Source organism: Leptosomus discolor, chromosome 4 (assembly GCF_034619465.1).
Source record: "Leptosomus discolor isolate bLepDis1 chromosome 4, bLepDis1.hap2, whole genome shotgun sequence".
In the NCBI taxonomy this organism is placed as follows: Eukaryota; Metazoa; Chordata; class Aves; order Leptosomiformes; family Leptosomidae; genus Leptosomus; species Leptosomus discolor.
In genome coordinates, this window is record NC_141394.1 from 36,961,069 (window position 1) to 37,105,247 (window position 144,179).

At 37.0% G+C, this 144,179-nt stretch overlaps 1 protein-coding gene across 1 annotated transcript; it reads left to right on the forward strand.

The window, feature by feature from the left end:
- The first annotated feature begins 13,867 nt into the window (after positions 1-13,867).
- GLRA3 (glycine receptor alpha 3) lies at positions 13,868-102,744 on the forward strand. Its single transcript, XM_086463998.1, has 10 exons — positions 13,868-13,995; positions 34,489-34,616; positions 41,111-41,178; positions 61,939-62,162; positions 65,107-65,189; positions 78,749-78,886; positions 91,409-91,623; positions 93,189-93,335; positions 98,512-98,631; positions 102,475-102,744. The coding sequence occupies exons 1-10, from the start codon at positions 13,877-13,879 to the stop codon at positions 102,742-102,744; spliced, it is 1,512 nt and encodes a 503-aa protein (XP_086320124.1). The 5' UTR covers positions 13,868-13,876.
- The last annotated feature ends 41,435 nt before the right edge of the window (positions 102,745-144,179 follow it).

The window sequence follows — 144,179 nt, forward strand, 5'->3', positions numbered from 1 at the left end:
TCCCAAGAGTCAATTCAATGAGATTCAATTGTATCTAGATGCTTTAAAGGTGAGATGCATCACATGCATGATCAGCACATACATGTAGGAAATACTGACTGCTGTTTTTTTAAAAAAAATTACTATATATAGCTACACAGTAAAATTATCTATTTCACATAACAATAAACAACAGTCTAGAAATGAGATGAGTACATTTGAGGCAAAAGCCTTTGGTTACATTGCATTTGGAAGAGAAAAACAGTTTCTCTAACGCTTTATCTTCAAGCATGGACAAGTTAGAGGCAGCAGTTAACATTTAAATCTGTGCTTTTTAAGACAAACATAAAAAGAAAAAAAAATATCGGTGTTCAGATATCTCGTTATCTAACAACCCAATCTTTAACACATAAAACTCCTACCAGAAAGAATACTTAAACTCACATCTTAAAGAATGAAACAAGATATATTTAATAAGAGCTACTTTGTGGTCAATATCTATAGCCATTACTGAAAAATATTCTTTACTGTGACACTAATACATTGTGTCTTAAAAGAAAAGTTCCAGCTTCAGAAATACGTACATTCAGCACATAACAGTAGTGCACTAAATGTGCAAGTACAATAGTTTTCCTCTGTCATTCCTCTTAAAGGATTACAATCAAGTGCATAACTGACTGAGCCAAAGATTATTTATTGTATATGGATACTGGGAGACAGCATTGCACAGATAACAGAATTACAGATCAGGTCAGGACTATAATCTTCACAGCTCTATGAAGACAGCTATTGGCTTTGAATTATATCTAGCTATACAGTCTCTTATCAATAGTTATGAAGACATTTAATTCAACAAGTGCATGTAAATGATCACTTTGGCACCAAATTGAACTTCAAAAACACTTTTTGTATGAACTGTTTTAAAATACACACTCAATTAATTTAAAATATTCACGGTATCATTTAAGTTGGAAAAGACCTTCAAGATCACCAAATTCAACCATAAACCTAACACGGTCAAGTTCACCACTAAACCATGTCCCTAAGTGCCACATCTACACAGCTTTTAAATACCTCCAGAGCTGAAGCATCCAAAACCTGAATGTGATTTTTCAAGATTTCAAGGCATCTCTAGAATTTGTCAGAGAAGCACATCACAAAGAAACAGTAAGCCATCAACTGCACTAAGCTTCCCTACCTTAAAAATCATTACTACTTGTAGTGGGTCCCTGTACTCAAAAGACACTCATAGGAACAAAACCAAAACAGACAAAGAAAGTTACTTCATCCCAAGCTAACTTCAAAGAATCATATTCCCAAGGAACAAATAGCAGCCCAGCAGCAGAAAACTTCCATTAAAAAAGTGAAAAAAAAAAATCTTAAAAAAACCCAAACCAAACCAAAAAAAAAAAAACCCAAATAAAAACCAAACAACAAACCATCTCTTATTTACCTTTCTGGGTAACTGTACTGCTTCAGCAGGTTAAGGTATCGGAACAGCATATCTGATCTGTTCTTCCTAATGTAAAGAAAGGAGCAGTAGCTTGGTCCAGGTTTTTTAGTTACCTTGTTAAAAGCTTGATTTAATTCACCTGCTGAACGTCTGATGCTGCCTGTAGTTCCACCAGCCTCCATCTGGAGTGTGAATTAGAGAAGAATGGTGGGGGCTGTGGTTGGGAAGAAATAATCTGGAGACACTCCCTGCCCCCCAGCCCCTGCCCCCGCAAGAGTAGGTTTTTTGCAATGTTGTATTATCAGAATTTTTTCTTAAAATTCTTCTTTTACAGGAGACAAATAAGTTTTTGCTTTAAGATGTTTATGAATTTTAAACAAATTCTGTATAAAAATCTTAAATTTTATTTATACTTTGACATGATGTCTATTAAAGTTTAGAAAAAGTAGTATCCATTGTCAATAGACTGTGGTTGTGTATGTTGCCTGTATGAACAGCATATCAGCATTCAAATCAGAAGACTAATGTACATAAACTCAAATATTTTCTTACTACACATTTCTGCATTAATAAATATGTATTAGTACCGAAAAAAGAATTAAATTCAGTCAAGCATATCAAGTTGTTTAATACTTCTAGTTTGAAATCTAGACATGAATCTATACCATTGAAGATGACATGAGAGGAATAAGCCAATAGATAATACATTCTCTGAGAGTTACCATCACTAGCACATTATTTTTAAATCATCAAAGCACAGATATGTGTACAATGAGTTGTATAGAGTGCTGCTGAGTCTTCACAGCCTGGTCTTTCATAGGATCAAAGTAGGTGTAAAGCACTACCATCTGAGAACAGAAGCTTTTCATACCCACTTTTCAATGTGCTTTCACACAGACTTTTCATTTTCCTAGAAGCTTACAGGTTTCCAACAACACGTACAGCAAGGCATCAGGGAGCTTCAAGGGCTGGCTGACCCTGGATGGAAAGTAAGCCAGTACAAGCCGTGTCCTCCCTGGTGGGGTGCATCTTCACAGCACCAAAGCAGGGTGGGCACAGTCACATGCCAGTAACAGAGTCCATTGACAGCACCAGACATGGCAAGGGGTGAACCAGGTCCAGTGGGGAGATCCATCAAGGGGCAGTAGGCCAAACAGGGGACTGAAGGAAAGGCTGCAACACAGGTCCAGTCTGGAGCAGCAAGAGACAGGACTGGAGACTGACACACCTGCAATGTAGCTCAGGCTGGGACTGAAGGCTCAGTCCTGCTTAAATGGGGCTCCTGGGCCCACATGCAGCATTGTTCTGCATTGAGGACGTGCCGCTTTATTTGGGATCTCAGTAAGAAAGGCACTTAAAGATGCTTAATGAGTTTATTAATTAAAAGGTGGAAATAACGGAAAAAGTGATAGCGATCTTGCGTCCCTCCTGATTCCAAGTGTGGCTGGAGGCCCCAGGTGAGGCTGTGTCAGGGTCATTAATTCCTGCTGGTGCACTTAGGACTCTGACATGAGTGTACAGGATCACACCGTTCAGGGCACTCGTTAAGAGGCCTAAAATTTTAATCCTTGCCTACTCAGAGTTCCCATTCCTTTGAAATACATCAAATAAATTAAGTTCTGTTAATGAATCTTTAAGTAATAGGAACACTAAGGGTTGAAGGCTGTTACACATCCATATGGCCCTTGCTGAAATTTTGATTATGCTTTGAAAGAAAAAGACTTCATCTTTTTTTGCATGCTGACCCTCTTTGCCGTCAATCTTATCAAACTGTAGCAGCATCTGTGTATCTACTCACGCTTGGGCTAATGTTTTCAGTAGACCAGAACATCAACTAGTGGCTAAAGCAATGAAGGAGTGTGTCTCCCAGTTCTGCACATTAGGCATGTTTGTCCTGACATGACTGCAGCTAGAGCAAGGACAGACAAGATAGCCTCAGCTGCTTTTCTTTGCCACTCAGAAACCCAAGAGAGGACTTACACAGACACTAAAATGGTCATAAAACTGAAGAGAATAGCTACACCACATCAAGAAATCTATCCCTAGAGTTTTATATGTAGACTTAAGTCATGGTTATTTACTAATCACTACAGTACATTTCAGAATGTAATGAAATTACTGATAAACTGTTTTAACTTTAAAGCCATTGAATCCAGTAGATTTCGTGAGCTCTGAAGAAGATAAATGAAGGACCAAGATAAGCAAGACATCTAAAATAAAATCTAACAAGATAGTCCAAAACCTATGAACAGGGACACTTTTGTTTACTTTCTTTGATTTGGTTCCAAATAAATAGTACATATGCCTGGAATATTCTCTTGGCATTTCCCCATGTATTGGAAAAGTTATTTTTTCAGGGAAGTACTACTGCCATTCCATAAAGTCCTGAACTGACCTTATGCAGAATATTGCATTTTATTCTCAGCATTTAGTTTTGACAAAAAGAAATTCAAAGTGGAAAAAGACGTGAGAAAAGCTACTCAAGAGACTGAAAGAGCATGGTTCATTTGCTAAATGCATTTCCTAAGGTAAAAACAAAGGAAAGGAAACAATGTCAAAAAAACCCCACAAACACAAAAACCAACCAATCAAACGGAAAACTGAATGTGAATTTAAATTTGCCAGAGTTTGAAATCAGAAAAAAATTTCTAATTGGCAAATGAGTAGTGAGATATTACCTGTCTAGGAGCAGCAGTAGAAAAAGTGTTAGATGTTTTTACAGTGTAATTTACATTTGTCAAACTGTGGATGACTTTACATGCAGCTACCCAAGATTGCTGTGGACTAAACCTAATGTCTCAGAAGTCAACTTTCAGACCTATGTTCAGCTTCACAGTGCATGCAGAAATACCACTGCACTGAACAAACGATCCCACTAAGTAGAGGAATCAGTGCTATGCAAGCAGGTGGATATTCTGTTCCCTTCCCACCACCTTCCCAACACGACTAATTAGGCCAAGGCAGAGCACCACAATAGCATGGTTATTGGCCTTGCCAAATTGTTTCAAGCTGGCTTGAGTATCTTTATAGATTATTTCACTGAGTCAGGTAGAATCATAAGTAATATCAAACACTTCTTTCAGTATGTTGCTGCTCAGACCATTTTGACAGCAGGCTTCATAGGGCAGTCCTCCCCTCTGTCCCAGACAGCGGTTTCCCATTCACAGTCAAGCCTGCTGAAAGCACTGTGTGAAAATAGTTAAGTGGAAGCTAAGATAAACATAAGGCAAAAATAAGACAAAACAAACATAACGATGATTAATCATTGACATTTGAACGCTGTGCTACTTATCCAGTTTTTAATGCATTGATCACACTTAGCAATTAATAGTAAAATTTATGTATTATTATTATAATTATAATAAATTATAATAAATTTCACCGGTAAAGTATGCCACTATAAAACTATACTGAAATCAATGCTAAAAGGAAAGTTGCTAAATGTAGAACATTTACTTTGTAATGGAAAATTTACAATCTTTTGCTAATACTGTTACAATCCTTTATCTTCAGGACCTGATGCCAGTGATGAAAATGATTTATGTGACATTGTTTGCTAATATGTAATTTTGAAGTATCATGCACAACTTGATGCTTTAAGTCCTTCTCCCTGACAACTACGGATTCTGATCAAGAACTGTTGCCTTTCTGTAGAGACTAGAATTTAAAATCTGGTTGATTTCAGCAAAAAGAAAAGGAAGAAATTAACGAGGATCATTGAACTGAAAGTATTTGTCTCTGACTTAGAACACGAACATATTCAAAATCTTGTGAGCTATAAGGTATTTTATGGTTTACTCAGATGTAATGAATTATGAGATTAAGGGGCGGGTTTACAACAGTTGAGGAACATTCAAGCTGAAACTGGGTCTTAAGCCCAAGTTTGACTTGTTATTCTTTCTTTTTTTTTTTCTCTAAATTTATTCTGCAACAAATCTGACGGAGTTGCATTCACCTTCCCTTGAGGAAGTTCTCACTGGTACTCCCAAGTTCCTCTGTGAAAATATGTCAGCACTTTTAATGAAAATATAGTTCACAATTTACCTCGGCAGGATTGCTCACATGAACACATTTTCAAAAATCCTAAGGTATTAAGTCACTTGCTGTAAGAGGAATGTACATTACAATGTGTTATAGCAATACGTTCTGCTGACAAAGTATCACCTTACAGACTACGTCAATTTTTCCAAATTATTCTAACTTGTATTCTGACCAAATGAAAATGTCTCATAGGTCATTTGCTGTAGTTAACAATAAAGGATGATCTCACCTTGATCTGTTGTTTAGTTTCAGGGATGACATTCATTTGCTATATGTCTTGAAAGAGCTTCCAAATGCATGATTCTTGGGCAGGCTGGTGAACAGGGAAGGTCAGAGAGTTGAATAATTTCAGCTCAGTGTAAATGATCCAGTTGTCCAAGCTCTTATAAACAAGTCAATATGAGTTGTCAACCACTCATTACATATAAAAAGTAATATATATAAACAACTTAATGTAATTATCACCAACCCCCCCCCCCCCATTTTCCAGCAAATTAATTAGCTGAAATAGGTCAACAGATGTCAAAATTTGTTTAAGACAAGCTACTTGGGAAAAGTGGACAAAAATAGTTTGTTTTTCAGTCACAACTCTGAAAACCAGTCTATAAAGTAACAGCCAGCTACCAAACTAAGCTACCCCAGGTCTTACATTTTCGAAGCACTTCCCTGATCATTACAAAGTATCCCCTGCAAGTTATTGAAGTCATACAGGAATTCAAAGAGTCATTGACAGTTTATATATCTCATAGTCTTCTTATTAGATTTATGTCCTTTCTCTGTCCTTATGCTTGATGTAGCATGTATAGTCAGTCAAACATTGGATCTAGCACAGAACATAGCAAGAGAGAGCGAACAGGTAGTGGGAGATTTTCCACTTTGGTCTATGTCTTCACCCTCTCTCTAAATTGATACCCGTGTTTGTAAGCTTTCAGAACATGCTGCAAAATCTGTATACTCTCCAAGATGAATGAGAAAACTGTTGTAAAGTATGGCAGGATGAGAAAATCTGGGCTCCCAGGTTTGGTTGCTTACATTTCACATACACCTGGTGTCGCGATGACTTTGCTGTGTCTGTTCATTGCCACTGAGAAGCGCTTGTTTGAAAGGATTTTTTTTTTTGCATTTTAATGTAAAATACTCCAATAGAAACAAATCTGCAACACCAGCAGATTTTGAAAATGTCATATCTAAACCCTTGCCTCTAAACACAAACAGCAATACAGCCTAAAATATAAACCACTGAAGTGTCCTCGTAATAATTCCAAGACCCACACATTTTCAGCTGTATCATTAAAATAGTCTCAACCCATACTGTATTTTACACATGCAAGCAATCATATTTCTAGCATCAAAATCCATGGGAGCTAATTTATACAGATACAATTTGCTTCTCAAAGATAATTTTTTATATGCAAACTATCCCACGGGCAAAGAAAAAAAAAACAACATAAAAAAATGGAAGAAACAAAGCTTCACATTGGGAAAATGGCAGGCTACTCTGGATATTCAGGCGTTGCTCTGCTATGATTACAAGGAGTAATTAAATAAAAAAAAAAGGAGCACTCGCTAACTAGCAGGAACTGTTTCCCTTGAGGCTTGAGCCAGCAAAACATTCACAGGGCCACTGACTCCAGCAGAACAGCTCACTTGCTCTGAGCTAAATAGCGTTTAACGGACTGGAGACTTGATTAATAAACAGAGGTAATAACAAAGTATGAAATTAATTTGAATATCTTTCTGCTTTTGATTGGAGTCTGTGCACAGCGGTTCACAGGCATTTCTGCCCCTTTTTAGACCACTGTTTGTTCTGTTCTTTTTCTTAAAACAGAGAGAAAATACTAACTTCCCATTGACTTTCATTATCTAACAGAAATTCTGTTTATAAGCACATAAAGCAAAGACCAGATTTTGCTCCAAGGCAGTCAAGACACTAGAGTGAATATAAACATATCAGCTACACCTCAACACTTCTTTTCAGTGATGACTACTTGTGGAGTACAAATTTATACTGCATTTCTATCCTTGCTTAGTTGTCTTCATATAAAGTGAATACACAAGCACATACTTTGTAAACATAATGACTAATATTTAATGATCATAGAATCATAGAATCATAAGGTTGGAACAGACCTTTGAGATCATCAAGTCCAACCGTTGACCTAAAACCACCATGCCCACTAAACTATGTCCCTAAGCGCCATATCTACAAGTTTTTTGAACACCTCCAGGGATGGTGACTCCACCACTTCCCTGGGCAGCCTGTTCCAATATTTGACCACTCTTTCAGTGAAGAAATTTTTCCTAATGTCCAATTTAAACTTGCCCTGGTGCAACTTGAGGCCATTTCCTTTGTCCTATCACTTGACCAACCCTCACCTCACTATAACCTCCTTTCAGGTAGTTGTAGAGAGATAAGGTCTCCCCTCAGCCTCCTCTTCTCCAGGCTAAACAGCCCCAGTCCCTCAGCCACTCCTCAAAAGACATGTGCTCTAGACCTTTCAGCAGCTTTGTTGCCCTTCTCTGGACACGCTCCAGCACCTCAATGTCCTTCTTGTAGTGAGGGACCCAAAACTGCACATAGTATTTGAGGTGGAGCCTCACCAGTGCTGAGTACAGGGGCAGGATCACTTCCCTAAATAGAATCATAGAATCATAGAATAGTTTCAGTTGGAAGAGACCTTCAAGATCATCAAGTCCAACCTTTGTCCTAGCACTATCAACACCACCAACACCACTAAACCAAGTACAACCTCTACCCAATAACATGATAATGTTCTATTTAGATATTAGACAATTTCAGGGTGATATTTTTATGTATATACCTGTTATTTAAAGACTGTGGGGTTTTCATTGATGTTTCCAATCTGTTCTCCCTGTATCAATACGTTTTCCAAATTCTGCTGTACATACACTTCATACACACATGTGATATGTTATTACTCTGAAATATACCACTCTTATCATCTGTGGATGAGCTCTAGCACTGAGAGTAAAATATAGACCATTTATCTTCATTTTAATTTCTGTTACTACTATAACCCATCCACCCAGAGATCAGCTTCTCATATAGTTTAGCACAGATCTAAAGAATATGATAGATAGAAGGACATCAGTTGCCACTGGAACTGGGGAACTCCATCTAAATTAAGAGAATTAAGGCTTAAGATAGAAGGTACTCAAGAAAAATTATCTGAAGAAAGACGCACGCAATCTCTTGGTAATATCTCACTTTGTTAAAAGACTGATAATTTAATTAACCATGAAGTAGAAACAACTTCTTTAAATGCATCCAGAAATTAAATGCAACAGCCAAAAGTTAAGCAAACTCGACTAAAAATCCTATTTATTTTAGTTACCCCAAGACTTGCTTGTGAGATAATACATTTTGAAGAATATTTTATTACAGCCTTGTGGGGAGCACCACAGACTCCCCATTTTGTATTCAGAGACTGAAATACATTGCTAAGCCTTTTGTTGCTTATTGAGGTATACTGAACAACTATATTTTTCTTTCTATAGACTGTACTCCCATATTTTAAAGTTGGCCTTTCCATTTTAGGATTGTGTTTATTGAAAAACATCTATTCTATTTGTAGTTTTGTGTTTAGTAATAGGTCAAAGCCTCTGGGGTTTCACACTTGAATGAATTACATCCTGGGGAATCCTGTGTACTGAGAAAGCCAGATTAATTAATATAATCAAACATGTCTCGGTAAAACCAGGATCTAAAACTACAGTGATGTCATATCCCATCACAACACCCTCTTAAAATGCTGGAATGTTCAAACTGGCAATACAAGTGTGGTAAAGACTACATACATAAGATCTGTATTCCTTACCATTATGATATACGTGGTTTTCAACTCTGTCAGCTTGGAAGCCAATCTAATGTTTGTAGCATCAATTTATTGCTTTTCTAAGAACTTTAACTTTGTAGCTGAACATATCATGACAAAACATTGTGGGTTTATAGATTCACATGTTTTAACACTGGAGCCATAGTTGAGTTGAACTTCTGAATCTCAAGGCTCATCAAATTTTACCCAGCGGCTTCTGGATCAAATCCAGAACATACAGCTGACCTAGATTTCAAGATTTTAAATGGTGATCAGTTCTGCTCCCTATTTAGTTGTTTCAATCTTTCAATTGCTTCAAAGTAGCATATATTTTTTCTATTCTGAATTTGTCTTTTATCAGGTTTCAGTCTTGCTAATTTACTACCTCTATTTATTTAAAAAATTACCTTCACTTCACAATCTTTTTCGATCATGAAAGTGTCTAAAGACACCTCTAAAGCTTTCTGGGTTTTATAAGCTAATCTGCTTTAACTTTATGTTAGAAAAGTACTCCAAACTGTAATGTTCTTGTAGCTCTTTTCAGAAACCTTTCAAATTTGTCAGCAGCCTTCTTACAGAATGATTATTTAAACATACTGAACAATAACATGTTCCAGAACCGGGCATACCAAAATGATAATAACAAATTCTCACAACTACCACTACGATTAGTCTGTCTTAACATCCCACGAGGACTTTGTCACACCAAAAAGTACATTCAGTAATCCTTCAATTCATGTCTGCACATTGGCTTCTCTGTATGAATACTGTTGCACGACCTTGCATTCAGTTGTGTATTATTAAAGTGAGCTACTCTGTAAAATGGCCTATGCTTATCTCTTGCTGAGTGCAAATACACAAAGTTTTTCACATACCCCCATTTTGGGGACCAAAAAAAAAAAGTAATCTACTGTTATGATCCACATTAGGATCATCTTCTTCCAGTAACCTTAAAGCATTTTTAACTCCCAGGTTACTCCTGGTGAACATCTCTCAAGCTCATAACTGCAAGTGGTTTACTTTTGAACACACCTAAATGCTGGTTGGACCAGAGAAAGAGTAGCTATGCAGCGTGCTGGTTATGAGGAGAATTAGAGACTGACATTAACATATTTTCGTGAAAACTTTTCATTTCAACAAACTCATGTTTTCCATTTGTAGAGAATATGCTTCAATTAACCTCCAGTACTACTGAAAGTAAATTATACAGCTCAGTTTTGTATGCATATGCTACATACATACCACCTATCATGTTTTGAATGATAAGCAATATTTTATGCTGTTGATATCCAGGTATACGAGGCATGTATAAATGAACAACATTAATATTTGTGTCAGATTCATACTATGGTGAAACTCTATGGATTTCATTTTTTAAATGGATGTTCTAACAAGTCTCACCTTTCAATTTACTTTATCTACCAGAAATATCAAGACATAACATAAAGATCTTCTAAAGATTGGACATAGCCATGTGTTCAGCTTTGTATAATAGCAGGTAAGTCTGCCAGTAGTGATATGGAAAAAATAAAAAGATGGTAATTAAAACAATAATTAATTAAAACACTTAAAAGTATTAGGGAATATTTTATCAAAGCTTGTGATTAAAAACTAAGTATGCTGCTGTGTTTCTAAACTGAAGTCAACAGTATGTGCTTGAGTGCTTTGTTGAACTGGAACAGGTGAGCTGTTTGAATCCACTCAGAAGACAGCATTTTAATATTCAGCACTACTCATATGAAAATTTTCGAAAGCTTGAAAACAACATTTGTATTGCTACTTATAGCACAAGCAAGTGTATGATCTTTCCCACAGGGATCTTGAGAAATTTGAACTCTGCATATCTAAAGTATAGCCTGTATTTATAATTAATAGAACGGTTCCTACTGGAGAACTGGAGTGTTTGTGCCGGTAGTTTTAACTAGTAGCATCATAAGAAAAAAACACTTGCCTCAGTGCAAATAAATTAAATGTTAGACCAATTCACTGTTGAAGTACATAACGCACAAATATAAAACAGTGCTTGGAGAAGCACCCTCAATAAATACTTATTTTAAGGGGAAAGATAAGAATCAACTGTTCTGAATATACAAGGGAAGTATATTCAGAGTATATATACAACACTCTACACTCAAATTCTGCAGAGTACCTGCATTGATAGACTGTCCTTGCGCAAATGGAGGGATTCTTTAGTTTGTTTGCTATTATGCTTTCAGTTAAGGGTTTAAACAGGTTTTTTTTTCATGATCACTGTTGTCACCCAGGGCTACGGGCAGAACAAGAACAAAAGCATAAACTTTTTTCAAAGTGCACCTAAAAACTTAAGAGTACTGAACACAAAAAGTCCCTGAATTTATGTAACCGCTGCTAATAAAAAAGTTCAGGGAACAGAGGAAGTAAGTTAGTGATATTCTAACACTAGTACATTCTTCAGCCATACACTTTATAGGTATCAGCAAAGAAATCCAAACTGGATCTAAAATGTGTGGTAGGCATTATTATTTAGTGATACCTGCTGGAATAATCTTGCAGAAGAGCTAAAGAAAGAATAAGGATATGGCAAAAACAGAAAACGTAAGTTAAGAACTGAGGTGAAAGCTACATACGAGATATTTTTGAAACAATAAAAGACAATATACCTGGAGGTGGAACTTGCGATTGCTTCAAAGATTTCTAATGAAATACCCTATTTCTAACACTCATCCTATCCTTGGATATAAGGAATGGATAAAATTCTTGTTTCTTGTTTCTCTACCACATCTCCTCTGCTCAATGTTCTTTCAATTTCTTTTTTCTATTCTGTGTAAAAAGTTGTTCTATAATTCACTCTCTGTTTTTCCATTTTCCTTTTTCTGTAATGAGTTTATTATACTTTCCTCAGATTCCAGTTTCTTTTACTCTGCTTCGTGTGCCTAATCTTGCTTAACCTTTGCCTTTTTCCACATCTGCTTCCTTCTTCAGCACTTGAGATTTCTATAGCTTTTTAATTGTTTAAATAAGACTCTGGGCTGAGATAATCATGTGCAACTAGTGGAGCTGCACAAGGAGTGGGGCTGCTGCCTAGCACAAATTAGGGGCTATAGGAAAGAGCAAGCCAGCAGATTATACTGAGGTGAACACCAAGAGCAGGATATGCCCAGCCAGATGTATTTCACAAATGCAGAGAACCGTCCCTGAACTGCTCCCAGATTTCTCCTTCTATTGGCTCTCCCAGACATGATGTAGTGTTCAAAGGTCATTGCCTTTTAGGCTCACAGACAGCATCCCTACTCCACAATCTCAGACATATTTTCCTCTTCTGTCCATCTTCAGGTATAGCCCTTACTCCCATAGCTTTCATTTTACTTCATGTACAAACCATGGAGATTCCCACAAGAATTTCTCAAACTATACTTTAAATGTCAGCTCATAAACCCTTACACTTTTCTAATGCAAGAAGCTTCTGGCTTGCATGAAATGTTGTTTGGTTTCTCTAACAAAAACTGTAATCATCTCACTTTCTTACTGTCTCCTGTACTTGAAAATTCACTCACTGTTCCTCCCTCTTCTCATGAATAACTTTCCTGTTTCCCTCTTACTATCATCTTTCCCTTGTTTCTTCCCATAGTCCGTTCCACCGTCCTCCCCAGCCAAACTTTCAAACTCTTTGGATTTCCTTATTAGTCCTCCTTAAGGCACTAGATCGTCTCTCTTTTCTAAAAAGTGGAATAGAACAGGATATACTTTCCCTGTGTCCCATTAGCAGTTTCCACCCACCACCACCATCTCCTAAGAAAAGCATACCACCAGCCCTACAGCCAAAGAAGAATAACCCCCACCCCTCTTTCCCCAAACCTTTCCGAGACCCAAGGTTCAGTGAATTCATCCCAGCTCTTGAAACACAGCTGCCCTGTGCAGACATCACCCCCCCCACCCCTCTTCCCGCAAGAGGGGAGGCCCGCAGGCAGGGGCTGTTCCGCCCGGGCAGGGGTTGTTCCGCACGGGCAGGGGCTGTTCCGCACGGGCAGGGGCTTCTCTGAGCACAAGCATCAACCTCGAGCCCCAGCTAAGCCCCCCGCCCCGCGCCCCGGCGCGGCCATCTCCCCTCCCAGGGGCAGCCCCTCCAGGGCCCCCCCTCGCCGCCGCCGTCCGCGGTCCCGCCCCGCCGGCCGCCGCGGAGGCAGCGCGCTCCGGGGGTGGGCGGCCGCGGCCGGCCCCCGCCCTACCTCCCCTCCCGCCCCGCCGCCGCCGGGGCCGCGGACCTCCCCGCGCCCGGGATGCGGCCGGCGGCGGGGTGTCGGCTGCTGGCAGGAGCCGGGGGCGAGGCGGGCGGGGAAGTGGGCTCCGGCCGCCGCCGCGGCTCGGCGCCGCCGCCGCGGCTGGGATTCGGCTGCCGCTCGACTGCGATGCGGAGCGGCGGGGCGGGCGCGGCAGCGGGGCCCAGCGGGAGGGCGCCGGGCGCCGCCGGGCACTAGGCGGGCGGCGGGCACAGAGCCGCCGGAGCTCTCCAGGGTGCTGGGACGCCGCCCGCCCGCGGGGAGCCGCGCCGCCGGCCGAGACCGCCGTGCCGAGCCGCGGCGCCCCGTCGATGCCTCGGACACGGCCGCTCCAGGGCCCCGCGGCTCCCCCGAGCAGCATGGGCCGGATTAGTTACCTCCGCGCAGCCGTCTCGGGATTTTATCTGTGGGAAGCCGCGGTGCTGCTCAGGTGAGTCTGGGGAAGCGAAAGTCCCCCCCCCCCCGGTCTCCCCGGGCGGGTGAAATGCCCGGGACTGGCACGGAGAGTGGCCGCGGTCGCTGCCATTCTTCACCGCTAACGTCTGGCCACCGGGCTGTGAGCTCGGAAACTAGATGCGTGGGGATCGCGCTTCGCGGATGACTTTGTAACACTGCGTTGCCTCGAATCTGATTTTGCATTTTGCCAGCTGAAGGCTGTACATTTCCTCCACCTGTTCCTTCACAGTTAGCGTTTCCCTATCTGATCTGTGAATTTTATCACTGTTTTCAGCAGGAAATGTGGCAATAACGTTCTTGGAAATTCTTCAGGTGCAGCGTCTGTGTGTAAAAGTTACAGAAGACAGTCTGTGTTGGGCATATGTAGACTGTCAGTTCTTTTCAGTAAAAGGAAAATCAGGGATTGCATTAGGTCAAAGAACTCTTACACAGAAACAGAAAAAATGATAGCTGAGTGAACAGAGGATATGTTCACTCTCAAGAGGGAAAGCATTTGCTGTACCGCTGGCAGTCTCAGATTTGTATTATGAAAGATAGCAACATATCCATAAATTATGACCTAAGTAGAAGACTGAGGTTCATATGGCTTTTTCTACTTTCTGCCCAGCACCATTTTTCTAGCTAAAGTAATGTTATGATACCCATGCAAGCACATAGCTTGGAAGTGTGGTGATAACAGGCTAAAATAAACTTGAGTCCACCATTTAAATGTGAGAGAAAATTTAAAAAGAAAAATCAGACATGTACAGAAGCAGACTCCAATGTCATCATGTATTCACTGCTGATGCAGGGTTAACCATACTTCTTACCAACAAACATTCTAGCTCTGTATCACAATAAACAGCCTATGGCATATAACATGACTATGCCAGACTATTTTAAGAATCATATTGTTACTTGACAAAGATTAAAGAGGAGATTTAAATTTGAAAAGTAGTTCTCCAGAGAGAGTTTGGGGATTATGCATGTAAGGAATTTGTAACCACAAAGTTAAAACAGTACTGTGCAGTGCCCCACAATGATGGCAGAGGTGCTCACAGGTTCATAGCAAATCTTTCCTTTTTGAAGTCAGTTTTATGACCTGTTTTGTATCAACATATGTAATGTGAACATTTTATAATGTGATTTTATTGTAATTCTGCCAAGAGATTTTAAGAAACTGGGTCACATGGTATGGGATTAATTAACACTGGAGGAAAGAGTAAAAGCACATATATTGCAGTCCAAATTTTCCAGTTGCTTGAGTATTTAATGTTCAGAGTAAATGACCAAACCCCTCCGTAGTGTAGGCAATACAAGCAGTACTGTGTTATTATTGTTCTGTTTCAGTGTACTCATTGAATTTACTTTTCCTCTGCGTGTTATTTAAATGCCATCCTACTTTTGAATGATTCAACCTTTATTTTAATGATATAAAAACACATATTATATTCCAAGGGGAAGAAAAAGTTAAGAAAAAAGTTAAGAAATCAGTCCTGGAAAGCGTACATGTATTTTGCATCACATAATCCTGGACTAACACTTATTTGTTTCAAAATGTATACAGGCATCTTATTTTGCATAAATTCAAATTATGTTGTTCAATATCCAAATAACTGTTGTATTCAACAGCCTTCTGCTCTTAAATTGTAATGTTATCACAGTGAGCATGGTTACTGTGCACAAGGACTATATAGTCTGAGAAAGACTTCAGAAAGCTGCTCAGAATGTATGTATATCTTTGTACTGCTGGTGACTTTAGGTCTGGCAATAATAATTGAGATACCTGAGTCAGTTCAAGACACACAGGAGTCTTCTCCATGTTTTAAAATGGAAAAAGTATTATGGAGAAAAAAAAAAGAAAAAAAAAAGGTTAAAATATTAAACCCAGTAAAATTCCCAAGCTTCCTGCCAGGAGCCATTAACTCTAGTTCTTTTCCAACTTAAGCCTTGTGAAATCATTTCCATTAGAGCAAAGGGAACAGGGAACAGTAGGACGCTGCTTCCACTCTCTGTAAGACACACAGACTCCAGCCTTAGCACCTGTGTAACACCTCAGTGAGAAGGCAGATACACTATGAATTTCTAGGAACAGTGAAACCTGTTTCATTTGCTCAGACATTATAGAAGAAAATAATGCATCCTCTTTTACATCGTGCAACATTAAAACTTTTCCGCTCTTCATTAACAAGCACTCAAGGCTGTGTGAGAAGGCTGAATGAGCCTAACAGGTAAAACTTTCAATTCTTGTCCAACAGCCCTGAAGTTGTTTAAAGCGATTGTTTAAATGATATGCCTGTGTAGATAGGTGTTTAGTTTTATTTTCAGTACAGGTCAAATGAAAAAAAATATTTTTTTTTAGCATAAAGTTACAGGCTTTCTACTTTAATGAGCAAAGTCTTGGGACTGGCATGCTTCACAAGTGGAAACTGCACCTGATTTATTTAATTCTTAAATAATTAATTTTTCGTGCCACATCTAAAGGCTTTTCAAATTGAAATGACTGAAATGAGATGTATAGTGGTCATTGTAGGATCTAATTATTAATTTGATTTCTGAAAGACACTGTAGAGAGAATAAAGCATTGTTAATAGTCTTTTATAATATTGTGCATGTTTGTACTACTATGTCTAAGATGATTAACATACTTACTGATAATATATTATTAACAGATTTTAGACACATAGCATTCTATTACATTTTCAGTGATATATTTGAGGACTGGGAGAAAAGCTATAATCAGACCCCCCCAAAAAAAATTATTTCAATGACTGCCAGGCCAAGCCCCAGTGTGATATTAAGAAGAGGGCAGAGGTGTGAAAATGAGGGTAAAAGCTAGGAATGATTATTTAATGGAGCCTAAAAATAACTGTAATTGACTACCAAGAAGGAAAATAAACACTTCTAAGGTATATTTTGAAGTTGTAATAATCTTTAAGACTGAGGATCCCTCTGAGTTTTCACTAAAGTAATAGTGTTAACAAAAATTCCTCTGGATTTGGCTGGGTTCCAAGAGGTCATGGTGAAATCAAGATCATATTTGTAGAGTCAACACAAAGATCATATTTTTGAGTCAAACAGGTTCATGGCAGCTCTTGAACTTGCATAGGCACCAGCACAGGTCTATCAGGCCTATCAGAACTAGAGTGTCAGGGATTTGCTTTCCGCTTAAAGAGTATAGTACAGGTATTTTATGTGGACCTGTGTATGGGGAAAGCACAGGATGAAAAGGTAGGTGGCACTGTGGAAATGCAAAATAGATTCTCCTTGTATGGTTTTTCTTTAGTTACCCATATTAGCATAGACCAAGAATCATGCTACAGTTAGGTTGTTGCCTCTTTCCTTGTTCTATTCACTACCCTATTGTCCTTATATTGAAGGAAACGGTATCACGGAGACAGCTAATTGCACTTAGAGATCAGATTCTTGTGGAAAAAAGCTCCATGCAACCCAACTCTGGGGCATGTCTGAGTTCACAGTTAACTGATTTTGAAATTATTCCTGCATTACATTGCCAGTTGATTTCAGATGAATAGCTTTAAGAAGCAGAAGTCAATATCCTTTAAGCCAGCATTAGTTCCTCTAAATAATGAGAGAGAAAAAAAAAAACAACAGCTAAAAAATATTAAATCTGGCATATAATCACAAACATCTTTGAAAATAAAGTTTTTCAGACATTCTAATGAGACTTTAGTAGCTTATTCATATGTTAAGAATTGTACTTACAATGCTATTCAAGAAATAAAAGTGTCTGTTAAAATCAGGGTGTGAATAAAATAGCATGTGAAAGAAAATGTAGTAATTCAAGATGAGAGCACTGAGACACAGTACCTTTTCTCGGCAGCCCAGACTCACTTTGAAAAGATAGTTTCTGTGGGATAAATCAGTCAACAGACTCCAGGTCCTAATGAAAAAGATTTGATACGTCTCTGGGAGCAGCAAGGGAAGGGAAGGTGAGCTGGGAGCTCAGGCTCACAGCAAGGAAGGCAGGAGCCGGATCTTACCACCAAAGTTTGCAGTCCCAGAGCCCCTGTACAGGAGCAGGGCAGATCCAGTCCAAACAGCAGTTCAGACTGATGGGCAAAGTTGGTAGTGAGGAGGCAAGTCCAAGGTCAAGCCAAAAAAAACAGCTCAGCAGAACAGGCTCAGGGTCAGAATTAGGAAGGTACAAGGCTTGGTGAAGGTATACTTGCACAGTGGTTCCTGCAGAAACCAAGAGCATCTCCCCAGCAGTCATGAGGGAGGAAAAAAAAAAAAAAAAAAAAGGAAAAAAACAAAACAAAACAAAACAACAACAAAAAAAAAAAGCTCCTGAGAGAAGGGAGGTGAACCCCTGCTGAGGCTTCTGCAGATTTTTATCAAACAGTTCTGCTTCAAAGCTGAGCTGCTGCATTGTCAGAGCTGGCACTGAGCCCGGGTAGCCAAACCCCTGGGATGCAGGAAATGTGCTCAGGGTCCTTATAAAATGTTAGGAGGAGAGTATCAGCATTCCCTCGCAGGGTGTACCCACAGGCATGCATTGTACTTCCCAAAACTCAGACAAAAAGGAAGTGGGTTTTTTTGTGACCAAGAATATGTAATTCAAATTCTCTTGTATTTCAACTACCAGTGAAAACACTGAAATCCCTTTGAACCAAATATAAGTTTTTTCCCAAGTACGAATTTGATCAGAACTTTTACTATCCATTGTTTATTTGTGTAAAAAACAACTATGTTTATAACATTTTAAACTGTAAAAAAAAAAAAGACATAACAAAGAAATTTCAATTAGAACCATGAATCTTTCTATTCTTACTGTGCTAGTTACATTTTCCTACTTTGCAACCTCTCCTAATTCATTCCTAGCCAACCGATACTAACAACAACTGAAAGCAAGTAGTATTGCAAGATAAGTGCTGTGGTTCTGTAGGATGAAAAATGTAATAGCTCCTCTATCAGATTATCTTGTCCAAATATCCTAGAAATGATGACAATTAGAGAAAATGAAAATTTTTATAAGACTAGAGCTTCTTATTTTAACAGATTTAGAATACAAGGTTCAAATGACCTTACTGAGTATTATGTAACAACACCTGTAGGGAATTATTTCCACAAATCAGCTTTTCTCAAGTAATTAACAATGAAGAGCCCTTCTGTGTGGTGTTGCATCTTCTTTTTATTGCCTTTCCTACTGATCTTCATGATGTTTATTGGAAGAATCAGTAAAGAAGATAGGAACTAAAAAGGAGTAACTTTACTTTCACTGATATATAGGCACTGAGAACAGATCAAGTAAAAGGCACTTTTTTTGAGGAACTACCAGCAGAAAGGGAACATCTCAGAGAGCAGGAAAAGACACACTAGAAACTATGCATAACAAGAATGCAGGACCAAAGCAAAAGAATGAGAAGAGAATCAGGAAGCAGAACATTCTGCACAGTCAAAAGAAAAGAAGGTGAGAATCTTTGAGACTGTACTTTTTTCTAGCACAGGTTATAATCCATTATTTTTTATGGCTGCTGAAGCAACATGATCCTTCCTGACTGATGTCTTCAGATGCTGTGCCAATACAAATGTTAAGTAGTGAGAGCAAAAAGAAAGAATGAAGGAAAAATGTACAAAACCAGACAGCTTGTGATTATAAAAATGTAAAAGAATGCATTTTGTTCTTCCAGTCAGCTGTCTAATGAATTGCTCCAACACTATTCAACAGCAAACAGGGTAATAATAATTAGTCTACATTGCAGTGGACTTTCTACATAATGAACACTTCTTATATAACTTTTCTTATACCACATATAACCCTGTTATTCCTCTAGACCTACCACAGATGTCCAAAAGGAGCAGGAACAGCAGGGAGAGTCGGGTAGGATTTCCAGGTAGGAACTACCCTAAGGAAGATCAGTCCCATCAATATTGGTTTTACTTACGTTTCTATTTGGTTACATGCAACATTAGCGAAACGCAGTTTCCAAGGGAAGCAGTTTGAGACCACAGAAGATGTAGAAAAGTTCAAGACTGTAGCCTGAGATGATTATGCGGTCACTGATGGGGCTGTTCAAATAGTGGAGTTGCACAAGTAGTGGGGCTACTGTCTAATACGAATCAATGCCAGTGGAAAAAGCAAGCCAGCAGATTATCCTGAGTGTTTCAGTGAAACAACAAAGTAAGTAGAAAGCAAACACAGGAGTACTAAAGGGTCTCAAACTGTGGGGCTGAGTTAATCACTATTAACCTGTACTTGATTCTTACAGCTAAAACTAATTTAGGAAGGGTATCATAAGCAAAATTAGTACAGCTATGACATGTAAGAAAGCAAACCCATCTTTTTTCCTTGTCCTAATTAAAATTAAAGCTGCAGTTACAAGTACATGGCCTACTGTCTTAATATTTTGCCCTTTGTTGCATTCCATCTTTGATATAGAATATATATAAAAATACCTTTGCTATAAGAAAAAAACTGTTGGAATATGCTACCCAACTCAGCATTGCCCAAGACTTCACACATTATCTACAGTTTGCATAAGACTCCACTATGTCTAGAATTTATCTCCAGTTTCTTGTAAAATATGGTTTTCTTCCTTTCAGAATTTTGAAGGGTAAAATATGAGCCTGATGTAATCCTAGATAGCATCTCTGAGGATCCAAAAGTACCAGAATTTATCATTTCCAAGATGACTTTCTATAAAATTGGCTGTTTACAAATTTGATCATTTTTACCAACAATCAACTTTAATTAACTTTAATTTCGTAACTAACCACTCAGAAGAAACGCCCAGTAAATACAGTTATACCAGCATAGTTCTTCAGAAGTCTGGGGGTTTTTTTTAAATTATTCTTACTTTACATCTTAGTGGGTAACTGCAGAGCTCAGGGATTTTTTTGTGAAAAGTTGGTTTATAAAGTTCTGGGATATAGCAGGACTCGATTATTAAAAAGAACCTGAGTTTTTGTCCTTCTGAGGCTTTTAATTTCATAAAGTTTTCAAAACTGCCGTGTCAACTGTTAGATTCAGTAATCACAGGAGCATCCATGCTCTGGGCATCTGTAGGCTAAGACATATTCATCTGCAGCGACCAACTAAACTTCCAGTTTTGTGAGCAACGTATCTGCTGGCTAAGGGTGCCCTGCTAGATAAAAAAAATAAATGTCACACAGTGGTAACTTGCTGGCAAAAGTTGGGCAAAATTTTTATTTTTTTGGAACAGACAAATAAAAATTTTGAAGTCAATAATGACTAAAGCACTGACTTCACATGCCTGAATTATGGCTAACTACCTTATTCTAAGGTAACTGTTAATTCTGTGCCTAGGTACCTATATAATGCCTCCATGTAGGGATGTGCATCTGAGAGATGTTTTCCCTGATGCTGTTGGGTCACATCCATTACCTCTGATTCAGCAGTATTAGAACTAAAATTGAAGTGGGCAGATTTCAGCATCATATCTGGACTACGTCCCATGAAAGACTTTTTTTGAAATCCATAATGGTATTTTTCATTGCTTCATTCTATTAAAAAGAGTGCTTTATGCAAACTTCCTTTTTTTTTGGGGGGGGGGGGGGGAGGAAAGGAAGCAGATTTACCAGAGTTTGCAAGACTTATCAGTTTGCTTTAACTCTTAATTTGCAAGAATTAAAGTACAATAAATAAAGAAAAAAAATCTTCTGTTTTCCTTCAGTTTTGAACATAATATTGCAATTTTTTACTGCACAAACTGAAAATGAAATGCACCAACTCGAGGCAGTAATCCATGATTACAAGAATTACAATACAGTAGAGAACTGGAATTGCTATTTGCAAGCAGTTTCTCCATATATGCATTAAAATTTTACCTCCAAAACTCATCCCAAAATTCTGACACAGTACAAATGAACTCTAAGAATACATCTATCTCTTTACCTATTTTTGTTGTTCCTGTATACAGACCTTTGCAGGTAAGAGTACTCAAATTTGCAGCTATAAGCAAAATGTGAGCACGGATGCACTTATTCAGTTTCCGTAAGTAAGTTCTGTTAACAGAACACCCTTTTTCACCGTGATGACTCCTTCAGGAGATGAGGTGTTTTGCACGTAAGAAAGGCTGGAACACTAGAGGAATCCTCAATGCCTTCACGATCGCCCAGGAAAGGGGGTGAAGCCCCCTGCCCAGCCCATATAGGCTGTCAGGGGGGTGGCAGGTGATTGGCGCAGGTCATGATCTTTCCTTCACCCAGAATATTTCCATCTGTTTATAGGAGGCTTAGAAGACTCAGATGATAACTAAGGGGGTGCTGGATACGTGGCGTAAGCAAGACTAATACAGCAAAGACAAAATATGTATCTGAGAGGAAATTTAAACACCACTTTCTGTGTGAAAGAGAATGCGTGTAGTGGACCAGGATAATTTTGGTGGAAACGTGAAAGGCTAGCAGCACTGGTTTTTAACCTTCACATTATTTTCTCTGACTTATTCAGCAAGGAATATGCTTCAGTGCATGCATTAGGAATACTGGGTTCTGCCATTATGTGGCATGAATCCTGCCACTCTCATCATCACCCTGAAGCTCAATCCTGTTGTTCCTTAAAGTCTTATACTGAATTATTATAGTGTTGTTTCTGGATAGAATTAATAAAAAGGAAAAAAAATTACTTAATGTATACGTCTCATATAAATTAATACAGCTGGTTGAACATCACCATGCCTTCTCACAGAAAATTCCAAAGCTCTGAAAAGATTTTATTGCTTTTTCAATGCATAAAAGGAAGTTTAAGTTGCAGAAAGCAGGAAAAATGTCTGTCAATTCTGTGGGGGAGACGTTCAGAGAAATTTTTGAAAATTAGAACTCAAGACCCTACCTTCAGTTCCCATCAATGTTAGAAAACTGATTGTGGCTGACAGAACAGAAAGGACACTGGACAATATTACACCCAAGCCTGCCAGTGTTTCATTAAAACAACGTCAACACTGATGTTTCTGTAAATCTCTAGTTCAAGAAATCGGTATTTTTACAACTAGAAATATTTTGTCTTAATTGAAAATTCTTAATCAATGATAATAACACAGTACCTACACTATAATTAGCTGACTAATCAAAATAAACAATTTCAGGAGAAGTGTTTTGGGAAAGAACTTCATATAGCACTGAGTTCTATTTACTGATAAGTTTTGACTTGTCTGGGCTGTAGGCCTGCTTGTTGAAACACTTTAAGGTGGGTGACTCTTCAGGCTATATTCAGCTTTTCTCTAACTGAACTTATATTTTATCAAACTTATTTTGGAGAAAAATTCTCATCTTCTAAACAGCCATCTGACATGCTCACTGAAGATATAGCACAACTGTTGTACTGATACAAGCAGAGCTTCCGTAAGGCAAATGGAACAGTGTTTAAATGAATTGTGTTTCAGTCTTCACAAACCCTGGGGTTTTAATTCAAAATAATTTTTTTTTATCTATAAACCTCAACCATTTAATTCCATTATAAGATTTTCTTTGAAGATCTTTATAAATAGTAAAAGAATTGTTTGAGAAGAACTTATCAAATAACACCAGTTTTCAGTTATGGTTTACAACTCATAAAAGTGGATTTTTAAAGCAAAACAAGGCAAAGGAGGAACAGAAAACTTATGACATTCTAAATGGCCATTAATTATGATTAATATATTTCTTTTACAGATGCACACTTCAGTAGCCAGTGTTCATGTTTATACTGAGTGAGAGTACAGCAACCTAGGGTGTGCAAAGTAAGCTGATGGGGCAGTGCCACAACGGTAAAAAATCTAGGCAGTGAATTAGAACTAGAAAACACAGTAATATGCAGCTCTACAATTTAAGGGACATTTTGGGATGTATTCAAAATACAGGATCAACCAGGCAGCTATAATCTGCAGAATTCTTTTTTTGGTATTCACAGGTTGCTCCTGGATTTGTGAAGAGTTTGCCTCAGGAAACAATAGTTTGCAGTTTTTAGCCTGGCAAAAGTCTCATTTTAATTAATTCTCCTTTCAGTCTACTGTTGCCTCATTGACATCAGCTGAATTACTATTCATTATGGTGGTGAAAGATACCAGTCAGTTCCTGCACAAGTTCAATTGGTTAGAGGAATCATTCATTAACCACAAAAATAAATATAATTGTTCAGCTCTGACATGCTTTTATAGAAGGATATCTGGTGTTATAAAAGATAATATTCTGAAATTATTTTACTTGGTCATTTTGCAATCTATCCATTACTCCAATAACTTTTCTTAATTATTCAGTTAATACCCAAATTAGTCTTTATGGTGAGATAGTAATGCAAGTTCAGACTACTATAAATTAGTAATTCACAGTTTCTATTTTCAAAGATACTCCGTTCATTTTAGCCAAGTATTACCTGTCTACAAAAAAACCCAAAAATCAGTTAATTGAATTTTGGGAACATCTGACTCAAAGTTATTTCAAAGTTGTCAAAAACTTAACCCATGCAGTAGGTCTTTGGAAGAGCAAGAGATCTGTCATAATTTGAATATTTAAAACATTCTCCAATCCTTGTACAGCTTTTTGAGTCAAGATTTTTCCCCAAAACCACAGTATGAATAAATTAGGAAGCAGCAACAAACTAAGACCTCAGTTTAAAACAATTATAAAAATAAGGTCTACAATAAGTACAAAAGACTAATGAGGAAGTAGGTGTTTCTGAAAAAACAATCAACAAATACTCAGATTAGAGTCATAATTCATAAAACGTCTTAAGAAAATTCACATGCTGCATGGCTGAAATTGGCAACAATAAACTTGTCTTAAACAAGAAAGCAAAATTAGAGGGACAACCCGTAGTTCACTGGATTCACCAGTAATCTGTATCTTAATTAAGATAGAAAGCCATGTCCACAGGATTATGAAGAATGCTGACAAATTAGTTTTTGTCCTTTACACTAAGAGATTTTTTTTTTTTTCCAAAGGGGTAGTAAAGCATTGTACTTACATATCTGTACTGAATCACAAACAAAACGAAGTATATACAAATTTAGGCTCATCTAAAATACAAAGCCCTCTGACCTGTAAAATGGTGATCAGGTCAGAGTAACTTAATCAGAAGATATAACCCCCCATTATTCTCTATCTTTTCTCTCTGTTAAGAAAAAGCTGAAACAGTAAAATGAAATTTTTCCAAATCTGAAAGAAAAGACATTTTAATAGTTGCATTGAAAGGCAATCCAATATGTTTTTTTCACATAGTTCTCATTTCTAACCACTAAAATAATAAAGAATAGATCATTAGCGATCTTAAAATGGAAATTTGTTGTTTCTTGCACATAAAAATTTTTACTTTGGCTGAAAATGTCTCCTAATGTAATTTTACTTATCTCAGCAGTGTTATATAAAAAACCTAATCTGACCATTTGAACTTATTCAAAATAAGAAGATAAAAGGGCAACTAGAAAAATCTGCAGTGAAAAATCAGTAGAAAATCTAACCTGTCACAGAAAATATTTACAAAACTCCTGAGCATTTTTCTTAGAAAATACTTCTTTAAAATCTTCATGATACAATGCTTCTGCTCCTGTTAGTTGAAGTGACAGTGTTTTCTCTGGCAAACGTGAGTTAAGAGCTCTGTGCTTCTCTCTAATCTGATAAAATTATTATCTAAAACATTGCAGGATATGAAAATCTGCATTTTCATTGCATTAGGAACTGACACCTTCATGACCTACAACATATAAAATAAATTTCACCATTAATTACCAAGTAACACATTCATGTTAGTTTTAACAGAAATGACAGGAAAAGCATTTGGAATCTCAGTCTTTTTTGAGACATTGCAAACTTAATTCTTTCCCCTTCATTTACTGTCTCTGGGTTTAGTTCATCACTCTCTTCCACTACTTTTTCACCATTGGAAACTCACTTGGATTTTTTTTTTTTTTGTCCCTCCGAATGAAATTAATTTATTCATCAGTAAAGCTCAAGTAGGATTATTTCATGCTGGAATAGAAAGGAGATGGAAGGAAACAATCTCTTTGCATTAACCTTGAACAGTAGAAGAAGGCAATGTTACCTAATCCAGGCATCTAGACTAGGAGTTCAGTTACTCTGGGTTCATAATGTAGATAATGTAAAGAGATTGAGTCTTCCAAAAGATAATTCAGAGAAGGAGAGTAGTATTGAGTCTTGTTTTGCTCCTGAGAAGAAACTCTTTTGGTGTGAGCTAGAAAGGGATAGCAGTGGCAGCCGATTCTGTATCACTTTCAGGACGGGATCCATGCAGCTGTGACACTCTCACACAGCTCCTGGCTTTCCAGAATGGCCCTGGCTTTTTGTGAATCAATATTGCTGATGAAAGGCCTCCAACAAGAGAAGTCCGTTTGTCTTGTCTTCTGTGAATTATTTTAATTTCCACTAGAGTGAAGAGGTTGCTTTGAAATTTTATTACAATTTTTAAAATATATGCTTTAAACATATTTATCCCCCCTTCTGAGCTCCCATTCCACAATATTTGCCTCACCTGCAAGGCTTTCAAAAGGCAAAACTGTTTATTGAAATAAACCACAGAGACTTGCATTTATCTTCTGACACAGCTATCTCAGATAGTCAGTTTAAACATATCACACCTCAAAAGAACATCTGTGTCATGCTACTTGACTGCACAAATGCATTTTAATAACAAACTGCAAAAATTTTGAAAAAGCTTTATCCACAAAAATCAAACAAATTAGTATTGTTTATGCTTTGCATTGACTTCTAAAATTGAAAGCAGTTTCTGTGTTTCTGAAAGAGCAAGATTTATTATTTTTGTACAAACTAGGAAAATAATTTGGATGGGTGTGAGGCCTTCAGTGGTCATTGTTATTAACATTAGTTGTTTTTTTTTTTTATTTTAAGCTCTTACATTCTGGAGCATTCTTCTGTCAAAAAGGTATTTTGTCAGGTTTATGTTACCTCTTGGAATAATGTGTGTAAGTTCTACATACTATAAACTTTGATCTTGTTAGTCCTTTACTTACTTTAATTAATAGATCAGGTAATTAGAGGTACTCCCTGCACAAAAAATATCCTATGCTTCTGACCTCTTCAAACATAATGTTTGATTTTCGCATTAATCCTATCAAATACATTTTATGAAGAGATTGTTGCCCGGAGTAGGGTTTAAAAACTCTTCATACAACAAAATCTTTTTGCCACAATTTTCAAAATGTAATTATCAAGGCACTGTTGGATGATAAGACACCACCAATTTGAGGACCATTTCATTTTAGCAACCTTGTTAATTACATTGTTACACTGAATAATTTTTATTTTAAAACGATGATTTCTATCACCATTACTTACAGTTACAGAATCAAGGGAAGTAGTCCCGAGATTAATTCACCTAACCATTGTTGGTGAACCCGTGAATAAGTACCAGTGCAGATTAATTTACTGAAATGCTTTTGTGTATTGCTGTATGTGAGATGCAACTGGGTACATATTGGATAGCTGCAGTTGTTGGTTTCCTTATGAGTGTGTAATTAATTTCCTTGAGCTTCTCTGCATAGCTTTTTGATGTAAAGTGCATTGAACACATTCAAACATCAGCTGTAGACAATGGACCACAAGCACAAGATCTGATTGCTCCAGGGGTTTGGCCACACTTGCTGTCTGAGTGAATAAGCTAAGTAATTAAATGAAAGAGCTACTGGAGCATCATAATGCATGCAAAGCATCATATAACAGCTCTGTAGTATCCATTGTAAGATGAAATACAAAAATTCTACCTCTCTGAATGTCTAAGATGGTTGTGTTTGATTCAAAATAAATAATTTATAATCAGATGAGAAAAATCAGCAAGCCAAATATGGCAGCAAGCTGGTGTTACTATAAGATTTTCAAGATAAAATGGATACATAGTTTAACTATGGGAGGAAGAAAATTAACATACCTTCTAATTCAAAGATAATTTGTAGCAATTGTATTCAAAAGTAAGTTAGTGAGACTCTGGAGACTATTCTCAGAATAAATTGGATAAATTAGGCGACTGCTCTTGGACTTGGAAACTCCTCTCTGGGAAGTTTCCAGTGGAAGGTATCGTTACAGCACGCCATACTCTTTCTTTATCGCTGTCATCCACCTGTAGCAGCAACAAACCAGGAAGAGTCAAGAAATTTTGTAAGGTCTAATTTCTTCCTCCACATTTTGTCTATACTATTCTTATTAAGCCCTTCTGGAGGGCTACCACCATTCTTTTACAAATGTTGACAGTAGCCCATTACTTCTTTTCTTCAATATTTCAAAGAAATAGATATTCTTTTAAGGCTGAAACAGCACACTGAGAGTGATTTTTAGGAACCCACCTTGAAGTTTAAAAGAGAGAAATCAGTGAAAAACAGTACTTCTTGTATAACACAAATGATACAAAAATTTCAAAGGCGATACGATTTAAATTACTTTTGAAAATATATCTTTTAAAATAAAGCATATATAAAGCACTTCCACTTGTGAAGTTCCTTTCCTTTATTTGTGCTTTGGTAAAAATATGCAGAAGTTTGGTGTAGATAGAAAAGAGACACCTTATGAGTAAGAATACAGTCGTTCTTCAAAAAAACGTGGGAAAGCGATCTGATTTTTGTAGCTGTAAATGTTTTAGAGAAGGAAACATTTGTAGAGATTGTAAAATTCTCTTTGAAGAGTTTTTCTCAATCATTTTCTTTTGGTGGAAGGGAAGAGAGTGAGGTTTTCTCTCACAAATACACCTACTTTGAATAGGCATTTCAGGAGCACAGATTCATGACCAATGCTTTCTCGTCTAAATAAATTGCCAGCTGCTAGATGAGATCTCCCATTTAAATTCCATAGATGTTGGTGCTCTGGCTGCATAGCTACATTAACAACATTTTTTTTTTTTTCCAGAGTTCTGTAGCAGCAATTATTTTAACACATAAAAGCATCAATAATAATGCAAACATCCTCATCAGAGGGGCTAGAAAATAACTGACTCCCATCATCTGCAATCACAATCATACATGTCACAGCATCCTAATATCTAGCTCCACCTTGAAACACATAGGGCTTTTCTATCTCTTCTCAAAGTGCTAAACTATTCCTGAACTGAAGTGTTTCAGGATTGAAACACTTTTAATTTATGATCTAAATTTATCCCTGTCCTGTTTATATCCATTTGCTTTCATGGCAATGTTATCATTTAGCTTAAAATTCTTTCTCTTTGCAGGTACGTGTCATAGGTCATTCTTTCCTAGCACTGGTCAATCTCATTTTTTAAGCTGCCTGTAGTTTATGGGCAGCTCAAGTGCAGTTTCCATTCTGGAGCTTAATTCTGTGCTGTGCAAGGAGCTGATGCTCATACAACTGCTTGATAAGTCAAATACTCAGCTGTGAAAGGAATTCAGCAAAATGGGCCAACATTACGACATGTAACCTGCAACCCAGATTACAGGTTACAGTACAGGCAACTGCAAGGCTGCAGCCCAGCCCCAGCTTAGAAGGACACTTGATTTTTCACTTTGAACTATGCCCATTTCTTCCCTCCCTTAAGCTCTTCAAGTCCATAAAGTGTCTTTTGCAATCCAAAGATTTATTCATGAGATTTGTAATGTCTACTCTGAATTTATCCTGCTTTTCTATATATCATAGGTCATTCCTTTTTACCAAGCTAGCCGTATATGAAACACAATACCTTATATTTTGCTAAATTGTTTCTTCCAGAAACCATATTGTCTTTGCTGGTACAGTTTGATCAACTGTTAATTCACTTTTATTATTAAACTATGTGCCTAAATTCCCATTTGAATTTCTTTCTCTCATTGATTTTTCTTCTGCCTTTCTTCTTTCCATAAATGTCCAGCATTTTCTTTGAGGTACTTATACACTTCAGTCATGTTATTTTTCAATCTTCTTTTTGATAAACTACGCAGATTGAGCTTTTAAAGTCTTTAAGAAAATTTCCCTAACTTTCAGGTCATGGTTTAGTGGCATTGTTCAGTAAGTTTCCTAATGCTTTAATGTCCTTTTAAAACTCAGACACAGTATTTGATGCAATGTCCCAGAATTGGTCTCATTATTCTCATATAAAGTAATAAGCGACCTTCATGCTTCTACTCATTCTTTCAATCTTTCCACACCACTGGGTAACACAGTAGTGCGGTGAGAACTTTACCACAACAGTGCTGAGTTGTTCAACATGAATTCTCAATTCTTTTTCAGACTCAGCCGCTTTCTCCAACCCTGCCCACATTCCCAATTCATGTATCTCTTTGTATGCTTCCTATGTCTGTTTTAAGCTGTTCTACTTAAATGGACTGAACTTAAGAAATGGGTTATTTTCTTGCCCTCATCATTTATACCTGTCAATTTTTTTTTTGCAATTCTTAGTTTTAAACCATCAATGATTTTGTATTTTCTTTCCAGATCATAGATGGCAGTGCTGAACACCATTCTTAGTACAACCCCCTACACTAGCTTTTTGCCTAGAATTTAGGATGTGGGTGCTGATCTGGAGAAGCTGCACCTTGTCTGTACCGGGCTGCTTCTTACTCTCTAACATTTATATCCCACTGTAAATGTCTTCAGCTTGACCTAACAGTTTCTGACTCACATAAGACTTTTGGTAGGTCATGCACTGTCACAGACCTGTGATTTAGGTTGTTTTCCTGTCTCAGTCCAAGAAATTCCAACTTGACAGTCTTCAAGGCATGGTGCAAAGCTCATCTCTCCTCAGATTTTAGGTGAACACTGATTTAACACACAGAACTGACCAAAGACAGGGGTAATAGTTCTGGTGATTCTAATTTTTCTGTTCATGCCTGGTTTTTTATAACAGCTTATTCAGAACAAAAATTCTTACCCTAACTTTTGAAGGTGGAAATTCAGCTGGTCACAATTGATTTTTTTAATACATCGTTTGACAACATCTTCCATTTTTTTTTCCTTGATTTTTGTCCACTACTTTAGTAAACAAATTTCTTTTTAATTGATAGGCAAGGCTTAATTTACATTGCAAAGATGCTCAAGGACAGTGAAATACAGTACTGCTTTAAGTCTGAAATTGGAAAATGGTTTAAATCCTTATAACTGTTAGTAATACTTACCAAGAGCCCACAGGAATAACACAGAATGACTGCCAGGGCTAGCATTCTTGTTGATGTCTTTTCCTGGTAAAATATGAAGAGACCAGAAGAGTGGGAGGTTATAATCTCTCTCCAATAAAAGACCTCAGCAATGGGAAGCGTTTGCTGCTTCTACCTGTGAACAAAAATGTACAGCTTACTTTCTCTGTAATTTAAAGTTGCGCAATGATTTTAAGCTAATCCCAAGTCTATTGTAGCTTACTTCTGAATGCACCACAGGGTAAAAGATTTGCTGATATTAAATTCTTATAATTCTGCCTGTTAGAAAATGTATGCACAAATTATTAAAAAATAAGTGACAGGTCAGAGTGAATTTCCTCTAGAAGTGCACAAAGCCATTCCTCGACTTATGCAATAGTTGTGTGTCGAGGAGGAAGCTACGTGCATTAACACTAAAAGGAGCTAAATTCTTCCTTCATGAAAGGAGTGTAACTTTCTCTAACCTCTTAGCCAGAGGCTTGTTTTTCAGAGGCGATGCACAATAAAACTGAAGAACCCTTACCATGCAGAAAACCCATACTTTGCCAGGTAGGCCTTCCTAAAATCCACTGCCTTACTCAGGTTTTACTATATTACCAAGTCTTGCCCCTTTTTAACTAGAAAAGTATTCCACAAGTCAGCTCAGATAGATGAAAATAATATTTGTCCAAAAGTATTCCTGAAATACAGGGTTTTGATTAAAGGTAATTTGAAAGGGCAGAATTCTGCAGTGATCAGATTTTACCCAGTAAAACACCAAGCTGAGAAAAACGGAAAACATTCCTTGAAGAAATATTAAGCTACAAATTACAGATTGTTTCTAAAATAAAACTTGCTTATACAAAATGTATTAATTATGCTGAATGTATTGTTTTCAGAAGCAGGCAATAAAACCATTCAAGTTATTCTGAGACTTTTAACTAACTAATGAAAGCAAATATTGATGATGCTATTATACACAAAGCTAAATGCCACTTTGAGAAAATCTATAGCCACAGCAATTACTATTTTTCCTATTCAGGATTAGTTACCTTAATTTCAAAGTACTCTATTCCGTGGCAGCCTTTAAAAGCAACAACTACAAGAATAACAAAGAAAGATTTAGAAAAAGTTCAATGAAGAGAAAAACAAACAAAATCCTCCATTCAGACAAAGTGACCAATATTGAAGCTAGCAGCTAACTATGGGCCTTTCTATATTTGTGTTCTGGAGAATTTATTTACATCCAGAATAAAAATATAGGAGACAATATATATACCCTGTAGTGTAGGAACTCTATATACCTTACAGAATAGAAATGTAACTTTCTCATGCAAAAGTATATGAAAGAAATCTAAGTGGTTTATATATATATGTATATACATAGTATCTTGATTCTCCTGCCTTGCAAATAGATAAAATTCAGCAAAGTATGATGGTCATAGTATGATGACCATAGATAGATCAATAGATAAAATTCAGCAAAGTATGATGATCATAATTTATTTGCTTTACAATGACATATATGTTTTACAGAAATATAAATGACCATGAGTTGCAATAACGTGATGAATCGGATACATTCAGAATGATTGATAATGAAAATGGTGCCCATAGGATAAATTCAAATTCAACTAGAAAAAGACTACATTAAGTGCTTACTTTCTCAGAAAGGGAAACGCATTCTCCAGCTGTGGGAAGAAATAAAGAACTAGGTTAGCTACTGAATGAGACTAAAAAAAGCATTTTTACGGAAAGGTAATACATGAGAGATACTAAAGTATTCAGAACCATTTAGTAATATCCAACAATTGAGAAATTCATGAACAATCTAGGAATACGCAAGTCGACTTGCACATAGAATAAACACTAGATAATCAAATAAGCAGAAGGATTACCTTTTAACTTTCTGATTTCAGTTACTATTACAATTAAATGACTTAACTGCCAGTTTCAATTAAAATATGGGTAAACCACAGCATTATAAAGGTTTCTGTGTTCATATTCTATCTGTGTCCAAATTTGTAACATTCAAGACTTAATATGAAATATTTTTTTATTTAAGATATTAAATGTAAATTTATAATTTGAAGACAGATATTTTAGCAGACCTTCTAAATTGCCATAAAACTGTAACTTTTCATGTCCTGAGTAACACAGTCTTGGAAGGTAAAAAAAATTACATTCCCAGTCTGCACTTAACATGGCATCTGCATAAACACGCACTTGTATAGAGCTTTACATTTTGGAACTCCATCCACTGTTAATAAGCAAAGTTCAACATAGGATTTTATGAGTTAGAAAATTCCTAGCGTTTTTACATTGTTCCCTGTGTTTACTTCTAAACAAAGACATATTTAAGCACTTCTAAAAGAGTGAATTGGCATTAATAGGAGACAATGAAGTGGGTAAGTAAAAGAGATTCACATTCTTCTGCAAGAGATTTTTGACTACAAGTCAGCAGAAACAGGAAAAGCTCCTTATCTTTTTTGAGACTCCAAAAGGCACGAAGGGTTTTACTTGCACTATGTATCACAACGTTAGTCACAATTTTCTTTACATATATATTTACTGACTGTATTGTTTTTTCATTGTGTTGGCCAGCACTTGAGTAAGAGTTCCGCAGCAATAAAGACCTTCTCTTTGGGTCCACGTGGCTGATCACAGTGCCGATACGCTTCTCTTTCAGCATGTGCAGAGCACACTTTAGAATGTCAGCGGGAGTTCTGCGTGCGTATGGAGAGGAGGCTATAAGAGGTGACATTTTCCATGTGGCCCTGAGATGAAAATTTTGCCCTAAAATAGTTCCTTCAGTAAGCTGTTGAGTTTTTTTCCACTGCAGCAGTCACTTTTGTTTTAACAGAAAACCAGCCTCTAAGACAATGCTAAAGAATACCGTTTGCCAAGAGACTGTTTGATATGTTGTATTATGTTTAAATATCAACATAAAACATTGGCTGAATGAAAAAAACTGGTGGTAATAGTACTATTCTATGAAAGACCCTTACTACTTTTTTTTTGTCCTGATCTAGGTTTCTATTATAGCACAGCCAGTTAAACAGACAAATCTTAGCGTAGACTCCAAATTATGACATTCCACATGCACAGCTATTTGTGTAGTTGAGATTATTTAACTCTGTGATAACAGATTGAGTACTGTTGACTGAAAGTGTTATTAATCTCCAGAAGCCCTGAAGAAGAGGTAACAGCAACCTGTAACTATGCAGATTAGCAAAGTAAAATTTGCATATAAAATGACAGATATAAAAAGTACTCACTGTTTCCATTTCTTTGCTACTACTATTTTTGAAGCGTAACTAGCTTGAAAGTCAATCTTAGCTTTCCTGTTTTCCTGTTCATACAAGAATAAACTAAGTGATTGACTGCATAAAATTAAAGTTTCCCTAACAAAATCTCTAATAAAATGTTTTGTTCTGATTGTTTGTTTGTTTGTTTTTCCTTGCTGTTAGCTTGGTAGCCACAAAGGAAACAGACAGTGCAAGATCTCGTAGCATGCCAATGTCGCCATCTGATTTCCTGGATAAGCTAATGGGTAGGATGTCAGGCTACGACGCAAGGATCAGACCAAATTTCAAAGGTAATTTCAAACCTAAACTTTCAGGTTTTCAGTATTTCAGCATTTCTTCTCATGCAAATGCAGTTTCTGGAACAAATATGAAAACGAAGAAGTACATTCACTGAAAAAATAAAAAGTGCCTTCTTTTGCCTTTCTTTGTTATGACAGTTCATTTCAGTAGTAATATGCTCTATTCCTGTCACTTTCACAGCTGCCCAAATGCAGACCTTTTGGAAATTTAGCTTATCACTACATTTGAATTGTCTAATATGTGGGGGTTTTTGTTTTGGTTTATTTTTTTTCATTCCTGAAATGCTTGTTAATGGATTTAAATCTCCACTTTGGACTACCATAGCCTGAAGCACTCCAGAAAGCTAGTTCTGTGAAAGACAGAAAATCCTAGTACCTGCCTAATCCTGACTAAAAGGAACAGTGTGTTAATGATATGACCATCAGAGTCAAACTCGAGAGAGCTTATTTTAGTTACCAAATCTCTCCAAATTAGATTCCTCACACCTGTGCCCCCCGAGTTGTGCTTTGAAATTGCAAAAGGGACCATCTTTCCTCTTGTTCCTTTTCCTGTGGTCAGTTCTCCATTGAAACTGCATGTTCTCAATGCCTGGAATTATCTCTTGGTGTGTACCTTTTATGCACTTATCACAAGGGAGATTCAAACAAGACGAAGGAGATGAAAAGAAGATTGAAAGTCCAAACTTTGCAAATGCAATGATTACATCTTCTGAGGGTCTTAGCACAAACCATATTATCCAGACTCAGGCATGCTAAATTAGAGTATTTAATGAAGGATTATACAAACTGTATTATTATACAAATATACAAACTATTATACAGAAAAATACCACCCACTCTAACCTTTGCAGTCTGGGGAGTTTAGATAAATTTGACTATTCTTTTTTTTTAGAATGCGAAGAGTTCCAATACTATAGTGCAACTATATTTAACTCTATTTCTGAGTCTTTAAATCAAGTTATCACTCTTTAAATTTTCCAGAATATAAATATTTTTTGAAATAATAAACCTATTGTGATTAACAATGATATTATTCTTACTTTGCCTTAACTGCCTCCTCCTATACCTGTCTCCTTGAGTACAAGAGATTCTCTTAGCTCTAATATTTCCCTATAGGGCAGGTTTTACTCCATGTTTACTAAATTTTCTGTCCAGCAGATAGGCCTTTGTGCTCTAAGTCATCTGGCATTTCCTTTCCATCTTAATTCTTATTCAGCGTTAAATTTCATAATTTTTTTCATGTCTCCAAGTCCCAGAAACTGAAGTAATTATGACTCTAAAGCCATTGCTATTTGCAGGTTTAGCCAGAATTTGCCAAGACTGATTCATAATAACCAAGTAGTTTGTCAAATTACCTCCTTAGCAGTAAGCAGTTAACAGTTGGTGCTATATATATATATATATTTATTACCCAGGAATTACTGCAGCGGGAAATGCTTTGCTTTTAATACTTTAGCAGTGCTGATATTTCTCAGAAAAAGATAAACATGCACTGGAAATTCAAACACATCTCTAAAAGATTTACAACAGCGATCAATATCTCTGATGACCATACAGAATAAGTCCCTTGGACTTTCCTTGCCAGAACTACTTTGAAGAATGTTCCAGTGCCTGGCTTCCAGGAGGGTTAATGTTTCAAACAGTATTTGCAAAGTAATGCAAAACACTGTATTTCTAAAATTACTTTCTTATATGAATGGTAGCTCTTAAACTATTTTTTCTCCTTATTAGTTACCTTGGCTTGTTGCCACGATGTACTCTTTAGCATGCAAACTGCAGGTTCAAGCTAAGGTAAAGCTGTGCTGGGCAAAAGAAGATCTCCGGCAAAGTCTAAGCACTGCAGTTTTTCTTCTTTCTTCTTTGAGTCTCCTGAAGTCCTACAAACAAGTGTTTAAAAATGAAGAGCTTACAGTTTAGCAGTTGATTTGGGGACTGGATTTTGGAGCTAGTCGTGAACACCATGCAATAACAATCTTTTGATGGGACTACAGTGAAGAAGGCAGATGGTTTGGAGATTAATGAATTCAATACAGTACTTCTTGGAAGTATAATACAAAAGACTAAGAGCCTTGTTTTGTAACTATTGAAATTTAAAGAGACAAAACCTAATTTGACATTGTTCTTTTTCAAAAAGTGCACATTCTAAATCTTCTAGACAGCTACTCAGTTTGAACAAATCTGCCCAGAATGATTCAGATCTATCACTAAGAATAAGTATCTCCTTAAGTGACTTTGCCACTTTCTGGTTAGTTTTATTAGTCCTAGAACAAGTGCTGGGGCTTAATGCTTTTTTGAGTTTTTAATCTGGCAACAGTTTCAAAGAAACAGACAAGTATTAATAAGAGAAGTCAGACAATCATTTTAAATCATTTATTCTTCCAATAAAATTCCTATGTAGTCAAGATTTTTAATTACCAATTTTAGTCATAATTAATCTTGGTCAATAACACATAATTATATATTTTGTCTGAGCGCTCTGCATTGGATAAGGAATTCTGCATATTCGTTCTTGTTCAAATAATAGAGAAGACTGTTTGTATTTATTTAGCTATGGAATAAAACAAAAAATTAAGAACTCTTGTAAAATCTTTGTTCCAGTTGCAAAATATTGTTATTTCCAATATATCAAAACTATAGCAAGGTGCTGCTCTTACTTATCTGTTCCACATCCTAGATGAAATCTGTTCCTGCAAATACAGGAAATACTTCACTGTCTTTCAAATTTGGACACAATTATGTAATCCATGTGTAAAAATGTTCACAGCCTCAGAATTAACCTGACACAGAAGACGTGTTTTATTTTTAAATCTATACAGCCCAGATTGCACCACTGATGACAATCTATTAAGGAAATTTGGGGATTTACACAGGAAAGCGTAGTGCATTCTTTGCCCTGGTATTGCCAGACAGTATTCAGCAATCATTAGTTTAGGAACTTCTTAAGCCAGGACTTCAATGAAAAAAAAAAAAAAAAAAAAAGATAAATATGTTCTTCTGATTACTTCTATCTATACTTTTAGCCTTTCCAGTATTTTATGGCAATAAAATCTTCATGTTTTGGAATAGTGAAAAGTATGAATTTTTGTTTGCTTTGAATCTGGTGACTACTTTACTGGTTTTATTACCATGTGACATACTGACAAATGGAGGAAAAGGATTACTTCCTTTTGATCTTCACAGATCTGTATGCATTGCTCCCTACCGTATCCCTTTTCCAATGAGAAGAGTCTTGTTCTACTTAAGCTGGTTTTGTGTGGCAGCATTTCATAGAATTTGTGATCCTGGTTTGAATTCTTGACATCTCTCTTCTCCCAAATATATCATTTTGAGGCAGACAGAGAAATTTTGAAGTATTCATGATGGAAGTTCATGATCTACTTCTATGGTAGTCCACTTATTTTTTATGTATTTCTTTGCATTCTCCTATGTTTATTGATTAAAGAGCATGCTTCCAGAGAACCATCCATAATTAATCTAGCCTCTCTTTACTGCGTGGAAGTCATTAATTTGGAACCCATCAGTAGGAATGCATAGTAAGGATTATTTTGGCATTTGACTGACACTGATTTTCATCAAACATTCTATTGCTTCTTAGTTCAGTATTTTGTGATTTTTCTGCTCCTCCTTGCAGTCAGCTTTATATACAACCACCCTAAATAATCTTATACCAGAAGGAAAATCATATTGCTATATCTTCTTTTCTACGTCATTAATACTGAACTACAAAATTCAGTGCAGATCCATGGTGGAGCTTACCAGAAATTGCCTCACCCCTTGAAAAATGGCTATTTATTCCTAACATTATACAGCTTTGAAGTAAAAGGCCTATAAAAGCACTGTTTCTCACTTCATCAAGACTAATATCTTTAAAAAGCCTTGCTGAAAAGTTTTTGAAACTCCAAATAAACTATTTTAACTAATTTAATTATATACTACAATTAAAATTAGTATTTAAGTTAATTAGATAGCCTTTGTCCACATGCGCATCAGCTCCTTCAAAGAGATTCAGGAGATCTGAGATGTTATTTCAGCAAAAATAATATTAACCCATTTCTCTTAATCATAACAGTTCTCATCATTTCTATCAGTTTGGGGGGGACAGAGGTAAGGTTTGCTTGGATAAAGTCCATTGTTAATGTCAATCTACCATCATACCTGAAAGTCTGTTTTTCTTTTTTAATTCAAGTTATACTTGCTGGATGTGGTGCACATTTCCACTGATAACAAAACTGATACAGGTGTTAGCTGACTCACAGTGATTCATAGTTCCACAATTTTGCAAAGATTTTTATAATGTCTGGCTTAGTATCACCTCAGCTTGTCAGTTTGTTCCTGTTCACTTGGTCTGAAATGTCTTCTACAGTCCTCATACAGATCTTCCAGCAGAATGGCTCCAGTATTTGACACAGCTAGCGACTGGAGACAAATGCTGCTACAAAAACTTCATTTAGTTTTTCTGCTCTGATCTTCTTCATTTTCATGGATACTTTTAATCATCGTCTCTTGACTTCACCTTCCAGGTCTTGGCAGGATTCTATTTTTAACACCTTGCAGATAGTTATCATTGTTAGCTTTTCTGTCTCTAGTGAGTTTCAGCTCTATTTTTTTTTCCCCCGTCTTTAGTCTATGTTCAATTTGCCTGAGTTCTGGTGTTTGAATATGGCTTACAGTTTTAACGGCTTCATTTATCCTTCTTTTTGATTGTGTTTTGCGAACTTCATTTTTACTCTAAGCACAGTATCTTTAAGTAATCTTTAAAACATTTGCAAGTTGCTTTTAGCTTCTCCTTTTATGCTTTAACTAGCCATTAACTATATTTTTGTGATGCTGCATTTGAAATTAAGCATCAGCATTGTAGTGATTTAGGGCTTTTTCTTTATAAAAGCAACTTCATTTGTTGATATAGCAAACTTGCACTTTAAAGCATAGTACTATTTAGTACAAGATAGTATCATACCAAATTTGAAATGATGACAAGTACTACAACATGAAAGTGTTTGAAAGGAAAGCTGCCTTGCAAACAATTTATCTAACATAGCCAGGAAGTACAATTTTCTCCCTGGCAGTTTTTAGTGACTCTGCCGTTGTTTGTCTCCCCTGCTTTTGCTTTTTCACTTAATCCTTTTCAGGAGCTGTCAATGCCAAGCTTTTACTGAATGCTAAGAAGTATTGGATATGCTCAACAGCTCTAAATAATTAACCAAGTATCAAAGTGAAAATAGTGTCAAAGTGACTGCAGAGTGATACCTCCTTCCCTGAGAACTCTGCTCCATAGGTGTAGTCTTGTGTATTAGAATGACTGAAGCACACAAAGTGATTGTTGCAATTGCCATACAGTACTTCAAAACTATTGCCTTGAGGAAAGAAATCTGGATGTTCCAAGTTGTGTTCTGTTGGCAGAATTTTTAATGCACGTTCTGATTCTTCAGTATTTAATATCAAGTTTATTGGCCACATTAGATTTTCCTCGTTGCAAACAACCATCAGTGGCAGAGCAGCTTCTTACTTCAGTGACCCTGAAAAATAAATGTTACATAAGGGTTTGTAAGACCAGTCCTCAAATTCCAGATCTTTCATCGTTAGTGACTGCTTACACCTGGAAAAAGAAACCAGGTTCTCCAATCCTGAACTGGATTATTGATGGAAGAATATCAAGGTGCAAGAGGGTGACAGAAAAACCTTGTGATGGCAAAACCTTGTTTCCACTGTACACAGACTGAAATTGATAAGAAATAATGGAGAAATTAGCATGCTCTACCACAATGCCATTTTTACAGAGACTTTCAGAGAAATAATTTAAAGCCTTTTCCATGAAGCGGTGATTCATTCTTCAGCTATCATAATGACTTCTCTGCCACTACTGATGCTTCACAAATGCAAAATAAGGCAGAACAACAGTTGACTGAAGACCCATGGTAAAAGAAAATTCAGTTTAAATGGATTCTTAACCATTTTGTGGATTTAAGAGAAATTAGAAGAGAATCGAAGTCATGCTTTTCTATCCACATTTGTTCCCGTAAGCAACAGAGATAAGAGCAGCAGTAATGCATTTGTGTTACTAGTGATGACAATAACATTAAAGGTAGCAGCTACCTGGAGTGAAAAAGGTCACTTTTTCCCCTAATTGTTGTAAGAAGTGTCATACATTGCTCAGTGAAGCACACATTAAAAAATTTTTAATAAATGTATTTCAGATGGGATGTTGATTTTTATGCACAGAATCATCTGTGCAAGTTTATAAAGAACTTTCCCTCTTTTTTTTTTTTTTTATTGCTAGAATTGGCCAGTCAAGTAGTGTGCCTTTGAGAAAAATCAGAAGAAAAATTATTAGGAAACATTCAATTTAATTTTGCATTTAATAAGTTGTGACTGCAGCATTATTTCCCCCTAAGTCAATAAACATTGTTTGATAATGGTTTGTATTTTACAGTCATTCAATAAGCAATGATTCTGGAATAGGGACTGGTGTTTTTTCTCTTTTGCAGGCCCTCCAGTTAATGTCACATGCAACATATTTATAAACAGCTTTGGATCCATTGCAGAGACAACCATGGTAAGATATTTTACCTCAAACAATGTTTAAAGTTCAAGTTAAACATGTTCAGTGAGTTCAAAGGCTAACTAGCTAGGGCTTCTCTTCACCTGGAACTAAATGAAGGAGGAAGCCCACTTCTGAGAGCAGAAAGGGAGAACATTTAATTTGGCAATAGATGTTTTTCCAACGAAAAATCTGTCTCTATGCCATCAAACACAAAACCGAAAGTAAAGCCAAGGGTTGGGTTTTTTTTGTTTCTCCATAAATTTTATTTGACAGTTGTAATGAACTCATTATTTTCAATTAGATAGGTGTTAGCTTCTATAGTGTTCCACCTTTCTAACCTCAAAAATGTCAATTCATTATGTTGCTTTCTTAATAATATTTTATAATTTCATTATATACAGTGCATATGGGATATATACTTTATTCTTCCATAAAGCTATTGCACAGAGATAATAAAATAATGGAAATGGTGATCTAGTATATAAGATTCCATTAAGAATTCTAAGAGTGGGCTAAATATAAGTGGATTACACACTTTTCATACACACATAATTTGTCCATTAAAGAAAGGCAGAAGATTGAGTACAAAAAGACTGGAGATTTTAAGGAAATAAAGAGAAAGAGACATCATAGAATAAAGATAGTAAAACTAGATATTGAACTATAAACCAACAAAAACAATGTGGATAATCTTATTTAACAGGTGAAACATATATGCTAATAACTTGCAGCACAGTTTTAGTCATTAAAATTTGGTGAGAGAGAAAATATAGGCACTCTTTCCCCACAGAAGTGCCTTACATATTTTGAAGAAAGGCAAACAAACACCTTTGAAAACAGTTACATAGTATTTTGGGGACAGAGAGGGTTAAAATACAAAGAGATGAAGGAAGAACTGTGGGAGTTTGTAAGATTCAAGCACACTCTGAAATTCCAACAATTTCAGAGGTCAGGATATGTACTTGGAATGACAGAATACAGACTAGAAATAGTTGGTATAACCAAAAAAAAAATTTAAAAAAAGACAAAGGAATAATACTAAGCAAAAGCCATCCTTCTGTAAGAGTAAAAATGAGACCTTTGAATGTAGCCAAGGACCTGCAGTTAGGAAATCAAGAACATAAATTCATAAAGTCAAATACTTATGTCCCCTATCTCAAAAGTGATATTCACAGCTGCCTCATCCTTACCTGCCTTGGAACATAGTGGTAGATGTTACTGAGATAGGCACATGATTTTTTTTCAGGTAGAAAATTACTTTAATTTGTATTTGGGTGCCTTGCCAGATTGCAAATCCCAAAGAGATTGACATGGCATCCAAGGAGATTTAATCAGGTTCGATCAGAGGATTAAGCAATACCCATACGATTAGAACAGTGCTCCACAGCTACTTTTTAATAGCTAGATGGGTGAATCTGTTGCAAAGCAAGAGAAAGACCACAGAGTCAGTAAAGTGCAAAGATCCATCATAGATCACTATGAAAAGGATATTTAGGAAACTGAGGTTGTTACCACGTTAAAAAATTATCCTGCATTTGGGAAGCGGATGCCTGAGTTCACATCTCAAGGGTATTTTCTCAAAAAAAAAAAAAAAAAAAGAGAATTATAAACATTTCCTTTCAGTGCAACTTAGTAAGTTAGTGCAATATTTCTATATTATAATAAAATTACATTCTGTTCTGTATTGCCTTGAAAGCAAATTAAAACAGTCAAGAGAGATTACAATCTGATCTGTAACAAATAGTTCCAGTTAGTATGTTATAGAAAATACCAGACCTGGTCAGAACCACAGGATTTTTCATATATCAGTTATATGCATTCAAAAACTGGACAATTAAGCATAACCTTGACCTTAGGACAAATGCTCCCTTCGTGATGCTGGTATTCTGTTAATAATGTATTCAATGATACAGTTCAAAACAGACTTTTGCTTATAGTCAGCAGCTGTTGACCTCTCAGAGACTCAAATCTTCCTTTGCAGAAGAACAAATGCTTTTGTGTAGATCGGACTTTCAATTGTGTGTTCTATTAGTTTACTTCTCCCAAATGCTGAAGGTGAAGATCATCTGAAACATATGGAAATCTTTCTATCTTAAAATTACAATCAAAACCATCTTGCATTATTTTACAAACTGAATTTCTTCATTGTTTAACAAAAGTCAATTCATAGTAGTTCAGTATTTTACCAATTGTCACTATTTTACCAATTTTATTTACTGTAGTCCTTAAAATTCAAGTACCTATGTCTTAATATTTATTCTAAACCTTTATGCACAGAACAACATATTAGAACAATTTATTAGACACAAAAGGACTTTTATATTCTTGGTAAACACTTTTTTCCAAACTGTAAACAAAAAAGCTCAAGTAAGAAAAAGTGCAAAATAAAACCTGACCACTAAGTGGTACCTTGAAGTCTCACTTTTAAAAGTATTTAAAACTACTAGCTGAATAATAGGATATGCGTGTAATCTATTAGCTTTAAAGAAGTCAGAGTACATCAAGCCACATTCTTCAGTGTCATTGTAATTGCTCTTGGCACTGTCAGTCTCTCTCTTTCTCCCTGTCTCTTTAGTTCTCTAATTTTGTCTTCTCAGTTCCGTCACTGATGACCAAAATCCTTGAGCTCCCTCTGCTGCCTCGGTTATGTCTAACAGACTAAAAAGTTACACAAAAACAGTGCTTTAAAAAACAAACAAACAAAAAACCAATAAAATCAAACCCCAGAATCGGCTGCAAAATAGCCAGATGCCAGCTTTACATTGCCGGACTTTACAGTTCTCAACAAGGAAGAGGACTTTGTCAGTGTGCAATGGGAACAGACAGTGTGCAGCGGGAATCAGCTTTCAGGCAAGTGGATTCTCTGAAATCCACGTTCATCCACACCTGGTCTAACAGATCAGGAGAGACAGCCAAACAAAAACTGTAGCTTAGTTTTTCTTACAGCTTGTTAACTCTTTAAACTGGTTCTTTCTCTCTTCCTTCTCGTTTTCTTAGTTTCATTCAACTCCTTTAGAGTATGGGTTATAGTTATTCCATGTTCCCTTTCTTTGTCTCAATAGACAAATCAGATGGTTCATAGTGGGGAACAAGCATGCCACCTCTTGCTAGGAAGCTGTGACTCTAGTTGAACCTAGGTAATTTTAAGTGATCATATGAGGAACTTAATTTATGCCATTACGCTCTGATGAGGCAGAAAAAAAGTAAAACACGTAATTTAAAACTCCCTTAAACAAACTTTCATCTTTCACACTGCTTAGGGTCCGGCCTTGCCAACCTTTCTATGTTATTGAGCCAAATGGTAGTACCAGATCTGTATATGTCTCAATGATATTCACAAAGTGAGGACTGCACACTCATCCTCTAGCCAAGTATAACTCATTGCTTCGCACATATAAAGGAAAACCTAGGTCCAGTCTTTCATTTTTTACTACTATTCTTTTTTTCACATAAGGATTTAGAAATCATAAAGAAGAGATAAAAAAAATACGGAGAATATGGAGAGCCAGAATAAAATGGCTATTTCATTATATGAACATAACATAATCAACATAAATTAACATCTGAACTTTTTTATTTAAGATAAACAGTGATGTACCTAAGCACACTTAACCTTAAAAATCTGACAAATCAATCAGATTGCTTGGTCATGTAAAGTTAAATGTATATTGGCAATAGAAGAACCATATCCTACAGGAAACCAAATCATTTGCTTATTGGTGCATTGGAACTTAAATTTCAGGTTTTATCATAACATCCTCAAAAGTCCATTACAGAGTTTTTCTGTAGCTGAAGCAGTGCTCACCTTGTATTCTTTGCTCTGTATATCCTAATGCTAAGAAATTTCTAGCTTAAGATCAGTGTCATATACATTGTTTGCAGTTACCAACAAAAAAAAAAAAAAAAGAAGAAGAGATTATTCAGTCTTACAAGGTGAGGATAACGTCAGTGCCAACATTTTCAGCTACAAATGTTCAGACAAAATACTGAATACAGAAGCAAAGCTGCAGAATATTTAGGCTACAGGGCAGATAGTAGGCCATATCAAAAAGCCTCCTTTTATTGTAGTAAATATGACTGACCAACTTCCTCAAGGTTTTCTGAGTTTTAAAAGTCAGGAACAACACTTTGATCTTAATGCAGATTTACAGCGATACTTACTAAGTATGTATTAATATGCTTAGTATAATGCATGTGCTAAAAGTGCATTGAAAGGGGCACTGAGAGACTAACCGCAAATGACAACAGTGCAGACAATTAACACATTAAAAAGCAGATGTCCTTTGTTTGTTCCTGCTACATTTTTGCTGATGGGTATTTCTTGACTCAGTCTGAAAAGATCAGTGTTATCATGAATGTTGTTAGGAAGCAGGTGATAGATCTTTCTGTACTCCCAGGATTAATGAAATTATCTTACATATACAAATAAAATGTGCTTTTAACCTACAGTAACCCATTTTTAAGCCATCATAATTGTCTCCTTTCACAAGTCACAGCTCTTGAATTTCATTAGCTTCATCTTTCTTCGAGTGAGCATTTCTGTTTATGTTCTGTTCTACCTATTCTAGCTTGTCTTTAAACAGAGTACTTGAAAGCAGTATTGTATACAATATTGTATATACCCATATATATTGCAAAGCTTAATACTGAAGAGTTTCACAAAATACTTTTCTTAAATGAATCACTTAGTTGATTGTCTCGAACAAAAGGAAACATATGCCCTTCTTTGGTGGAAATATGCTGAAATGACAGGCAGAAGTATCTACATTGCACAATTTTATCTCAGATGAGTGAACATACAATAAAGGCCACTTTACAGTTTCAAAATTATTTTAAAAAAATCCATTTTTTTCCCTGTTTGACGATCAACTCCCTTCTATTAAGGCACAGATAAGTCAACAGATCGTTGTTGTATGAGATTGGAAGGTGGATTATTTAACATTCTTTATTTTATGATAAACTTGTCTCTGCCACCCTGAGCCTGGGTCACAGAGTCGAGAGCAGATAGAGGTTTTTCAAATTCTAGTGGGTCTGCAGCTGTCCAGTTTGATACACGACCAGCTTAATCCATGCAAATCCGCCGATGAACCTGCATTCTAACCCGGCAGCATCGTATCACTCTCCCTAGATACAGCATCTGTTTTCCATATTGTATGGAAATTCTATAGGATGAAACAGAAGTGTGCTTGAAAAAGCACATTGTGATGCATACAGTGTATGAATTAGCAAACAAATAGCATCATTTGTTTTCAAATTAAAAAGCAAACCAGCACCACAGCTGTATTGGTTTTATAAGCAGCAATGGAAAATATTGTTTTGTATAGTTCTGCTCTGAAACTTTTAGTCTAGGATAACTAGGGAATCTTGGAATTCAGACACTGTGTGGTGGAAGATATCAGGTAAAACACTGGCCGGTATGATCACAGTGCAACAGCATGACAAAGCAGAGAGGGACAAGGAATTGTTAGACAAAGGTAGGACAGCCAACTCTCATCTGTCTCACTGAGTTACAAGGTGTGGTGTGGTACCAACTGCTTGCAAGAGCTGATCAGGGGTGCATATTGCATCTGACTAAGCGGCGTTGAGGAGAAGAGGCGTTTTCAGGTGCTTATTAAGAATAAGACCAATTGGACCTGTGCATAAAAACATGAGGGTCAAGCATCTGATTTGCTGATAAACTGTAATAGATGGTGCAGCAGAGGGATAGGTTGGGTGATGCTACTCATAGAAGAGGATAGTACACGTGGTGGTTATCAGGTACCAATAGCTGAATTTCCAAATCTGGGGAAAGCTGGTTCCCTACAAACACTGAAAATCATCCTTACACAACAAGTCAGAAATGAGGAGAAATAATCACACTGTGTTTACCTCCTGTCCTCTGGGAAGCTTATGAGGATGATTGTACCATTCTGTAACTTTTGCTAACCTTCTCTTTCTGTGTTCTTTCTTGGCATCTATAATGGAGTTTTTTCTCAGGAAACGCAAGCTCCTTTTGGGCTCCTTTTATGACTCTGAAAAAGTAAAGGAAATGTTAGTTTTCCTTTTTTTGATTCCTTTGATGATCTATAAATGATTCAGAAAAAAATAATAGACAGTGTTTGGACTGGATCATTACAGTATTAAATTCCAGGAATTTGGGCAGCAAATGGGCTTTGCACTGAAGAAAATAGTTTTGATTGTTATGTTTAGTTTAGGTTTGGACTAGCAAAAATGGCTGATTAAATTGATTTTTAAAAATTGCCAGAAGCTTTGCCTTTGCAGGAGTTGATGACCTTTTGTCCTGGTTTTGGGTGGAATAAAGTTAATTTTCTTTCTAGTAGCTGGTACTGTGCTGTGTTTTGGATTTAGGATGAAAATAACGTTGATAACACATTGATGTTTTAGTTGTTGCTAAGCAGTGTTTAGACTAAGTCAAGGACTATTCAGCTTCTCGTACTGCGGCGCTAGGAGGGGACACAGCCAGGACAGCTGACCCAAACAAACCAGAGGGGTATTCCATACTCTATGACATCATACCGAGTATATAAACTGGGGGGAGGTGGCCAGGAGACACTGTGGCTCAGGGCTTGGCTGAACATCAGTCAGTGGGTAGTGAGCAATTGTACTGTGCATCACTTGTTTTGTATATTCACCTACTACTACTATTATTATTATTTTCCCTTCCTTTTCTGTCCTATTAAACTGCCTTTAACTCAATCCACAAGTTTTACTTTTTTTTCCACCGATTCTCTTCCCCATCCCACTGAGCAGGGCAAGGGTAAGCATGCAGAAGTGTGGTGTTTAATTGCTGGCTGGGGTTAAACCTCAACACCTTTGCAGAAGCTGGTGGCAGGTTTCTTTCCCTGGCCCCTCAAGCCAGTGTTTTCTAAACTGTTTTCAGAAGCAACTCTCCAGTGAGTTATTAGGCTGCAGTACTGTTCATTCCTTAGTTAATAGAGTGTGATTATGTTATTTGAAAAAGAGGCTCAGTTACAGGGATGGTTTCGACATATTTCATACATTTGAAAGCCAGTATATTCACTATGGATATACAGAAAAACAAACTATGAATAGCATGTCAGTAAAAAATGAACAAATAATCTTGTCTTATTAAATACTAGACACATCTCTAGATTGACTGTGAAGTTACAGTTTAGAATAAGTGATACTGTAATGATGAAAAGCTGCTTGAAAAGTTTCGGACATTTTCAATATCTTTAGATGAAATACTGTCCTGGAGTACCCAACTCAGTCGTCAGTGTGCGTTTGCAGTATTAATGGAAATTTAAAAGTGATGCAAGAACTGAAAGGGACTATATTCTGTGCATGAACAAGTCATAGGTTTGAAAATGTAATAAGAGGTATCTACAGTAAAGCAGAAGTTTAAACTGACAGCAGCCATGTAATGGACACAAACAGAATAAAGGTGTGGTCCTTTTCCAAAACCAAATGCCTTTAATCTAGAAACATAATATATCAGAAAGTTTCCCCAATGCAATCCTAAAATTCCCATTCCAGTTGTTCTGATTTATAAACTGGATTCATTTCTGTGATTGTGACACATAATTTATTTCAAGATATTTTTGGAAGAAGATGAATTGGAATAAGTTTTGTATTTATCCCAGTAAGGCTTGGTGTCTGAGTCACAGCCAAATTCTGTCACGTTTTGTGGAACTTGGAGCTGAAATTCAGTGGGATCTTTATGCAATAGGGAGAATAAATATCTAAGTCAGAAATAAAGTCTGCTGGTTCCATTTAACTTTCCCTACTGATATAAACAGATCATCTGGATCTTCATACCCATCTATAAGGGTAACTTATGACTAGTTTCAGATCTGTGTGGTGCCATCAAGGTTCCCAGACATAACTTTTATTACTTATTGCCAACAGACAAGAGGTAATCTCTCAAGTTACCCAACATGAAAGAAGTATTTCTAGACTAGGGCACATGCAGAAGACAGGCACTCTGAGGTCATGTAGAAAAGCTGCAGGTGGAGACTGACAACAGGTTTTCTCATTTCAAAGCAGATTGCTCTTTGCTGATCCTATTTTTGTGGTGCTTGAAGATGCAGTTCTATACCTACAAATTAAACTAATTGAAAAGAACTGCATACAGATTTTTAAAAATCAAACACTGATAGACTTCACTTCCTAAATTTTAGCCTTTTCTTGTCATTCAGTTTAACAAAAGACTAAGACGTGATGCTTAAACAGTTTGGTGCTCTTTGCCAACACATAAATCCACAAACAAATGTTTTCATTAAAGAACAACAGCAACAGCAAAACGTTGAATATTGAATAAAATCTCCAAGACTCTTCATGAAAAACAACTATCAGTTTATAGTCCCAGCTGTCACACAAAACATGGACAATACTCCGGTACATCAGGCTTAGTGCTGAAAGCTGAGTGGCTGTATCCACTTGTTTGAGCCGGGCATCCACAAAATCTCTCTTCAGCTACCACCAGATGCATACAGTATTTTCTACTTTGGCTTCCTAGTCCTGGAAGAAATGTCAAATTGAGTATACAACTATCTATACCAGCTTCAGGTATAGCCAATCCTATAAACTGGGTACAGAGATTGTTTCATAGGTCTAAGGAACAGGCAGCAGTGTGTGCTGGGTGATTTTTTTTTTATAAATTCTTACTTACAATAAGGGAAACCTAGCTTCAAATTTTTTACCTCTTTTGAAGAAAAGACTGAATGCAGGCCTTAGTACTCTAAGCCTAGGAGTAATTGTTCTGTTTTATCTAAAATAGATAAATATTGACCAGAATAGGTGTTATAATCAGCTCTTCCAGCTATACTATAGGAAATAATTTTCTCATTCTCTCTGGTCCGTTTTAACAAACATTCTTAAAAGATTTTACAAAACATATTGTGCAATACAGAAAGCTGAACAGCTCAATTTAAAGACAGGAAATTTAGCCACATATTGCAATTATTAGGAACAAAAGACTTGAAGACTCTTACATCACCCTTGCTACTGCAGACAATTTCGCTTTATAATCCTATTCATCACTTGTTCTAATGCTGTCTAAAACTTAAATGCCAGCCCTTATGAAAGGTTCTTCCAGAATCTTTATCTCCTTATTCCAAGGGAGACTTTAGCCAAATTTTTATGTCCTGTGGTTACCTACACCCATCTGATCTTGTTCTAGAAAATCTGGAGAAAAGTTCACACCTCTTGTTAACTCTTACCTATGCTTGCTTACATTGATTCTTCTTTCTCTGACTGCTCTTTTTCACTTAAAGGAAAAGCCATGACTTATACAGCACTGCACTATGAAAGCCTATGGCATTACTCCCATCCCCTCCAACATTTTCTTACTTTTACATTTTTGTATTCGTCTTTTCAATCTGTTTGAATAGCAGCTATCAGGTTAGCTGTTGCTAGAAGTCTATATCCTGCTATAGCAACTACAGAATTACCCAGAAAAAACTGTGAAGATAACTAATTTTCAAAGCTGAGATCTACTCAGTCACTATTGTAGAAAATCTGAGGATTCGTGACAATCAGATTGTGGCATCACTACATAGCTCTGTTCACATTGTATGAGATATACTGTTTATAAAGTTTCATATTTTGTTGCAATCATACAAGAAGATTAGTTCCATTGAGGTCATGATTACACGGCACTCATGATGTTTCTTTAATTTATAAGGACATAGATACCAATGTAAAGACATTGTAAAAACCAAACCAAAAAAACCCAACAAAATAACAAAAAAAAAATGAAACAAAAGACTAGGCCAAAAGATACAATTTTTCAAATATGTTTAGTGTAGCTGCCTCATGATGTGTATTTAAACAACAGAAATTAATCTTATCATGATATACAGGGATTTTGTCCTTAACTCCCATTAATGCTAATAGGAGCTAAGTCCATAAATCCCCATCTATCACTGTAATAATACAGCCTCCCTCCCTTGTTTTTTCATGAACCTGCAATTTACTAATACTTCATTTACAGAAACAAAAGCTACAGTCAGCTTTAGAATAACTGTTAAATGAACCTGAATTAAGGAAGTAATGGATTTTCAGATAGTCACCTTGTTCCTCATTTCTGTTCTTGAGTCTAGTAAATATGTGCTGGAAAAGTTCTCCAGTACAAACACTTTACATGAAGCATTAACCTTGAAATCCTTTCCTTGAATAAGTCTGAGTTATTTTGGCATCATTTAAAAATTCAGTTCTGCTCTTGTGTCTTCATTCTATTCTGAATACTTGGTACTCCATGCACTCTGGGTGTGCATTTTTAATTACAACAGCCAAAGTAATCACTCAGCATGAGAGTGGTGCACTCAGATTTTTTATACATCATACCCATACTGCAAAGACATATCCTAAATCATGTTCAAAAAATTTTAAACCATTTAATAATACTTTAAAATTAAAGAGTAAAATTATACAATACATCAAAGAGCTTATGAGAATCTGTGTTCTATATAGCCTTTTTTCTTCTCCAAAGAGAATACACAGGTTGCTATCAAATATGGTCATTACAGCTGGTAGAACAAGATGTATTATGAGGCTGTGATTCAGGCTCTAATTTTCTTTAAAAGCCAATATGATCACAGAAAGGTGTGGTCTGATACACATTTTTTATTGACATGCCCCTCCCTATGTCATTACTAGCATTATAACAATGGTGCCAGATCTCTCCCCACCCACCCCACCCCACCCTGTAAATCCTTCTAGATTTTAACACCAATTTACACAACAGTAAAACTCAGCACCTCTGAGACTGGTTTCTTCAACAGCACAAAATAATCCTTATGACTTCAGAATCTGTCTCATTTACCACGTAGTCCTCAGCAGGCCCAGTAATCTGCTACAGCACAGAAATTGGGTTCTGCACCTTTGCTCACTCCCAAAGCACTTTTCTTTGTCCCTTCAGCTAGTTAACCATCTCATCCAGGAAGTGCTACCGTGCCATCTATATTCATCAGACAGCTGTCACCAGACAGGGGTCTACAGACCTCTCTCCAAATTGCAGGTCATCCCAGCTCACAGGCTTCTCTGCTCCTCTGCCTCTAGTGCTCTGGCTTGCAAAGGCTTTTACTTTCTCAACAAGTTCATTCAGGGCTTTCAACACAGTGAAGCCCTGTGAATCCCTCTAACTGCAGCCTTCTCCACAGTTCGGAAAGGTCCTGACTTGCAAGCCTCTAGAAAACATTATCAAATCCTACGAGCATATTTAATCCCATATCTTTCTTTCCCAGAAAAAAAAAAAAAAAAAAAACAGCCAGCTACCTCCTTAAGGCATTTCTTGTGAACTGTGAGCCACTGTGAACAGATACTGATCAAACACTCTATCCCAATCATGAAGATATTGCAAGTGAATTAAGAACAAATTTATTGAATACACGTAACTGAGAAAAAGTATGTATTTGCTATTTCTTCTTTACCTGTTTTTAGTGATAAACCAGTAATCTTCAAAAGCACTTCTGGGGAACCTGAATTTATTCCATTGCTTTAAAAAATAAGCAGTCTTTACATTGCCTGATCTTTCAGTCAATAGATTTCTTTTTCAGTTAATAGATTTCTTTTTCAGTTAATAGATTTCCAAAATGTAAATGTATAGGAGCATATGAAAGCTAATTTATTGGTATAACAGGATTAGTTAAAGAACATTTCTAGTCTGCATTCCATCTACAAACATTGTGTGCTACAAAATGTGGGATCTCTCACAATCTTTTTAGTTGCTCTGTCTTGTTTTGTAGATTTAAATTGAATGAGGGTTTAGCTACTTGACTCCTAGTAGGATTGACAGAATAGAATATTAAAAATTTGATGCTTCTAGTAAGTCCTTAGTAGTTCCCTGTTTTGTGAAATATTTTTCCAATATTATATATAAAATAGATCATTTATATGCCTTGATATAATTATATTATATATAACATATTTTTTATATATATATATATAAACACTTTTCAAAGTGTGTTTTTATACTTTACACTGGTTAAGTCTTTCATTCATTTTGGATAATTTTACTGCAATTTTAAAATATTTATACTAGACCATACAGTCTAACAAGACTGTTTCCCAGCTTAGCAAATTGTAGAGAGGATGTTTCAGATTTGTGCCTGTGACTCCTGTTCTGGTATGACTGTAGTATTAAAAACTGTGATATTTGAGATCTATCAAAATAAGGTTAGGATTGGCTTTTCAATGAGTAACCTCTACTTCTACGCCCTTCAACATGGACCTACTGGAAGCCCATGAACTTCACATTTCTTCTTTCTCCCTTGCTACTCATCTAGAACCACATGCACTGGTTAATTTCTTCATGAAAGGAGCAGGTTAGCAAATGGATACTGAATGAAGTTTGTGCCTGTTGAAGTTTTATTTAGTTGCTGTTACAGTCCGGTAGAGGTAGACTCTTACCAGGGCTATGATTCAAATACCCGTCGAGAGATTAAGGCACAAATGAGGCCATATATTGTCAATATCACTACAAAGCTTTATTGAGAGAGAGAGAGGGAGAGAGGGAGAAAGGGAGAAAGGGAGGAAGAGAAGAAGAAGAAGAGCATGCCACAATAGTCACCACCAGGGATCTGTCCGATGTGGGGGTTTTTCCTGTCCAGCGATGGTCCAGTTCAAGCAGGCAGGCAGGTTCTCAGCTGTGCTCTGCTCCTTTTGGTCCTTCTTCTTGCTCCCCTCTTGCTTCCTCTTGCTTCTTTTTTTCTCCTTGGTTTTTTCTTCTTGCTTCCTCTTGTTTTTCTTCTTCTCTGAGAGGCTGCCAAGGGTCCTTTTTGTACCACAGTCCCAGGCCAATCCAATGGTGATGTGTTGTGGTCAGCAGTGAGATCCAGTCCAGCTGCGGCACGTTGCTTTTGCGCGCTGATCACGAGCTGGCAGTCCATGCAACCTCCATTACACACCTTGTAAGCTGTAGAGCATAAGCCGAACAAATTCCTGCCTTTAGCTGTTACCGCGCAGCGACAAACAAATATTTCCAAGAAGCCATGTCATCTAGCCCAAAGTCCTAACCACATCCATACAAAACAGATCACAGAAAGGTGACAAAACAGGTGTTCTAAGAAGCTGCTTCGGGCCTTCAGACAGTGTGCTGTCGCTATGGCAACTTGAGTCTCTACTTCCTCTCCAAAACCACAAGGTACAAAGTTTGACACAAACATAAAGATCAGTGATCCCAATTCTTACAATTCCACTGGTCCTAATTCTTACAGTTGCCTAAGTGCTAAAGATAACCTTAATAATCCCTAAGAGACCCTGGGTTACCTAGGTTGGTAGACATATCATAGGATCACAGGAGATGTGCATCTTTTTGAACCAGTAGCTGAAAGGCAGAATATCTTAGGGCTTTCCAAATGCCACTAGATGTTTTTGTACACAGACAAATTGTTCCCTTTCACCTCAGTACTGGTACAGTTCAAGTCCACTTTAACTTTTATGTGTTGCCACGGGATCAGTGTAGAACCTTTAAACGTGATTTTCCTGACAGAGTTCTTGGTGCATTTCATGCCTATCATAAAATTTAAAGACAACTGAAATCTAATCAATTTTGTTTAAAGTTAGAGATATATTCCTTCCCACAGCCCATTTTAGCAAGTGTTTAAGCTGCTGGACTTAGCAGGCCCTGATTCTGGCCTTGAGCTAATTCAGCTTTACCTTTTATTTTACCCTATTAATCCTGTTCTAGACAATGTCATATTTACCTACCAACACAAGAGAGGCCACAGGGAAAGTTAGTATGGAATTCCCAAATTCCTATTTGATCTAATTGTGTTATATTTCCCTGAAGAGATGAAACAGAGGATGATTTCAAATACATTTTTTCAATAAATATTTCTACTATTAGCCCATTCAGTCACTCATTGAAACCAATTGTATTCTAAGTGCTAACATATGAAGTGTATTAATAACAACATGGAATATATAGCACCAAACATTCATCTGAACAAATGAAAATCTCATCTTTTCACTTAGCAAGAAACACCTTTTGCTGTTAGAGCTAAAGCATCTTCAGGAACACATCATTTGCAGAAAAAAAAAAAATAACCCAGAATATTTGTCAACTGAGAAAATGGCAAAGATCAATGAAGACAGAGGTTTAGTGCACGATGTTTGTTCATGTAATTGTCATGTCCATCATTTAATCCCTTATACTACTGCTTGAAAGTGCAGACATTTTAAAAGCCCCTGAGTTAAAGCTTAAAAAAGCAATTAAATTGAACAAGTTGCAAAATGTGATTTAGTGTAATGCATTAGGAGTCAGGAATACACAGCTTCCATTAAGAATGGAAGTAGTATATTAAGTCTTCAATTAATAAATACTCTAGGACATGCAGTAAGAGCTATGACATGTTATTATACGATATGTCAGTACTGTGTTTAGTTGTTGTTTTAAGAGTAAAAATCCTAGATATTAACTATTTTTGACTTTTGATATGACAATTCTTTGTGAGTGCAGAAACTAAAATCCAGCCATTGCTACTGATAATATACCAGGGAAGAAGAAAAAAAAAACAACCCACAACACTAAAATTAACTAAACCTGTCCATTTTGCAATGTTTCCATGCTAAAAACTATGGAAAATAGGTTGATTTTGTATCACACTGTTGAATTCAACAGATTTTGAATGTTTTATAGTAAAGACAAGTGAGTCAGAAACTAAAGACCAAGGAGTCCTCACAGAAACTACTGACTATATTCTTCTTCTTTTAGCTATGGGTTAAATGACAAAGACTAATTGAAAGCTCTGTACAAATAGTCATCCTGTAAGTGACCCCATACTTTCAGCAAGGGAAAGACTGAACTAGAGTAGTGACAGAACAGTTCTCATACTCCACATCATTAGTAGTGATGGTAAATGAGATATTGTTCGACCCAGAAGAAAGCAAGCAACGTTTGTCTGTCCCAGGTGGAATGTCAACAGAGGCCATACCACTTCAGAATCCAAGGCTATGAAAGCAGGTGACACACCTAGGAAAAGCACTCAGTGCACAAGTCATGTATGTACTTATTTGCTGAACTCTGAATTTAGACTTTGTAAGGGAATCTGAGATGTCTGATATTACAGGTAGTAATTTTGAAGTCCTAGTTTTAGCTAGTTCTTTGCCAAGTTCTAGTTCTATTGACCTCAATATGAGTATTGCTGGTCAGTTATTGGAGTGAAAGTCTGCAAAGGAATTAGTGAAAATTTAAATAAAACTTTAGCAAAACTATTTACAGGACACTCACCTGGATACCTAGTAGTTCAGAAGCATAGAAAACCAAACAAAATCAACAAACTAACACACTCAAACAAAAACCCAGAAATATTAAGAATATTAATGAACACCTTAAAATCTGCTTTTATACATCCTAGGACAAAGAAAGAGAGAGCTCGTCATTTAAAATCCATCAACAATCTTTTCTGAATAGCTAAAATAATTTCCTAAAGCTTCCTGAGATCAGAGGCAAGTTAGCCCTCACCCAAATCCCCAAACCATCTGGCCTGTCCTACTTAATGGCGGGGTTAAGAGCACCCACCATTTTCAAACTAGTCTAGGATTAGAGCTTTTATCCAAGAACTGAACAGGCCTCACTTCTCATCCTCAGCCTACACGGGCTCAAATCTGGAGATCCTAATCTCCAACAAAGTGCTTAGCCAACTAAGTTGAGGCAGGACCAAACAAGAAAGTTTTCCAGTGCTTTTGTATATGGAACTCCACACTTGCCCTTACACAGAAAAATTGCAAGAGTCACAGGATTAGAAAGAAAAATTGCAAGGGGAAGTATTTCTCCTAAGGCCCATTGATGAAGACATTCATTTCTGAGGGAGGAATCCTGTGGTTCTGGAAAATTCACAAAGTTGCATCTTACTGAGGGAGTACTGCAGCTGCTCCCAGCCTCTCTATAGGTTCTGTAATTACAGAGTGAGAAGAAGAAGGTCATCCTTAGTTTTACCGACTGCCAAAAATAAAATGCATGTCAAGTTGAATGTTTTTCAGAGACTGAGATAGCAACTTTAGAAAATCTCACCAGTAACAATTAAAACTATTAATGTGTTCTGTAACATAGTAGCTTTCCATGTACACAGCAGTGAGAACAGGAAAGCAAACCTGAGAGAGAATATGACTATGACAACCTGTATCCATCAAGTCCCCACACGGTGCTGCCTTTGTATTAGTATAACAAAATCCAAAATCATCCTTCACTTTTTGTGAAATCTTCTCTGATGATTTTCTAAAGTAAAAAAAAAAAAAAAAAAAAAAAATCCTAACTATGGTAAACCAGGAAGGTGTATGTTACAAGGGGAAAACTCAGTTTAGAAACTGCAAAATAAAAACCCTAGAATTATGTTTTTACTGCTGTTCCATAGCAGTAACAAGTTTAGTCCTATACAGCACTCATCTGGTTCAGAAAATAACCGTTTTCTGCTTAGTTTTCCATTTTATCTTCCAGTTGTAGAGTTAGTCTTAAGTTTAACTTTTTTTTCCACAGTATTGCATCAAAATTAATACATTAAAAGTAAAATTGCTAAGGGCTTTTAATTAGCCTGTTGCGAGCATCCTATTTAACAAATTACATCAACATTAAGAAGTCAAAGTATAGAAAAGATAAAATGCCTATGGCAAACATAATATTTTGTAGAACAATGGCCAAATACGTTTTTCATTTCCCCAAGAAATAAAATGGAAAATGAAGTGTCATATGCTCTACAACATTCCTTTTTAGGCTGGAGTACTGAGGACGTTGTGCCGAAATATGAAACTACTGATACTATTTCACTAGCAACTGAAAACCCGATAACGTTTATTTTTTTAGTGGGGGTGGGTGTAGACGGAGAAGAATGGTAACACACACACAACTGTATGACCAGATAGTCACATTGGTTACTTTTTTAAGCTAAGATTCCCTTGGGTTTCATTCTTCCTGGTCTATATTCCTCTCCCTTGTAACATCTACTTAAACCACTTAAATCATTCCCTGTTGCCCCCATGACTCTAGTAGTTCTCTCTAGTTCTGCCTGACTTTCACTCTGGGTCACGCTGCTTACTTTCATTCCTCACTTCTGCCTTCATGTGAGCAGCTCTTTACAGTGTGTCTGTGATATCTTCTTAGGAACAGAGGATCACATCCAGCTTTCATTACAATAAGGTGCCAGAGTTATCAGATTAAAGAAAATTCTTCACAACAACAATATTTCTCATAGTGCCTTTTAATTTAATCTTAGCAGTGTTCTTTCCACGTTAAAATTTTACAGTGAGCTAGAACAAATAAAGCAAGAATGATATGACTATATTATGCAAAAGACTAGTCTAGATTTCACTTAGATGAATATAGTAGTGAAAATCATGATACTATTTGGAACTGCAACAGGTAGAGCTCTGGAAGATTATTCATTTATACATGAAAATCTGATGGTTTGGTTTAAATGACAGTATTCAAAAATTATGAGAGCAGGTGATATGAAATGTTCAAATGAAGGGCATATTTTGAAAATTTGTTTTTGTATCTCTCTCTCAGATCTTGAAGGAGTCCACATACAGTGCATACTAAAAATGCATTAAAGAAACCAGTGAGAGCTGGGCAATTAATATCTTGAGGATTTGTGCAAAAGTTTCCATAAAGCAGCATTCTGTATGCTGTGGGAATATAACTCTGTCTGTATCAGTATAATGAAGAAGAAATCATATTCTGTATTTTAGATTTCACTGTGTGCTGGAAATTTCTAACCAAAACGTTAATACTGGAGTCCCTAATGGCCTCAGCCACAGCATGGACAGCAAAGAGCAATTACCTGATCTCCAATTTTATTGAGCCCTGTGAAGCAGATGAACAGCATCCTGACCTTCTGAGAAAGTTCACCCTGTAACTAAGGGTTTCAAAATACAGTGGAGCAAGTATAGACCCATAAAGCAATCTCATTCTGTAGAACCAGGATACAGCAGCTGTTAGACGATGGCAGCCTTGAGGTAATAGTAGTGGCTGTGGAAGTCATCACAACTTAAATGATGATTTCTCTCTTCCCTCAAGCAACCTCCCCAGCCCAGAGTCCTTTGAGCTAGGAGTCACTCCTCCGGGCAAGTAGCATGTGAGAATAGTAATTCTCTTGTAGGAAAACAAATAAATTCTGGCCGTTTAATTCTGGTCTCTGTGTTTGCATCAAGCAACCCTACTTGTTTAAAGCAGTTAACCCTTATGCTTACATGTGTAATTATAAACTGAGACAATGAATACTTGTCCTTCATACAATGCAGTCCTTTTGATTAGGAATTTTTTTAGTGAATAATGAGAGTCAGTTCAAGTCATACTTTTCAGGGGACAGAACAATGAAAAATAGCTTCAATTGCTTCAATGAAAAATTTTAACTAAAAGCTGGAAACAATTTAAACCAATAAACTTTAGGCAAACTGACATACAGAATAGCTTAATATAACCTAGTCCATTTATCTTCCTTCATTTTCCATTTAAATTTCTACTTTTTCCTATGCATTTTTCAGCTGTTCTGTCTTATATATATGAGAAGTCCCCCACTCTACAAGTAATCCCATTCATAAACTCATAATACTCTACAGAGAAAAGTAAAATACTTCAGGTTATACAAATTAAAAGGTAAAGCTTGTGATTGGCTCAAGTGCAGATGAAGTCCTGAGAGCTGCAGTGCCCACACCCAGTGCCCCAGGTTTAGAACTAATGTTTCCTTCAGTGCAAGGATTCCACATGTTGGGACAAGCAGTAGAGCTGTCAGTGTGCCCCGATCCTGCTTCTCCCTGGCCTTTAGATGTATATAGGAATTTAGAAGGGGAACTGATACTACATGGTATTTTCCCTATCATGCACAGAAATAAGGGTATTTCAGGGGGTATTATGTCCTTTTGCTGCATGGAAGACACCCAAAGCTCAGTTCTATGAACACTGAGGCACAAACTTGTCTAAGGGTTTTGAAGGGTTTTGGCTTACTTCAGGAAAAAAAAAAAAAAAACAACCAAAAACCAACACCTTGTTTCTACATCCATAAAATATAAATCCCTGGCTCTGGTTTCATCACACCATGGCGCTAATTATGAAAAATACCAACAGCTTCTCTTACAAACTTTTTATTGCTCTTGAGCCTGTCACTAGCTATGATGAAAAAGAAGAGAAATTTGTTTTAGTCCTTTTCTGAAAGGGTGTTTAACAAATTAATTAACAATTATTTCTTTAAAAAGCCATTGATTAACAAGTCCGATGCTATTCCACCTGCCATTTAACATTATATGCTTCCTTTTGGCCATATGCTGAAAACAATAATCTGAATTAACTTCACTCTCCAGGTGTAGTTTTCCGCTTACCGGCTTTGTCTTGAAAATTTATACAGCTATATGAATATAAGATCCTCTACTGGGACTTTCTCCATATGATATGCAATATTTTCTACTTATCAAGCAATAAATGCTTGGTAAGCATGTTTTTAGCATATTTGGCTACCCTTATTCAAGCTGAGTAACCAAATTGACCAAAACAGCAGGATGCTGAAGATATAAAAAACTATTTCTTATGAGTTGCATATTGTGGTTCCTATTGTCCTTTGTTACGTCTGTTGGCATGATTCTCACAACTGTATGGCTGCATGTTCCAAGTTTTAGAAGACCAGATATTGATACAACACTGGAATTGTAACAGTAACCACAGTTTCTACATTAGTGGAGTTTTAACTAGTTATTCTAACTACTACTCATAGTTATTGGCCAAATCATATTGCTCAGCCTAGAATATTTCATTTCCCATTCTGACTCAAAAATTTTTATTTTTAAAATTAATTTTCATTGTCTTTTTTAACAATAAACAAGTGATGTTATTTACTTCTATTATATTCAGAAGTGTCACATAAGTTCTGACAACCAGCTCCCATTTACCCTCTGGACCTAACGTGTCTTTGCTTTTATTTTGTTTTTGTCTTCTTTCATTAATGCAATAATGCAAATAAAGAGGAAAATCATATTATGAGCAATGAAAGTATATGCTCAGTGTCTCAATCCTTTCAGTTCTTGGTATAATGTAATGAGATGCTAATACTCACTTTTATTTAAAACCAAATACTTTTATCTTTCAGAGTGGTAAAGTTTTAAGGTAGTGTCCGGCCATAAATACAACACTGTCTCTGACAGAAAATATATACAACTCCAAAATGACTTCCAAAAGTTTGAAGCACTCCACTCATCTTTTCTATAAAAGCACCCTTGATTAAGACAGGACTGTCTGTAGGAATTAAGGTGATTCCACTTGTACCTAAGCTAATTTATTGTATGGACTCCACCATACTTGAATAAAGGAGGAACATGTATCCTCCTCCGACAGCACGTATCCTCACACAATTTTGAATAGGGAACCGAGGCACAGAAAGTCTAAGTTGTGGGTCTAAAACATGTAAGGATTACAGAGAGAGAAAAAAATTAATTTAACTTCCCTTACACTGGGATAGATTCTCACTGCCTAAGAGAGGAAAGTGGCAGTGATCTGGTCAGGAGTTGGGCGGAAAAAGGTAACTCATAAAACTCTTTTTATGCTTCTCTCATTTTAATTTCAAGGCAGACCTACTGTAGGGGTAGAGTTATGCGGAGTTATGTGAACTATACAGGATTTCCTTAGCTTAGGATTTTTCAATTGCCCTGAAATGCATCTTTATTCTTATCCATTGTGTCCCTACTAATACAAATAGGTATCATGCTGGTATTCAGCTAAGTAATTCTTTTGTCGTCCACAGATGGACAGGGGATTACATGGCTAAGAAATGAAATAAAAGCTAAATCCCTATGCTTGATAAATCTTTGCTTGTTTTCCCTTTCATTCAGGATTACCGAGTGAACATCTTTCTCCGTCAGAATTGGAATGATCCACGCCTCGCATACAGTGAATATCCAGATGACTCTTTAGACTTAGATCCATCCATGCTGGATTCAATTTGGAAACCTGATCTGTTCTTTGCTAATGAAAAAGGGGCCAACTTTCATGAAGTTACCACAGATAATAAGCTGTTGCGAATTTTCAAAAATGGAAATGTACTTTATTCCATCAGGTGAGTCTCTAATCAAAAGACTTTTTTCAGATAGTAAGCTCAAAAGTGTACCTAAGAATTGATAGCAGATATCTTCAGTTGCTAGTCATGCAGAACTGTTACTGAAGTAGTTGTGAGTTTTTAATACAGAACTTTATCATCACTACTGTTCATTGTTAATACTAAAATAGGAAATAATCCCTCATCAGGCACACACACAGTAAAAATCACAAGAAAAGTATCTTTCCCATTTTAAAGTATAGAAACTGAGCCTAGAGGAGCTAGGACACTTGCACAGAGCAAATAATCCTGGAGTGTTATAATCTGAGCTGGCTACATATGTTTCACATTCTGTAGCCTCCAAGGTAATGTCAATTCAATATTATTTCTTTTTCACCTTTTTGGATATCGCAGTTGCACTTCAGCATGGAAACATGACCTGTTAAGGAAGTATGACATTTAAAGAATAGTTCACTTACTGCTGGAGATGGAGTGAAAAATGGAAAGTAAACTTTTTAGAAGGTTTAAGAAGCTGTAAGCAGCAGTTATAAGTATCGACAAAATCTACTTATCCCACTTATTTTCTCTTCTCTTTTCCCCACATTCCTTTTATTAATACAAACATTAGTGGGCATTTTACCACTATCTTCAAAAACCTGATCTAATGAGAAACATATTGGATATAAATATACTAATGGCCCATTAGCCATGATATAGGTTTGATATTAATACAGTGACCTACTGTGCAAAATGTTACAATTTTCAAAATAAATATGCCTTTTGCCCACTTTATGTTTTGCTTTGCATGCTTTTACGACACTGCGTTAATGAGTAATTGGACTTTTTGAAGAGACATCAAGAATCTGCAAAACAGTTTGCATACTAAAAGAAAAAGAAAATGTTTGTGACTTGTATGGATGTATCTGTGGCTAGGGAGTCTCATTCCTCCCTCTTTTCAGTGCAAGTGGGCAGCATCTTGTCAAGCTTACACAGGGAGAAAGAGTTGGGTTAAAATTCCTATAAGCATTTCATATCCAAAAGGAGATTAGTCTGCCAGTCCGGGAACATAATCATTCTTCAGCATCACATGTATTCTGTCACTAGAAACAGATGGAAAGCAAGTTAAAAGTATTCCTTCTCCAGATCCAAGTAGAAAGTAGAGCTAAATCAATTATCTCCAGGCTGTCTGAATAGCCCTGAAAGGCATCGGTAGCTGTATGACTCTAATCAAATAACTCCTCCTCCTTGCCCTACTCCCTCCAGATATGTACAACACAGAGTATAGACACCACCATTCAACTGAAGCAAGTTCGGATTGCAACTTCAACAGAATTCAAACCAAGTTCATGGTCACATGAAATGGGGCGGGGGGCAGGGGGGGACAGGACCAAACATGAGAAATATTATAATATTAAATTATAAAAGCAAACACTGACTGTGATAAAAGCAGATGCCAGATAGCTCCTATGTTTCCTGTGGAGCCAGAAAGTTTATGTTGCCATGATTTAATTAAGAACTATTGCAATTTCTGAAACAGATTTAAAATAATATGATTGGCATCTAGTCGAGTTGTTATGTGAATTTGAGTCAGCTAAGCTTTTGATGAGGGGAGACAGGCTAATTGCTAACATGCTGATATTAAAAGAAAAAAAAATTTTCTAAAATTGCTTTTTCCTTTCATTCCCTAATGTCTCCTCCTCCCTTGATTGCATTGGAAAAATTTAGATAAGAAAATAACAATAAGGTTCCACTTCCTGATTCAATGAATACCTCATACAAAATACTAAAATATTTACTGAAGCATAAAGTGCAGGTGCCTTTTCTTTGAAATGACTTGCCATGTTACTAGCCTACTAGTCAGATTTTGCATTTGGAACTATTTTTAATAGCATGGGAATAGGGCCTGGGTCTGAGTTCCCTCCTTGGGCTCTTGCCTTGCAGCTCTGCTACTGGCAGGCTAAACAGAAGTTATAGCAATAAAGAATCAAGAAGCTTTGGAGAGGCAAAAAGTAGGTTAAAAGAAATATACAGCCATACTTGCTACCTACTGCCCACTTCCTTTTAGCCAAAAACAGGGGAACGGCTTTAAGGGAGGGGGATTAGAGCAGAGCCATTCTAGAAAAGCCTTATGTGTAAGGAATTGAACTCAAGCCCCTCAGGTTTTTGGAGAACATTCTATCAACTGAACTGATAAATGAATATGGGACAAAATTTTCACACAAGGTATTTTCTAGCAAGAAGAAAGGTGAAGTCATGACTCTAAATGATGAATGGATATCTGAACACGGCCAATGTGGGAAAACATGTGCCTTTACCTCTTGAATTCTTTCTCATTCCTCTGAGAAATATCACTCTAAAGTTAAGTTATTGTATTGATATAAAAAGTAAAAATACCTCTTTTGCCTATCAGTTGCAAATTGTTTCACAGGAAGTATCAAGACTAATGTGAAGCACAGCTGCAGTTCAAAATTACAGGCATATTTCAGTCTACCATCAATATCATAAAATGTTATCTTAAACCTTTGTGTTGAAAATTTAAGCACCTTATTTTAGGACAATAACACATAAATTACTTTGCCACCATGATTTGCAGCTGACATCTGTTATGAAATTCTTGCAAATCTGGGTAAATTTTATGTCAAGGATTTGAAATACTGTATCAGTACAGTAATTCTGCTATAGCACAAAAAAAGCATGCTGTTGTTGCATTCCTTTAGAGTTCTCATAAAGTTAGGCAACCCTGCTGAAGAATTTGTTTTTCTGCAAGTCTATAATAATTTTTTTCCACATTGTCATAGTAGGCTGAGCGAGTGAAATGGGTTCAGCTAATATACATTCCTTTCAAGAAATGAAAAAATGAAAAAATATATTTTCTTCTACTTCTAATGACTCCCAGTGTTTTCATGCATTCTTCCTGTGTGGCATTTTTGTGGTATATTTTTAATATTTTTTTGTGTTCTTTCAGATTGACTTTAATACTGTCCTGTCCGATGGATCTCAAAAATTTTCCAATGGATGTGCAAACATGTATAATGCAGCTGGAAAGCTGTAAGTTTGTGTAATGTATTATCCTATAAATACTTTTGTAGGGCTTACAACAACTATGCAGGAGGAAGAATGACCCCTTGTGGTGGTACAAGAACAAATTTTTTTAAAAGAATCCTCTATTTTACCAAAGAATCTGTGAAACATACATGATTTTCAGAGGAAGAGATTCTTGCATCCTTACTTGCATTGAAAGTCAACAGTTTTATGTAAATCTAGAGTTACTACTGTACTGAAGTACCCAGTCCCAGTTTACATTTATGCAAAATTTATGCATATGGGGATTCATCATTAAGTCTTCCCTGTGCTCACACATACAGGGGGACAGTAATATGTGAGAGCATAAAAAAAACTTGAGAATAACTTTAGGAAGTGATTTATATGATTTATGTGAATATCCTGAAATCAATAATAACTCATTGTCCTCAAAAGCTGGAAACAAGATGGTACATATTGGGTCACTGGTCTTTAGATTCTTGCCCTAGCTCTTCAGTGTGCCTACATGTTATAGCTACTTATCTGTAGCTTTTACCTAATCATCCTAGAAGGGATTAGGGAAAGGGTTTACTACAATGGAGAACTGAAGATTGCAAAACATGTATATATACAGATGCATATGCCCATGTACCTACATGGCCTTCACGCCCTCAACTGGGGCAGCGCCTTGTATCAGTGGAACATCCCCCAGAAAATCTTGGGAAGGGCTATAGAGCCCTTGCATTATGAGGAGGAAGAAGTCCACGCAAGGTATCATCTAGCTAGGGATAAAATGTGAGTATGGTCTGACCATCAACCATAACTGGAAAAATTTCTAGCATCTTCCCAAGACTCTGAGCTTAGAGGAATTTGTAGTAGCTCAGATAGCTTGACATTGAAAACACCTAGCAAAGCACAGAGAGAAAAAAAGATCTGATAGCTTTCTACCCCAGAGAAGGTCTGACAGTTTGACCAAGCCTGGTGTTACACTAGAATTTCAATGGAAAAAGTGAAATTACAACTCCCTATGGTTTAAATAATCTCTTCACAAAGCTCTATTGGCATTATACACAAATACCCTGAGGACAGCAGAGAAGGTAAAACCAACATAGACAGACAGGCTTTGCAGAATTATCTTTCAGTTAACAGCAATACTTTTTATGTGAAATAAAATTAACATTTGTTAACTCAATCCATCATACATTGTACTTATCTCCCTTAGTATCTCACTTAGAACATAAAAGAGGATGGAAAGCATGCAGCAGCTATGCCATTTCAAGGCACACACACACACACAAAAAGGCAAAACCAAAGATTCTGTCTGATGCTATGATCTGATCTAACACAGGATGTGTGAGGAGGAAGGCACAGATATGCATTAAATTCTCATTTTCCTTGTGCTATGAAGTACTTGGGAATTGCCTTTTCCTCTTAAAATGAGAGGATGTTGGAACAGATTCCTAGCAGAAAAATCCTCCTAATGATGTGAAGAACAAAAATAAAATAAAGTAATGCATTCTTTGAAAGATTCCAGCAATCAGAAGTTTGTGAAAATTAATGACAATGGAAAAACATATAAATAATAAGTACCCATCTTAATGTCAGACCTACATCACAGTTTTAGGATCAATAAGTAAAATATTTCAGAAAATAATTTTCTACATATAGAATGAACATACTGGATTGTTTGAAATATATTATAGATAGGAACCACAATATACATAATTTTACTGAAGTATTTCTTGGTTTTTTTTCTTCTTTTACTGGGACAAAGTAAGAGCAGGGGGAGGTAATTATCAGTCAGTATGACAGAACTATTTGTTGTGTACATAACTGTATGCTTTTACAAAAAATTACAGGGTGAGTATGAAAGCCAGATCCATCTTTCATTACAATGGACAGATGGTAATATTATAAAGCAGCCTTGCTATATGAGGGCAATGGCTGAATCTGACAACAGAAATTTTCTTGACTAAATTTGAGAGATAGTTATTTGCTGCAAATGCCAAGAAATTTAGGGCAACATTATATATTCAGCATTTAAGCAAAACTCCACAGTCAACCCAAGCAGATAATCCTACTAATAACCTATGTTACCTTTATAATTAATGTGACTAAATAAAAGATTAATGTGAGGCAGTTGTATCTGAGCACATACAGATGGCAGATGTATTCACTATACACACTTATGCTTCAAACAGAAGGTATCATAGTGTTTGACTGAACAATCAAAAGGTGTAATTTTTTTAAAAAGTGTTTAAAAAGTTATGAAGTTGCTGCTTTAACAACTTCATAAAACTTAGCTGTATTTTTCCTCTCTTTCAGCCCTTGTGAGAACAGGTCATACAACTGAGCATTCTTGAACAAGCAGGCATATGTTTTGCTTTATAGAAACCTTGCAGGAGCTCACAATTCCCACAAACTGCGCCATAGGGAACCAATACTTACCAGTTGAATAGCACAGTAGATGTTCTACTGTATTTTCCAGAACATTTTTCGCTGAAGTCTAGTTTTTAATCATTCAGTTCAATGGAAGTAAATTCCCTGCTGCACATTCATGTAGTAGAGAGAGGCAATGTTCACAAAAGAAGATCTGAACAAAATACAAATGAGTGCTTCAAAATCTTCTAGTTAGAGAGCAAGATCAAATTTGATTTCATAAGGAAGTTACAAGTAATAAAGTTTTCCCCATATCGTCTTGTCTAATTCTATTTTACGTGTAACTCCAGACATTGAAAAATAGAGACTATGGGCAAAGTAGCTGGCCTGAGGCAGAAAATTTTGCAGCATGTGGGAGCTCCAGCTATACCTACATGTTTGATAGCAGAATAACCGGTTAAGTTTGCAAGAACAAGACAGCAGTTCCCTGAAATGACTTTGGGACAGATCCAAAGAAGACAGGCACAGTGACATAATTTCCAAGCTCGATCTTCAAGAGTAGGAATTCAGCTGCCCAAAACCAGTTTGTCTGTACAGGAAGTACAGGAAGAGAAACAGACACCTTGGAGGAATTACAATAAACATCTACATGCTGGACAGGAGAGTAACTAGGTAAAAAAAAATGTTTTACATGACTGAACTCTGACCAATATCCCAAACTTAGAAAAAGGTAAGCAGAAACACTCAAATTTCAGTCTTTGGCTAAGAACCGTCATCCAATTCTCCTTAAAATTATAGAAGAAAAAGGGAGTATAGGTGCATTTAGCTTTTTCCCAGGCTTCATATCAAATCTCCTGAGGTAAGAACTGACATAACCCTGAAAGCCTGAATCCACCCAAGCATCTCTAATTTCTAGGCCACAGTGTCATACTCTCCTGTGGCTCTCTGGCCTACATTTTTTGGTGCACAGTGAGGCAACTTAAACAGGGGGATTGAAGCACTAACCCTGGTGGTTAATGCACTGTCTGGGGAAGTGGAAGATGTGGGGTTTCAAAACTGAGAACACAGTCCTCTCATGTCCTGAGTAAATGATCTGATCATCAGGCTGTGTTATAAAAACCAAAGTGTCTGCAGGAAAAAAACAGCAGCAGCCATGTTGTTTCCAGATGTTTCTTTCTAAAGTGACAATCATTGCTGTATTTTCCACTGAGTGTCAAATCGGGAGAGATGTTGCACAATTATGAATTCACAAGGCCCATTTATCTCACAGTTTCTTTAAATTGTATCTGATCTTGCAAGCCTTGCTTCTGTGTGTGTCACTAAAATTAGACTGTTGCTAACAAATCACTCACCTTTTTCTTACTCATCTTACCACAGGGTTGTAAAGAAATGCTGACAGTTAACTACAAAGGACAGATCATAGGTTTTACCTCTTTTATAAGATAATTTTATTTAGACTAAATAATTTCCTTCAATATTGATTCTGTTCTCCAGCATAGAAAGCTCTAAAAGGAAAATTCATGTACAGCTTTTCTTCCCAAATGATATTTTTATTTTTAGCCAGCTCAAGTAATGTTTTTTCCAAGGTCAGTTTAAACAACTGGATTTGCCCCTGGTTAAAGTACTTCACTTATATCATGAAGTGTCTGAAAAAAATTTAAGTGGAAATGTCTTCTATTTTTAAAGGATTTATTTTACCAAATGATTTCTCAGCAACTAGAATGAACTGCTTTTGTATCTTAGAAAGAAAGCAAATGAAAATGCACATACGAAATAATCCCTTCTACATTTCCATGCCTTACACCAGGGCAGCCTATAGGCATGTGAGATAATTTTAGCTTTATTCTGCTTGAATAAGATACAATGAAATGTCAGCTAGATACATATTTATTTCTGCGGCCTGTCTCCCAGGAAAGAAATGTTTTTATTTCATGTGCTAGATCTTGTTGTCTCTCTCTTTTTTAAGTTTCACTTTTATCTCACAGCATTCCTTTATTCATATATTACAATTATAACTTTATGTGACATTCAATATTCCTGAATTTTCAAAGAATAGTGAAAAGACTAACTCAGTTACAAAAGAAATATACTATGGAAAGCAACATACTTAAGGGAGAAAGCTCCTGCTCATCTCATAATTATATTTTGATGCTTATTGTCTCTCAATAAATTAAACAACGGCCCTTTTTTTTTTTTTTTTCCGTTTTGATTTATGGAGGCTTTTTAGTCTTTTTCAGCAATCATCCTCCTGTCTTCTGGATTTTTAGAGAAAATTTGCTCTGTACTACATGATGCTGTTACCTGAATAACCCAATTTCTTTCCTCCCAAATGCAGATTGAGCAAATGGAAAGATCTGTAAGAAGCCTACAGCAGTACTGGCTACTGCATAACAGAAAATGATGTGCACATTGTTACTTTCCCACAACAGCACAAAGATACCATGAGAAAAATAATAGAATTGGAGCGAATTTCCACTGCCAGGGAACCACAAGTATCTACCTGAGTGACAATAATTACAGACACACTAGGCCAATGCCTGCTTGTGCTTGAACATGTGGAAACCATACCTCTTCTCTCCTTGCCATTTCAGTAGCACAGATGTCAATAACTCATCCTATGGTTTCTACTCTGCAAATGGGTGACAGCCCGCTGTGAAGTGAGACCTGACACATAGTTACAAAGAGCTAGATATTTGTAGTCTTCAGCTCCTGACCAATGCAGGTTGAAAGGGCAGCAGTAACTGTACAACTGCAGCTGAACCCACAGAAATTTATATTAGTGACAGCTGAAAATCTGTAGGCTTCAGCAAGGAATATTAGGTATGAGAGATGTGGTAGAGGGCTATGCCTGAAATGTTATTCTTCTCTGAAATTCAGACTAAGAAGGATAAACCTGTAACTCCCAAGGGAGGGATTCCACCAGGACAACTTAGAGGGCAATGCAAGGGGCAGACCCTTTGCAAAGCAACTTAGAAGTACATAGAATAAAATCCTACTTTCTTGGAGCCCCAACATAAATGCATCACAGCTGGTTTCTGAAGCTAGTATTATTTAGTGTGTAATGTATATTAGAATAATTTATTCTAACCTCAAGTCAAAACCAGATTCATTAGCTCTGCCATATCTTCCCCCTGCTTGGAATTTAGGGCAAAATTCAAACCTCTGCCATGTTCTTAGGAACAGTGATACGCAGACAGATTATCCTGGAGGCACACTGTTGAGATGCCTAGCAGAAGAGTAGTCAAATAACTCTAGTCAACATGACTATAGTCCTTGCCTCAGATGGATACCTAAAGAACTGCTTGGTTTGCTGAATAAATCCAACGTTACTCTTGGATCTGTACCTTGTTAAACATTAAAGAAATTAAAACAGAATTTAGATAAATCTCTGGGACTAAAAGAACTATAAAATAAATTCTATAGTTAAACCAATCTCTCTTGTACAAAAATGCTAGATATTCAACTCAGTTGTTTCATGCCATCCATACGTTTCTCTATTGAACAGGAGTAAAAGAGTCAGGTTTTAATATGCCTGTAGTTATTGTAAAATGACACAAGGGAAGCATGGCCTTCCTGGCACAAAACAGAATGAGCAGAAAATTTACAAGATATATTGGTATCCAGCTGGATCACAAGTCTGCTCAAAAATGTTATTCTTCATGGTTTGGAATGGTACTTTAAGGCTGGTTAAAAGGAAAGAACTTAGCAAATAAGACAGTGTCAGCAGAAGTAAAAAAAGAGGTATCCTGGAATTGCCAAGACAACTGTGGTTCAAAGGTGTGCAGTCTCTGTAGGGCCAGGGGAATTGCTTGCCTTGAATAAAAACACTATTTTTTTTTTTTTTTATAATGGTGTAGTCTTTGGACAGCCTGGAGAACAGATGTTAATACTTTCAAGACACTTCAATAATTCTTCAAGACAAACTTGTTGGATGTCCACTGTCTTGCCTATGAGATTATGGGCTTCTAATGCCTACAGCTGATATTGAATTATCTAAAATAAAATCTTCATACTCTTAGCATGCGTGTATACAGCTGATATAAATAGCTTGGTTCCAATAAGTTCCATAGAGTCATGTGGACAGATGTGGGTTGAATGGAAGCCTATTTGTTTAAGGTGGGCTTTGTTACTACACTTTCAAAATTGGATGAATGAAAAGGTTATATTTATTATTAAGATTAATAATAACATTAAAAAAACCCCACAGACACAATCTAATTTTTTCTTTCAGGGACCTCATATGGGTGTTGATAACAACCTGTCAAAACCATTTTTAAAAGATAAGCTTTTCTGGGAACAGTGATTGAGATCAAGGGAAAAGTTTGGTTTTCTGTTCTCCAGACACTATAGTTGCCCTTGCTGCTTAGAAATATTTCAGCCAGATCACTATTTTTCCCTGTAGTTTTCCTGAAACTTGTAATTGAACTTGCTGAAAATTTTCACTCTAGCTAGACAATTTTCAGTGCTGTCTAAAGGCTAGAGTTGGTACGTCTGTCTTGTCCGCTTTCTGCCAAAAAGTTTTGTATCGGTTAGATCAATTAAATAGACTATCACAACAGTTTCATTTTATTTGATGTCCAGATACTCAAAACCCTGCATCAACTATTCCAGGCACAAGTCCTGACAACCACTCCTCATCCAATGCTTTATCTTTTCCACCTCCTCCCTCCATAAGTGTGAACACACAGAGTTTTACTTTCATTTTCTCACACTTATCAGCAGCTCTGTGACAGACCATTTTCTAAAGAAATACTTCCGCAGGCCAAAGCCAACTATCCCAATTGTTTCAGGCCCTCTACACTGATGGTTAATTCTAAATTCTACTTAGTTTGCCAGTTCCTCATATTCATCTGAGGCAGACGTCTCAGTCTGCCAGTACATGCTTCACTAGCTAATTACCTGGAATGACTTCAGGCTCCTGAAAACGCATTGTCTCTTTAAAGAGAGCATTTGCTGAGAGGCCAGAGTGCCATGCATACATGCAGTTCTTGAGTTTTCCTCAGAAATACTCCCTCTGGCAATCTTCTCTTGGGAAGGTAGCCTTGTCATATAATTACCAATAATTTATCATCTGTTTTTGCATTACAGATGTGCAAGACCTCAGACTTTGGGTTAATAGAGACAGTATTAATGTAACCTAACCAGTCCTGTAACTTCTGAACACTGCTGTTCGACATAACAATGTGGTTTTTTCTGTCCTTTCTTTCCAGTCCTATAAAGATACCTCTTAAATTTTGTGTGATTAGTAGTATTTTATAGAACTAAGTAAGAGCAAACACCTGGACAGTAGCCAGACAATAACAAATACATTGCAAACTGCACTCTACTTTAGCCACAGCAGTTTGTTTGCATCCTGTAACATGAGTTTGGCATCTTTACTTCCTTTCTCAACCTCCATGCATTTACACCCTGCAAACCCAAACCCTAGTACCCTGCATTTCAGTGGCAGATGTCCTTGTTAATCAACCTGATTTACTTTATGTTCGCCTGGTTCTGCAGAGCACTACACTAGGTGATAGCCTCTATAGCTTTCAGCTATTTCTGTAGCATAAAAGGGTCACTTTTTCAGGCAGCAATGAAAAAGGGAGCTGCACTCATATATTAACTAGGCCAGGGACTGACTCTCCTTTTTTCAACACTAAAATGTAGCCCTTAGCACTTTCCTCCATAACACTGTATTTCCCAATCACCAGTAATAAAAATACCTAGTAGCAATTTATAACAGTCACCAAAACCACCTCATAGTCAAAAAAAGAAAAATCTCCTTTTTAGTGAGCGGTTGAATATCATGTTGGGCTGCAACAAATGCAAGTAAGTAAGAGATATATATGTTCTGCTCACAAAGCAGCAGCAAGAGAGATAATATAGTAAGACTGAACAGCAAGAATTTACAAAGAATAGGAATAACCATTATGTAGCAAAAGTTTACCCTGAAAGATAGTGGTCAGAAATTCACAGTCTTTTCTTCCAGACACATAGACTGGGACTCCCTTCAGGCATGCGCACCACATTTCCTATGGAAAGCAGAATACAAAAGTAAGGCATAGAGAGAAAACATCTTGCACTCACGCATTATCCCAAGAAGTCAGGATTCAAGAGCAAAGCACTTGTGTCTACTACAGTATAAGCTCCATACATCTATAAGCAGAGTTGATAAACATTTACATTTATGTGTAGTTGATAAAAGCACTCTTCTGATTTGGCTTTGGGACATCTTTTTCTGTACTCTTAGAGTTGAGTAGAAGGCCACTGAAATTATTTCCCTAGACAAAATACAGTACCCTCCTGATAGAAATGTTCAAGGCATAGGAAATATGATTAAATATTGTCTTTGCTATTTTTGGAAATCTAAAAAATATAAATAAACTGCAAAACTTATCACTGCATTAACATTTGGCATGGGCTTCTGTTGCATAGCAAATGTAAGGAGCAGAATCTAGAAACAGGTCTCTTCAGGGAGATAGGGCGTGAATCTGAATTTGAAAAACTGCAGGGGACATGATTCCTCATTCTATGACATTGTTGTGAACTGATTCCTCTGTTACCTCAAATTCCTAGATTATGCCAACTCTCCTGCCAGCTAGTTTCTGTGGTTTCGGTATTTATGGACATAACAGCACAATAAAGACACTGTTATCTTCCTTATCCCTTAGAATCCCTAAGGAGAACATCTTGTTCTTTATAACTACTACATATTTCAATGCAGTTCTTACAAGGTGCAGAACATACTTAACAATAAAACACATAGAGTGCAAGACTGTACTGGTAACCACACACATGCTTAGAATAAAGTCTTCACATTTCAAGCCCACAGTTTGCTGAGAAATTGATCTGATCGTATAACATTCTTAACTGCTTCATTTGCACAGTGATAACCATGCAATGGAATATGGCTCCTTGGATATTTTATCACACAGGCCATTTGGAAAGTATACACAGTGTATCTAATCTTTGACAGTAGACCAATATCAGCAAGAGGCATTTAGACTTTTACTTAAAGTTATGTTACTGAGTGTTTTTTTTTAAATTGCTTTAAAGATAATGCACACTTATTAATCAGATAACACAAGCAGCTGAGCAGAAACCAAAAACTCAGGTGGACTTCAGGCTTAGTATTTCTAGAATTTATTTTAAGATGTTTTGCCTTATTTTAATTATCATGCCTTCTGATTATTTCATGAAAAATTAAAGCACCAGATTGAACCTGTAATATATTTATCAATCATTGGCAGAATAATCCATTCCTAAAATACTCTGTTTGAACTGTTTCTGCATATTTCTACGCAAGAAATTAGCCCTTTCTTCTAGTGGTGCCGTTGTTCAAGAATATCAAAGCAAATTTGAGAGACCACACAAATATATCTGTCTTACTGAATTTTACTGTTTGGGTACTAGTGCAATCAGATCAATTATACTTAATTGCAACTGTTTCTCAGGAACACTGAGCTTTAATTATGAGTTTGATCAGTTAGATTGACTGGTGCCGCATAAACCTAGAACAAAGGGAGCACAATTACTCACTTCTCTCATCTGTCTTTTCTCAGCTAATCAGTTGGTAATCTTATACAGATCATTAAATAATTAACTTGTTTTCATGATTTATTCCTGTAAAATTCATTTCATTAGTGGATGGATGAGTGTAATTTTTCATCTAGAGGACTAAGAGAGCTCTATTGCAGCATCCAATCATTTCCATTTTGCAAATGTAGGCCTCGGTACTGTAAACACATATGCATGAAAGGTCTGTATAGTTCCATTGAATGCAGGCAGTGGTATTAGAATTTTGAAGTTATCCAAATAATTCTAATACTATAAACTGGCAATTCTAGGATCCTAAATCTAAAAAATAACACTCCGCCCTTGAGGCTTCAAAATTTTCCTTACCAAAACTCCCTACACTTCTGCTCCTTGCTGTGCACTTAGCCCCCCACCCCCATGCTGATGGCACTAAGCAGTTTGGTGCCTTATCCATATCAGGATCATAAGTCTCTACGTTGTTGCTGAGATTGAACTTTAAGGTAATTTCAAAATCTGCCATGGTGTCTTCTCATGCTGCTGGGAGCCCAGGCACTTTAATAAGGGACACAAATTATATTAACCAGCAGAGCTCCCAAAATTGGGGTGCTGGAGGACTAATTTTTAGGCTTATTGCATATATAACACCATATAACTAAACTGTAATAGTATATGTACAGTATACAGTTTTATAGTAACCACTGACTGTTTTAAAGTCTTTTAATGCCTTTTTCCCCTTACACACAGTGCACACAACACCATGAGCATTCTGAGTGTTAAGCACTGTGCTATTCAGCAGGTCTTCTTCATAAAATTAATTTAAAAAAATATTATCGGGGTTTTTTGAGATATTAAGGAAGCTCAGTTAGCTCAATTAGTATTGCTGTTCTCCTGAAAAAATTCTAACACAGAGTAATGTGGGGTTTATCCCTTTTGTGCATAGAATATCCTGGGATGGGCCTAGGATGTGAGCTGCAGTTTGTTCTTGCAAATTCTCTGGTTCTGCTTTGTTTCTGCTGGTAACTAGATACTTTCCACGGTAGTCTTTCTTCCTTTTTTCCATGCCAAGAAGAAAGAATGATGCAGTAGCTCCAATAAAGAGACAGTCAGTTTATTTGGAACTGTACCAAATAATGGAATATTTTCAGTTGGGAAATCAAGAATACCTGTCCTTGTTAACACTGCTCACTAAAGAAAATTCAGAAACAATTTTGTGTTATGAAATAGTTCAATACACTTAAATGATTTATGTTTTCCCACTTCTCAAATTACAGGACTATTGCAAGATTTTAGACTTCCCTAATTCAACAGGCACATTTGATTCGGCCATGTATTTCGCATTTAATAAAGGGACATAAATTTAATAAAGATTTAATTAAAGTTGATTTAAATTAACATACCTAGTGGAAATATGATATACTTTATACCATTTTAAATTTTTTTGGTATAACATAAACTCATATCTCCATTAAGCTCCTTTACATTTTAAGACACATTTACTTCATAACTATGAACTTGACTTAGAAAACTGAAGTTACAGTATTGAATGTTAAAGCTATATTTGGGTATTTAAAATGTAAAGGATAAAAATGAACTAACATCATCTTACTACAGCAGCATTTGCATACACCACTATTATTGTTATAGATTATAGAATAATTAGTGGGCAGGGTAGATAATCAAAATTAAAAGCATGTATTAGAGATGAATGAATCTGATTTAGTGAAATACATCTTGACACAGCAGTTGTTTCTTGTCAGTTCAATGAGTTTTACTGAGGGGATATCACTTCTGGCCATAATCTACGTGCTTCAGATGATAATCTGCTTTACATACAACTATTTTTTGTCTGAATTCACGCAATGTTTGATAAGAGCTGTACTTCTCATTTTTCATAGTTTATGGCATTTAATAGTGAATTTTAAGACTGTGTTTATGGAATGTTGAATAATGCAGAAAAATAAGTGTTTCCTTGCACAGTTAATATATGCTTGTAATGGCTTGAGTAACATCTGATCTTAATTAAATACTTATTTTAAAGTATATGGTCTCACTTTTAGAATATTCATCCAACCCCCACAAAATATCAAAATAAATCAAGAGTCAGCCTGAGTGCCTGTGAATACCTTGTATAAAGATACTCCCCAAAAAAACACATCAAGAATCTAGAAGCAAGGAGAAGTATTGAAAACAGTTTTAGGTTTACAAACACCAATTTTTCGCCTATAGGTGTACTCAACGTATACAAACCAGAAAGGATGAAGTGTGCTTCAGACTCAAGGTCAGCATATCAGGGCATTATGACTGAATAACGTTTATAGATGTATGCAAGGAGTAATGAAGCCACTGAGTATAACAGGGGAAAGATCTATGCCCACACACCAAAGAGGTTATTTCCTTCACCGGAAGTCAAATTTTCAGTATTTGCTGGCCGACAGTTACTCTTAGAAAGTTCTGAGTAACATACTTAGAACAGTAATTTGTAACTGAAAGGTTAAAAGATATTTTCATTTATCAATACGTTATCCTCAACAGCTCATTAGCACTTTGGACTAAAGCAAAAAGGAAATATTGTAGAGAAGCAAAATGGATGAATGAAAGCTATATAATTTAGATGTAAAAACTAATCCCTTTTCCTTCTGGTTCAGGCTATTACATATGACCCGAGTGTAGCCTTGTCATTCAAACTGTTACAGCAATAGAAACGATCTAGTTTTAGATTTCAATCTTAAAATCTCACTTTTTCCAAATCTATTAGATTCTGAGAAAGCCTTAATGAAACCTGAATGAGAACAAGTACCCTTTTTTTTTTTTCAGTTGTCATAACCAGATAAAATTTACTCAGAAAAAATGTAGAATAAAATGCCAGGGATGTACTGGAGTGCAGTAATATATGACATATTCAGAGAAAGTAGAGCTATTTTCCCCAATGATGTCCAATGAAAATATTCAGCTGAGAGAGGGAAATAGAAATAAAACGTACTCGCCCTTTACTAAGTCTGGACCTTGATTAGTACTTTTATTATGGCTTTTTCTGTTTTATTTAATTTCATACACACATGCATGAGGTACAGATAAACGCAGGAATCTGAATATTAAAATTGAATGCCTTTTAATTTCATGATAAGTCACAGTCAGCTAATACGAGATTACAATCAACTGCTTTCCCTTGTTTTGTACCAGTTTCAGAGAAAAGTATTTTTTCAACTCAACTAACACCTCACTCCTGCAGAAATTTTCATTCATTGCTCTCTTTGAAGAATTTGCACTGAACAATTCAAATTTACACAAATCGACAAACATAGCTTTGACAATCCACAATTTCAGCTCAAAAGGAGAAAGAGATCTGAGTGTGGCCTATTTTATCCTTCATGGGCTGGGGAGGGTAAGATTTTCCCAAGCATCGAAGATGTTTAGCTCATTTTTATACTTTTGTTAACTCCACTAATAGACTACCTGACTATTAAGATTTTACAAAGGATGCATAAGACTGGCTTTTTTTTCTGCTTCAGTATGGTATAGAACAGCAGATATAGCACTTTGTGAGTAACAGGTATAAGCAGGCTCCCTGTATTATCTCCTTTTTATGACATTGACTTAAGCCATCACTCTTTGGCATGTCCTTTTGAAAAAAAGTTTGCAGCTGCCTTAGAGTTTATGTGCATTTTTGGTTTGTTTTTTTTTTTTTTTAGTTGGATACACAATGAATGATCTCATTTTTGAATGGCAAGAAAAGGGAGCAGTTCAAGTAGCAGAAGGTCTCACTCTGCCACAGTTTCTGTTGAAAGAAGAAAAGGATTTATGTTACTGCACCAAGCATTACAATACAGGTAGGAAAGCATATTAGTGATTAAAACTGGAAAGATATTTAACATTTATTATTATTTTGGAGAGTTGTTTTATTTTTTAAAATATTCTCATTGAACTCACAAGACAATTGAAACATGCAGATGCATTGTGCAGGATAATGCAGTCTTAAATAACTGACACAACGAAACACACCTACCTGAAGGCTGATCAAACTTGTATTTCAGTAAAGATAAGCAAGGACATAGTAATTCAGAAGTAATTCAGTCAGGAGTTTTATTTTTACAGTGGGTACCATGACCACATCTACACTGTGGGATCTGAACCACTGCTAAAATCCAAAGGTCCATATGCTCTGCACTATGGACGGCCTGGCTCAGTCTGGAAAAAGGGACACAGGGTTGCCAAGCCAGCCATTACAGCAAGAGGGCAATGCAAACAAGCTGAAAGCATTCTTAATGTACAATGGACAGGTGTCCAAACTAGACGTGGCCTTTCTGAGTTGAAGCTTTTGTAGAACTGCAAAGTTCAGCTCATCATCTCTGGGATTATTTGAAAAACAGAGGGTTGACATTACTAAAACAGTTACTTTATTTTTAATTGTAAAAAAACTATATCAATAACTGGACAATCACAAGCATCATAATCCTCAAAAAAACATGTAGCAAAGGCTAAGAACACATAGCTTCTATTTTCTCATGGGGGGAAAAACCAGAACTATCACTCTAATCCATATCTCCCTTAATTTCTGCTCTCCAATATGATTCTTAGTAGATTAAACATATCTTGAAATTTAAGTTTAGAACGGATTTGGATTCTGCTGAAATGGCAGAAGGGATAAAACTCAATAGGTGACATTCATAAGGAATTCTCTTGCAATCAAAATCAAGGAAGAATGCTTTTCAACACTGAGTTTTATCACAGTTGCCATGGTGCCCTAAGGGAGGGAAAGGCTCTCTAATAATTCCCGTTTAGAGTGGGGAGATACTGATAGAGACATTTTGAAGTGTTCCCTAAAATAGTTTGGAAATACATAACATACACTTTTACTGTACAAATACTAATATCTGGCTAATCCTTAAAAATCCTCCATAAACAGAGATACATATCCTATAGCAGGGTAAGTTTTTTCATTTAAATATCCCTTTGTTAATTATAATAATTAAATTAATATTTTTTTTCTTTTTAATTATATTAACATTATTTCTTTTTTCTTTTTACCATAATCCCCATGACAAACAATAAAATTTTGTTTTCATTAGTTTTCTCTATCTCCCTTGACATACATGGCCAACCTCTTCTTCCTTTTTAGGACTCTCCTGCTTTTGTGCCATTTTAATATGTGCCTGTGCCTGTACCTGTATTTTATAATCTGTACAGCGATATTAACAAATGAAGATTTGTGGTACAAAGTATTCACCTAATTTTTCCAAAGTTCATTTGGACTATATGATGCATCGAAAATCTCTAACTGAGGAATTAAAATATTACCATGGTACTTAATCTGATATTGAACGGAAATCTGTTTTAAAATGTCAGAATTTCTGGTGATTTCCAAATATCTCTCCAAACATCTCATCCAAAGCTGAATTGTACTCTTACTCGTTTGTCTGAGTCTGCAACTTTCATTGCAATCGCCATAGCTTAAAATTTTCGGTTTTAACTGAAGCTTCATTTTTTCAATACTTTTGAGCAGCTACCTTTTCCTTCATAACCTATATTTCAAGGGTATTTGAGCTGGTATTAATTTTCTTTTAAACAGAAATAGGAAAACATGCTAGGCCTAGGCATAACGCACTAGGTTGCATGGGATCGCTTACGTCTACTGTCTTTTTCACTGTGGCCCTAAACTGAGCTGAGAATCAGGAGGAACAGATGTTATTAACTGCGTGTGAGGTCTCATGACTCTCAAAATGTGCCTGCAAGACAAGTGCACTTATCCTTGTGAACTGCTGTCACATTTAGGTGGGAGAAGGTTTTTACTGAGGTAACTCTAGAGGCCAGCATGGCCAGTCATCAGTCTGTTATACTTCTGTATTTTTTTGCCAAACTTAATTTCTGTGGCCAGACAGGTGCTCTAGAATCTAAGTGCAGCCCACAGCTCTGAAAAGATCACTGAAGTTCACGCCTTTAATTAAAAAGAGAATTGGGTCATTTAATTTGTCCACAAAAAGTCAAGCTGTTTACTAATACGGAAAACATGGAAGCCTGGATGCAGGCACCCGTCATACACTTCAAGAGCAAGACGCTGAAAGACCTCAGCCAATGAGAAGACAATTGCACAGCTGCAGGACCTGCCTGTGATGGGCGGTGGGGGGGAAATGAAGTGCTGAGTGGCATCGACTGCAGGCGGAAGCATGTATCCTCACCCCAGGAAGCAGCAGAGGGGCCTGCTCTGAGTTACAGCACCAAAATTGCAGGTACGAATCTGGAAGAACTTTGGCAGGGCCAAAAATCATAACCATTATCATAAAATCACCATTCTATTCAAAGTTCTTCCAGATCTGTACTTTGGCAAAAAACAGAAAGGAAAGATAGTCTTACTCATGCAGGAGTACATTAACATTGGCATTCTCCTCTTCAAGGTAACAGGATTTTCTCCAGAGTATTTATTTTTTTATATGTCTTCAGTATGCATTTCATTTAACCAAATTAGACAGGTTTGATTTCTAGGAGTGTGGGAGTGCCTTTCATTTCTTTGCTACAACCGGTATTATTAACTATCATGTGTAGGCTAAAAACCGCTAAGCATTATATTAAAAAACAACAACAACTAAGAGTTTCTTTTCCCCCATTATGTCACTCAGAATGTGACCAGTAAAGTGCTTTCTTAAGGCTCCTGCACCCTTTAGGATACTCCATAAGAAAGAAAAAAAAAAAACAACAAACTTTTTTTGAAACTAGAAATAAAGCCTATTTCTCTGGCCTATGACAGATTAGAATAAAAGGATTCTTAAAAGCATACTAATCAGCCGCAGCTGATATGCAATAAGTGCCCAAAGAAGAATTTTCAATTTAAATTTAATTACAACACAGGATGGAAACTTTTTCTCAGACATCCTATAAACAGAAAAGAACCTCAAAAAGTCTCCCCGTGAAAAAAAAAATAATGTGAAGCTTCAAGAGAGTATGTGGAAAAACTCATCAGTGCATGTCTCATCAGTGTTTCATGCCCAATTGAAAATGTATTACTGCAACCACAGCTTGAAAAACAAACTGCTTCTAAATATAGGGACACAACAGTTTCAGCAAGTGCAGCATAATAGCTCATAAAGTTTGTGTTCCAACTTGACACAAAAACATTTCTGATAATTTTCATGGTTTTGTGTCCACTGCCAACCTGCAGTGACAAATTTGTGAAGCAGAATCATAACAACCAGAAAAATCACACGTGAACCATTCACACTACAAAGATGGTCTTGCTTTACCACATCCTTATTCACTTCCTATGTCATGTGCATTGCTCCCCTGGGCTTTTATACAACACTCAGCTTTGGTTTCAATCACAGGTAATTTCAATCACGGCTGCAAAAGTCCAATATATGATAGCATGAATTGATATATGGCAAGCATAGCAGACATACTCTGAACCTTGGCTTTACTCCTGCCCCATGGATTATGCACTACACCTGCACTTGAATGATGCTACTCAGAACTGTCTTATGTCTATTGATCAGGTTTGGCTCAAAGTTTTGGATATAGTGGTCGTGGAAACAGTGGAGCTATGCTTGCCACAACCCACTAGAACTGATAGATTCTGTATGTGACTGTTTCTGATAAGTCTGTATCCATAACACAGTAAATCTGCGATCTCAATGAATGGCCCACTTCCTTAACTCCACATTCCCCGTTCAACCTCCTAACATATACACTCAATACACAATCTTTTCTCACCAGCCTTTTTGTTCCCCCTTAAGGTCAAACAAGTTGCTTAATGGCCTGTAGATTGTTTGCCTTCTAGGTTCTACCTTCAACAGACTTAATGCCTTATATTGGGCTGTTTTGATGCCAACATGATAGTGGTTAAAGGAAACGTAACTTTGATGTCTTACTCTGCCAAGAGCTCAAACTGCTCCTTGTTTTGACAAACAACTAAACCACTCTTTTTGAGACTACAGCATTTTTTAAGCCATGGCTTTTCAACACCTCAGGGTATTTTCATAGACCACTTATCAGAAAAGGAAGTCTGTACTTTCTGTCCAGTAGGTATTCTATGGGTGTGACATCTCTGAAGCCGCTCTATGCGTGAAATCTCTGAAGCTGCTCATTCCTTCACTGAAAAAGGAGAAATTATAAACACTGTGATAAACAGAGGCTATGATGGGCTGAGGATCCCTAGACACAGAAAACAGCACTGCCTGACTGCAACAGGGCATTTTTCTCTGCAGGAGAAGAGACCTCAGATGTCACCCCTGCACATACCAAAATTTAAACATTCTACCTTAAAGATTCATTGAATAAAAATTCATCAGTTTTACTGGAAGTAAAGACACTACATCTAGATGCCCTTGCTATTTATGTGTTGTTTTGGATTCTCCTTAGTTTATACTTCACCCCTCCCCGACCTTGCTAACGCAGTGCAACACGTGACTGGGTTTTCACATGACAAGAGTGCACTGATGACTTTTATTCAACTGGATATCTGCCAGGCTCCCAGGCCTTTCCTGCAGAACTGCTACCTACCTAGTCCCTTCCCAGCCTGTACTAGTGCACAGGGTTGCCCCATCTTCATTGCAGAACTGTATATTTGTCTTTGCTGACTGTCATGATGTTGTGGTGGGTCTGTTCCTCCAGCCTATGAAGGTCCCTCAGAATGGCAGCTTGGTCCTCCATTCTGAGAGAGATGGGAATTGCATGTGCAAATTCATCAAGCTGAAAAAAATTAGTTGCTCTTTTCCACATCTATTTTCAGCTTTCTTTTACTGCAGTCATTATCATTCTTACATCAACGTTAAGTTTACCACCTGTACCAGTATTTGTTTCCAAACAAGCTATGTAAAGACACTTCCTTCCTGAGGACGAACTTATGTAGTCAATGGCAGGGGACAGCACCAGCACTGATAACCCCCAGTACGTCACTGATATCTGCAGACTGTGACTTGAAAGAAAAACTGAATAGTAGCACACTCCTACCGTCATTTTGTGAATCTTGGCTTTAGATACAGAGACACCAGCTATATATTTTAAAACTTGTCTAGTTCTACATGCCAGGCACTTGAAAATCTTCATTTCTGGTCAGGCTGCATGATCTAGATACACCTGAATGTTTTATGACGAGGAAAAGACAAATACTTTTAAAATCAGTTTCTATCAACAAAATATACTCAAATTGCAATTTCTATTTCAGTGCAAATTGTAATTTCTGTTTCAGTGCAAATTGCAAAAAGTGTCTGGAAACTGCACTTACTAAGTGCTTTTTTATTACCCTGTCTCCTTCTTAGAGAGGTATGAAAATAATTTCAGCTAACTTTACTTATACGTAATCAATTTTATAGACAGTCTCTTGAAATAACCAGCTTTGCACATGCACATAATTTATGGAGTGTCTCGTTTAAGAAATTTTATAACAGGAAGGCAAATGGACAGAAACTATTTAACCATATTTCAGTGATAAGTAAAGCACAATGCCTCTCAAATGACTGTGTAACGTTCTTGGAGGAATAAAAAGGGAGTCTTTCTACTGAAAAACGTAAACTGAGCTAGACTGCTTGCCTAGTGGTGATTCTGATAATGACTCGAACAGGAAGGAAAACAAAAGGAGCAGTACTGCCTCATGGAAAAGTCAGTTTATATATTCCATTCTCCTTCTTCATGCTTTCTGTGAAAATCATCTGCCATTACGATTACACTGTGATACATAACACACTGTACTTTGTTGCCAGGAGAGGTTAATTGTGGTTTTATTTTAGCGGACGCAGAGCAAAAAGGAAGCACATAACAAAAGGCAGAAGGGAAGTGCTGGTGGTCTATGTCTATTGCTTCTTATGGCAACACGGTTCTGTTTCATTTTGAGATTGTCTGTTTTGAGCCAAACAGTTGTTTCAGTTAGAACATAAAATTGTCCTCAGAAAATTTCTTTCACCATTAATAATTTTTAAAACAAAAAGCTTTCTGTTTGGTGTTCTGGAGCTTTTTTTCGTTAATCCAGTTTGTCTGAAGAAACTTGGAGCCAATACCCTCACTCTCCCTAAAGACAGTAACAACCTTTGCCAGGGTGGTTCCACTCAATATACTAAAGAATCTAAATTAAGACTCACATATAGTGCTGGTTTTGCTAGGATAGAGTTAATTTTCTTTGTAGTAGCTAATATGGGGCTATGGTTTGGATTTGTGCTGAAAACAGCATTGATAATACAGGATGGAGCCCTGCTTTCCTGGAGGTGGCTAAACACCTGCCTGCTGATGGGAAGTGGTAAATGAATTCCTTGCTTTGCTTTGCTTGAGCAAGGAGCTTTTGCTTTACCTACTAACTGTCTTTATTTCAACCCATGATTTTTCTTCCTTTTACCCTTCTGATTCTGGGGGAGTAAGCAAGCAGCTTTGTGGTGCTTAGTTGCCAGATAAAGGTAACATATGCAGGGCACTTAACAAAAGACTTGATTAATTATGTGATGAGTGATTTGGTTTCAGGACAATACTGATCAAAGCTTCATCTGTCTGGGGCTCTAACACACACATACATGAAGGACTGGCTTTCTACTGTAAGAATATTCAAAGCATTGCAATGGCAACTATTTAGTGAGAACCTGGGAGTCTAAGGCATTAATCATTAGAAAACAGTGAAAGTCATAAAGTGCAGTGGCCATATTGCATCAATCCATACAACATCCGTTTCTTGAGTCCATCTATTTTTTTGTCTTAGAAGAGTCTTGAACTTTTGCTTTTAGAAGTCTTTACTTTTCTCGCTGTAGAGAAAAGTGTCAGCTAGCTTTTGCAATATGTTACCCTTTCCACAACACATGAGGAACTGTGATTGTTACAAGTATAAAAATGGTAAACACTGCAGAGTTTCAGAATAGCACCTAGAAATAAATACTCTATCTAACACAGTTTTGAAGCTCAGGTTGAGCTTTTATGAGAGAAGAGCTGAGATTCAGCTGCTTAAGAAAGGGATTTCCAGAAGACAGACAAATGGGAGAAGCACTGTATTGTATTAAGGGATGTAAACCTAAGTCAGCCATTTAGGCTGAGCATATCCTAGCCACTGAAGAAGTCTCACTCTTCCTTTCTTCCATTCTGCTGTCTCTCAGTGCTTAATCTCATGTTAAACCTATGGCTCTAGCAGTTTTTCACAAGGGAAAAGCCAGTGCTAGAAGAGAGGACCACCATCACAGTTCAATTGCCCCAGGACTCTGTTAGCAAATCTCCACAGCTAGCAATATTCTGGTCCTTGGGCTGCCTGTTTCTTGATTGTGAGTCACCGGTAATAGCAGAATTGTGTAGTGTGCACCCATATTGACAGCTGTGTTGGAATCAGAATATAAAATATCTAGTTCCCAGATCTAAGATTCATACTCTTCAAGGCTCCATATTTATTCAGATTTGCTTAATTTAGTCAATTTTGCTAAGCTTTGAACCATTCTCTCTATTCAGCAAGTATAAACATTTTATTTTAAGTAAATAGTTTAATGTCATTTCATTAAGCTATGTAGTCTTTGGGCTACTCTAAATCCAGGCAGGGGTCAGTCTGTTCTCCCCAGTAACAAGTGATAGAACGAGGGGAAACGGCCTTAAGCTGCACCAGGGGAAGTTCAGGCTGGATATTAGAAAGAATTTCTTTACTGAAAGGCTTGTCAGGCACTGGAACAGCGTGCCCAGGGAGGTGATGGAGTCACCATCCCTGGAGGTGTTTAAGAGACGGGTAGATGTTGTACTTAGGGACACGGTTTAGTGGTGTTGACAGAGCTAGGACAAAGGTTGCACTCGATGATCTTGAAGGTCTCTTCAAGCCAAAACTGTTCTATGATTCTATGATTCTATGAGCCATAAAATATTTCAGAGTAGATCAGATATTAGCATTAACAATGGCTTTTCTTCTAAGAAAATCTGGACTATGACTTACTGCTATCTAAAGCAGTATCAAGAACCAGCACCTTCAGCAGCTACCTCTCCATTCTGCATGGATTAACAGTTGAACGTCTGCACACTTAGTTCCTTTTTTTTTTGTTTGTACTTATTCATTTTATATTATGCTATTAATTTTTAATTTTCTAGTGCTTTAATAATTATTATATTCTTATCTTTATTAATTATTTCTCAGGCACCCTTTTTCCTTGGTTCAGTTTCCTAAGGTGATTTTCCATTACGAAAACTTTCTGTATAGCTTCAGAAACAGCTACTCAGCCTCCCTGGGAATTACAAACATGACCATGACATTGTAAATGTACAGTAAGAAAAGCTTCCGCCAAGGGCTATCTTAAGGGTTGCATTTCAGTTCTACCAACTACTGCCTCTGGAGCAGTTTGAGGCAGATGCAGCTGAAAAGAAGGACCCTTTATGGCCTGAAAGCTACTACTTATACTTGATTTCCCTTACACACATCCCACAGTGCTAGCAGTGCCTTTTGATCACATAGGCATACTGCTGCCTGCATAACCCACTGCTTAAACAGCACCTACCATGGTCCGAGACGGCTGCGCAGTGTGAAGGTGCGCTAAGGTAGAATATTGCTCTTGAATTACTCACAGTTGGCCACAGCAGCAACAACGCGACCTAGATACTGACTCCCAAGAAAAGCCACTTACACTTTCTTGGGGAAAAAAAAATCCTGTACACTGACTGGAATATACATTTTTCCACTATAATATTGGTTTCAGTGTGGACATTGCATGGAAATCATGCCAACCCAGCAACTCTGACATTGTCACCAAAGAGCAGGTGTAAGAGAGAGAAGTGCACCATCACGTGCATATATACCAGTACTTTCACTTCATATGCATGGGTACAGTATTCAGCAAGGCAGCACTTTTGGTGCCTTTATCACACATGAATCCCTGGTTAGGCTAGACTTATAAACAAAAAGAACATCACCTCTGTTTCCGGAAAAAATGCATATCCTTTAGGAAGCCCTCAATAGCTTTCTTTTGCATTACAAAAACCTGTCCATTGTATGGATTGCATGCACGACTGTATTTACCTCTCTTCTGAAGCTAGCACCATGCCTTAATTTGTTACTCAGCCTCAGCAAAACCACTATACCACAAAGGTTTCATATACTCCTCCTGGTCACTCTCTGTGACATTTACAGTGCATATTGGAATGAACGAGAGCTTACATTTTATACATGTACTGGGAATGATTTGTTAGAGCAATGCTCTTAGCTGCTTGTCTATCTCCTTCCCTAGCTGAGAGGACTTCATGGGTATGTCTCTTCTGATCCATTTAAGCATCCAGTCAAACAGATTAACAAACAGCTAACCTGGCTTTGAATTCGAAATGGAATACAGGAAGAGAAAGGGGGCCAACAGATGGATGGTGGCTTCAGCTGGGAAACAACAGCACAACCTCTGCTGACTGCCTCCTAGCTGAAGCTCACATCTGGTAGGGCAAATGGTTTGTTTCCACCCTGCTTCATTAGCCCAGTTTATGTAGGTGGTTCTGATCTCAGCTTGGAAGGGCAAAAACTAACATGAACCCTTCCACACTTAGAGCAGCAAATGCTGCAACTGCAGTGCCAAGACTGACTTCCAGTTGCTGTCTTCCAGTGGTGAGAAAGCCCACAGCCAGCAGTGGAGTTACAGAGGGAAGTGTCTACCTGGATAGCCACCAATCTCCCTGGGGAGTTACCACATATTGACTTAATTTTTCAATGCTACACTGGAACAGAGCAGATGAGTAACACAGTGGTCTTGACTGGGAAGCAGTGGATACGACTGGCATGTCCATAAACTCGCTAGGCCTACGACAAAGGCAGGACTCTAAGGCACTCATTATGTGGAGTTAAACAAAGATATTTCTCCACTTTGAGACACATTTCATTTTCTTTTTTTTTTTTTTTTGTTTTGTTTACCTTGGCCAATTATGTTTACAAAAATATAAAATCAAGCAAGAAAAATCATCCAGTATAACTCCTCTGACACATCATCCAGTACTAGGTCTGGCCTCTTCATAATCCCATCTCTTTTCTCTCCATTTCTGTGGATATAATATATTCCATTTGCACTCATTTCATTCAGAATCTCCTTCAATTTGTTAGGGTTCTGTTGTCCTCTTTCTCCTTAGTTCAGACAAACCTGGCAAACTTACAACAACATAAAAATAATCCATATCAAAGCTAATATGTTATTTGTTGCTCCTTGTTTAGGACCACAGTATTTTTGTGCTGAAATATCTGCAATAATTCAAGCCCACTTGAGTACTCAGGAAAGAGAGTCAGAGCTCTTATCTCACATTTCTCTGGAGAAAAAAAAAAAAACAATGTACAAGCAACAGCAAATATTTATTGACACTCCAGTTATGCATATATTACCCGCTCTAATGCTCCTTGGTTTTACTTCCTAATTTGTTTTCAAAGAAGAATATAGGGCCCTGTAAGAAGAAACTGTTTCATGCTGACACGTAATTCTTGCTGATATAACGCCAAATAAAACGGCTTTGCAAGAGACCTAGATTTGGTTGATGCATTTCTGTCACTCCTTACCACCATGATTTACTGTGATATATGAAAGCAAGACTGCTGCTGTCCAAGGCTGCTGAATTAACAGAACAAACATCACAAAAAAGAAACTTTCAGTGTAAGGACCAGTTTGAAATAAGAATATGATTCTGATAAAGGCAAGTCAGTGCAGAACTTTCAGTTACGAGGGGTGTCCTGAACTGCTAAGTAAAAGAATATATTGTGTAGGTAACCTTTTGAAGATCCTGGAAGAGAAATATAGGTGGAAATCCTGTCCTTTTCTGAAGCAAACACCAAAATTCCCATTCACTTTGTTAAACCAGGACTTCATCCCTTGATTGAAGCAGAAATCAGTTTTGAAGCTGGGGCAGCAGATGGTTGAGCTGGGATTTGGGACACAGATTTCAGGAGTATAGATAGGATTCAGAAAACACCGGCAATTAGGAATGGGACTAATAATTGAAACGGCAGATAGAAAACTCCTGAGTTACATCATTTTAAAATTGAACATCATAACTAGCGTCTTTCTAAATATGTTTTTAGTGCCTCAGCAAAATAAAAATTTCATACAGTCACATTTAGTATGGCACCATAGAAAGAACTAATGGCCTGTTAAGAGAACTATTATGAAAATTATGAAGTTCAGAAGGTATTTCCAAGTACTTAATATGCCTGGTATAAAAACATTTTAGTTTGAATTTGTCTGAAACTCATTTCTGTATGCCTAACACTATTGTCACAGCATAATACACAATATATTAAATCAGTATAGAATAAGCTCATAAGTCCATTACATAAATTTTGTTAGTATGATAAATATTAAAGCACTATTAATGTGGAACTATTTGCTATAAAATGGCATTTTGGGAAATTAAAATGGATTAGGAAAATACCCATCAAAAACTACTGGAAAACATAACCAAAAAACCGGATACCTCTTAAGAAATAAATAAGCATATAGCTTTCCATGTTAAATTTAGAATTAGGAAATGCTTTCATTCAAATAAGGAAGACATCTGAGGTATGTATATTTCTTGCTGTGAGAAAATGTTCATGTATACACTATTTACAGTAACAGCATTGCCTTCAGCACCATTCATATGTGACTAATACAAGCATTGAGCAGAATTACAAAATCTAATGAGACCAGGTCAAGATCTGTGAAATAATCTACAGTTTACAGCGTACAAAAAAAAAAAAAAAAAAAATTTGAGTAAGAGGAAAAAATTGGTTTATGGCATTTCTATGAGCAAACAATACTTATTTTTTGTTCTGGTTTGGTTAAATTAGTGGAAGTTGCTTGATGTTCAGTATCTGGAAAAATTAGGCCATTTAATTTGCTTCCTAAAGTTCCCTAATCTCAAGTCCTCCATTTCTGTTTGAATATTGGTCATTGTACTTTTGAGCTGGAACAGTTTGAATGGAGATAAAGGGAGAGATTTAGTAGTCTCCTATTGATAGCCTAATGCCTACATTGATCTCACTATATTTTTCCCAAATTCATTGGATTAAAAGAAATAAATATAAGCTTAAAATTCAACCAAAAGATAAAAGAGATTTGCTACAATGGGGGAGGAAGCCTTTGCTTTGCATATAGCAGTATTTCCAAATAGTAAATGGAAAAACAAGTGTGATCACACAGAGGAAGCTTCCTATGTCATAATGAATTGTGGTTTAGTTTTTATAAGGAAAGGAGAGTTCCAGACGTTATTGAATGCTTAAATTTTCAGTTTTTCTGTCCCCTTTCTTTCCAGTACATACTCTAATGGGGACCATGCATATTAAAAATCACTGAAAAGAAATCAAAACATTCATCTTTCATTAGAGAACAATGACATCTGATGGAGTGCAAATTCTTTAGAGTGTGCACTAGATCTTGACAGGAAAGAACATTCTATTTCTATTGAATATTTTTCTTTGTTATAAAAAGGAAAGTTTACGTGTATTGAAGTCCGATTTCACCTTGAGAGGCAAATGGGTTACTATCTCATCCAGATGTACATACCAAGTCTCTTGATCGTCATTCTCTCCTGGGTGTCATTTTGGATCAACATGGATGCAGCTCCAGCCAGAGTGGCTTTAGGCATAACAACTGTACTAACCATGACAACACAAAGCTCAGGTTCACGAGCATCTCTTCCAAAGGTAGGCAGAATCTCCTTTGTTTGTACCACGTTAGCACAAAGCCATAATGCTACATGACAAATTAACACCTTCAGTCAATCTTATAGCATATGTTTTAATTATTAGCATTTAAGCATCTTCTAAAGGAGGTAAATAACTTTTAAATATTTGGGGGGGGGGGGGGCGGGAGGGGGGAGTCATCAATAAAATATATTCTGTTTCTCCCCTGTTTCAACTATTTAACCAACCACATATCTACTACATTCCATAAACCTTCAGCAACTGATGAAAGCAATGTTATTCAATATTACAAAAATGCTGCTTAGCAATTGACTAGCTCATTCTTTTGCAGAAGCCAGTATCTGATGACATGCTAGCAAATATGACTGAATTTCTAAAGAAATGGACTTCAATCTGTTCTCAATGATGTTCCTTTCCCAAAACCTGCCTACATTATGAATTAACTCACTAGTTACAAAAAAATTTACAACAAAATGCAGAAAAATGTGAAGCTAAATAGCTCCAAAAAATAGCTCCAAGAATGGTTCACTACACTATGTAAATAGCTTAAAGTATATTTCTCTGATTAACTATTTAAGTTTTCTGACTCATCATTGCTTTACAGATTTTCATTTTAAGCATTATTCCTTGGCCATCTTCATAGAAGTCAAATAAATGTCAAATGTATACAATAAAAATAACAAAGTCCACTTCTGTGTTAGTTTTAACATAGTATTTTTAGGTTGGCTAATTAATTTTTTTCTGACTAAAATAGATACCCCTAACAGAAGCGAGTGTGCTTTGTACCTCAAATATATGGATCTGAATGCATCAACAGATAAGAAAATGGAATGCTATAAAAACTCAGAAAAGCAACACTGTAAGAGGTTACCAAAGAGAGATACAGATGGTTTTTGTCACATTTTTGAGGCTGGAAGCTAGCTATGTTGGCTTATATGAAAAAGCTCTTGTAAATCTGCACACAGAGGGAACAGGCCCTACTTTCCTAATTCAGGTTATGTCCTGCAGATGAGCTTGGCAATAAAGGATTGCAATGAGTTCATCTGCTCTGTAATTGGTTTTCGATTCTTCCACTGTGTCAAAATTACAGGACTAATATCTTTGATTTACCGTGCCTATATTAGCCGAGAATGAACATATATCAGAGTTCTCTATCCATCTCCCTTCTTCTACCTAACTTCTATCCCAGGAACTTTAAATCGGATCCATTATAATACAGGAATTCCCACTGGTCCCACTATAAGCTATTCTCTGGTTCCTTAGTACCATTCACAGACCTCAGTGGATTATTTGGTTTGTGATAAAATATACAGTACACTATGAGGAACTGTTAATGACATGAACAGTAAACACATTTTGTGAAAGACAACATTTTTAAAAGAATATTTAATGCTTATAGATTGAATCGTTGTCCCTCTCGTTACCTAGCTTTCATGTTTTGTTTGATAAAAGTAGCGTTGGGATGTGGAGATATTAAAAATATAATTAATCCTCCTGACATGAAATATTAAACTTCACATCTGTGGTTTTACTATATTCAGTCTTCTGCTGTATTTTCTCCATAGGTGTCATACGTCAAAGCGATTGACATCTGGATGGCTGTGTGTCTGCTCTTTGTATTTTCTGCACTTTTGGAGTACGCAGCTGTAAATTTTGTGTCAAGGCAGCATAAAGAACTTCTGCGATTCCGCCGCAAGAGGAAGAAGAACAAGGTAAAAGTAACAGTATTCAAAACTTTGAAAGAGAGACTGAGATTGATTTATGCCAGGATGTAGGGTTAATTTGGTAAACATACTACAGCTTGGCAATATAAATAAAATGGCAGCACAGAATGAAATTCACTATAGGCAGAGGGTCACTACAAGGACTATGCACTGCATAAAAATCCAACTTGAATTTTGAAAGGGGGATTAAGAGGGATTTAAATGAGGCATAGGCCATGTGGGAGCCATCTGCATAAGCATGATTTTCACTCCGTTAGAAGAGTTAGATTATACTTCGGTAGATGAATGTTACTGGTACTTGCAGCAGTTTGTACTACATCAAGATTCAACAAATAATGTTTCCTAATTTCATTCTAGTATTCAGTTCAAAGACTTAACAGCTGTGTTTCATGTAAACATTTTTTTAACAGAAAAAATACTTATTCAATTAATATTATTGGTGGAAGAACAAACATTTTGCTTTTAAAGGGTCGGAAGTTTTTTTTTTCCATCTTGTCAATTTACTGTAAATTGTTTATACAACTAGCAAGAAACTTTAACACAATAATGGTTATTAATAGTTATTTTATAGCTGAAGACATCTAGACTACCAGGAAAATAAGTCACTACCAATATGCAAAGTCAAACAGCTAAGGCTACAGGTTTAAATTCTGAAGTCTGTAGATAAATCAAGCAATAAGCAAAATTTCTTACAACGATATGTAACTCCTACTTCCAGTTTTTCAAAGAGTAAACATTTCTCCAACCTACTCATGAAATGAGTACTCACCACTGATGTCATGCAGACCTTTTCCATTAGCTTTCAGACACTACCTAGAATACTACTGTGGATGAAAGTCTGACCATAGCAACATGACTCTTGGTTCAGCTGTCTTTCATTCCTGAAGTTTTAACTCAATTTACAGCTTACATCACAGGGAGAAGACCTTTCAGGAGTTGTTTCCCTTTTACACAGAAGATACTGAAAATCTGTAATGCTATAAAGCCTATCTAAGCATTCTCTGCTAGCAAGACTCCATGTTAAAAGGCAGGCTGGACAGTCAAATGAAAATGGCATTTTCATGGATTTGTCTGTTACCATGTCAAGTCCTGGACTTCTTCAGGTGCAGAGAGATATTCATGTACTGTAGCCTAGAGGATGATTCATACTGCATGTACCTCCTTTCAACAATTCTCCCTGTGAAAAATTTGGGTTTTTTCTTTTTTGCTGACAGTAGCAGAAAAAATGCTTTCTGAGACACACAGGAGGAAAGCAGCAGTTTTGTGACAGAGTGTTGTGAAATATGGCAGCTCTCTGAAAGCTGCTTAAAGTTTTGGAATGGGGGTAAACGGGACATGCAGAGACAGATTACCAGACAGGGGGCAGGTAAGCCATAACAAATGCGTCATGTATCAAATACATACAGCTGTGGTGAGTGATATATTGTGTGACTATACTTTTAGTCCATTCTTTTTTTTTCCCTTTGTATTATAGTGCCTTCTGGATCTTGGGCAAATTTACCATTTTCAACTTTAGTCATATTTTTTCACTTCCTTAAATACACATCAATTATTATAACCACAGGGTTAGAAACTGGCAGGCAATATTACCTTCCTTCCTCAGAATCAAACCAAATCACTTTCCAGCCCTCTCTCAGCAAGACTTCAAGCCCACCAAAGACACTCCTTCAGCAATCACAACCACTCAAATTTCAGCTTAGAGGTATGTGAGAAAGGATCCACAATATACAAAGCACTTCCAAGAAAAGACCACTTAACAAAAAAGTGTGTACATGAATAGTCTCACTGACTTAAGTGTTTTGCTGGATCAATGCTTGACATCATGGTATTTTTTAATTCACACTTAGAAGTCCTTATTCTAATTTTACAATTCATAAGACAGTCTTCTATCTTCAGGTAAGTTGCCTGCTAGCTTGTCATAAAATTAGAGGATTAGACTTAGAGACTGCAGGGTCCATAGTAAACTATCAAGTACTCCCCTTAGATGCTGAAGGATGAAGACATGCATTTCAATGTTTTTCTTCATAACATACCCAGGTGAGGGTATTAACTATATTCAGGGGTATATGGCTTTCCCTTCCTCCATGTATCTGTATGTGTCATCATGAGACAGATTTCTTAGCCTGAATTTACAAAAAAACGCTTTGTTCCCAAGCAAGGCTACGATTTTGAGAAACAGACATTTTTCTGAAAAGATTAATTTACCTGAATGTTTCTCAACTGACTCCAATTCTATGCAGAGCTAGAGCTCCTGGCCAGAGTTGACCTTTGAGAATACACCTTCTCAAGCTCTAGAGACAGCTCAGCTAATTGGTTCTTTTTCTCAATGTTTTCTTCAACCTTTCCTTGCCCGACAAGTATATTAGAACTTGAAACATCAGAGCATGGAGATTTTATCTCTTAAAAAAATTTGGATCGCATCCGAAACCTTCTGGTGTACAAATCATAAATGATGTCTCATGGATTAAAGAAAGCAGTTAGTAACTAGCCTTCCTTACCACAAATATTATTATTTATTCACCACAATTTCTAACATGAAATGCAGGCCCTAGGATTGTAAGTCAAATTAACTTGTGTTTCCTTCCTATTTTGTCTTTTTCAAAGTCAGTTACTATACCTCATTAATATAAAGATTTACATGTGTTTGTTATCACTTTGGACGAGGTCAAACAGCCACTGGCTCTCAGGAATTAGATTGTATCGACTTTTAAAAGTACTATGTATAAATAAATGTTCATTTGATCACAAGGTCAAAAGATATTAAAAGATGTTAGGTTAAAAGGCTGCGTTTAAAATAAACTTCAGGGGCTTCCTTGAACATTAAATCCTCTTTATTTTCAAAGCGAAAACTGCTATTCTATTCGGTGTTTATGTCTAAATAGATTAGAGAAATAGAGCAGTTAGGGTAACCTATTAGGCTTTTTCATCCTATATGCTTACCATCTTGGGACATTTTACTAAGACCAGGTTTTTCTACCAGGTGAATTCCATCCAATGAATACAGACTTTTTCGGCACTGGCGTTTTATCTGCAAGGGTACAGCAAAATTCCTAGTGATTCAACTGCTGCAAAAGTCAAAAAATAGATGGCTTTGGAAATGTTTCATTTCAGATATATGTTGACAGAAGAGAACATGTATGATAATATCTAATTGCAATAAGGCAGCTGAAGACTTTTCCAACTCTATTTTCTTTGTAATTAAAAAATGTGTTTGTTGCAAAAAATATTTACTTTTAACATGTAACCCTGGCAATGGTCAGATGATTGAATTTCAGTGCTGGAATACCCTTAGGAGGTCAATGAATCCATTTTCCTGACCAAAGTCAGGATCAGTTATACCTAATTCATGCCAGTCATAAAAATTCCACAAGCTCTCCTGCAATTTGTTTCAATGCTTTAGAAAGTTTTTTACTCATGCCTTTTTTGGCCTGTCATGGTTTGTCTAGGAGGGGCACAGAGAACAAACTACTTCGTTCCTTTATGTAGCAGTTTGCACATTTCCATTCAGTCTTCTTTTCTTTAAATATTCCCAGTTGCTACAGTCTTTTTTTTTTTTTTTTTGCTCATTCTCATTCTCCTTCCCTGGAAATTCTCTTAGTAAGTCCATATAATTCCTGAAAACTGTGTTTGCCTAGCCAGTAACAGTTGAGAGCAGCTGAAGGATCCCATGATGCAAACTATACATTTGTTTATCCAAACCAGTTTGCCACTTGACTTTTTAACAACAGCATGGTATTGACCCATATCAAGATCGTGACCTTCCGTAACTCCCAGGTCTTTTTCCAGAACTATTGTAGAGGCATTCACTTTTCATCTTATGTTTGTAAAGCTAAATATTCCTGGCTAAATGTACTACCTTGTTTTTGCACCTACCAACTCTCCTCCTGTATTTTTCAGACTCTCTCCAAATTATTGAATTCAATTTTAACTCTAAACATGTCCTCAAACAAATCTGCAGCTTTTTCCAGGCTGGAGTCTTTTGAAAATTTAATCACAACTATGGGTAATTCCTTCTCAATGCTCATTAAAAGGACAGAATTCAAATCTCTCTCTTGAAAAGCATATGATCAAACTTGGATAAAACCTCTGCAGTAAAAGAGTGTAGGAAACAAAAATAAGAGCTGCTGCGTTTTATAGCAAATTATAGTTATACAAAATGTAATTATGTACAGAGCTGTATCAAGACATTTTAGCATCCAAAGGTCATCTATCCTTGCCATTTTCCTTATGCATTTTCCACCTACAGTCACTGCCTCTTTTCTGCACCATCTAGTACATTTGCAGCCTCCGTTCCCAGACAACAGTAACTGCAGCATCAAAGGCGATTCTTAGGTATAACTGCACCCTCTGGCTACCGTTTTTATGATTGTAAGTATGGAACTCACTGAATGATTCCGAATAACTGAAAGAAAAATTTCTTTTTAGAGGTCCAATGCAATTTGCACAGAATTAACTAAAATTTTGAAGTGTCTGGGATTGTGTTATAAATAAATTTATAAATACGAACTGTTATTGCAATATAATATGCAACCTATTAATTGCTATTTTCCAATAGGCATCATAATAGGTATAGGAGATTTTTCAAAAAGGGTCTAGTTTCTTTATGATTACAAGAATTGCATAATGAATCCTGAGAACAGGGGAATTTTGGTTCCCAATCTGACACTATTTGGTAGTCTGTATATGATCTATAGAGCTTTGTCCCTGTCAGAAAAAGAAATCTGGCCAATTAACACAACTATTTCACAAATAGTATATTACAATGTGATGGAAACATCCCTTCAGAATGAATGAATATTAATTATTCATTTACAGTTACACTTCTTTCAGTCTTGAAAGACAAAAGGGAAAAAATGGCAGAACTAGAAGTCATACAGGGATACTGAACCATACCTATGATCAATGCTTTTTCTTAGTTGCATTTACACTGTACAGGGAAAAACATGAACTGTGTACATATACTGAATAACACTTTTATTTTAGATTAGCTTTTACTATAGCTAGTTTTCAGGAATAGTCAATCTTTTAATTCTGTTTTCAAAAACCTAAAGATCACCGTATCTTTAGTGAGGGAAATAGACATGCGAACTAGATTGTCTTTAATGGTAATCACACCTCTTTTCTTTTGTTTTCTTTTTGGTCAACCCATCCGTTTTGATGAAAGTATTTTGAGGGAGTTCTTGATGGAAATGAAATCAATGAATCATTGCAGCATAGCAATGGCTTGAGATGTACAGGACCTATAGACGGGACTTTGCCTCAAATCTACAGTACAAATTTAAGGGTAAACTATGAAGAAGATGTCCCATTTGTCATAATGTGATATCCAATCATTAACAGAGGCCCTGTCCTTTTGTCTGAAATAATGTCTTCCCATTTGAACTCCATATATCTTCATTGCTACCTGTATGTGATGACGTGAAATGTTAATAAAGGTACCTGTCTTGTTAATTTCATAATCCATTTTGATCTGTTTAAATCTGGATTAAAACATAGTATTAAAATTTTACTTTCTGTAACTTCAAAGGAACAGTGACATCAGTTCAAGGAGAAATCAGTTGCTACCAGACCAGCATTTAAAACCAAGCTGTTCGTAGTGCAAAACAATTCCGTGACACTTTTCTTCTCAGAAATCAACAGTAAAAAATAAGGTGTTCAAATAACCCAAGCCAAGGCTTCAAATAAGTTTTCAAGCTGTTACCATAACTTACAGTCAAAAGGCTGTGGAGATATTTTCAGTCCTTACGCATATTACTCCTCAAGAGAAATGTATTATTAAATGTATGGACGGAAAACCACATAGTCACAGAGCCACAGAAACTGACAGCTTTCTAATACTTTATAGCTAAGTATTTTGTAGAACAACACTGTTACGAAAATAAACTAATTGAAATTATTTCCTTCAGGCCTCCAAAGAATTCTAACTTTCTAACTAAAAATTATCTCAATTTATTTCCATTCTTTAATTACAGTAATTTCAACAGAGATGATAAAATATTTATGTGCAACTGTATGCAGTATAACTTCCAATTTGTTAGTTCCAAAGCCGTGTGTGAAAAGCACATTGATATTGACCCTTTATTAAAGCTCATTCATAATAAGATTGTAAAAGCTTTATCAAAATATCAATTTAAAAGTATTAATTTTCTTTTCTTTAATGATGATTCATTAAACAAATACACACACACAAAAAAAACCCCAACCACTTCCTTATTACACTTTTTTAAAAAATTTTCAACCAAAATGCAAGACTTTTTCAGGAAGATTCATTGTCAAGATTCTTAACTGGGACATACTGGGTACTTCCATTATATGATTTCAACAGCTGTGGACTTGGACACATGCATTATGAGAAATATTTCTAGTCAAAAAGAGGGACTGTATCCAAGTCAATTGATAAAAACAAATGGGGTTCATCAACATTTTATAAAAATGCCTTCGAAAAAGCACTCAATAGTTAACATCAATAATAACAGTAACTGAGTCATTTCTGCTGTGCACAACCCCCCCCAGATACGAACCTGAGGACAAATTGGTGATTTTTCTGCATTATGAACCTGCTGGAAAATTTCCAGAACCACATTTCGGATATTCTAACTGGTACTCTAGAAAAAAAAAATGTGGTTACCTGGCATGTTACAATGCTCCCAAAGGTGCCCTTTCCTGCATGTCCATTAGCCCTAGCACTTTGGTCTGACTTAGCAGGCTCCAACCACCCTGCCTGCCCTCATGGAGACACCATCCAAAAGATACTGGGCAGAAATGCTAGACTCCTAGAAGGACTTTCACATCACTTCCTCAACAACAGAGAGCATTTCCAAGCAGCACGCTCACAGACTAAATTCAGGATGTCTGCACGCAAAAAAAATAAACAGAAACCTGGCCTTTAATATCATTCTAGAGAATCACTCAATTCAGGTAAGCATAGAACAGAGACAGTAAATTCTTAGTATATAGTGCCTCATCCTGAAAATATACCCAACTGAAAGCTGCTACTCAGAAGAATTATTTTATTATCTTTTTGAGCCTATGCAATCATAAGCATTATTTTCTGGAGAAGCATGAAAAGATTCAAACACTAAATTGTACGCATGAAGGTGTTTAAATGACAGCAAGTTTAGTTTAAGTTCTCACAGTCTGTGTATTTGTAACTTCTGCTAACTGGAATACAACACTACAACTCTTCTGCAATACAACTGCTATAAAGATGTTATTTCCCATTCTTTTCTGACAGGAGAGGAACACTACTGTAGTAATTAGATCTTTGTTTTATCACGTCATCAAATAATTATCTTGTCATTTTGTATTTCTGTTATTCATTTCCATATTGCAGTCAGTGGTTTTTCCTTCTCCTTTTCTTTCATGTTCATTTTTCTTTATTTTTTGTTTTTATAGGAGAATTCTAATACAGACATGAAGTATAGTACTTTCAATGAACTATATTAGTCTGTAAGTTTATTCAGTTTACATATATGAAAAAGTATTGTAGTTAGGTGATAACTACAGCAGTTGGATGGTAACTACAGCTGTTCTGGATGCTCATGCTGATTGCCAACCATTTCACTTCAAACTTAGTAACTGATCTGCATTCTTTTGTAGATAACTTGTTCAACTAATATTGATAATAATCCTCACTGGCATTTTTTTAAACAAAATAATTAACAATGGCTTTTCTAGCAAGTACTACTTAATCGAAACTTTAAATATGTTTAGAAGTTATTTTCCATTTCAAAACACTTTCAGATTTCCAAATGTCATAGGCATTTTCAAAATGCAAAATTTGGAAGTTTGGATTTAAACTGTGTTAAATGAGAAATTACATTTGTACAAAGAAAGAGGTTTAAATAAAACAAAAATGCTTCAGAATTACTGCACTGAAACACTAATTATTTGACTTGCTTTGGTAAATAATATTTTACCCTTTTATTTTAATTTAAGCTATGAAGGTCTTCAAAATACAAAAAATTCTCTTACAAAAGGAAAATTGACTGCTGCTCAACTCTTTTTTTTAACACTTTTATCAGAGTACGTATATTCCAGAATACATATTTAAGAAATAACTTATACATACTACTTTGTCATAGTTCATGAAAGTCTAGAATCCTAAAGCAACTAAGCTAAATTAGACGTGAAAAATAGGAAATCCTGCATTGAAAATCCGTATTAAAAAAATTGTGAATGCCATCAAAATCACATGACTATCCTTGAGTAGCATACATAGTAAAGGAATACACTGGAATATATTTCAGAACCAAATTCGACCCTGGCTTCACAGTCTGTGTATCATTTATTTGCCTCCGTTTATTCCTCCTTTATTACCTGAGAACACCTATAACCAGGTGAAGAGAAGTACAAAATGTGCCTCCAGACAGAAGCCACATTCTTGAAATGCATGCTATGAAAATACGTCTATCTTCAGATCATCTATTTTTGTTTCTGTGCCACGTGATTAAAAACCATTTTCTTTTATAGCTCCCTGAATTCAGAATGCCTTTGCCAGTTTTCCCCTGAACTGACAGAAGAATGAGTCAGAAGAAAAGTCTGGCCTTTAGCTTTCATTCACTTTATTTTAAACTAAGACACTTCACATGCTATTCCCTTTATCTGATGTATTCACAGGGAGTAGCAGAAATAAGGCATACAGATAAGATTAACTAAATGTACAATGCACAAATAGGCAGAATTAATGTGAACATCATTAGTGCTTATAGATGGGTTTCTTTAGAGGCCAGGATCTTATTTTGTTAAGCAGCATACAGAGTTAATAGCTGTTGTCTGAAAGAACAGTGTGAAGTTTGTCCAGATATTTATTGTAAATGGGGAAAATTAAACCAAATCAGAAGTTGTGTGTATGATCACAAAGATTTCTCTTTTCTCTAAATACCTTACAGTATCTATAAACAAATAGGAACATTTTGTACTTGTTAAAAGTGCCTCAATATTTTTGACAGACACTGATAGGGCTGAAATTTCAATCAGTTAAGATAAGCTCTGGATTCAAGAAGTCACTGAGCTAATGGTGCGATACTTGCTATTTATCAGCTGGTAAGATTTCTGTAAATAAAAAAAAAAAACTTCTTGCCTTTTTTCTTTCTTTCTTTTTTTCTTTTTCTTTTTTTTTAAACAGGATGATGACGTAAGGGAAAGTCAGTTTAGCTTCACAGCATATGGAATGGGCCCCTGTCTGCAAGCAAAAGATGGAGTGACACAAAAGGGGCCAAATAATCCTGTTCAAGCTGCACCAAAAAGCCCTGATGACATGAGAAAGGTATTCATTGACCGGGCCAAGAAGATAGACACAATATCCAGAGCTTGTTTCCCTTTAGCCTTTCTGATTTTCAATATTTTTTACTGGGTAATTTACAAAATCATCAGGCATGAGGACATTCACCAATAACAAGATTAAGGCTTGCAGATACATAAAATCTGGTTGCCATGTTCAACAGGAGACTTTCTGTTAGAAATGCACATCGGAGGTGTGACTGGAAGAATTAAAAGCATTGAGGGGGGTGGGGGGAAGATCCTGCATGGCCTGCAATGCCCAGTCAAAGTGGAGTGGAAGAATGACACCCAGAGGAGATACATCTGCTATTGCAAACTTTTTGTGTCAAACTAAATATTAACAAATGTTTCATTGTATATCACTCTCTACTGAAGCTTTACTGCCAAGTATTTATACATAATGTTACATAGTGGTATAATTGTACAGTACTCTTTGATGTTCCTTAAATTTTTTGAATTCTGGTGTATTTTTAATTAAAAAAAAAATGGATCCAGAATACCCTAGGTAAATCCCACAGTATTACAGAATAGATTAGTATTTCTAACCTTTATTTCAATTTTACAAGATAATGACAGATTACTGATTTGAGATTACAGTTTTAAGGACTTTTTCTTGTCTTAAGGACACTACCTGTGGCTTTGCAATGAGCACATATGACACATTTAAGTTATATAATTTATTCAACGTACTTCATATTACTGTTCCCCTGGAAGGTGTATGTTGAAATAATCTCAGACAGCACAAGGTACGTACAGCCTAATAGTCTGCATATCACACGGGAAATATATTAAAATTCGTAAAGTATTGATTCCTGCAAAGGATTTTATTTCTTTTAATTTCCTGCACTTTGATAATTGAAGCTTAGAATATTTTTTAATCCTTTTTGTATTTTTGAAGATTTTTTTTTTCTCAATTGATAAAACCCATACAGCTTACTAGATAGACAAACTACATCAAAATTTTGTGCTCCATTTCGATTCAATGCAAAGAGATCTTGGACCAAAACCAAAAGCAAGTGGTCAATTGCTTCACTGAAATACTTGGACGATGAGTACACCTGTATTTATGCACATTTATCTCCTACATATTACGTAAATACAGGAAGTTTAATTTATGAATATATCAAGTTTTCTAACTCATTCTTTGAAGTATATTGATATGACTTAGATACTGGTTAAGAAGCACTTCACAATTTTGGAAGAAAATGCAGCTCTTCTAAAACATGAAAAAGGATCTGGATGGTCTTTTACATTTGTTGTACTTCACATTAATAAATAGGAGAACAACTATTAAAACTCTTAGATTTTCCCTGTTTAGGATTAAATAAATCATATTAGTTGCTGCTTTGAATAGTAACACAATAGATCAGATACACGGCATAGGTTGTAGGCAAGAATGTTTAGTTTGGTCAATCTTGTCTGTTGAAAAACAAAAACATGCTAAGATATGGAAATCTGACATTTAGAATTACTAGATACTTTAAGTCCAGTAGCTAAGGCTGTTTCTCATTGCGAAGTATTTTTATTGTGAACATGTTCTAAATTTTTGGTTTGTTGCTCAGAATGTGTATACAAAAGCAAAATCAGCTGGAGGCAAACATCTGGTGCACTGCCAAAGGCACACTGCATATGAAGTAACAGAGGCAATGTAACTCTGCACTGAGGATTATAACATAGCAACCTTGGGTCTGGTTGGGTTTGTTGTTGTTTTCCTCCAAGGATTAGTTAAAGAGTTTCTAAAATAGTAGCTCTCAGATTTTGTTCAACTGTGTCAGAAAGAAGGTGTACAATCCTCTTTTACTTTAAAACAGTAATTTTTTTTACAGTATTGCTTCATTTATGAACTGAAATTAATTCAATTCACTTTAAACAATTATTGTTTGCTGAGGTTGTGTCTTGGTTTTGTTGATTTCTTTATGTCCATGTTCCAAAAAATCCTGTTCACTTATGAAGGCGCTCATCTGTGTGAAGGAGTATCATGAAGTAATGGCTGACATTTCAGTCAAGTTATATTCATCTCTCTCAAAGTTATCATTAGCTGTATTGTACGAAAAGGGATGTGAACTTGCTTCTGTTATCAGCAAAGTCAACAGTATTTTGTTCAACGACAGTTTGAAGTACTGGATCCATAATCAAGAGGTAATCGTAAAATTTTATATTTCAGCTCATCTCTCTTCTTTCCTTCTAAAATAGCTGACTTGCATTCAATAAAGTGCATCAAAAAATGCCAGCCAGATCAGAATAATTCCTAGTTATTCTAGTTTATAACACTTGAGTACCTGGTTGACGTTGTCACTTTCCCAATCATTCAATAGTCTGTTGCTCTCACACATGTAGTACTATCTTGTTTTGAAAACATTAACAAATTTGAGTAACGCAGAGCTAAACAAATTTAACCTTAATCTCATTTTTCCCTCTTTAAGGCAGAAAAGGTCTATGGTGTCAAATACAGAAATCAGACAGGAAACCCTGAAAGTGATAAAAGACAGATTGGATTACAACACAGGCAAAATGTAACAGGGAGTCAGAAGGAATGTAAATTGTTAAGCAAGAAGATCATTCATCTATGAACCTATTACCTCAGTGAGGGGGAAGAACTTTTGTGCCACATTTGTCTTTGACTAGAGTATGCTAATCTAAGGAAAAATTACAGCATATAGCATGTATAAAATAAAAACCATAAATATACATTATAATTCCTTTCTTATCTCCCTAATGGATTGTTACCTTTATGTTCTATTTAAAATAAATGAGATCTGTATATTTAGTGACTGGACCTAGTGCCTAGTTTTGCCTCTCAGGATGCATCTCTTCATCCATGCACTATGGTGAAAGAGAAGAAGAGGGTCTCAGACTTGGCCAATGGGAAGAATATCGCTTCCTCTATGTAGTTATATTACTCTTTCATAGGCCTTTACATTGGGAAGTTAAGCATACCCTACTTCTATACTGAAAATTTATATATAATGCTCGGTCTTCTAACAGGGCACCTTGGAAATAAAGAGAATTAAATACATTCATCATTTTGAAAACTCTACGGTGTTGCTGAAACATTTTTTCATTTAACAAGCCATTAATAACAAAAGTATTTCAGAGGAGAAAAGCAAAAAATGGTTCCACGATTAACTTTTCAAATGCACATAACAGTTGGCATGTCATTCTGCTGCCCTCAGGTAAGAAAAGATTTTCTGTTTTGGTGTAATGGAACCAAGATCTCTCCTGAACTGATGATTTTGTTGTTTTTTCCACTGGAACCATACATTTGCCAAGGTAACAGAAGACTCTGCAGTCCACAAAATGTGTGTTTCAAAAGAAAGCAGAACTTAAAATTTATATTTAATTTAGATTATTCCTAAATTACTTAGTGTAAAGTCACACGGTAAAGAAAGAGAGAAATGTCATTTGAGATTATAAGAAACTTCAAGGCACAAATGCCTGCTATTCATCACTGACTAGGGAAAAAATCCAAAAATGCCAGCAGGCATGCCAGCCCTCTGTACAATGCTAGAATCAACAGCTACTGTCATCAGTTAAGGTAAGTGTGAGAGATGACTCTTTTGTAACTGTACAATGAAGTAGCGGGGAATAACATTAAGAAGATGCAAAAATTGAAAGGTAACCTGCAGTATTTATCAAACTGCAGTATTTACACTACAGTCTTGTGAAAGAGGCAGTGGAGATGCAGAAAAATAACCATCAAGGAAATAATGCTTGACACAGATGCTACCTAGCAGGGCTTCTCCTACGTCTAAAAAAGACCCCATTCATCAGGCTGAAGTAGATAGCTGCCTCACCTCACTACAGCTGAACCCAGGCTCTGCAGAGCACAGGTCCTTAGCAAAGCCACGCAAGAATGCTTCTTGTAAGCACAAACCCTGTGCTTACACAATGACTGACAGGCTAACGCAGCTTTGCCCCAAGTCATTAATCACCTAGGTGCAGACTCTGTGCTGTTCAAGTCATGTCTTTGTGGTCTCTGTAGTCCAGTCTTATACTTCAAAAACAAAATACTGGCACTAGAAGATCATTGCAATACAATGAAAATAGAGGGAGAAACTAGGATCTGGAGGAATATTCCAGTAACACAGCTATCAAAGAGCTGACACAGTCACCGTAAAGGGGAAAGAAGGAAGCATGAGGCATCCTTATTATTTTTCATCATCCCCCAGTATCCTCTCCATAGGTTCACTTGTTCAGGTAGAAGCAGTAGCTGCAAGGAGATGTCAATTTATGTCAACTGCTGCACAGTATATATTCTCCTGGGACAGTAGTTTCTATCCATGCAGATAGAGAACCGATTTCCACACCATCCACTTTCTCAATGGAAAGAGAAGCAGAGCAGGAAGGCACAAGTTGAAAAGCATGGGCTGAACATAGCATAAGAGGGACCACAGGGAGAGAGAAAGCCCAAAGCAGTGCCTGGAACCTCTCATATGAGTGTCTTTTCTTCCTGCACTAAAGAGAGAGATGTGCCCAAAACTTCAGGACCTTGAGAGAGGGTAAGAAAGGTCCCTTAGAGTTGCAGTAGATATACTCAACTTCCACAGTACCAAACTCCTGCTTAAATTCTCAATAGCAAAATGCATTTTATTTTTAGAACTCTATTCAAGTATCAACAAGTGTGGTTGGAGAGCTGGCTTTTTTCTCTATAATGTTGATAAACTAGAGAAGGCTTGAAGGAGAAAGAGAAGAAGGGATACTAGTGTTTTACTATTTAGAATTTAGCTATTTTAACACCAAAATAAAGCACATTCTACTTTCAAGGAGTTTTGACAGCGAACTATTATTTAAGCAGGTTAGTGGAATTCAGGAAGAATATGGGATTTAATCATTTTTTCATCTCAATCATATGCTGGTTTTCTTTGTATTCTCTTTATTAGTGTTTCTTCCAAAACCTTTTTATAGGCTGCTTTATAAAGAATCTTCTGTGGTGTGTGAGAGATGATTCTGTTTACTCACTAGAAAGACTTATATTTAGGTGATTTAGATGTGCACTTTACATTTAAGGAGTAAGGTATCGTTTCCCCTTTGTACTATAACCCCTTACAGAACTGCAGGGTGATAATGTAGATAAAAATAGAATATAATAAACTGTACAAAACCTTATATTTTTAACAGTAGGAAAAGATAAAAAGTCTTCCTTTACCTTAAAAACTATTATTTTTAGCAATAATTTTATATTAGATGGAAATTAATTTATTTATACGGTTCTCAGCCCAAGCTGAAGCGGTTGGTTGCAAAAGACAGACATACTTTGTGTGCAACTTCTGCTCTCATTGGAGCTATCGTAGGAATTAATCTAATCCAACAGAGCAGAATTTGGCCTTAAACTGTGAAACTGCTGAATGAGCTATTCTTACAGTATCCCTGTGAGGTAGTAAAATAACTTTATCCACATCTTACTCTACAATTGTGTGGTTATTTAGATGAGAACAATATCAGATCATTATGGCTTTTCTCCTTTTTGAGACAAATAAGAAGAAAAATATAAATCACAAACCAAATTTATTATTATTGTTAATAATAAAATGGGTATTCTATTTTGGAGTGGTTATGGAAAAGATGCATTCAGGTGACACGCATCACGTACAGTAGTTATTGAAATACTATCAGTTTGGAGGGCTTGTGGAAGCAGGTTAGATTGCTCGAAGCAGTGGGTTAAATGCCAGAAAAAATGTTGGCTCATCCTGTATTCTTGTCATTCTTGAATATTACTGCACTTCTTCACTTTCATCTTCGTGAAATATGCAAGAAATATTTCTTATGTTTGTATTTTAATGTATGACAGAATGATGTTAACAGATTAAATGGACTAAAGTAGCTACTGATGTTCCATGAATGTGTAATTGTGAGCTGTATAAAAAGAAATTGTGCCATAAGCTTCTGACATACAGGTTTAACAATATACAGTATTTTGTGTGTTAGTGATCCTGGCTTTTTAAAGGCTACAGCGACAAAAAAGAAAAAAGTTAATATGATAGTGTATTAATAATTTGTCTGTGAGTTTTCAAAATACTCTCCTGTGAATTCTGTCTGATGGCAATTTCATCTCAAAGTACTTCCTTTTTGGTAAAACTCTATAAATGTGTTGTGCATGGATTTCATTAAATTCCTTTTTATTGTATTACAGTATCAGATCACATTTAAACTGACATTCTCTGCAGAGAAGTGTTCAAATATGTGAAACTTATGGTGTCACCCATGTCATTGTAGATATTTCGTTCAAAAAAAAAATAAACTGAACTTTTTTCAGAAACCGCACAATTATGTTTACGATATTTTAGGCACTGGGTTTAAAAGTCACAGGAGAGAGTATCAACACCATTGGAAACAGGATGAAACCCTCAGCAGTAGTTAAGGTGCATTACCATTAAACATTTCAGGAGTGAAAACTTGAGAGAGAAGGAATAGAGTGCCTTCAGTTGTTATACTATTCAGATTAAGCTTCAAAATACTTTAACTGCATTAATGAAATATACAAAGAGGTGTTTCCAGGGCACATGATGGAGGATGGCAGGCACTGATTTAGGAATTTGATCTTCCAAGGCTTCCTTTACAGTGAGTGGACAGAAAGAGATCTCTCCAGAAGACAGGCAGAGGATGGGCTCCAGTTCTGGAAAACTCAGAGAAAGTTATCTTGTTAAATGCCTATTGAAATACGTATATCCACTCCAAAACAGTCTTGCTGATCTTATTATCAAAAAGGCAAAGAATTTCACTTGCTGCAAAATAGCCTTATGGAAACTTTATAGATCTGTTGGCCCTCTTAAGTAGTCCTTGATAGAAAAATTATTTCAAGCAAACTGAAGTTAGCAGATAAGAAGTCCTTTGAAGACAGTCTGAGTTCTCCTAATCTGATTACAGCCGTGTTAATATGCTTCTAAAGACCATACAGAATGGTCATCTTACAAACAGCCACATATCAACGTAATGCCATCTAGGCTAGAAACCTTCAGCAGTCTCAGCACAGATGCTTTGTTCTCCCTGCCCCAATCTGAAAGAAAAAAAAACCCCATCAGTTCACTCCTTTGAACTTGCTCTTTATGTCAATGGGATACAGATACAAGAACTTTGCCATATTTGCAAATGAAATATTTCCATCATCTGTTCCTAATTATTCAATTCAGCAATGTATGGCTTTATGAAATGGAAATTTCTCAAAAGAACAGCCAAATGTAAAAAAATCACCCATGGAATCTGAGCAGAAATCCTGAGTGTGGCCTCATAGAGCCCACAGAACTGCGTGATCAGACCCCTGCTATTTATGACAGCTGTTGCTCCAGCAGATCCATACCGTTTTGTCTTCCCAAGAGAAAGCATAAGCAGTACCTCTGGCCTTGTTCAGGTATGCTCACAAGCAACAATGTCATGAAACTACTGCAGTTGCAAACATTTTCACGCTGAGGTGCACAGTTTCCAGAGCATGAAAACTGCAAATACACTGTACTAGGTGGGCAACAAGCAATTAAACAAGAAAGTAACAGACAGGTAATGTGACCTGAGAGTCATAGAAATAAGAAGCAACAGATTTTAAAAAGATCAATGTGTGATTGTGTTGCATAAAAGGTACAGCCCTTTTAACATGGGATTCTGGAAAAACGGGTATCAGATATCCTCTCTTTCATGTTTGCATATGTAGCTACATAATTACTTTTAAACGATATAAAGTTTTAATACCAAGTGGTCCATGCAGTGGATTTTACTTCTAGTATCCTACTCTCTATACGCTAGTAGGATCTCAGTAAGATGCAAGCATGTGAATTTAAAACTGTGGATGACCATCTGCCAAAATCACAAAATTAGAATTACAGGTTTGGAAAGAAAAGAAACTTTTTCAAAATTTGAACAATATTCTTCCAAACCTTTAATAAACAAATATGTATTTCATATGTAGTATTCTGTCACTGATAAAAATTAGGTATTTCAACATTTACTTCACAGACTCACAAAGTCACAGAAAGTTTGAGGCTGGAAGGGACCTCTGGAGGTCATCTTTTCCAAACCCCCTGCTCAAACAGAGCCACCTAAAGCCGTTTGCCCAGGACCACATTCAGACACCTTTTGAGTATCTCCAAGGATGGAGACTCCACAGCCTCTGTGGGCAACCTATGCCAGTGCTCAGTCATCCTCAGAGCAAAAAAGTGATTCCCAATATTCAGAGGGAGCCTCCTGTGGTTTGTGCCCATTGCCTTTGTCCTGTCACTGGGTATGCCTGGCTCTGCCTTCTTTACACCCTCCATCCAATTTTTTTCACAAATTGATGAGATGCCTCAGAACTGGACACAGTATTCCAGGTGCAGTCCTACCAGTGCTGAGTACAGGGCACGGATCACCTTCCTTGACCTGCTGGCAGCATTCTTAATGCAGCCAAGGATACCGTTAGTTTTCCTTGCTGCAAGGGCACATAGCTGCCTCATGTTCAACCTGGTGCCCGCAGGACCCTCAGGTCTTTTTCTGCACATCCACTTTCCAGCTGGTTGTCCCCCAGCATACAGTGGTGCATGGGGGTGCTCCATGCCAGGTGCAGGACTTTGCACCGTTCCTCATGACACTGAAAAAACTTTTCTTGTAATGTTAGCCTCTATTTAAGCAATTTGCATTTAAAACCTCTACTGAGGTAATGAGCTCAGCCTGAAACCCACTTATGTCATGTTTTAATTCCTCCCTTAACAAGCCAAATAACACACCTGACCTGCCTTGAAAACCAGCGTGTTTGTACATGTTTACTCTTGTACAGAGTTATTCTCATCAGGCATGTTCAGTAGGTACAGAAGACATTCGAACAGTTGCTTTTAAAAGCACATGATATTTCAGCTCGTTTGCTATTGCATACGGAGTAAAGCTCATGCAGGTATATCAGAACAGAATAAGTCCACATATTATCAGAATTTGGCTGAACTTATTTAAAGTAAGAGGAGACTGGAAATTCTTACAAATTTCAATTATACTTGATTGCATTATATGTGAAACAGCTTTCCCTTCCCATCCATTTCTTCTTTCATTGCAGCAATAGCACCGTCGTTTCTCCGGAAAGTACACACCGCACCACAAGGTGGCTCCCCCTCATGCGAAAGGGGGGATGGCATGGCCGTCTGCGTTTCGTTCAAGGAGGCAAACTTTAGCAAAACGCATTCCTCGTGTAGAAATTCCATGAACTGACATTCACTGTTAAAAAGGCGATTTATAAAGCATAAGCGCTATTCATGCTACAAATCACACTTCATTTTGAAAGTGATGCAAACGTTTCGAGGTGATGTTGTCTTAGAAAAACAAAAATAGCTGAGATAAGAACAAAACACAATGGTTTATGCCTAAATACACAGATGAAAATGTAAAGGTTTGCGTCCTTGAATATTTTATTAAATAAAAATGGCATTTTAAAACGGAAACCAATCATTTACTTCTTTCAAGTATCTGTTGATCGTCAAATGCTTATTGCTACAGATGTGATTTTGTCCAACAGAAAATGAATGGCTAACCAATTTTTAAAGCAGTCTTAAAAAAAATGAAGAGGAAATAAATAATTTACTCTGCTCCCAAATCTGCTAAAGGTAGAATGTCTTCAGAGTAAATTTCTCATGTCAAGGATGCCTTCAGAGCACAGGTACAGGTACAAACCCATCAGTCATTAGCTATGCACAACAGCTATTCCACCTATTAACATGTATGCTGTTATGCTGTAATAAAAGCAAAGAAGGGAACATACATAGCTTTCACTGAGGAATATATAACTTCATATTATCTCATTTCTAATTTGAGGCGAGCAAATACACTTCAGCAATGTAAACAATGTAAATCTGTAACTCAGTCTGTGTTGTGACAGCTTGTGTCACCATCCTCTCGCTCTCCTAGCAGACTTCACCCCTTTACACATTCACTGAACTAATATGGAAACAGCAGTAAGAGCACCCTGAACTTTGATCTGAAACGATAATAAGGATATTATTATAGATAAATACTACAGAATAGTTGCGGACTAGAATAGATACTACAGTGTACCACTAACATCCATTTACTGTTTGTCCGTAATCTCTCAGGAGAATACAACGTATATTCTCTTTCATGATTTAGATGGTAGTTAAATGGGACCATGACAAAGACTATTAATTTTTAACCTAATACTAGTTAATAAATTGTCTGCCAAAAGTTAGTGTGATATATTTAATGTTCGTAGCAGTATTTACAACTTAAAAATGAATGAGTATTGTGTTTGTTGTACTCTTTATTCCCCAGGCTTTGCAGGCTCTCCTGTATGATGACTCAACTGAACTTCTTTGACGTAACAACCAACTGCTTTTTATTTAACTGCATTGCCAATAAAAGAAGCTCATGAAAAATAAAACAAGAGTATATCTCAGTTCAACAGGAAACCTTTCAATTTTATGCAAATGTGGTCAGAGGTAATACAGAAACAATTTTATACCAACACACAGTTTTGAGAAAATAAATTGTTCAATGTTTTCAAAAGTGTCCTATCCCCTTTTCAGTAGCCTCAGATTTACTAAAGGTTTCTAAGTACCAAAAAAAAGCCCTTGAATTTTTTTATTGCCAATATATGAGACCACGTAACTTTGCGAAGAGTTTTGAAGCAGTACCAAAGCAGCTTCTAGGCGAGGGAATAGGGAAAGTTAGTATCTTTCTTCTCTTTCCCTTTCTGTCTTTTCTTCCCAAGAGCTTTGTACCTCACAGCAAATCTGATCCATCTGGGAGACCAGGACATTCTTGAAGGACTTTGCTCAGCAGTTGCACTGTAAGATAGCATTGATTCAAGTCCCATCTGGGCTACTGGTTGTGGCAGGAGTTCAACGTTCAAGTAAAGTCATGATGGTAGAAGAAGGCTGCTTTCTGAGAGCTCCTTACTGACCTAAGCTGATTTCATACCTGCATTAATTCTTTTATTCCTTAACACCTTCAGAATGCTGCTTTTTTGAGTGGTAGTACATTCCAACACTGCCATTTGACATAGAGTTAAGTGTATTGAACTGGCTTGTTACCCCTGCTCCCCTTCTAATTATTTCTCCCCTCTGATTAGCATCAACATTTCACGCAGCTACTCCACTTGCAGAACAGTTATATTGCCTTTCAGATTATCAGACTTCTAATACTTCATTTTTACCTACAATACTCATGCTTGTGCTCCCACTCTGGGTCCCCCAAAGCACAGACCCAGCTTAACATGAAAATCTGTCCTCTTCCATGAGACCCCAGGCAATCACTTGGAGTAAGCTACAAGAAAATTCAGGTACTTAGATCCTTTCCTCACCTCTCTCCTTCCTTTACTACCTAATCCTGGAAAAAGTTCAAGCTCAGTTTTCAGTATTAGAACATCCAAGTTGCCTGAAGTCTTCTATAGGCACCTTCTTCACTACACATTTTCAAAGTATCAAACCCATGTCTAAATCCTACCAGAATTTACAAAATTTATTTATGCCTTCCCTGGTTTCACCTGAGGGCTACAGTTCCACTGGGATGCCTAAAGGGACTGCTGGGCAATCTCTGTAAACACACAGAAAATCCTATACACTGTCTTTTCCTGTCCACCCTTAGAATCTCTCCTGAACCTGTACTAGCTCTCATCCAACCATATCACATTCTCTAATATTTATGAGATGGCTGCAGGGTAACTCTGAGGCACAGTCACTGTTTGCTCATCTGTGAATTTTACAAGGTTACTTAACCTTTTTAAAATTAAAGTAGAATATTTTACTTGTAGCAACCACAGCAACATATCCTGAATCTCCTTTTGGCATGTGCAAAACTGTCCAAAGAAAAATATTTTTTTCCCGTGTGATAGAAAGTGTTAGTGTTTTCCATTATTTGTTCCACATCCAACAGTTTTCTAATTCAGGGTCAAATTTAAGCCCTAGTAAGCACACAAGTCCAACTTGCTGTGTGTGTGTTTATCCCTGACAGGCCCTACCTACATCATTCACAATTTACATATGCATCACAATTTTGCAGCTCCAGATAGAGCATATCTACTTATGGTCACAAAAATTGAGCGTATAAATTCACAAGCTAGGTTTACATATTCACCCTGAACAAAAGATAATAAAAAGTTATTCGGTCATTGATTTTTAGGCAAGGCTGTCTTACCACAGCACGATCTAATTTTCATGAAAGCAAGCGGTAAAATACCAACTCATCCAATGGAAAACGATTCTGAGGAGTTGTCCTCCAGAGCTTTATTTGCAGCTTTCTTAACTCTGTTGGTGCTTTGCGCGTGCCTACTGAGATATTCCAGAGCAAACAGCTTTTAGCAGGAACAAAAACAAACTGTGGGAAGTGAACATCAGCCTTACCGAAGCGCTGAAAATGGCTTGTTTATCTTCATATTCCCAACAGAGCATTCACGTGGTACTTTGGCTGCCTGTGAGTGTACTAAAATGCAGAAGGATATACTTCAAACAGAATTGTCCACCCACATAAAATTTTTACAGAAGTATATGTAAAATATGTCAAAAATCCATGGCTTTGCCATTTTACTTTTCAAAAAACACCAAAGAGAATATTAGTTGGGATTTTTTTTAATAAGCACTACCAGGGGAAGATGCTGCTAGGCTTGCTTCTAGCCCCTGTTAAAAAGTACAGAAAGATAGCATAACAAAGTAGACTGACCTTTTACCAAATATTTAACCCACCAAAGGAAGAAAGGCTAACATGTAACTACTGTGTGAAGGCTGTCACAGGTTTTTGAGATTAAAATCTCTGACAACGTAACAGGCATTTCATTTGTCTTATTCTCAGAATATCGGTAATGTCTTTGAAACCTTCCAGTTTCACAGGATCTAACACGACCACCTGATCTGAGCTGCCTTCCTGGGAGAAAAACCCTTAACGCCACCTCTGAGTGGGAGGATATTAAAACCTTACAGACATTACAAACTATGCATCCCCATTCATCTTAACCTATATGTCTCCCATGAAAAAGATGTAATCAGTTTTCAAAATTGTCTAGTCAACAGTATAAGATCGGTGAGTGACAGAGTTCATTCTGATGTTGAAATTCTATGAAGTTAATATGCTTGATACACTTTTAGTGGCTGGAGTTTCTGTGAATCTGGTTTGAACAAGAATTTGCTGTCAAGCCTGCTTGGGTAGTTCCCAATAGCCCTGTTCTATGGGTCAGAACTCAATGGAAAAATGTCTAAGGAAATTGGATCAGGCTGGCCTACCTGCTCATAAAAGGCAGTGGTTATATATCTCATTGCAGCTGGAACTTTAATTATTGCTTTTCCAAAGGAAATTGAATCACCGTCTTTGACATAATCATTCTGAAAAATTTCAGTTTGCTTCAGACCTTAAACAAACGTTCTGAACTCAGGGAGTTATGCACATTATGAGTCCTTTCCAGCATTTAATTGTTCTGTGCCTGCACATTAATCAGCTATTTAAAAAATACTCTGTTCATAAAAATAAAGTGCAGCAGAATCTAAACTGAACCAGAACATCTGAACCCAACTTGAATATCTGTAAAATATGCTTGCTATCTTGCCTCTCTTAATTCTGTTGCAATCCAGTCTTGCTCTGCCTGAAGTGGAAATATTTCTACTGACCTCAGCAGCGGCTGGGAGAGGATTTTTAAGATTTATTCAACTCATACATATAAAATTTCAATAGTTTCAATTACATTGTAACATTTTAAATAGTAAAATAAACATGGAAAATATTCTCAGAGATGGTAAGATAGTAATCATGCAATATCCAGAAATACTAAAAAAAAAAAAAGCGAAACAAAAAAACCCACCCAAAATTCCTTTAATTGTACAACTCTTTGACTGTTCTTTTATCCTCTAATCTCTTTTCTTTTTAAACTCTCAGAAAAAAAGCCTATGGAAACAGACTATGTCTTTCTCTTTGTGTTGTTTATATCCAGGCAGTAAATAGCATAGAAGACGCAACAAGGAAAGAAACACTTAAATCCCCCAGCTTTAGAGAACTTACTTGAGTTAAGATCTAGAAAAAGATCACTTCATTTATTTATACTGTTTTAGAGAGGCTCCATAACTGTTCCCAATGGTTCATGCTTTTGTTCCATTCCCACTTGAAAGTCTGAATTGAAATTTTCTCTATCAACACCCAAATCCAGCTGAGGACAACAGTTCCATGGATCTCTGGAGAGTAATCTTCATCAAAATAAATTTTTACTAAATCCCTTGTGGAAGGAGGTGGACTCCTTCCAAATCTGGATGTCTCCTTCAAACAGACATACCAAGGAACAGAGCTGTCTTTAGCAGTGCTCTAAGTTCAAACACATAAACTGCCTCCCTGGAGTTTCTGTGCTGATAGGAACTTATCTTTGACAGATCTCTCCAGAGCTCATGCAAAAACAGGGGAGAAACTTGCAGAAGTGATTAAACAGATTTTACCTGTATTTTACCTGCTGAAGAATCACTCTTGGATGTTGTTGCACTTTTCTGGGAAAAAAAAGCAAAACCTTGGAGACCTCCTTTTTGATCAGCTCTTCTATAGCCTGTTTCTCTTTTATATATATGAGAGCTTTAGCCATTTAACTGTGTTACTACACTATCCCTAAGATTATCTAGACTTGAAGAAAGAGGAATTTGACAAATTTATCACTCCACAAATGGATATGGAAATAAGGCAGACTCTTGCTGTGCTTGTGTTAGGAGATCAATTGATTCAGAAGAGGAAAAGGGTAGAAGAACAATGTGTAGATGCATTTCCAGTCCTTTTGTCCATCCAAATAAATCCATAGAAGGTAATTATTCTTGAGCAGTTTATTTGAAACCTAGCCCAACTGGCCAGACTCCATGGCTGCATCTACATAATTCTGAAGACAGCAGATTTAAAACTAACACTTGTGTTTACTCAACAGAAACATGTAATTAACTACATTCTGAAATCGTGTAATGAAAGTCACATCTCACTTGTGGAGAACAATCTAATATGCAATGATTACTGTTATTTACAGACAAATCAAAAAGCTATGAGTTGAATCTCTTCCTATGGCACCTGTGACAATAACTCTATGATGCTTCAGTATGTCTTAAGGAAAAAAGTCAGCCACAGAAGAGGAAGATCCAAATTATCTTCCCTGTTTCTCCAGGATGACTGCATGAAATAACTGGAATTGTAGAAGAGTAAGAGAGGATAACTTGGGCCCATTCCAATCTCAAAAATAACTTTATTGTTATTAGTTAGAGTTCAGCATCCATAGTGTAGAGACTGAACAAACATACTAAGCATTTTCAAGTCTTGGTCCCCGTTGCTTACTTTTCTTGCATGGCCTCATGACCCTTGCATAAGCTTCATATTAGTGATAGTAGGTACAAAGTCAGTCTTCACAGGATTCATATTGCCCAAAGATTACAGTATCAATAGTTACAACCACATTTCAAAGGACAAAATGACAGAGCTATTTGGGGAAGCTGAAATTAGGAATCTCTCTTTCTCACAGTAACTATCTATTCCCTGACCTCCTCAGTCAGGCTAGGACCTCTATCTTGCAGAACATTTACAATCTGAGTAGCTTTCAGTACAAGACAGAACTGAAACCTCCTTCATTTTTTCCACCCCGCGGGGTATTACTTTTTCTACCCCAGCTCAGCCAGCTCTATCAAATGTTCCTTCCCAGAAGCCCGAGTCCCCTGCATTCTTTGCTGGCAAGAGGGAATAACTTTATCAAGCTGATGTAGGGTCCTTCACATGGAGTGGACTGGCTATGCACAAAATACTACCTGAATCCTGGAAAACCAACCAGCAGGAGGAAGCAGGAATACAGTGGCATATACAATAAATAGTAGTGCTACAATGAGCCAGGCTCGTCTGCACAGGCAAAGACAAAGATCACTGCTCTAACATACAGCAATACTGTGATAATCCAAATCCTCTGAGCACTCTCTCACAATAAAATTTTATAACGCTCATCCTGCTCTTAACACACCCACACACCATACAGAGGCACTAGCTGTTTTAGTTGTCTGGTGAACTAAAGAACTTACGGAGAGTTAATATTCTGTGCGAAATAGATCAACGTGAATAATTGGTTTTCCTATAGCTGTGCAAAACAAAATTGGAACAAAAAATCACACTGATGGTTGATTATTTTTAATTAAATTAAAATTCAGTTGCAATGTGAAATTACCAGGTTTTTTGGAAACAAAAGTAATAAATTTGTAATTACATTGAGTAAAAATCTAAATTATAATTTATTATTTTTAGATTATTGTGGTGGGTTGACCTTGGCTGGACACCAGCTGCCCACCAAAACGACTCTATCACTCCTCTTCCTCAGCTGGACAGAGGAGAGAAAAATACAACTAAAAGCTCATGTGTCGGGATAAAAACAGGGAGAGATCACTCGCAAATTACCACCACGGGCAAAACAGATGTGACTTGGGGAAAAAAAAAATGATTTAATTTATTACCAATCACATCACAGTAGGATAATGGGAAATAAAACCAAACATTAAAAACACCTTCCCCCCACCCCTCTCTTCTTCCCGATTTCCCAGTGGGAATGGGGCTTGCAGTCAGTTCATCACATGCTGTCTCAGCCGCTCCTTCCTCCTCAGGGGAGGACTCCTCACACGCTTCCCCTGCTCCACCATGGGGTCCCTCTCATGAGTGACAGTCCTTCACAATCTTCTCCAACATGAGTCCTTCCCACAGGCTACAGTTCTTCATGAACAGCTCCAGAGTGGTTCTCCTTCATGGGGTGCAGTCCTTCAGGAACCGACTGCTCCAGCATGGGTCCCCCATGGTGTCACAAGTCCTGCCAGGAGCCTGCTCCAGCATGGGCTTCCCACAGGGTCACAGCCTCCTTCGAGCATCCACTGCTCCAGTGTTAGGTCCTCCATGGGTTGCAGGTGGGTATCTGCTCCACTGTGAACCTCCATGAGCTGCAGGGGGACAGCCTGCCTCACCATGGTCTTCACCACAGGTTGCAGGGGTATCGCTGCTCTGGCACCTGAAGCACCTCCTCCCCCTCCTTCTTCACTGACCTTGGTGTCTGCAGAGTTGTTTCACACATTCTCACTCCTCTCTCCAGCTGCAGTTGCACAGGCTTTTTTTTCCCCCTTCTTAAACACGTTATCACAGAGGCGCTACCACCATCGCTGATGGGCTTGGCCTTGGCCAGCAGCGGGTCTGTCTTGGAGCCAGCTGGCATTGGCTCTGTTGAACATAGGAGAAGCTTCTAGCAGCTTCTCACAGAAGCCACCCCTGTGGCCCACCCACTACCAAAAGCTTGCCACACAAATCCAGTATGATTATACATCTAAAATACTCCTTAACTAAATGTTTCAGTTAAGAAAAAGAAGGTCTAATACCATTTATATGATGTAAATATATTCATTCATTGTGCCTAAAATGTGCATTATAAGTGAACACAGAATCACAGGGGTAATAGGGACTTCTGCTTTAAGATAGAATCAGATATGTATGTCTGGACAGACACTTGTTAAACCTGTTTTTAAAGAACTCAAATTATTTCAACTTCACAGTTCCCCAAGGCTTTATTCCAGGACTTCATTATTCTTAGTCTTAGTTTTTTCTAAATATCTAATATTACTCCTCCATTCTGTAATTTGAGGCTATTATGTCTTATTCTTTTTACAACAAACAAGCAAAATATATCATTCCCTTCCTCTTTGCTAATCGTTTATTTACCACATTCCTTCTTCACACCATATTCCTTTATTCTTCTCCTCTTTAAGACAAAAAATTTCAATTCACTCATTCTTTTCTCACAGATCATGGTTTCCAGACTTCAGATCATCATTGCTGCTCTCCTCTACACACTTTTCAGCCAGTCCTCCACCTATCTTGGAGAGTGAAACACAGAACTGAACGAAGTATTCTAACTGAAGCTTTACTATTGCAGCACAGGACAGAAGGATTACTTCACATGTTTTGGATATAGGGTTCTGTTTATACGTTTTCCTTTTCATAGCAGCATGCCTCTGATGATTCATGTTCAGCATGTGAGCCATACTAATCCATAGATTCTCTTCTGTGCACAAATACTAGTTAGCCTTGCTTTGCTTACTTGAGCAAAATATTTTGCTCACTTCTAGTGTGAAGTGACGTAAAAACAATGTAATTTGAATCTTTTCCAAGGAACAAGAGGCCCACTTTAAAATTCCTTCCCCAGCTTCACAAGATCTTTCAAAATCTTTTAAGACTGTTGGTGGTAGAGCTGTCCTCATCACTTAATAATAATACAGTACTCCTGTCACAGCCAAGCTACATATTATTCCTATGCTGTAATAACAGTGCTTTTAAGGAAGAAAGCAGGAAGATTTTGAGTAAATATTCATTTGATGCCATTTCTTGCTTTCAGAAAATAAAAACTGGATTTTCTGTCCTTCCCTTTTCACACATGTACACTCACAGGAACAAATTAATTTACCATGGAGGATACAGGACTCCCTCACTGTTAAGAGAGCTGTTAGAATAATTTCAGCATATAACCAGTGCCTAGAGGAGTTTCTGTTGTTGAATGGAAAATTTTTGTGATAAAAGTTGGAGGAACATTTTAGGTGTAATTTGCCAAAGTACTTCAGCTGCACAATAGCATTATTTTAGAGAAAAAAAAAAAAAGATCTGCAATTGCTGATTAAAGCACTGGCACATGTAGTCTTAAAGCAAAAGACTCATGCAAAAACCTTGATTTCAAGTGAGAGACACAGAGGATCACAGAGTGTCACCAAAATGCAGGGTCAGAGTCCAATTAAATAAATAAATAAATACTCTATTATTTCAAAAATAATTGGATTGTTCAAGAATTTCAAATAAATGCAAGTTACATGTTTGTTTTAAATTAACTATCTTGGTTTATTTTTTAATAACCAATACGTTTTGGGGATTACCTGAGAAACACTGAGTAAGCAGATAAATGGAAAAGCTATTAAGGAAAAGAATGACTTCTGTGAAATAATTGTGGAGTTTCTGTGTTCTGTTTCTGCCAAATTAATTATGTAATTTCTCAGGAATGACAGCTCAAGTCAAGGTAAAACCAAGCTAACAGACTCATGGAAACAATACCAGTGCAACTGACATTACACAAAACCTGAGAGTAACGTTGTCTTACTCAAAGCATATTCACCTTCCCCTGAATATGTTCTTTGACTGACTGAACAGCCAAACTGAAAGCTTTTCATCTCTGGTTATTAATGTTACAACTAAGAAGGAATTTAAAACTGTTCCTAAAGAATGCCTTTTAAACATCCAATGATAGACAAGTTATTCGTATGTTAGATTTTCCTCAATTAGCATTAATATTTTTAAAACTTTTAATATCAAATTGATTTACACTGACAATTGTCAGTTTAAGATTTTTCACCTTTGCATAACTTAGGATAACTTCTGTTGAAGGCAGTTCCCTAGTAAGAGCTAAGCTACAATTATATAAGGGATTTCTCCAAAGAATATGGAGCTTCTATAGGTTATTTTATGCATTTCTGAGGCTACAGTTAGCAAACTCAGTGAAATTTACTCTCTTACAGAGCCTGGTTGCTTAGCATTCATTTAGCAGGTTAAGAGCTACCTTATAAGCACCTAACAAGGAGAGAGAATTTACTGCCACAATGGAAGACTTCAGTGACAATCTGTAAAAACAATAACATAAAGGTATTATTTGTGACTAGTAATGATGAGAGAGATTCATATAAAAAAATTAAATGTTAGGTTTTCAGAATGCTTGGAAACTTGCCAGCATTTGATAAACATAACATTGGCACCATCACCTCCAATAAGCGAAAGAACGGAAAACACCCATTTCCAATAAGCAACTGAGATGTTCTAGCCCATTTTCTTGTGAGTATCCAAACATAGCCACCAGGACAATCCACTATATATGAACCTAACTAACTCAAGTGGCATGCCCTACTGCAAACTGGCAAGAAAGGTATTACGGATTTTTGGGACAGCTTTCATTCCTTTGGGGGTGTTGGTGATCAGAATACAAACCTGTCTTGCAGCCTACATTGCTCAGCATCCCTCTCTCCACCCTTTTGTTGATCAAAGTGGGTTTTATCCCCCTGAAGCTTTACCTGGGGAGCACAGAAAGTAAGCCAAGCACAGCTCTTTTAAGTGTCGTATTCTCATCTGCATAGCACTGGTTTATTCCAAAGACATTTTGGGTTTCCCTAACTGCAGAACCTTTACATTTCCTCTAAATAAGTTTCAGCCATTAGCTAGTAAGGTAAGAAAATATAACTTCCTAGAATTCTTTGACCATAGTCCCAACAGTTCTCACAGAATTAGAGCATGGTTGGCAGGGCTGGCAGGGACCTCTGGAGATCATCTCATCCAACCCCTTTGCTAAAACACGTTCACCTAGAACAGGTTGCACAGGATCACGTCCAGACTGGTTTTGAATACTCAGAGAAGGAGACTCCATAGCCTTTCTGGGCAGCCTGTTCCAGTGCTCTGGCACCCTCAAAGTTCTTCCTCACATTCAGGTGGAACCTTTTGTGTTCAAGTTTGTGCCCGTTGCCCCTTTTCCTGTTGCTGGGCACCACTGAAAAGAGCCTGGCCCTGTCCTCTTGACACCTGCCCTTTAGATATTTGTAAGTGTTGATGAGGTCCACTCTCAGTCTTCTCTTCTCCAAGCTAAACAGACCCAGGTCTCTCAGCCTTTCCTCATAAGAGAGATTAGTCCCCTCATTATCTTCATAGCCCTTCACTGGACTCTTTCAAGCAGTTTCCGGTCTCTCTTGAACTGGCGGGCCCAGAACTGGACACAGTGCTCCAGAAGTGGCTTCACCAGGGCAGAGTAGAGTCGGGGTAGAACCTCCTTCGACCTGCTGGCCACACTCTTCTTAATGCACCCCAGGATACCACTGGCCTTCTTGGCCACAAAGGCGCATCGCTGGCTCGTGGTTAACTTGCTGCCCACCAGGACTCCCAGGTCCTTCTCTGCAGAGCTGCTCTCCAGCAGGTCAACACCCAGCCTGTACTGGTGCATGGGGTTATTCCTCCGCAGGTGCAGGACCCTACACTTGCCCTTGTTGAACCTCATTAGGTTCCTCTCTGCCCAGCTCTCCAGACTGTCCAGGTCTCCCTGAATTGCAGCACAGCCTTCTGGTGTGTCAGCCACTCCTCCCAGTTTTGTATCATCAGCAAACTTGCTGAGGGTGCGCTCTGTCCTTTCACCCAGGTCATTGATGAATACGTTGAACATGACTGGACCCAGTACTGACCCCTGGGGGACACCTCTAGCTACAGGACTCCAGCTGGACTCTCTGCTGTTGATCACAACCCTCTGAGCTCTGTCCTTCAGCCAGTTCTCAACCCACCTCACTGTCCACTCTAACCCACACTTCCTGAGATTACCTATGAGGATGTGATGGGAGACGGTGTCAAAAGCCTTGCTGAAGTCAAGGCAGACAACATCCACTGCTCTCCCCTCATCTACCCAACCAGTCATGCCATCACAGAAGGCTATCAGACTGGTCAGGCATGATTTCCCCTTGACTGATATTATCCCCAAAAGGCAGTGTCATTTATGGAAAGACAGCTAGATCAGGCGAGAAGAAAAGCCTTTGCAGAAGGTGGATTCAGGAAATCTGTAGCACTGCTACAGACAGTTATGGTTAAAGTTACCTTTCACTGCTCTTAAAGAACACGTAGTTGACTTTTTCCAGTTTTTGTATAATTGTAGTAACCTAAAATGTAATAAATTATAGCACAACAATTTAATACCCTTACAGCTGGGTTTACAATACTTCTAAGAGCACACCCACATCACTTTTCCCTCCTTCCTGTTACTAAGGACAATATGGTCAGAATCAATACTTATTTGTAAAGGACATTTTTCTCTGAACTTGCCAAACTTTTCAGCACTTCAAGAATTATTAAAGGAGATTGCCAGTTATTTCAGAAAGCAGATGGGGAAAAAAAGACCTAGATAGTCTTTCAAAATCCTGAAATGTCAGCAAATCCAAATGCTTCCTTTGATGTAATTTCAAACATCTGAAAAAACATTATTAATCTAATACTAAGGATTCCTCTTAAATCACTAAAGACAAAAAGAAGATAATAGACCTGATTCCCACTGTCTTTTATATCATACAGTTATTAGCTGTGTAAAATGTGTACACAAGAAGATGCTAAGTTGAAAACTGAGAAGGAGGGCAGTGAAGTATTTCATCTATCAAAAGCAAGCTCTTTCGTGTAAGTTGGAGGCTGATTTGATATTAGCTGGCTCACATTCACTGTGGAGTATTTATTCTGTTAAGCATTCTCTAAAGAAAAGGCATTAACTATTAATTAGAAAAAGGAATGCAGATAAAATACATTATAAAGCATGATAGAAAGAATTCCCCTGCCTTATTTTCTTTTTTTTTCCCCCAAGGGGACTGGCATTATTGTATTTACTCATACCTCATCCAAGAGTTTGCTGTTATTTTGACTTTTCTCTTTTACATGCTTGCAATGGTGTAAATAAATACAAAAATACAAGGTAATAGAAAAGAAAGGCTGGTTGTGACCAGGGATGAGTCTGGCAGAAATTCTTTAGCCAAAAACTGTGAGGGTGTTGCTCTGAGGAAACCTCTCTGAAGGCAAGAAACAAAAGAACTACTTGGAAATTAATTGTAACTTTACGGTAATGTAATTTGCCTTGATTTTCTGGTTTTAAGCCATAAATAAAAGGAGGCAGTGAAAAGAGAAGACTGCATAACTAGCTGAATTTTCCATATAAGGGTGAAGGCTCAATGAAACACATTACGTTGAACATGGAAATTCCCTGGGTGGTTCTCAGCTTCTGTCACACCAGAGCTGTTATCAAATCACTGGCGTACAAAGACATGGAGCTGTTGGAGCGAGTCCAGAGGAGGGCTACCAAGATGGTCAGAGGGCTGGAACACCTTTCCTATGAGGACAGGCTGAGAGAGTTGGGCTTGTTCAGCCTGGAAAAGACAAGGCTCCGGGGAGACCTTATAGCAGCCTTCCAGTACCTGAAGGGGGCTTACAAGAAGGCTGGGGAGGGACTTTTTACAAGGGCCTGCAGTGATAGGATGAGGGGTGATGGTAGAGATGGCTGGGAGAGGGCAGGTTTAAACTAGATACAAGGAAGAAGTTCTTCACCCTGAGGGTGGTGAGACACTGGAACAGGTTGCCTAAGGAAGTTGTGGATGCTCCATCCCTGGAAGTGTTCAAGACCAGGCTGGATGGAGCCTTGAGCAACCTGGTCTAGTGGGAGGTGTCCCTGCCATGGCAGAGGGGTTGGAACTAGATGTTTTTTGAGGTCCCTTCCAACCCAAAACATTCTATGATTCTATGATCATCTTGGTAGCAAAAACTCTAAGAAGTATATGCAGTTGATTAAGTTATATTCGACAGGTACTGCCCAGTCAATCCTTTGACTATTTTAGAAGCAGAAGGCACAATGCCAGATCAGCACTACTAGTACATGTGATCTATTACAGCAACATCTATAACTCTCCATCAGTGTGTGGCTTAAAATTCAATCCTTTATATCACTTGGCTAAAATTTTAAAGTTTAGCAAGCTATTCTCTCTTACTGAGAACCTGTTGCGACAAGGAAGCTCTCAACCTCAAGGAGTAACCTTGAGAGGTGTCCTTACTCAAGGGGAGATCCTGGCGTGCAGCCCACTGCTGTGCAGGAGAGCTCAAAGGGCCCTAAGCTGTCCACTATTTATGCAGTAAGATAATTGACTTATAGTCATATTTACATACCAACTACAAAAATTAACTTCTTCCAAATTTCCCTTGAGTTGGACATTGGCCAGCACTGTGGCTAGGTGGGAGCATTGCTCACAATAGCCCTTGGCTATTATATTGCTATCTGTCTCTCCTGAATCCACTTTGAACTGTATGTGGCCATCACAACCGGGCACATCCATTACAACTGGCACCGGTGGTAATCACTTGAGCAGAGTTACAGGAAATTTTGAGGGGGAGGGGGAGGAGCACACCACCACAATCCATGACAGTGTGTAGTAATTGATCTGACTATATACATGTGAACAGTAAATAGAGATATATGAAATGTTGACTAGGAATTAAATGTCATAACCTCTTGTCACTGCAAAGCAAAATGTGTACTTTGGGTGTATAGCCCTGAGTCAGTATTTTATTGACCTTGTTATACAATATTTTTATTTTAGCTAAACACAATGGCAAAGCAAAAACAAATACACTTTTCCAGGAACTAGTTAGGATCTAACGTACCTTAGTATACCCTGAAAAACAGTGTATAATTCAGGAGTGACTCACACGGACATCAGCTTTGGAGGACATGTTCAATTCCTTCTCTGCCATGGACTTACAATTAGTCAGAAGAAAGCCAAGTGGGGCTTATTTTTACTATTGGTAGTTCAGCCACGGTGTTGATGGAATTGTTGAAACCAGTGCTAACTCACAACACTGTGCACAGCATGGTCTTCAAGACAGTGTGATAAAAATTAAGTCAGTCCAGCAACCCACTGGCAGTGAAAGAGGTGATCTCACTCCTTCCACTCTCCCTGATGCCCAGATACACAGCCCTGCACTCTCCCTCATACCAGCTCTGTGGCTGCCCTTCAGAAATCTAATTCAGCTCACTAAGCTCACTCTTTCTGTTTTACTAAATAAAATTAAAATTAAAAAAAAAAAAAAAAACAACAGTGAAGGAACAGTCAATTCTAGCTGCTCAAACTCAGGACCATGGGAGACAAGGCTACATCTTTTAGTATAAAATGTACTTCAATTGGTTCAGTCATCTGAAACTTCATTCACAATCTTCAAAACGAATGAAAAACACTATTTCTCAAGAGAAGTAACGTTTTTCTCAAATCTCTTTTAGGCCATCATTCTGGCAAAATGCTGAGGAGCAGGAAGGAGAGGTAATTTGTCAAGGATTATACCCCAAAATGCACTCATTTACATTTAGTATATTTCTAGTAAACTATTAATCTTTAAACCTAAATTTCTTCTGGATAGGCAAAAATGTGTATTTGTGAGTTTATTATATGTATATAAATAAAGAAGAATTGAGTTACACATTTTATATTTCAAAACCCATGATTAACATTTATAGCCAAAAATACCTGTGGCATTGGTGAATTTCTATTCTGGATAAGGAGGGGAAGGAGAAAGAGTATACACAAACTACTTTAATTGCTTGAGATTAATTTGTCTTGTACTAACAGCAAATTCTTGTTGTTGAGTTATTGATTAGAACTTATAAACCTCAGGTTGGTAGGAAACTTCATATTAGTGACAATTAGCCAATCAACATGACAAATAACCAAGCATAACACGTTTAGTTACACTGAAAGTCACTTACCTAGTTATGTCTAGCCATGTACAGGAATACAGAAAAATACTCATACCACAGTCATCCTTAACCAATGTGAGCCATTACAAATCTCTAACTGAAGCTAGATACTCTCACCATTTTCCTACAAAAAAGTTGTTCTCAGCTTTGAGATGATTATTAGTGGTATTCATTCAGTTTACTCAAACTTTTAAATACTATACAGAAAAGAGAACAGAAAGTATCTCTGCTTATTGATTTAGCATTTTTTATTTGGATGGCTAAAGTGAGATTCCCACATCACTAACAAAATGTCAAAATAGAAATAACTAATGGCTGCCGAACGCTTTTAATTCCCATTAGTGACAAGAGCAATTTACCTTGTTACTGGCATCACGTCTACAATCCTAATTTATTTCCATTTATTATTTAATTTCATGATACATCCTCTTTAGCAGCAACAACAATTTTTATTGTCTGTACTATGTAGCAGAGTATATTAAAAATAGACATGGTTATTCTGGAAAAATCACATAAATTGCAGGCATCCCTTACAGGCCCTGTTATAGACGATGCCTGTGCAAAAATTGTTCTTTCAGACTTAATGTTAGGAGTGATGAAAACAGAAGACGATCAAACTGGATAGAGCTACTGGCTCAGAACTACAAACAAGGAAACTGATTTCAAAATTTTGTTTAATGGACTCCATAAACAAACAGGTCTGAACCAATGCAGATCATATTCAGCCCAAAAATTGCCCCTCTGAATGCAAAATAGCAACCAAACTAACTATCAAAAGAAGCAACAGTATTTACTCCATAGTACTGCAGGGCTTCTGGCATTTTTCTAAAGGAATGGAAGAAATTATTGTATTTCTTGAACCAGCTGACAAAGTCCCTACTCGAGGGGGACAAGCCTACTTTCTGAGGCTAGTGATCTGTTAGCTCAGTTTCTCAAGTCCCTAAGTAGCTTCAAAATGAGCTGGGTTAGTTTAAACAACTGGACTTTAACTGGTTCATTTTAACTGAAATGATCCCAGGAACAAATATACAAATAGCTCAGCTAGCAGAGCTGATGGGAAAGTAGTCTCTGGCTGGACTTCATAATTCACATCCAGGATTAGAGCATTCTTTTCTACTCACAGAGCTGCTACTGAAAGAAATCAAACCCTAAATGGCCAATGTTTAATGTCATGTATTAATTAAGGTCTTTTCTCCAGGACAATTCTAGCCAGACGACTGCTTTTGTGATGAGGAGCCACTGTCTCAAGCCCCACATTAAAGTCAGAGATAAGACTGGTGGTTTGCCATATCCAGCACAGACAGGTAGTTAAACCTGAGCTGTTCAATCACTGCTACTGCAAAATAGGATCTGGACATCATCACTAAAATCTGAGGTTTTTCTACATTATAGTCTGCATTTTTTAATTGTATCTAATTGTTTTACAGATACAGTGTCTTTTCTACACCACGTTATCCAAGAGCTCCATTTGTATTTTTATGGTACCTCTGTGGGAAAAAAAAAAAAAAGGATCTTTTTTTTCTATTTATGAACACAGAAATGATTAATAAGTACAAAGATAATTTAAAATTTCAAAATAGAAAAAACCCTAAGGGACCTCAGCAGAGGACCTCACACTGAGTCAATACCAGCATCAGTCTCCATCCTTAAATTCTTAAGTGATGCAACGATAACACAACACTGGATTCATTCAATGTTTTACTTTACTGTCTTCAACTTTTTTTTATGCTCAGTGATATCAGCAAAAGCAGCGTTCTCTCAGCCACGCCCAACAGAAAAACCCAGTAAGACAACTGGAACAACCTTCCCTTCTCTTCCTAATGACTCCACAGCCATCTACCATGCATTTGAATAACAGTGTTTTTCAAAGCAACAAGGTAAGCTTATGTTGATTTGTTTGCATTTTTTCCTATCTAACTGATAGAATAAATCCCGCCACAACAGACTACGCCTATACAGCTCTGCATGACTTTATTCAAAAGCAATTTCACTGGTTTTCTACTCTAGTTCTCCTTTTTTGTAATGTTATGTTGCTTGTACTTATGAGACTTCCTTGCCAAAGAACGAAATGCTCTCTTTTTCTGGAATGCTAAAATGACGAGTTAACATCAGACTCATGAGTCTACAGATTAAGCTGCTTTTGTGCCTCAGCAAACAGATCGCAGTAAAATTTTTATGAGTACCATACATTTCCACTTCCTCTAAACACTCTGGTTTCCAATTCCATAGTTATTCTTGTTAAGAGGTTTCCCATTGTGAAGGGAATTACATGAAAAGCACAAGTGCTGGAGGTGTAATAAGGAAATACTGTTGTCCTTTGTTATGAGTCAGACTGGATGGAGTCAAAACACATGACTTGTTCTTAAGAAACACTGGCTGAAAATAATGGAAATTCCAGATATACATCTGCTTTTATAGAGTTTGTAACATCTGGGCTGAAATTCTTCCATCATCCATTTGCAAGTGATAAATATTCTCCTTTCCTTCCTTCATTTCATCTACTCTATACAAATGTATGATCTTTTTTATCTTAGAAAATACATAGAAAAATCAGGAAAAAAATTTCTGTGTAAAATTTATGATACCTACAGTCAGAATAGCTTCTTCTTTTGGTTCCTCTTTCACACAGTCAGTGGTAAGCTTTTAGGTCTTCATGTGACTTCAGAAAGCTTTATCTCACACTACAGTAAACAAAGTCCAAAACCTAAGTTATAGATACCAGCTTCCCTGTAAGTGTAATCAAAGCCAGTGACCTTTGCTTTTCTTTCTGTTCTGATATCTTTAGCTGTATTCTGTGCTTGCTGTTGCTTCCTCAAACTGCAACATTCAAATGTGAATTTGTCTCACGAATACCATCCCTTTTTCAGATCTGCATGACAGGAGATGTTTTGGAGAGTTTTATGACCAAAAAAAAAAAAAAAAAATCATAAAATTCACTTTTCTCAAAGGGCTGAATGCAAGCACTTGTGCAATTTTAGAAAGCTGTTTTTTTATGGCAACTTGCTTTCTCAAAATCATGGCAGTTGCTCCACAGAATATACAGTGTCAGAAAGGGGATTCCTGTGAGAGGGGAGAAAAATTTGAGACCAGACATCTAGCTGAAATGCCCTGTGGAAGTGGAGGTGTTTGAAACTTGAAATGAATTATTTGGGTAATTCAATTTTTTTCCTTAAATATGCAGAAAGATTTCACCTATTTGTTGTTTCACTTTTTTTTTTTTTTTTTTTTTTTTGGTTTGGTTTGGTTTTACCTTTTACCCTTGGAAAGTGTAAATGAGCTGCCTTCTCCATTGAATGCAAAAGTAGTATTTGACAGATTCCTTGAAGGGTGTCTTTTTAAGAGAGGACATAGAAGAAGTTAAGCATACAAGAATTTGACTTCATGTCTTTGGGGGGGTGGGGGATGGTGGTGGTGTGTTTAAGAGAAATAAAATATAACTCTCATAAATATCAGAGAGAGAGAGATCACTTCTCCTAAACCTTTTTCTTCTTCTTTATCATTACTTCACCAGCTTCATCTGCTCATTTGAATGACTTGTCAGCTATCAGAGGGCTGATGGACTACTGTCTCTCGCTTGATCCTGTTACCTCAAAACCACAAGAGGTAGTATTTGGTGCCACTGAAGGGCCTTTGTACTTGTGATAAATAGCTCATTTCACATGGTCTAGGAGAAGAGTATGGAGAACTCTTTCACCCTGAAAATTCATGTGTTAGAGGAGGAAAATGATATCAAAAGATTCTGCAAAATAGACTTGTTTCTCATAGTCTTCTGTTCAGTTAAAACAAACATCTTTTAACGCTTAAAGTGATCTCCAAAATTTAGATTTCTCTTTGCTCTCAGTTGTTTACATATTCTTGTGGAAAGTATGAAAAACAGAAGTATAATAAGTTCATTGTTACATGTTAAATTTATACTCGGTAAACTTGCCAAGAGTGTTTCCAGTTGACTTAGAAATATGTCAAGCTATTGCCCTGGCAAACAGGATATTAAAATGCTTGCTGAACTTTCATATGATGATAAGGACTATGTGTTTCAATCACATTTAGTTCTTGTTAAAACATACATGAAATTGATTAATTACTGATATGCATAACTAATTGTGTCTGCTGAACTCCAAAAATAAAAAATATGCTTCTTGGTTCAAAACATCATTAGCTTCAGGATTTGTTATGCTAAGCTCTTGCCATTTTGTGCCCATCATTACTGTTATAAATAACTATTTGAAGCTGTTAGACAAAGAAAGTCACCAGTCTAGTTGAAAATGTTTAAGAATATGAAAGCTTACTGAGATCTTCATTTGTTTTACAAGACTGACACATATAACACCTTGTTCATACTAAAGGCATCTTTGCTTGGGGACTGTGTAAACCAAGATTACTTCGGGTTTTACAATTCCAATGATAACTGTAATGAATAATCTCATTATTGCTACCCTTCAAATTCTGCTTTTTATAAATTCACCAGTTTCATATGAGACACGATACGTGTCATAAATGACTAGAAGCTAATTCCCCTACCAAAATACTTAAGAAATATTCACGGAAAGAAGACTTCATACCACAGATAGGTATTTACCTCTATACAAAAGAATAAATCTTTTTCTCAGAGGCTGAAGTTAGTATTTGACACCATCTGGTTGCACCTTGCCTTTCTGGCTACAGCTAGCCATATGAAGATTTTTAAAAATTATTTTCCGGAAGAAAAATAAGGAATATATTTCTAACAACAATGAGCATGAGATAACGGCTATTCAGGGCAGGGTGCAACTACTCTGTTGTTAATACTTTTCATAATTTTTTTTTTTTTTTTTTTTTACATAAGGAGTCCATCTGCTACATAAATTTCATCTGTATAACAGCATGGATGGTAGGAAGAGTCTACCTGCAAGGTAGAACTTGCAGTTTAACACAGTTACAAAAACTCATAGAAAATGATGTGAAATCAGGTCTACTCCTCTTCTACTTGACAGTTTTGTAAACATTGCTCTGGAATGGAGTTGAAAATATAACTGGTTTTGCTTCAGATAATAACTAACAAATATAGATCTAGAATTCTCTAAAGGCTGAGAAGAAGGATTAAACATAACTAAGCCATGCCACCTTAGACCACAGGTCCATGTAGATCAATAGCCTGTCTGTTTCAAGAGGCAATAGTACATGCTTAGAAAAAGTGAAAGAACAGGAAAAGCACATAACATACTTTCTGTAAGTATTCCTGACTACTGATTGTGTGCAGGTATGTCCAAGTGTAGGTGATTTCTGTGTTTTAGAAATACCTAATGGAGTTTTATCGTATGAACTTGTTCAAGTTTCCCTTGGAGCAGATAAAAACTTTAACATCTACAGCATCTGTAGGATGAGTTTGATAGTTTAACTACGCATTGCATGAAAAATGCTTTTCATTGTAATTCAGGAATCATGACTGATTACGAGATCAGGAGTTTCTTAGGTATGTATTGTTTTCATGTTACAACATGGGGGTTTGTTTTATGTTGTTGCTCAGCATTCATACATGCAAAAAACCTACATTACAACAACATGCATTCTTTAAGTATCTCGGGTCACTCGTTACATAAACATCTGTAAATCAAGAGTACCAAACGGCCTTAAAATAAAATGAAATCAGCACATTTGTCACATTTCTGTGTACCTGTAACAATTCTAGATTGCCTGGGCAAAACTGCATCGAAGACACACAGCACATTCTTCAGATGGTGTTAATAGTTACAATATAAATTATCCAGAGATCCTGTCTATGGTCTCCAGTAGCAAGCACATGGAAAGCTCATATTGCTGCTTATCATAGCTAGTATCTACAGTGCACAACACTAGTGACATACTATCTAAATAAAAATAACATCAGTGTGGTAGCGTGTGCTGAAATTCCAACTTGATTTTGTGTGTAAGCTTTTCTCCATTTAAAAAAGGAGCTGGCCATAAGGACAGCTGTTGTCTTGTAAGGCAGAACTAAATAAAATATTGCAGCAGAAAAGCACATTTCTCATGACACTTCATCCTTTCTCTTGTGGTTGGTTCCTTAATCCAGTGTTAGCCTCTCAAACACATATGGTTTACCTCTGTATATTGAGAAACGGCATATAAGAACATAACCCAAGAAAAAAATGTCCATTTCCTGTGACACTAAGGTCACTGTTGTCTGAATTTACTGGACATGCTCCAGTTTCTAATCTTATCATCTGTAAAACTTGCAAAACACACAGCTTCCCCCACCACCCTGGGATTGATTCAGCAGTGTTATTGCTACTGAAAAAGCATTGTTGTTTGCTGCTTATAGTTAAAAAAAAATTCCTGACTCCTTTAAAAACACCTAAAAAAGGATACTTGCTTGACCTTACATTTAGGTAGATGAATCCTACATTCTGCAGTCAAACAATACTGCGTAAAGCAAGGTGTGTAGCACAATAAAAATATCTGGGTTGGATACAATATCAGATCAATTTACATAACTCTAATCCCGGCTGTACTACTCACTTCCCTGCAAAAGACCTGTGTCACCATGTGTACAGCTATCCCAGCAAAATGGTATCTCTTTGACAATTACTGTTGGAGCTTTCATTCACAAGTTTCTCAATTGCTTTTCACTAGGCCCAGTTGGTAGATCGCTTAGGTAAGAAAACATATAAGAGCATGATTTATTCCACACTGATATTAACTGCTATTTCAATAAAAACAAAAGTACATGGCAGTTGTCAAACAAAATGCACAATGACAAAACCATTATCTGCTATGTTTTATGGCTTCATTCTGCTCTGTGTAAAGCCAGAGTGTATTTTGAGCAATCATCTCACTCACTCATCTGACTGGAACATGTGTGTTTGGATTCTGTACACCCAACATTGTTGTAAAAATATCCAAGAGCTACTGTGAAGTAAGGTGGTGGTTGTTGTTGTTGTTACCCAGATTTCACCGACAGAGAAACTGAGAAAAACTTGTGCAGCCTACACAACGAGTCAGAGCAGGTCAAGCAGCTTGTCTTAGACCAAGATGTCTTGCTGTCACCAGAACTAAATGACCTTGAATTCATAGTCCTGTCTTACTTTTCTTTCTGCTCAAGTAAAGAAATTTTATAAATTGAGTAAACATATAAACATGCAATTCAGTTTGTATGATACCTTCATGGGTATCAAAAAATCTCTCTATTGCCAGCTTTGTGTAGATAGATGCCTATATGCGAAAACTTATTGATTAAAAAAATAATAATAATTTCTCAGAGGGCTCCATGTACTCTACGTTTGTCTTTCTTCTTGCATCAGAGTTAAGAGCCCTGTCCTCCCAGAGCGATAGAGTCAAAATACCTCTCCAAGATGTTCTAGTAGTCAAGTAAATTGAATTAACTTCAGCACATCTAGAATTTAACCTTGAAGAACCAATGTAAACTATGTCTTGTTTTCACTACAACTATTGATCTGAAAATGTGAGACTCTTCAGAACACCGACATCAAAACCAGGAAGGATCCCACTATTTGGGAAATATAGCCTGTCATGCTAAAGGTTATAGTGATAAGTAATATGAAATTTTAAGCATAATCAGATAACTGATAACAGACTGACCTGCTGCTATGGAACCATTGATTCAAAACACAGTCTGCAAGAAAAGCGGAGAAAAAAAGAAATCAGTTTATATAGTCTTAAGACTGTAAGATGTTATTTTTAATTAATATTAATTAAATTCATAGTTGCTGTTAAGTTCATTTAATAGACTAATTCTTGAGCGATTATTTTTATCAATTTATGTTTTGTATTAATTTGTTTAATTATTGATACTTATATGACAAAGTGAGAAAACAAATGGCTAAATATCTCCTAATTATTTTGAACTGTATTCTTTACACACATCTATGTATGTATATGTTTATATACATGTATGTATATACATACAGACATATATTAGCTACTTGAAATCTTTGTTATTCCTATAAGCCTGCAGAAGACAGCAATAATTTAGCAAGAAGTCAAGAATATCACTTTGTGTTATTAGAAGACTGGAAACGCGGTGCTGTGGGCAAGCTGACACAATATGATTAACATAGAAAAGGTGTAATTGCATTGGCAATTTCTGTCAAGACCAGCTGCCCTAACTGAAAGAGAACTTTTCTGCACTCTCCTTCTAACAGTCATAACTTGCATAGCAAGAAAATGTTTTCCTGCATTTGTTTGTTTTCAGTCTTCCATAACAAAAAAAGAAGTCATGCATTATATTAAACAGTTATTGCAAAATGAATCATTATTTGTCATACATCAGGAAAAAATTATAAGATTAATCATGGCATGTTCTAGCTATGGCATTTGGAATCTTGCCATTTGCTAAAGTTGTTTTCAGCTAACTTTCTCAAAAACAAGTAAAAGCCCACTAGTTTTGTTTAGACACTGGTTCCTATCAGTTTTCTTAACACTCTTAACTGTATCTTTTATCTACCCTTTAGCATCATTAATATTTGTTCTTCAGGTTCCACAAACATTCTACTACAATACGAACACACTCTCAAGCAAACAATCAAACAAAAAGACCCACTAAAACAAGCAAAAATAAACAACCTCTTGCTAAAAAGAGAAACATTAGCTATATAAACTAAACAAAACTCCACTGTATACAGCTCTAAGCAAAAAATTTAAAGGTCTGCATAACGCCAATTTTATAAAGGTCTTCACAGCAGGCTCTCTCAAACCGATGGGGAAAGGGCCTCGAATTCCCAAAGGTAGGCTGTGAGCCACACAGCATTTAAGTAGCTGCATAATTTGAAATAGGTAAGTACTCCAAATGACTGCAAGCCCTGTGCGCCTGGGTCTGCCTGCCTGCTTACTTACTTACTTACTTACTTGCCTGCCTGCAGCTAGAGAAACCTTTTCCAAGCATAGAAGCCATTTCATGGAGGATGTGTCTTCACCCATGGTAACAAATGCCTAATAAATTCCTAATGAAGACAGGCAATTTGCAGCTTTCACAAATTAGTAATTCGCCATAGCAGATTGTGCTGCAGCAAAGGTCCAGTTTGATCTCCAAATTGATGTTGAAATTATGAACTGACTTATCTTCATTAGGACTTCACCTCATACTTGTAATCTTAAATTATCATATGCTAGGTAATCTGGGTAATGAACACCTTGATTGTTTAGCGAAAATAAGACTTATGCGATAGCTCATCTGTTTACCTGAGGTCTAAATCAGGACTCATCCGAAAACAAAGAAGTCTACTAATGATTACATTGAGAATAGTCTGGTGATCTTTATCATCTTAGTGTTACAAAAGAAGGAAGCTTGTCAAACTGTTAGCATGCAAATAACTCATGATGACCCCTGGCGGGGGTGGACTATGTGTGGGATAGATAATTGGTCCTTTGTCAAGGACTATTCTTGGCAAAATTTGGTAATTAGGCTGAACTGTGTAGGGTTTTGCAAATAAAATCATTTTTTTCCTGGTGAGTAACCTGCAGGTTTACATTCTTCTAAAAATCTAAGCTAGGGTTCTGGTGATTTGCCCGATTTTCCAAATGAAACATACACATGTAATGTTCCTAGAATCCTGTTTGTTTTGCTTTCCTTTGTTTTTCAGTGAAGATAATTCCCTGTTTATTACTTTAGAAAATGGTAATTTGAGAGGGATTGTTTTTTATTGTTGTTTTTGCTTTGCTTTGTTTTTACATCCAGAGTTACAGACCTATGCTGAAGTAAAAGCTTAGTAGAGGCAAGATTCTTCAGTTTTGCCTTTAGGTAATACAGATTAAGTCAGCACTATGCCTTCAGGTCTCTTTTTTAATATATATATTTATTTACCTGGCAGAAAAACTAAAGTTCCTTGTAACTGCATGCATTTTGCTTGTAGTAATTACCCTGAGGTAAAACCTTGCTTAATGAAAGCCAGTCTAGGGTTTTTATAATTATGTTTTTTGGAGTGGTGGTTGCATGGAGTTGCTAAGAGTATGAAGCCTGATGCCTGCTCTGGTAGTAGTCCGAAATTATTACTGTTTAGTAAATACTAACAAGTTCCATTTTCCCTTCCAAGAGAATCTGACATGAAATCCAGTTAACTTCTGTATTGCTTTCAGATAAAATTTTCCTCAGATCATGTCTCTAGGTACATTCTGACTATAAGTTTGAAACAGCTCTGTACTTTATCCTACAGTATCACACCTTTACCACGGCTCCTCAACAGAGCAAGCAAAGTCAGTATAAACCTAGAAGAGACAACTGCACATAAAAACTCATATGCAATAATTATTAAATGAATGTTTTTGCATGTAAGTTTAATTAACTTAGTTTAATGGCAAAGCTCATCCAGTAATTTCCAGAATAAATCACATTAATAACTTTCTTTGACACTTTTCTTCTTGGAAACACGTTAATCAGAGGTTGTCAAACTGCTTGTATGTAACAGAGAACCAAATTTAGACAAATTTGTTAAGAATGCCCGTGTAAATGTATCAAAACTGAAGTACAGGAAACTATGAGACCATGGGTTCAGAGTAATGTTAGTAACCCAGCATCCTGATTCTAAAAGACAAAGGAAGTAGCTATGGAAAAGAAAGTACAGTGCAAGCACAGATTGCATTTTCTCTAGTACTTCCCTGTCACCAGCTATTTTCAGTTTATGGAATTTCTTGAACCTGATGTAGTTTATCTGTTTAATAACCTCTCCCAAGTACTTGCATCACGTATCTTTACAGTTGTCTGCTTGAGTCTGTGTTAATTTTTTTTTAATATAAAACACCTTTTGGCAAAAAGTTCAAAAGACATACAACCCCACTGCATGATCAACCACCTTCTTCTATTTTAAACTAGATTCATAACAGCTTTATCCATTAGCTCCTAGTTCTTGTCATGTAAGAAACACTGAAGAGGTCTCTCCAATTTCTCCACAACTATCTCCAGGTAGTTATGATTCCATAGAGCTTTACAATATGCCTATCCAGTCATGTCTCTTTCAGTTGAAAATCATTCACTTTAATCATTACTCACACTGAAGCTATTCTATATCTTTGATCATCCTTGCTGTTCTTTGAATCTTTACTATTTCTATGCTCTGTTGCAGTGAGATGAGAAAAAAAATCACAGTATTCTAGGAGATGAAGCATCTATTTATAAAGTGGCATAAAATTTTATTTAGTTTGCTCTTTCTTCCTTTTGTGATAATTCTTAACATTTCTTTTTGTCCACTGCTGAATATTAATCTGATGTTTTGATGGAACTACTTATCATGGTGCCAGTTCACTTGTGAGTGGTAATGGCAAAGTTGCAAACTGCCAGTTCACATGTGAAGTTAGGATTGGTTTTCCTCATGTGCATCATGTTGTATATATCCACGATGAATGCCAGTATCATTGACATTCATAGTCATTTAGTCTTCATTACACAGTCAGTCAGGCTTCTAAGGTCCTTTAGCTGTCTTCAAACGGTCTGGTAAATAATATCATTTGAAAACTCTCTCACTCGCTGATAATAATCTCTTTCTAAATCATTTATTAATAGGTTGACGAGCACAGCTGCAGTGGAACTACAGTGGTAAGTTCTTTCTCTTGTAAGAAAAATATCTATACTCTCTTTTGGTTATCTTTTAACCAGCGATTTATCAGTGAGACCTTCCCTATTATTCTATGACTACTTAGTTAAAAAAGCCTTTGGACAAATAGAGGTAAATTATCTGCCAGGTCACCATTAGCTACACGTTGGCCAATTCCTTTGAAGATCTTCAAGAGGTTTGAAATGCAGAATTTCTCTTTAGTAAAGCTGTACTGAATCTTCCCAAAGGATTGTATTTATCCAGGTTTCTACCCTCAAATAGTTTAATACACACTGAGATTCTGATCCTATAGGTACTTAAATGTCTAAGTGTTTTGCTTACCCAAGTCACCTATTCAACAGCATAAGGCTATTTAAAAGAGTGAAGTGACATGTCTGCTCTATCTTTCCCAAGAACGTCCTGTGCTCTAATTCTGATTCTTTCTCCTCTATACTAAATATAGCAGTATAAATGCACCCCAAAAAAACTAAGTTAACACGAGTGTATTATACTGTAATGATGCTGCATTACAATGAGTCATTTCTAATAGTGAAGCTTCTGTTAGAGGAAGAATTTGGAAGCAGTTCTCATATGAAACATATACGTAGTCTGGAGGTAGAGTACGGTATTTGGCAAGAGAAGTTTTCAACATCCTTTGGTCTCACTCTGAATTCATGTAGTATAGAAAGACAAGAGCTGGGAAACATTGTGTCAGAAGTGACACCAGTTGGGTTAAAGAAAGAAGATGTTATTTTGTCTAAGACTGTAGATATATGACAAAATAAATGAAAAAAATGACACAATAAAAACAATATTAAAAAACTGCACTAGAACTGTAAGCCATACCTGTAATAGGTAACATATTGTGCTTTGTTCATTAAACCTGTATGGGAGGGTATGGACGATTTATGTATGGACAATTTATGTATGGACAATTTATGTGCTCGCAAGGCTTGATAGCTTAACTGAAGGACATTCGGCAAAATAAACAAGATCCGTAGCTGAGGGGAGTTGAGTAATCACATTTTTGCAAAAGTTCACCCACAGGGCAACGAAGAAGACCTTCAGCCTTCATCCTTACGACTACCAGGAGGCAGAGAAAGACCCCCTAGCAACACAATGCACAGGCGCAGAAAGCAGCAGAAGTATATGTGGTACAAGGAAGTAGAAGAGTATAAAAACCAAGGACTCCAGGAGGGAAGGCGCGAGCCGTTGGTGGAGCAAAGACTCCCCAGCTGCCCAGCACTCTTTGCTTGCTATCGCTTGCTTGAATTTAATAAAACTTGAATTGGATTTTAGCTAACTCTGTCCAGTCAATTATTCGGACGAGCTAACACATAACAATACCTAGCCTAATTTCTTCTTTGTAATTTTGCAGAGAAATGGAGGTGATTGGACCAGCACTCCTCATACAGCTCAAGGCTCCAGGAAACAATACAGTAAGGAATTTAAGAGTTCTGTTTCAATTCTCATAGAAGCAAAGATTCTCAAATAGAGAATCTTTTATATAGATATTATATAAATAATAGCCTTTCATTATGTGTAACGGCTATGAATAGGCTTTGATTCTGATAAGGTCTTCAGAGTATTGCAAACTATCAATTTTTACATATAGGAAAAATGCAGTAACACAAGTTTATAATACAGCAGAGGTAAGAGGCAAGAAATTATGTATTTGGAAATACCAAAAAGATGTAGTCAGGACGAAGCAAGGAGGTAGGGGTAGGAGACTTCAGAAGAGACTGTCACAGATATTGATTTGGACTGGATCTTACAAGACCTAAGCACAGAAGTAGAAATTTTGTCATATCCTTACAATTCTTGCCAGCTCAAAGCATCCTGGACAGTTTCACAACATTTAAGAGTTAGAGTTGAACTCTAAAGTAGCATTCTACTTCAGACTAAAATGCTCTTCTGAAGCAAGTCCTCCAGTTGTCTCCAATTACTACATGCTGGTTTGCATTGCAGGGCAGTCTGAGTGCATTAGTTGATTTTCTTTTGGATGAGACTGAGATACAGTGAAGGACTTCACCTAATGCACTTCTGCCTAAATCACTTCAGCTGGTAACAGACATTCAGTTCATGCAAGCCTAGAGCTAACCCGAAGTAACCTGTCCCCACTGCAAACATGTATTGTGTGGATGTCCTCAGCAACTTTCTAGCCAGAATGAGACAGACATCAGTAGCTCACTGTCGTGGTTTGAGCCCACCCAGCTGGCAACAAAAGCACCCCGCAGCCGCTCACTCACCCCTACCCCATCCCCTGAGGGATGGGGGAGGAGAAAATACAACCAAAAAGGCTTGAGAGACAAAGGACAGGGAGGGCTCACTCAGCAGTTATGGTCACGGGCAAAGGAAAGACTCAACTTGGGGGTAACAACATCAATTTAATACAAACACCCACCACCATCAAGGATAACGAGAGGTACAACCATATCTTAAACACAACACACCTTTCCCCCACCCCTCCCTTCTCCCCAGGCTCAGCTCTGCTCCTTCTTCCCCCCCAGCAGCGCAGGGGGCAGGGAATGGTGTTACAGTCTGTCCGGCACAAGATGTCTCCGCTGCTCCTTCCTCCTCAGGGAGAGGGCTCCTCGCAGCCTTCCCCTGACCCACCGCGGGGTTCCTCTCACGGCAGACACTCCTCTACCAGCTGCCCCAAGGCGGGTCCTTCCTGACTCCTTTCCGCGGGGCCGCAGCTCCCCACGAACCGCCCCAGCGCGGGTCCCCCCCGCGGCTGCCGCCCTCCCAGCCACGGGCGGCTCCAGCGCCGGCTGCCTCGGAGCCACGGCTGCTCCGGGCCCGGTCCCTGCTCCTCCGGCCCGGGGCCCTCCGCGGGCTGCAGGGCGACCTCTGGGCCACCGCTGGGCTCCAGGGGCTGCAGGGGCTCAGCCCGCTGCCCTACCGTGGGCCGCAGGGGAGTCTGCCCTGGCACAGCTCCTCCTCTCCTGCCTCACTGACCTGGGTGTCCGCGGGGCTGTCTCTCTCCCACCGCCCTCTTCTCTTCAGCTCACCAGCACACACAGGCAAAACAGAAGCACCAGTCAACAGCTTCTTTCACTCTTCAATAGTTATTTGCAGAGGCACCATTGGCCTGGCCTTGGCCAAAAGCAGCTCCGAAATTGGAGCTGGGGGAGCTTCTCAAAGCCTCTTGCAGAAGCCACCTCTGTAGCGCCCTCGCCCGCTACCAAAACCCCTACCAAAACCGCGCCAGGCGCCAAACCACCACACTCACAGAAGAGCAGCGCATGTGTGCTAAAGCATACAAGTACTAGGTTTTGCTCAGCCTTCAAATTAACATGTTGCAAAATTATAAAATTAAATAATTTCACTGCCATATGCGAAGTTGAACTAAGTTTACCTGTACAGCAATGAAATGCATGGATGAAATTGAATCTGATTAAACCAGCACCTAGAACAGAATAATGTTGCACAGGAGAAGTAGTTCAGTATGCACAGCAAATCTCAGTTTTCCACATTTTAAAATCAAGTCAGACACTGGGCCTGAGGTTAAGTTTTTTCTCAGTTCAACTTTCAAGTCAGATGCCAGGGTCCCACCTACTTTGGTGTTACACATACATGGCAGTTCCAAGCTAAGTCCCTTGAACACCATTCAAGGTCAAGTCTTCAGGTCTTTGTCTCTCATGTTAGACTGAGAAACCACAATACCTTAGTACAAATGGGGGGTATTAAGGCAGCCAGCACACACAAAAAAAATTTGATTGCATGATTCGAGAAGCCCTTGCCAGGCCTGTAAATATCAGTCAGTCACTACTACCAAGCTTGGCCAGAAAAATAGCCTCTTTGCAGGAGACTCAAAATTGTACCCAAGCAACTAGTAAATGAAGGTCAAGGCCAAAATATACAAATCCACAAAGGTATATCATTTAGTCAAAGCTAAAAAAACCTGTAGTATCTTAATCCCAGACATTTTAACACATCTTTCCATTATTCCATTTGCTCATCAACAGATGTTCAGCACAGACTACTTGGTGAAAGCTTATTTACTCTTCCAGACAAAGAAAAAAAAGACTGATATTGGCAAGTCTGTTTAAATGAGGAATCATCTAGACTATGGAACTCCTGAGGCAGCTACAAGATAGATAATATCTAGCTTTTGGAATAGGGCAATGAGGAAATTGTTTCAACAAAGCAACAGTGAAACATATGGAGTTATTACAGACATCCACATAATAGCTGGGGACATGATAATTACAGTGTCAATCAAGGTGGAAGATGATCAGAAATAGAAGAAAGGCAAGGCAAAGATCCAAGTACATAATATTAATGTAATTCAAGTGAAGGCTGAAAGATGATAAATACAGAAGGAATCTAGACAGATGACAGCAAAAATGAAGACTTCAGCAGTAGCAAAAATTAGAATTTTATAGTACAAGAAGCTCTAGGAAAGATCCTGCAGAAAATTAGACTAACCACAGAGGGTACCCAAGGGAAGACAGCTCTGCTGAGATGACAGGATAACTTGGCAGTGGTCAGAGAAACACGATGGAGCTCTGCAACAACTAGATACAGTGCTCTGTTCTGTGTGACTTCAGTGCTTGTTGATCAATAAACAGAAGTAAATTCATAGCTTTAACTCTTCTATTGTCTGACTTGCCAATCATCACGTTGCTTTTGGTGTGCTCTATACTTTTCTAGACTAATCTCCCTGGCCCGGTCATCACACAGTTGGACATGTGAAGACAGCTTAGGAACTTCTTTACTACAAGTAAAGTGAGCTGTCACTGAAACAGAATGTGATTTTACAGAAACCAAGAAGGA

Excerpts from the sequence above, each read along its gene's own strand:
- GLRA3 (XM_086463998.1), top strand. The coding sequence starts at position 13,877 with ATGCCTCGGACACGGCCGCTCCAGGGCCCCGCGGCTCCCCCGAGCAGC. Across the intron at positions 34,617-41,110 it reads GATCAGACCAAATTTCAAAG|GCCCTCCAGTTAATGTCACA; the intron begins GTAATTTCAAAC and ends TCTCTTTTGCAG. Across the intron at positions 78,887-91,408 it reads CACCAAGCATTACAATACAG|GAAAGTTTACGTGTATTGAA; the intron begins GTAGGAAAGCAT and ends TGTTATAAAAAG.